Source organism: Culex quinquefasciatus, chromosome 2 (genome assembly GCF_015732765.1).
Source record: "Culex quinquefasciatus strain JHB chromosome 2, VPISU_Cqui_1.0_pri_paternal, whole genome shotgun sequence".
Lineage (NCBI taxonomy): Eukaryota > Metazoa > Arthropoda > Insecta > Diptera > Culicidae > Culex > Culex quinquefasciatus.
Window position 1 is genome coordinate 211,002,368 of NC_051862.1, and position 119,420 is coordinate 211,121,787.

General features: G+C 40.4%; 16 protein-coding genes and 1 non-coding gene across 20 annotated transcripts; 13 read left to right on the plus strand and 4 right to left on the minus strand.

The window, feature by feature from the left end:
- The first annotated feature begins 1,953 nt into the window (after window positions 1–1,953).
- LOC119767527 lies at window positions 1,954–2,731 on the plus strand. Its single transcript, XM_038256323.1, has 2 exons — window positions 1,954–2,193; window positions 2,253–2,731. The coding sequence occupies exons 1-2, from the start codon at window positions 2,044–2,046 to the stop codon at window positions 2,616–2,618; spliced, it is 516 nt and encodes a 171-aa protein (XP_038112251.1). The 5' UTR covers window positions 1,954–2,043; the 3' UTR covers window positions 2,619–2,731.
- LOC6033337 (ribosome biogenesis protein WDR12 homolog) lies at window positions 2,638–4,323 on the minus strand. The gene is made up of 3 exons (XM_038256322.1): window positions 4,137–4,323; window positions 3,117–4,054; window positions 2,638–3,055 (listed from the first exon to the last, which is right to left on the minus strand). Exons 1-3 carry the CDS (start codon window positions 4,202–4,204, stop codon window positions 2,775–2,777), a joined length of 1,287 nt encoding a protein of 428 aa, XP_038112250.1. The 5' UTR covers window positions 4,205–4,323; the 3' UTR covers window positions 2,638–2,774.
- Window positions 4,324–7,649: 3,326 nt separating this feature from the next.
- On the plus strand, window positions 7,650–12,170 carry LOC6033338 (A-kinase anchor protein 10, mitochondrial). The gene is made up of 3 exons (XM_001843750.2): window positions 7,650–7,871; window positions 8,092–9,056; window positions 10,451–12,170. Exons 1-3 carry the CDS (start codon window positions 7,847–7,849, stop codon window positions 11,468–11,470), a joined length of 2,010 nt encoding a protein of 669 aa, XP_001843802.2. The 5' UTR covers window positions 7,650–7,846; the 3' UTR covers window positions 11,471–12,170.
- Window positions 12,171–12,307: 137 nt separating this feature from the next.
- On the plus strand, window positions 12,308–23,899 carry LOC6033339 (ubiquitin-conjugating enzyme E2 E1). Of its 3 annotated transcripts, none has more exons than XM_001843751.2 (5): window positions 12,308–12,430; window positions 15,232–15,640; window positions 15,706–15,853; window positions 22,231–22,315; window positions 22,464–23,899. In XM_001843751.2, the coding sequence occupies exons 2-5, from the start codon at window positions 15,236–15,238 to the stop codon at window positions 22,474–22,476; spliced, it is 651 nt and encodes a 216-aa protein (XP_001843803.1). In that variant the 5' UTR covers window positions 12,308–12,430; window positions 15,232–15,235; the 3' UTR covers window positions 22,477–23,899. The 3 variants fall into 3 exon arrangements, with proteins under 3 accessions (XP_001843803.1, XP_038110890.1, XP_038110889.1); XM_038254961.1 differs by lacking the exon at window positions 12,308–12,430 and adding an exon at window positions 14,448–14,635; XM_038254962.1 differs by lacking the exon at window positions 22,464–23,899 and having other exon boundaries at window positions 22,231–22,319.
- A 5,930-nt stretch (window positions 23,900–29,829) lies between these two features.
- On the minus strand, window positions 29,830–34,365 carry LOC6033341. Its single transcript, XM_038251064.1, has 3 exons — window positions 34,286–34,365; window positions 31,266–32,211; window positions 29,830–31,213 (listed from the first exon to the last, which is right to left on the minus strand). The coding sequence occupies exons 1-3, from the start codon at window positions 34,363–34,365 to the stop codon at window positions 29,879–29,881; spliced, it is 2,361 nt and encodes a 786-aa protein (XP_038106992.1). The 3' UTR covers window positions 29,830–29,878.
- LOC6033342 (malectin) lies at window positions 34,026–37,603 on the plus strand. The gene is made up of 2 exons (XM_038255791.1): window positions 34,026–34,574; window positions 36,516–37,603. Exon 2 carries the CDS (start codon window positions 36,561–36,563, stop codon window positions 37,452–37,454), a length of 894 nt encoding a protein of 297 aa, XP_038111719.1. The 5' UTR covers window positions 34,026–34,574; window positions 36,516–36,560; the 3' UTR covers window positions 37,455–37,603.
- A 3,062-nt stretch (window positions 37,604–40,665) lies between these two features.
- Window positions 40,666–40,739, plus strand: Trnai-aau. The gene has a single exon. It is a non-coding gene; the product is annotated as a tRNA-Ile (tRNA).
- Window positions 40,740–45,157: 4,418 nt separating this feature from the next.
- Window positions 45,158–62,176, minus strand: LOC6033344. Of its 2 annotated transcripts, none has more exons than XM_038256771.1 (4): window positions 61,533–62,176; window positions 46,274–46,531; window positions 45,497–46,209; window positions 45,158–45,398 (listed from the first exon to the last, which is right to left on the minus strand). In XM_038256771.1, the coding sequence occupies exons 2-4, from the start codon at window positions 46,514–46,516 to the stop codon at window positions 45,350–45,352; spliced, it is 1,005 nt and encodes a 334-aa protein (XP_038112699.1). In that variant the 5' UTR covers window positions 46,517–46,531; window positions 61,533–62,176; the 3' UTR covers window positions 45,158–45,349. The 2 variants fall into 2 exon arrangements, with proteins under 2 accessions (XP_038112699.1, XP_038112700.1); XM_038256772.1 differs by having other exon boundaries at window positions 45,158–45,402.
- Window positions 56,231–57,137, plus strand: LOC6033345 (antigen 5 like allergen Cul n 1). The gene has a single exon (XM_001843756.2). The coding sequence runs from the start codon at window positions 56,277–56,279 to the stop codon at window positions 57,048–57,050; it is 774 nt and encodes a 257-aa protein (XP_001843808.2). The 5' UTR covers window positions 56,231–56,276; the 3' UTR covers window positions 57,051–57,137.
- An 8,326-nt stretch (window positions 62,177–70,502) lies between the features above and the next one.
- On the plus strand, window positions 70,503–71,118 carry LOC6033346 (mediator of RNA polymerase II transcription subunit 15). The gene is made up of 3 exons (XM_038255578.1): window positions 70,503–70,689; window positions 70,750–70,889; window positions 70,960–71,118. Exons 1-3 carry the CDS (start codon window positions 70,634–70,636, stop codon window positions 71,019–71,021), a joined length of 258 nt encoding a protein of 85 aa, XP_038111506.1. The 5' UTR covers window positions 70,503–70,633; the 3' UTR covers window positions 71,022–71,118.
- An 82-nt stretch (window positions 71,119–71,200) lies between these two features.
- Window positions 71,201–73,796, plus strand: LOC6033347 (mediator of RNA polymerase II transcription subunit 15). The gene is made up of 3 exons (XM_001843758.2): window positions 71,201–71,414; window positions 71,484–71,623; window positions 71,684–73,796. The coding sequence occupies exons 1-3, from the start codon at window positions 71,356–71,358 to the stop codon at window positions 73,693–73,695; spliced, it is 2,211 nt and encodes a 736-aa protein (XP_001843810.2). The 5' UTR covers window positions 71,201–71,355; the 3' UTR covers window positions 73,696–73,796.
- A 3,903-nt stretch (window positions 73,797–77,699) lies between these two features.
- LOC6033348 (zinc finger protein 431) lies at window positions 77,700–80,247 on the plus strand. Its single transcript, XM_038252574.1, has 2 exons — window positions 77,700–77,834; window positions 77,894–80,247. The coding sequence occupies exon 2, from the start codon at window positions 77,910–77,912 to the stop codon at window positions 80,181–80,183; it is 2,274 nt and encodes a 757-aa protein (XP_038108502.1). The 5' UTR covers window positions 77,700–77,834; window positions 77,894–77,909; the 3' UTR covers window positions 80,184–80,247.
- On the minus strand, window positions 80,241–81,995 carry LOC6033349 (zinc finger protein 585A). The gene has a single exon (XM_038252576.1). It carries the CDS (start codon window positions 81,809–81,811, stop codon window positions 80,264–80,266), a length of 1,548 nt encoding a protein of 515 aa, XP_038108504.1. The 5' UTR covers window positions 81,812–81,995; the 3' UTR covers window positions 80,241–80,263.
- A 325-nt stretch (window positions 81,996–82,320) lies between these two features.
- Window positions 82,321–86,313, plus strand: LOC119766789. The gene is made up of 2 exons (XM_038252578.1): window positions 82,321–82,593; window positions 85,530–86,313. The coding sequence occupies exons 1-2, from the start codon at window positions 82,471–82,473 to the stop codon at window positions 86,145–86,147; spliced, it is 741 nt and encodes a 246-aa protein (XP_038108506.1). The 5' UTR covers window positions 82,321–82,470; the 3' UTR covers window positions 86,148–86,313.
- Window positions 86,314–86,660: 347 nt separating this feature from the next.
- Window positions 86,661–96,634, plus strand: LOC6033350. Its single transcript, XM_038251065.1, has 11 exons — window positions 86,661–86,888; window positions 86,969–87,709; window positions 87,772–89,367; window positions 90,067–91,683; window positions 91,746–92,358; window positions 92,417–92,596; window positions 92,653–92,829; window positions 93,147–93,379; window positions 93,456–95,100; window positions 95,163–95,587; window positions 95,649–96,634. Exons 1-11 carry the CDS (start codon window positions 86,736–86,738, stop codon window positions 96,564–96,566), a joined length of 8,298 nt encoding a protein of 2,765 aa, XP_038106993.1. The 5' UTR covers window positions 86,661–86,735; the 3' UTR covers window positions 96,567–96,634.
- Window positions 96,635–96,976: 342 nt separating this feature from the next.
- LOC6033352 (zinc finger protein 780A) lies at window positions 96,977–100,269 on the plus strand. Its single transcript, XM_038252573.1, has 3 exons — window positions 96,977–97,295; window positions 97,362–98,742; window positions 98,809–100,269. Exons 1-3 carry the CDS (start codon window positions 97,182–97,184, stop codon window positions 100,215–100,217), a joined length of 2,904 nt encoding a protein of 967 aa, XP_038108501.1. The 5' UTR covers window positions 96,977–97,181; the 3' UTR covers window positions 100,218–100,269.
- Window positions 100,270–104,934: 4,665 nt separating this feature from the next.
- On the plus strand, window positions 104,935–118,861 carry LOC6033353 (zinc finger protein 91). Its single transcript, XM_038252572.1, has 3 exons — window positions 104,935–105,187; window positions 105,265–107,373; window positions 117,931–118,861. The coding sequence occupies exons 1-3, from the start codon at window positions 105,074–105,076 to the stop codon at window positions 118,816–118,818; spliced, it is 3,111 nt and encodes a 1,036-aa protein (XP_038108500.1). The 5' UTR covers window positions 104,935–105,073; the 3' UTR covers window positions 118,819–118,861.
- The last annotated feature ends 559 nt before the right edge of the window (window positions 118,862–119,420 follow it).

Sequence of the window (119,420 nt, forward strand, 5' to 3'; positions counted from 1 at the left end):
AAGAAGAGATCTCACAAGCTATCGTGACGACCGCTATACTCTCGGATATTTTTGGTGCAAAGATAATCTATTGATAGCTTTTTTATCACTCATTTGCAACACTGATCATGTAAAATGGCCCGTTGACCACCTGTAAAGTTATTTTTTATTTTTTCAAAGTTAAGGTTTATATTAAACTTTTATATGCGCTAATCTTTTTTATTTTTTGTTAATAAAAAAACTTATGATTTATTAATATTTTGATCCCCACTTTAGGATACAAAAAAATTGTTCATAATATTTAATAATTAAAACAATTTCACAGGTTTCAATGTGAGTGAAACTAGTAAATATTGTCAAAACTTTCATCAAACATTTTTAGAAATATTAAAAAAAAAGTTCAAGTTTGACTTAGGTAGAATTCTGTAATATTTGCCAAAATATAAATTTTCTTTATTAATTTGCAAGTCATAATAACCCTTTTATGAACTGACTCTGAAACATACATTGCACTTCCTTCGGGATTTGAACTCATTACAGTTAGATGATTGACTACCAACTGATTCAGGCAGACAAGTTGTGGAAATCTGAGGATCAAGTTTGTTGCAAATATTTTTCAAAGCTTTCGTCGATGAAAATCGAACCCATTAGTAGCATTTTTAATAAATTGGCTCGGAAACAAGATGCAAAAATATATTTCCTAAAAACTTAACAACTTAAAAAAATAAATCTAGGTGCAATCAGCTGAAATTAATTAAATATGCATTCCTTTGCATTAAGAATCATTTGAACATGTTTAGGTTTATGAAAAATAATTTAATTTTAAGTTTATTTTCGTTGAAATAAATAAATGTTTTTTTCTGCTAAATATTTTTTTTTGTCGAATCTTTTTTAGAAAATAATGATTGCAGTTTAACCATACGGAAGCTTACTTTTTTTCATTGAAATGTTGAAATTCTGGCTCTCAACGATTTTTCATAAGCCACAGTAAACTAAATAAACTAACTAGATAAAATTACGCCTTTAGATAAATTATTCAACATTTTATGTCACCATTTTCGAAATATAAAAACAATACTTTTTTTTTTTTTTTGAAAACACAAGTAGGTACATTCAGCTAAAAACTTTTTTTCAAATACCTAAAACAATAAAATCAACAATACCGATTGAAAACCGTTAGTTTGTATTTTCTTTTATTTTGAATTGACATTTTTTTAAATAACAAAAATTAAATCTTTTAAATCAAAATAGCGTTATTTAATTTTTTTAATAACTTTTTTTTGTAAATTTGGCCCGCAACCTCATTTGAGCTTCAAATTTGGCCCGGCCTCCAGAAACTTTGAGCACCCCTGGTATAAGCCCAAGGAAGGTTTTTACGCTAACTAATTGACACTTTAGCCACTCTGGAACCGATTCCGGAGCATCAGCAAATTGCATGGAGAAAGTTACATATAATCATATTTTGATCACAGGAGGCTGAATATGCAAAAATAAAAAAAAACGTCAACAAACGAAAAAAAAAGGCAGAACGAAGTTTGTCGGATAAGGCTTGTTATTTTATAATTTCATTATTTAATAACTTAATTTTATAATAATTTAATGATTTAATAATTTTATAATTTTATAATTTTATAATTTTATAATTTTATAATTTTATAATTTTATAATTTTATAATTTTATAATTTTATAATTTTATAATTTTATAATTTTATAATTTTATAATTTTATAATTTTATAATTTTATAATTTTATAATTTTATAATTTCATAATTTTATAATTTTATAATTTTATAATTTTATAATTTTATAATTTTATTATTTTATCATGATTTATTATTATTATTTATTAATATCGAGTTGTAATTTTCGAGAAGGTGTGCCTCTCTGTCACAGCCCATTTCTTAACCAAAGTTGGACCCCTCGAAATCTTTTTTTGACAGCCTTTATCAATCAAGCCGACTTTGTTATTGTTTTTCTCCACGATTTGAGCGCGCCCTCACCTCATCCAACATCCAACGTGGGAGCAAAATCATCATCGAGGAGAAAAGGAAATCGCCCCAAAAATGGACCAAAATCATCGGGACAATCCTACGCCGGAGGTGAATCTGTGCCGGTTCTGTTTGCGCCCCAAACGCACCATGTGGCCACTCAAAACGCTGTACCGGAAGGACGGCGACTTTTTGCACAAAATCTACCAATGCAGCCACATAAATGTGAGTTCTACTTCTTTCTTAATTTTGAACAAATTAATGAAATTTTTGATTTCACGCAGATCATCGACATGAACGAACTGTTCACGTGGGTTTGTCGCTCCTGCCGGCAAAATATCGAAAAATTCTCCGCCTTCCAGAACATGCTGCACAAGAATTTGGCCACGTTTGAGTCGCGCTTCCGCGAGGAGCAACAGCTGAACAGCAACTGGAACGATGACCCGCAACAGCAGCAGCGTCAGGTGGTGAACGTGCGGTTCGGGGACCTCGAGGACGACAACGAAGATGACCTGTCCGATTTGGACCATTTTGAGCCTGGTCAGCCGGCTAGCCTGGCCAGCAGTGACAGTGGAAACCAGTCGGAGGATTCGCAACTGCCGGAAGATTGCGCACTCGGCGATTCGCGAAAAGGATTGAGAATTGAATGAGTTTTTGTTACGCTTTCTCCGATTTTAACCCATCGACTGCAACGAGTTGTTCCTTCTTTTATTCATGTTACAATAAAGTTGAATTATTCTGTTTATTTATGATAAATTCCAAAGTGCTCTGTTTGCTTTCTTGGGTTATTCCAACCCAAACTCCCCTCACTTCTCGCCGCCGATGGCGATTTTGCTCTTGAAGACGCGCACCGAGTTGTCCGATCCGCCGGACAGGATGAACCGCGGGTTGGACCAGTCGCAGGCCAGAACCTTGTCCTCGTGGCCAATAAGCTCGAAGATTGGCGCCTTCGGACTGCGATAGTCCCACAGCTTGACGTGGTTGTCGTACGCGCCCGAAACGAACAGATACTCGTTGGTGGTGCTCCAGCGGACCGACTGGACCCACTGCGTGTGACCGAGGTAGGTGTTCTTGACGAGGGTGCCCTCTGGGGAAAGATGAACAGAGTTAGAATAGAAATTAAAGACGCTTCTAAAGGATAAACTTACGGTTCGACTTGGGATCGTACAGCCGCAGGTTCTTATCCGGTGACGCCGTGATGATCAGCCCATTCAACTTGGAGTAGCTCAAATCGAAGAACGACTTGTTGCCGGAAATCTCCGACTTGATTCCGTTCAACGCCAAGTCCCAAATCTTGATCGTGTGATCCCACGAAGACGTTACGAGCGTGTTGTCGTCGATCCACTGGACGCCGGAAATGCACTCCCGATGGCCGGCAAGTGTCATCAGTGGCGTCCGTGCACTTCCCTGGTCCAACTTTTGCCGTTTGCTTGTGGAAGGTTCCGAATCGCCGCCGCCACTCCTCACATCCGTCGACCAAATTTTCAACATCGTGTCCCAACTTCCGGTAGCCATCTTGGTCTTGCTGCCGTTCACCGCAATACAGTCCACTCCACGCTCGTGGCCCTTGCAAACCTGGACACACTCGACGGAATTGGCCGCCACGTTCCACTCCCAAAGCATCACCGTTTGATCTTGCGAGGCGCTCGCAAAAACTCCCTTCTCCTCGTCCAACGAAATCCACGTGACACCCTTCACCGGCGCAATGTGACCCGGGATCGTTAGCTTGTGCTTGCCCTTCGTGGTCCACAGGTTCAACGTATTGTCGTAACATCCGGTCAAAATCCAATTATCACGCGCCTCCACCGCCGAAACCCAATCATCGTGCAGCAAACAATCCTGCGGCTCCGGAGCCGGGTACCGCTCGACATACTCCAACTCAACAGTGTCCTCAAACGAAACGTCCCGTTCCTTCAAGTGCTGCCCCAGCGGAATCTTCACAAACTCGCCATTCAGCAAAAAGTCAAACTCAACCTTTCCCGCTTCCGCATTCCCAGCATCCTTCAGCAACGTATTAACCAACACGTTCAGCTCCTTCGTGCTCACATTCGCCCGGATCGAGTACGGAACATCCGGAACGGCAAACCTAAAAAAAACACAAATAAAAACATAAACATGCATGCTGCTTTTAACCTCCCATCCCCAAGCAACACCCAATCAACACTTACTGCTTCTGCTTCGTGATCAGATGCAGCTGCAGCTGACCCTCGGCCTTGCCGGTAATCTTGAGTGCCATCGCGCCACAAACAGTGCTCGCAGTGTGGTAAAGATCCGAAACACCGATGAAATTCTGAAAAACCTCCCGCGGACGAAATGCGAACCGCGCGCACCACGCTGAAAATCGATTTTGTTGTGACAGTTGCGTGCACGGAAAATGCGAAACGTGCGGCGAGGGACAAACGTCAAAAAAGGAGAAAGGACTGAAATGTTGCACCTTTGGAAAGGGTTGCCAGTTTGGTGAAATGTTTCATGGTCAGAGATGAAAAAAAAAATGTAAAATAATTTTATTATTTATTAATTTTATTATTGTTTTTCATGGTCAGAGATGAAAAAATTTAAATTTTCTAAAATTGCAAAATTGTAAAATTGTAAAATTGTAAAATTGTAAAATTGTAAAATTGTAAAATTCTAAAATTGTAAAATTGTAAAATTGTAAAATTGTAAAATTGTAAAATTGTAAAATTGTAAAATTGTAAAATTGTAAAATTGTAAAATTGTAAAATTGTAAAATTGTAAAATTGTAAAATTGTAAAATTGTGGAATTGTAAAATTGTAAAATTGTAAACTTTCTAATTAAAAAAATATTTTTCTAAAATATTCTTTAATTTATAAATGAAAATTCTAACATATTTTCTAATTTTTAAATTAAAATATTGTTAAATTCTGCAATCCCGCATAGTCATGAACTATATAACTACTTTATGACAAATAGTTACTCAACTATTTATCAAATGGTCTCTACTATTCATTAAATTGTAACCCAACTATATATGTACGATATATCAAACCATTAATTCCATTCCCAAAATAGTTTTGGTCGATTTTACTATATGAGAAATTAGTTGTTAGGCAGAAAACTATATGAGGTTTTCATACATATGTAAATATTTTTATAAACTTGGATTTTACGTCAAATAGTCATTGCCCAAAAATTGACTATTCCTATATAGTTTCTGAAAAACTACTTTACCGACACTACTTTGCCGACACTTTAAAAAAGACCGCAAAAATGAACCCTACAATTGTTGTGATAACTACTTCGGATATAATCAAATTTGATTTTTAAGTTCTATCGATAGTTGGTGAATGTTTACCGCCATTATATGTGATGTTATTTACGTTGCTGCCGAACTGCTGCCGCCTTATCCGATTGATCTATATCTGTTGGTGGTTTTTCAGAGGTTTTGGTGACATGTTGTGTTAGAAGGGAGCAAGCTCGGGGGCAAGTATTTTTCGATAAGTCCAAGTAGTCCAAACAATTGACTCATTTTATAGTGAACAGTAATAGTCCACCATGTAGTACACATATTTTTGGTGTATGGTAAGAACAGCATGCCTACTTTTTCTGGAATAGTGAAAGTCAATTTCATGAGCCCTCGTAACATTTTTCTTCTTTTGGGGAGTTTTCTGATAATCTGAGAAGAAGTGGGGGTGTTGAAGGTTCTCTATCATCCAGAGGAATCGACTGTGATCAATTTACTTGATAAAAGTTGAAATTTTTGTACCAATCGTTTAACATATAGTTGGATTATATAACAAACTGTAATTGTACTCCATACTGTTGAAATATTGTTTGAACTATTTGGACTTATAGAAATTTTTATTCAAAATAGTATGGTGTATAGTAATTTTACTTCATGTAAGTTGACAAATTATTTGGATTATACAAACTTATCGAAAAAATGTGGCCGCCATCAATTGTGTTCTACTATAGCATTTATAGTAGGTTTTTAGTTCTTACAGGTTCTGACTATAAAAATCTAAAATCTGTGGAATTTTGCTATATTGTTCTCAATAAAGTTGATAAATTGTTTGAACTTTTTGGACTTGTACATTTTTTCGTTGAGTCACGTTGTCTGAACAATCCGAACTGTTTAGTGTAAGGTTATTGTACCCCAAATAGTTCAAAAATAGTTAGAATCATTAGATTTACTTCAATAAAAACGTTATCATTTGACGATCAGTTTCGTTATGGTTTTGTATAGTGCCGTAACTATATGATAATGGTTAAGTATGTGGTAACTACATCTCTTTTAGTAGTAATATAGTTTGGACTATTCCCCCGATGGTTTTTGATTATGCGGGATGTTAAAAATCCAAAATTATTGAATTTTGGTGATGTAAAGATTAAATAATTCTACAGTTCTGAAATTTTAATAATTTTATATTTTTCGATTTAATAAAATTGTAACAAACAAAAAAAAACTTAATTTGAAAAATCTAATATTCCTCATTCTTAAACTCCAGACTTGTTAAAAATTTTCATAAATTTTAAAATTCTTTTATTCCTAAATTCAGAATTTCCTAAGTATTTTATAATTTTAAAATTTGAATTTAAAAAATCAATGATTTAAAAATTCCAAAACCCTTCAATACTAAAAATGTTAAATCCCTAATTCTTTAATTTAAAAATTCTATTTTTTTAATTTATCAAAATGTTTCATATATTTTTAATTAATAAAACCATGATTCTTAAATTAAAAAAAATAAGGATTCTTAAATTAAAAAAAATCTTTAAATTTAAGATGTTTAAATCTGAAGTTACTTTTAAAGGCTAGTATGGAGATCGGAAGGAAAGGGGTCAAGAAATAGCTTTACGAATAGCGGAACAAAGAAGATGGAACGTTTTCTAAGGGCTTTTCTTCATAAGGCATAAGGCTTTCTAGTCAGTAATTTACCAATACATTCAAAGTATGTTTACATTACAGCTGGACGATTGTTTGCATCAAGTTTCCTATCTCTTTCTAGCAAAAGTTTTTTGTCAGGCGACTTCTAGCTGGTTTTTTTGACTGACCGCCCGATATGTCAGCCAACATACTTCGCAGGGCTGTGACAGCTCGAGCTCGATCATTGTTTGCATCAGGACACTGTGACGAGAAGTTCGTCTTTTTTTTGGTTAAATTATATTTTTTTTACTGGGCCTTGAAAGCCTTATAAAGGTAAAAAAAAAACAAATTTCCAGATTTGGCTTTTTGGGGTTTTTTGAAACCACCTTGAGTCAAGGGTATTAAAAAACACCCAAAAAGCAAAAACTGAAAATTTGGTTTATCGGAACTACTCGGGACGGAAAAAAAACTCCAGAAATGTGATAATTCCGAGGATAATTCTAAATGTTTTGAAATTTAATAATTCAAAATATAATAATTCTAGGTTAAATTTTCAAAAGGTCCTATCTGCATAGTAAACCCATAACTCATATGTTGTTTTGAAAATTTACTCTAGAATTCTAAAAATATAAAGTTCGCAAGTTATGAAATAAATTCAACATTCTTAGATTTAAAATTCTAAAACTATAAAAAATGTAAACTACAAAAATATCCGACCCAAAATGATTAATTATTTTGTTTTTTTTTTATGTTTTCCCTCGCTTTATTTTTCTTCAGGACCACCCCATCCGCTTGAAACGTTTCACCCGTTTGACGTTTGTGGAATTTTCTTATTACGTCTCACCTTTCGCTTCAATCTCTTTCAATCATCATCAAATCCCAAAAAGAGCAAAGAGTTTGCCAGCAGCAGCGAAAATAAAACCTGGAACGGCAGCGTAAATTTGGCGTAAAAGTGCAAAAATCATGTAAATTAGCACCTCCAAAGCTGCACGAAACAAGTGGCCTCGTTCCAGCGATCCCCGGAGCGGTGCCGGTGGCCCCAAACGGACACGATGTTGCAGTTTCTGAAAAAGTCAGGTATTTTCCACTTTGCGCTACGGAGAAGAAAAAAATCAGAGGTCGTCATCATCTTTTAATTCGCTGGTCCCCACTTCTCTTCCTCCTCCTCCGACCAACCGCGCCACTCCCGGTCGATGGCATTTTTACGCATTACGTAGCATAATTTGTTTTTGTTATTTTCCTTTCGCGCATCATCGTGGAAAAACTTTCTAAATTTTCTTTCTCCTCCTCTCAACAGCGGCACGGCGACGGTCCACTGGCCATGGAAGCGGGGAGGAAGAAAACGTAAACAAGTCGGCGGCCGGTGAGGTCATCGCGAATGGTGGCACGATGGCGAAGGCGGAACCGGTCAGCGACGAGGAAGCGCTGCGGGAAGCCGAACGGTACTGGATGGACCAGCAGAACCAGGAACGGGATCAGTGCGCACCGGTTGCCAAGTCACGCCTCTCGCGCAACCTGCTGGACATTCTGGCCGAACAGAGCTGCATCTGCTACTTTGTACAGTTCCTGGAAACCAAAAGTGCCCTGCCGCTGGTCAAGTTTTGGCTTGAGGTGGAAGGTTTCAAGGCGGCCGCCGCCGAAAGTGTCCGGCTGGATGAGCGAATCGCCAAGGGTGTCACAGTGGGAACCGTCGCGCCGCATCGTGGCCTCAACCGGAGCGTCTCGTCCGACAACTACGACAGCGTTTCCTTTCTCAGCGTGGATTGCGATTCCATCTCAACCTTTTCGGAAAACGCCTTCGAAGACGTCGGAACGCCGACCACGGAGGACCTTACGACGGCTTCTTCTCGGAGTTGCACGCCGATCCCGCAAACCCCGCTTCCCGTACTGCTCGAAGAGGACCGCAAACCTGCAAACGAGGACGCCATGCGACAGTCGCTGACCGACGACGAAAAGCTCAAGCTGGAGGAACAACCGGTGGCCGCGGCCACGACGAACGTCCAGCAGAATGGCGGTGGTTTCAACTCGTTGGTCATTTCGGACGCGGTGCGGATCTACCGTAAGTTTCTGGTGAGCAGCTCGCCATACTACATTGAGGTGCCGGCGACGATTCTGTCGGCGATTTCGTTGGCACTGTGCGGGGGAGGGACCTGTAGCGAGCGGATCTTTGACGATGCCCAGCAGTATTTGGTGGAGGTGATGGAGAAAAATTATTTGAACGCGTTCCTGGAGAGTGGGTTCTACTGCAAGTACACGTTTGAGGTGAGTCGATCGATTCTTAAGTTCCAAATTAAAATTTCTCCTTCTCCTTTGCTGCTTAAAAGACTAGGTATTAAACAGGATATACGAGGTATGAGGTGCCGGTGCTAGCATAGTCAGATCAATAGACCAATTCCATATTTTCCCTGAGCAGCAGCACGGACAAGGAGCCGGCTTTATCGTGCGGGGCAAGATGCAGGATCACGTGTTCGGTTTTACGGCGATCAGCGAGCGGTTGTGCAAGTTGAGGATAAGAGGCCGTTTCTTCAACTACAGCATCATCAACGTGCACTGCCCCCACGAAGAAAAAACCGATGATGAGAAGGAAACATTCTACACGACTCTGTAACGACTTAGCACTTAGTTGAATGTTGGCCAGTAGCATCTATATTCCTCGCAAGGACATTCACAAAGCCACCTAAACATCATCTGACCAACGGACAAAAACTGCAAATCGACCACTTTGATTCAGACCACTACCTAGTCGGAGTTGACATGCGCTCATGACCGAATACCGAGAGGAAGCTGCATCAAGTGACAAGACGTGGAACGATACAGGAAATCTCAGAATCGGCAAGTCTTGGTTTGCAAGTTTAAAAGGCATCAGCGATTGCGATTGTGAGAGAAACCTGATCGTGAGAAGCGAGGTGTTGGATAGGTGGAAGCAGTACTTCAACGAGCACCTCAACGGCGATTAAGCCAGCGAAGACGGCTTAGGGGTTAATTTTGACACCCAAAGATGACCAACATTTCCCAGTACCTAATCTGGAGACGGTGAAGAGAGTGATCAGGAAGCTGAACAGCAAAAGCGCTGGCGACAATGATCGGCTACCCGGTGAGAGCGCTTGACTGAACCAGAAGGGTCGATGGGTGGTGTCCTATTTACAAAAACTGGCACTCGCGCTACCACGGACCAAATATTTTGTCTCTGACAAATCGTCGAGCAATGTCGTGAGCACAACGATTTCAACAAAATGTGAAAAAGGTTCGACGTCAAATCCCCAAGTCTCTATCCTCTAGCTGTGGATGATAATTGAGTTCGTGTATTTGGGATCGCTGACTAGCAAAGAAATTCGGAATCGATTTTTTTTTGTAAGGAATCGTGAGTACTTGTGATAATGGAAGAACCTCACTTCGGATCGAGTCCAACGCCGCACGAAGCTAACGATGTACAAAACACTGATAAAACCGGTAGTCCTCTATGGCCACTCAAATGCTGTTGGAGTCTTCGAATGCAGCAGTCACTATTCACTAAGTTATTTGATTGTTAATTAAAAAGACTTGTTAAAATGAATCCTACTCAACTCGACGTTTCGAGCTTTTTTTACTTCCTAGACAGGAATCCCGGTAAAAGATAGCACATTGAAACACTAATTAACGCTTCGATGTATTTCCAGGTTCTCTCAAGCGACAGCCTCACCCTGAAGGACATCCTGTGCAGCGAGATGGCCCTGTTCTACTTTATGGAGTACCTCGAGCAAAAGGGCAAACGCCACACGCTGGAGTTTTGCGTTTCCGCCAGCCACTTTCTCCGCACGACGTCCTCCTCCACGAGCGGCACCGGAAGCAGCTCCCAAGCCCAGGCCGACGCCGTGGTTCTGTATCAAAAGTATTTTTCGCTTCAAGCGACCTGCTCGCTAACGCTCAGCGACAAGGTGCGGTTCTTGATCGAGGAGCAGATCTGCTCGCAGGACGTGGGCGTTATCAAGCGTTGTTTCGAGCTGCCCTCGAGGATCGTCGAGCGGTTCCTGGAGCGGCAGTACTTTCAGGGCTTCCTGAAGTCCCCGCTGTACGCCAAGTTCCTGTCGGAGCTGGTGGGGAAGATTGGCAGCAATCCGGCGGAGGAGGCGAGTGGAAACTTTGGAATCCTAGCAGGACGCAAGCAGATATTCACGAACGATCGACGGGCGGGAGCGAATCAACGACGTGGCCATCGAAAGACGTTCTCGGACGTGACGAGCGACAGCACGATTCGCCACCAACATTCGCCATTTATTTCGTCGCAGAACACGCTGCTGGCAATGCCGGATGCCAGTTTCCACCGGAAGCGCCTTAATCCACCGTCGTCGTCGTCGTCGCAGGCTGACCTCATGCTGATCGATTCCCGCCAGTTGTACAATCCAGACCTGCTGTGGCGACGGAACTCGGTCGCTGGGCTCACGTTCGGGCGCGTTGATTCCCTCGGGCGGTACGAGCGAGATTTCGACATGGCCGAACCGCCCCAGGATGATGACCGGTGGAGCAAGAATAGGCTCAAGAAGGCGATGCGGAAGTTGGTGAATCTACCGGAGGATAAGGCCCAGGAAGAGTTGGCCTGGCAGGTGGCGGAGATGATCGTGAAGGACATCACGAGTGTTACGATGAATGGCGGTGGGAGCGATGATGCGCCGGACATTCCGACTTCAACCGCGTCGTGATTGTGCTCTCTTTAGCGGGTAGTTCAAACCGTACGTATTATTATCATAATTTAGCACAGAGCCGTATGAAATAGTTGTTTTAATATTACGTATTATGTTTATCCAACGTTTTTTGATTATTTTAAAGATTTTATCTCTACTCGTTTCTACTTATGTTTCGTTACCGTAAAACCGCAACCCTTGGTTCAAGACACTCAAAATTCCAGAAATTTAAACTCTCTTATATTTATAAATTTGTAGTAATTACTGAAACTATGGTGCTTGAAAGTAAAAACTAATAAAACATAAAGTAACAAAGTAAAAACGTATAATACAAACTAACACAAATACACAAAAAAAAACCAGCCTGGGGCTGAAAACATCACAAAAGTACCACATCATCTCACCTCAGCAAAAAAAGAAATGTAGAAAAAGGGAATCGAAATCGAACAAAAAAAAAAGGTTTGTTTTGGTGTGTGGCCAAAAAAGTGCCAAGCGCGCAGGAAGATTTTTTTGTTTTCGCTCCATTTTGAAACAAAAACTGATCAGTTTTATACTGGAAGAAAGTGCAAATTATTGCCAGCCATTGTGTGCTGATTGAAGTGAAACAGAATGCATTTTGAATAAAAGGGAGGGAAAAATGGAAATTGTGTATTATCAGAAAGTTTAGTAGTAGAAATAATTCAGAATCACAATAAAACTACTCGAATATTATCAAAAACATTTACTTTGATTAATTTTGAAAGAAATCTTCTTAAAGTGGCAAATTTACTATTTAAATTCAATCTAATTGTCTGTGACCTACCTAGCAAGTTGCGTTGAATCACCCCCCGGCAACCATCTGTCAAAATTTGCTGCTCTTTTTGTGTTTGTGTGTCAGTTCCAGTCAGACATTTCTTGAAGTGCGGAACGGCCAAAGCGGCGTTTTCCGATTTTCCAAGCAAAATTCGCGTTTTCCGCCGTTGATTGGTGCAAATTAGAGTGAGTAGACGTGGTTTTACCGAAATTTGATAAAATTTTGAAGTTTTGCGGTGTTTTCGTGGGTGAAAAGTGGATTGGAAATTTTCGCACTCGTGCGGAGCAAAGAAAAAGAGTCGGGCTGCTGCGATTCTGGGAGTGTGTGTGTGTGTGTGTGTGTTTTGGGGGCGAGAAAAAGAAGACTAGTTTCGTTGCAGGTGGTGTGAGTGTCCGGAAATGTTGATGAACTTTAGAGAGAGTTGCAGACTTTTTGGTGAAGATGGCGCAGAGTTTCGTGCTCTGATATTTTTTAAAAGGGAAATTCTTTGCTTATTTTTAAACTCATGCAAAAAGTTCATAGTTTGGTTAAAAATTGATAGAGCCTACGTCCCGCACCTTTGCGTAGTTTAACTAATATCTACGTAATTTGCTCATTACACATAGTGTTGAACCTTCCATGCGACAGTTGCGTTGCAGACCACTTTCCTAACACGAACGTGAACTTCAAGTACACTCAACCCCCGGTGGTTGGTCACTTTTTCGTTTGACACCTTTTTAGTTTGTACCCCGTTGGTTGGTCAAAGTCAAACTAAAAAGTGACGAACTGTCACTTTTTACACGGCGCTCACGTACACTATCAAAACAAACGTTTGATGGTGTGTGTGAACTCCGTGTAAAAGGGGTGTCAAACTAAAAAGTGACCCCGTTCGTTTGACAACATTTCGTGTCAAACCATCGGGGTTTGAGTGTACAGTCATCCCTCATATTCGGAACAGTTTACAGATCGGCCAATGTTCAAAAAATCATAACAAATCGGTAATTGAACTTAATGATTCGCTTTTACCTTCATATGAAAGCTTTTCATGCGATCTTTCGAATGCTGTATCGAACAACTGCAAATTTTTACTTTTATATAAAGTTTTTGAAGGAAAACTTTGACCCTTGAAATCCACTTATTCGGAACACTTATTTCTTACGGATGCAAACAAACTTTGGATCTCTCCAGGAGTACATATTTGTAACATAATAATGACTTCACACACTGCAACCAGTGAAACTCAAGCTTAGTGATGTTTTATCCATGGTCTGATAACTTTTTTTTTGTGAAAATATCAGTTTAATTCATGTGTTCCACAATTGTGGGAGGCACAATAACATCCCACAATCATGGAACAGGCTATTTGGAGGCAGTGTTTTGCTGCTCTGGATAACTGGTGAAATAGCAAGAAAATGTCCAAATAAAGGTCCTAAAAATAGTAGGGTCGAGAGAAAAGCTGCATTTGACAAGCTATTGACAAATTATCACAAAAGTGTTCCGAATTTGTGGGTGTTCCGAATATGTGGGATGACTGTATCCAAGTCTAAAATCAAATTGATCGATGATTACTTCAATCAACGAAATCGGTTTTCACGAGCCTTCTGGACTCATTCGAGATGCCCGCTGGATAAGCTGATCCGTTCAACGAGTCTCATGTACCTATAATCCCATGGATCTTGTTGCTGCATTCTGTCTTTGTGACTGGAAGACTTGTTTGCGATTGCCTCGTTTACGATTGTAACATGTTTTTTTTTTCTGTGAAACCGTTTGTGTGGCCGGAGCGTTGCGTTGTAAAGCATTCTGTTCTGAGTCTTTGGCTGCAGCACGAACTACGTTGTTTTCGATCTGTGTTGATCCTCCTCATGTCTTTTGTACGTTGGATTGATTGCAAGGCTCTACGAAGATTTGCGTTGTTCAATGCAATCGAAAATTTCGGCTTGAGTGGCAATATCAAGCTCCGTTGATTCGTCGGACATCTTTATTATCCGCGTTCCTCGTGTCAGAATAACAACTTCAAGATTTTGAAAATCCGAATGAATCTGGCATCCATTCAGGTAATCCTAATTTCTATACAGATGTTAAAAAATATCCTCAAACACATTCATTCAAAAAAAAAAAAAAAAAAACGAGAGCAAATTGAGTGAGAGAGAACGTCGTTCCGTCTACCCCACAAAAGCCCGTTGTGTGAGTGTGTACATGTCGTCGCCGTACAAACAGCAGCCTCGAGCTCTGTCTGTGATAGAGCGTAGAGTGAGTGAGTGAAATTTCCTGCATCGCCGTCGTCTTGGTCGCGGTGATAGAGGAGGAAGCTGATCGCGTTCGGGTTCTGCTGCTATTGTTTGTGTTCCACTATTGAAACAATTGTGCCGCTGTGGGTGGAACCTTCAGCCATCGGAAGCCGTAGTGCAACGGTACGGAATCGGACCCGGACGTGGGTTAAACGTTGAAATTAATCCGGGGAAAACCGTCTCAAAATGGCCGCGCTTTGATTTATTGGAAAAAGAAATTTTTCGGCTGTCGAGGATTTCCCGTCGAAAACTCTATTTGCAGATTGTCCTCAACCTCTTCGGTGGGAGGGGAGGAGCCTGCCGCGAAAAGTTTCCCAAGGCCGTCTTTGTTTGGTGGAAGGTCCTTGAAGGCCGGACCACTCCCGGGATGACAAGGCTGCTTAGATCGAAGTTCACTCGGATCGATTGAAGAGGGCGAAACTGTTGTAGGGGGATAAAATCGCAGCTCACTGCGACGACGACGGAACACAGCAGAAAGCCGAAAACAAAGAAAGAAGCAAAAGTTCTCGGAAGTCTGTCGTTCTTCTTTGCGGAATTTTCTGTTTTTGGGTTTTTTGCTTTTCGTTATATAAGATTCATTCTGTTTGGGTTGATTAGCTCGTGCTAATCGGCGTTGAATCTGAAGGGTAAACAATAGTTGTAACGGGATGTGATGAGTTTGTTTTTGCGTCTCGACGACCCGCCGTGAGTCACGTTTGTTCTATTTTCTCCATTTGCAGAAAGATGTCGACCAGTGCTGGTTCGAGTAGCACTGCCGGAAGCGCGGCCGCCGGAGGTGATGGCGGCGGCGGAGGCAGCAGCAGTAGCAACGGGGGACGCCGCAACGGCAACGGGAACAGCAGCGGAAGCACCACCCCGGAGACGCCGGCCGCACCCAAGCCAGAGACCAAGGAAACCAAGTCCAATCCGAAGATCTCAAAGGCGCTGGGCACGTCCGCCAAACGGATCCAGAAGGAGCTGGCCGAAATCACACTGGATCCACCGCCAAACTGCAGTGCCGGTCCCAAGGGGGACAACCTGTACGAGTGGGTCTCCACCATCCTGGGGCCGCCCGGGTCCGTCTACGAGGGCGGCGTGTTCTTCCTGGACATTCACTTCTCGCCCGAGTATCCGTTCAAACCCCCCAAGGTACCGTACCATACCAATACGAGAGCTTCCGCACCACTTTCTAACCCCGTCAATCGTTTTTGCAGGTCACATTCAGAACGCGGATATATCACTGCAATATCAACAGCCAGGGCGTGATCTGCCTGGACATCCTCAAGGACAACTGGTCGCCGGCGCTGACCATCTCGAAGGTGCTGCTCTCCATTTGTTCGCTTCTAACAGACTGCAATCCAGGTAAGGGTGTTCGAAGGAAGACGAAGGGATAGTCATAGTAGTTTTGTCAAAGCCATAACCGGAATGGCGTTGGGTCACGTAATTTTTAGTGACTTATTGGTTTGGCGAGTAACTCTTCAGCTGTGATTAATGTTATTAGCGCTAGTTTAAAGTGAAACTTGGAATTCATGCCTTGCTTGAGCTTACTGTGGAGATTTTCCTTTATCCTTTTTAAAAAAAGTTAAGCATCAACAATTTCCGTCGGAGCGGCCAAAAATGGACGGCTGCCATGGTGTTGAGAATGTGATTCAAGTAGATTTGGTTCTTCTCCCAATTGTCAATTCGGGGAAATATGCGCGGTCGCGTTTGAATGATGCTGGATAATCTTGATTGTTCCTTGAAATTCACTTAAACCAAGTACACCAACGAGTAGAGCAACTTTTTGTGAACATTTCTGTTTATTTTCACTTTTATTAAAAGCTATGCTATTCTTTTTACAAGCATTTAAAAAAAATGTTTCAAAAATGCATTCTAATCAGTCGAGTGCATTGGGCCACGCCCATTTTTCTATTTTCAGCTTAGTTATTATTTTCTTCCAGCGCTCTTTTGGGTCTGCTTAGTGCTGCCAAAATTGATGAAATTTTAGCGAACACTCACGAAAAGTAGCATTCATAGCGAAAGTTTGCTGGCAGCACTTGCTCATTCCAACAGGCGCTGCACCAGCATGTTGGTGGTGTTGGTGGCCACCCTTTGTTCTTTATTTGCCTTCGCTCCTCGCTCGGTTTTCTTCAGCTTTCGATTGGAATGGGTAGTCAAAATTGAAACGTCAAAAGACTTGGCGCGTTTGTTTTTTGGTGGTGTTTGCTAATTGTTTACATTTTTCGGGATTATTTTTCAAGTGAGTGACTAACTAATGTGCATATGAAAATGTTGTCGGTAGTTGGAAGCAATTTCATATCTTAAGCGCTTTGAAATCGTTAGCGCAAGTGAAAAGATATTGATGGCGACTTTCGTTAAACAGTTATCCTCTGATCTTGCGTGCTTTCTGAAAAATACACTGAAAGAAAAATACACGCCATTTCTATAACATTTTTCGATTTTTAAGTTGAAAATTTAAAGTTGAAGGTGATGTCACATTTTTTTCGTTCAAAAATTTTAAGGAAATAGATGCTACAGACTCTCAAAAAATTCATTATAATATGTGGGTCATTCCACCCGAAGCGGAACAGCACTTGAAAATTACCATCTCCGATTCTGCTCAAATTTGGCAGAGCTGTTGAGACTATCAAAACATGCAAAAATCCCGAATTTCATCCAAATCGGACCACCCCCTCCATTTTTGTACCCTCCCAAAAAATCGCCTTTTTGGCGATTTTTGAGCAAAACCCCTATCTTCAAACGACGATAACTCAGGAACCGCAAATCTTAGAGGGTCGGTCTTAGACTTAATTTTGAAGGAAATTGGACGTAGAATCCATTTCCGTGGTCAAAATTTAGATTAAAATATGTTTTTACCTGTATTGCGCAATTGAAAACTTTAAATGGCCGTATCTCAAAACAGCCCTATTTATTTTTTAAATTTGACCTCACCATCGTATTCCCCGGCCAATTTTACATAAGAATCACTTATCGACAGAAAGGAATATGTTTCGTTCCAGAGATATCGAATTTCAAAGTTTTGAGTATTTGAGATTACCTAAATTAGCTACACTCGCCGCATCTGCTAGAAGCACTTGGGCGCGTTGATCAATAATTACTACCTGGTGTTCTGTATGATGAATTATTTTTATTTTTTATACGATTTTGAGATAATTAATCCCTTGAACAATCTTTTTTTTGTTTAAGAATTATTTATTGGGTAATTTTAAATGCATTGTTTTTGCTGATCTCAGTGTCTTTGAACCATATTAAGTAAATTTTGAACTTTTAATATTTATTTGCAAATGCTACAGCGTTTTTACAATATAATTTTATCATTTTCATATCATTAGGAAAAATATGAAAATGAGATCGAAGCAAGCTGTGCCTGGGGTCGGATGCGTTTTTTTTTTTCGTTTGCTGTCATTTTTCAATTTCTGATCATCTTAAAATTTTCTTTAAAATTTGTGAAATAAGTTAAAATTTGAAGGTCTTGTTACAATTGTAAGCCATAAGAACATAAGAAATTCACTTCCACATCAACGAAAGCAAAAAAGGCAGGAACAACAATCGCGAAGTGGTTGTTAATTCAAGCGTTGCTGGAACATCGAGGAAGAAGGTGTGGGTGGTGATCATCGTCCGTTTACTTCAAAGTCGTGTATCGGTACCAGGTCCGCTCCCCGGAATTCTACAGATGATTTTTCCTGTTGATGATTCAAGAGGAACGTGTCGAGAAGATTGGAATCAAGCTGTTGAAGATTTCGTTTTTTGGTGAGAGCTTTCCATAATATTGTTCAAATAACTCTTTCATCTACTCTAACATCCATACAATCCAATTAAGACAACTACGCCAATCTTACTAAGGAGCGGCCGTGGCCGACTGGTTACGACATTCGCTTTGTAAGCGAATGATCCTGGGTTTGATGCCCATCTGCTCCCAACGAGAAAGTTTAAGACTTAGAAATACTTGAAATACTGAATAAGAATGAAAAATCAAAGTCGCTTGAGTCGGGGTTCGATCCCCCGTCCTTTGAATTGGTATGCAAAAATGCTAACCACTTGGTGAGCAATGACTGGAATTAGGAATACTGTTACTATCAACTATACACGCGCTGGGTCCTTGTCCATTTGACAAGGGTTCGGAAGTTCTAAATAACGTTTGAATCCGATTGATACAAACGTTCTTCAGGGCGGGGCTTGTCGATAAAGCTGAAGTACCTCGCGCTCGGCTAGCCAGCGTAGAAATGGGTCACCGAAGCTCGGCAGAGCTAACACCTTCCAAATGCCTATGCGAGTTATTTGCATGTATAGAATGTAGATCTAAAAATACATGGAAACAACTCAATTTGTAAGACGCGGCCGCGTGGTCCCGTTTGGATGGTTGCACACACACACACACATTAGGAAAAATATGAAAATAATATAATTTCATATTTTTCCTAATTCCTAATTTCTTCTTTTATTTAAAACAAGAATAAATGTAGAGCTGGCTGTAGTAGATGAAATAATTCTCATGGGTTGCCATGTGTGGTAGCGAAATAGTGCCATTCAGCAAAAGCTTCAAAATCTGCCATACGGTTTGAAAGATTGATCATATAAAACCGATTTTTTATATTGTGAGCCATTTTCATCTGAATAATTGATATTTTTTTTCAATTCTGATACATTTAATTTCAAAAACAAAAACATATTTTTCTGATACATGTAGACTTAGCTGCATCGTCTTCCAAGATTTCGAAATGATTGACAAACAAAAAAAAATCAAAAACAAGAAACCAACACAACTGAATTTGATCTTAATCAGATCATAAATCAAATTAATCTTTGTGATTTTCTCACATTTTTCAGTTTTATACTTTGGCGTCATCCATAAAGTATGTCACGCTCTAGGGGGGGAGGGAGGGTCTGAGCAAGTGTGACATTGAGTGTTGTAAGTATAGGAAAAGTGTGACAAAGGGGGGGAGGGGGTAAATTTTGGCTGATTTTAGCGTGACGTACTTTATGGATGAAGCCTTTCTTTTTTTTCCGGAAATCCTCCTCCTTAATCATGCTTCACGAGAGTTTAATTCATGTTAATTCATATTTTTTAACACGATAATGTATCGCACACTTTTTCTTAAGAAGTGTTACTTACAAGATCAATTGCAATTTCCTGCTAGCTCTGTGTGAATTCCATTCTGCCCTGTATTGCGTGTCATTCTTGCTCTGTCCTGTGGGCTAGCACATAAATGCAACGTATACTTTTTTTTTAATTTAAGATTATACAGCAGTTTCCTACTAATTAACTAATGATTATTTCCCTGGGCTTTGTCATAATGAGTGTCATAGGTTTGATGCTTGTTTGGCAAAGAGTATGATTTGATTCGATGTGGAATTAAAATCGAAGTGTTCAGTATATTGCTGAAGCTTCCATTTTTACACATGGACACCACTTCATGCTGCGAGAACCCACTTTGGCGTAGTCTCAGGGCTTAATCGATGGCCGGTAAGCTGTCATCGAGACAAGGAGGTTCTCTGATAGTGGAAATATCACATTTGTACAATGAACCGCTACATATGTGATTTTTCCCTATCTTAATGTGGGTGTCAGGTTAGGATGCGGGTTTAAAAAAATAGTGATTGTAGAATTTAGGATTTTAACTATAAATATCAACTTTTTATACTTTGCCTTTAGTAATTTAGGGACAAAATTAGTAACAGTGAATTTAGTAATTCTATCAGAATCGGTGATTTTCATTCAAGTAGCATAAAAACCATTCTAAATTGTCAAAATTTTCATAGAGTCTCGATCAATCAATAGTGAAATGATATCGGACTAAATTCGTTGATCTGTTGAACTAACGGTTGTCGGATTATGATTGTATCGACCATTGTTGCGAATCGAGGATCTACTGGAATTCTGACGAACAAATGGTCGTCTCTTTTTCAATTCACGACTTGTAAAATATCAACTGTTATTTTTTTTTGTTTTTTTTTTAAAGAAGCCAGACAGGTTTTAAAAGAAACGTTTTTTTTTGGTTAATAATTAAAATGTCGGGGATTTGAGATAAGAGTAGCTTTCGGATAGGTTGCTTTAAATCTTGTATTCAATTCAAGTTAGGTAGTTATCCGCAAATGAATATTTGGACTTATATGAATAATTGAACATTTTGGACTTATGAATAACACACAACTGTGCATTTATTCTAGGGTCAGATCCATACAGCGTCAGTGTTTATTTGGTCGAAGTGTACTAATTCATTGGCAGATCTGATTCTAGTTGTAATGTACGACAAGACTACTGACGGACGTGACAGGACGAGGGCCCAGTTTAGAGGTTTCGACATCAACGATGTGCGGCTGGATCACCCTCCCAAAAAAAAAAAAAAAGATTATACAGCAGTTTCCTACTAATTAACTAATGATTATTTGGGATGAAATCTTATTTCAATAAATAAACAGGTAGCAGTTATTGATCAACGCGCCCGAGTGCTTCTAGCATATGCGGCGAGTGTAGCTAATTTAGGTAATCACAAATACTCAAAACTTTAAAATTCGATATCTCTGGAACGAAACATAATCCTTTCTGGCGATAAGTGATTCTTATGTAAAATTGGCCGGGGAATACGATGGTGAGGTCAAATTTAAAAAATAAATAGGGCTGTTTTGAGATACGGCCATTTAAAGTTTTCAATTGCGCAATACAGGTAGAAAACATATTTTAATCTAAATTTTGACCACGGAAATGGATTCTACGTCCAATTTCCTTCAAAATTAAGTCTAAGACCGACCCTCTAAGATTTGCGGTTCCTGAGTTATCGTCGTTTGAAGATAGGGGTTTTGCTCAAAAATCGCCAAAAAGTCGATTTTTTGGGAGGGTACAAAAATGGAGGGGGTGGTCCGATTTGGATGAAATTCGGGATTTTTGCATGTTTTGATAGTCTCAACAGCTCTGCCAAATTTGAGCAGAATCGGAGATGGTAATTTTCAAATTTGCATTTTTTCTTGCACACTTCAGGTGGAATGACCCATGTAATAAAACTTTTTTTTTTAAATAGTGGTCTAAACGTAAACATTTTCAAAAACCGATAGTGGGAATCGATACTCCAGACAATTTTTGATAATTATCCTAAGCCCAATCCTTGTGAAGATACAGCGGCTTTAAAAAAATGTTGATAAAACAGGGGTATATGCCATTTCTGCCACTTCTATATGACAGACTTAATTTTCCAGTTTCGATCTCATAAGTTTGTCTTTGACCACTTTTTAATTTGACTGGTTTACTATTTATGTAAGCTTAGCTCATTCAGGCTGATACCATCCGCTTAACTACACTGAAAAAAATATCATGTATTCAATTATGAGCAATGCACACGCAACAAGTCCGAAGATTATTCGAATTACTTCAAAAATGTACTAAAAAAATTAAAGCGGTCAGGCCTACCGTGCTGAATTAACTACAGAGACATCCTCTCGGAACGAATTCCATTGCATAGAACCAATAGGGGACAAAGGATGCGTGGACATACCGTACCAAACGCTCCGAACTTGTTATCTTCAAACAGCATCCTCTTTGGGTCCTGGTTTAATGGCATTTATCAGTTTTAAAATACAAATGCAAAACTTTCTCTCATTATTCTAAAAATCTTTAAATGTGTTATCACTAAATAATTTTCAACGTGTACACTCAGAAGAATCGTGATCCTCCGCCATTCCAAATACACAAAATAAACTGGTTTTAACGAGTGGCTTCACTTTTCCCTCTTCTCCCAAATTCTCAGCCGATCCACTGGTTGGAAGTATTGCCACACAATATCTGCAAAATCGAGAAGAGCATGACCGGATTGCTCGCCTGTGGACTAAGCGGTAAGTTTTGACAGAATTTCTGTTTTGTGTTTGTGTAAAATTTTAATACTTATTTTTGCGAGCATTTTTTACGCTTTTTGCTCGATTAAACTTGGTGCGGATTGTTAAACTTTTTTTTCTCTTCCCCCTCTTTTCCCTGTGCTTTCAGATATGCTACGTGATTTCCTAACTCAGACGTTCTGTATATTTTTTATGTGAAAATCAGTAATATTTATAAATCTATCCGTAACGAAGGAAACATACTACAACTAACTATATAAAAAAATAAAAAAGAAGGAATAATAAAATAGTAGACAGAACACACACACACAGCTAAAACGTTCAGACATGAATAAACATCAGAATCCACTCAGAATTAAGACAGTGCGCGCTGTTGCAAAGAGTTAGTGAGACATTTATTTCACTTCAAAACCCCCCACTTTCCACATTTCTGTCTCTATTCTCCCCCTCGGAATCGAAAACACACTCGCAGATAACTTCCTTCTTGAAAACGAAACCTCGTGGTCGCGCGCTCGGGTTGTTGATCAACTCATCCACATACACACTTTACTCACTTAAAAGAACTGTTTTTTTTTACTTTCCTAAAACTCTTTGCGTATAATTTTTAAAGAAAACTTCAAGCGTAGTTATTGATTAGAAAACGATAATTAATTAATTGCTTAGGATTTAAAATGAAGGAACCGTCGGAAAATACACCATTTTCTCTCATAACACTCGAGAATTCCTGCTGGAAACATGATTTTTTTTTTTTATTTCTCATTGAAGTTAGCCAACTAGAGAGACGGATTTAGGTTAATTCTTCCTTCCATCATAAAAACAAACAAACAAGCAAAAGCAAATATTTTCTGAGCGATCGGTCCCTTCTCTCGGTGCTTGCAACAATAAAACAAAACAAACAAATAATGTGATTGAGGTGGACACAATGGATTGCGAGAAGACTGACATGCGGTCACCCCTAATAATTGCACGAGATCTCAGAGACGTGAAGGAAGGCAGCCAAACTGATCGACTTTCTCAGAAAATTTGAACCGCCTGAACAATTTCTCTTTTATTTTCCTATCATTACGGACCTTTATAAATTTCTCTCATAAATTGATTTTCCCCTAAAATAAAATTGAAAAAAAAAACATCAGACCGAATCGCTGAGATTAAGATCGGAATCGGATTGTGGAATAATGTGATATGTAAAGACGAATTGAAAGCTACTACAGAACAAAAACTAAAAAGAAAACAAAACTCATAAACAAACGTGGAAATCCGAATCTTTTCACATAAATTGACAGAAGTTTAGAATACCAATCCATACAAAAAACAATAGTCCACACGTTTTCTTGTGTTGATTTTCTTTCTTCGTACAAATAAACCACGCCCCCAACTCTACTCCTCCTCTCCAATCTCTTTCTCTCTCTCAAGAGAAAACTACGCGAGCAAATTGGTTGTTCGGCCAAAAGCAACTGCAGGAGAGAGCAAAGAAGAAAACAAAAAAAAAGCGTTGGAGGAAATCGGGAATGCAAACAGCCGTAATTGAAAAAAAAAAAAATATTTAAACTATACAGATAATAAAAAGCAGTAAATGTGTATCAAGCGGTGAGCGGTCCGACGTATTGTCCTAGTTTGGATATCACATCCTTTATTAAAGGTTGAAAGGTCTAACGAGAGTGACCTTTGGATTGTAAAGTTGTTGCAAGTAAATGGTAAAAACCTGATAAACACTTGGGCTGGGAAAAAAAATCATTTACAAATATCTCGACTTGTGAATAAAAACATCATAACATTTTTTTTTAAAATAAATCGGTGATTTAATTTTGACTTTTTTGAATTTTCAACGTTTTTTTAGTATCTTCAAAACTACGGGTACTATCGAAATATTTTTTCATTCATCCCCTAATGTAGGTAGGTACTATCCACAAAGTAATTTACAACAAAGTTTGACTGCTTTAACAAACACGTTGTTGCAGGATTGGGTCCGTAAGTTTGACAATTTTGGGATAAGAAGACAACAACTTCCTTCGTTGCTGTGTACCCTTAAAAAGCATTGGAAAGAAGAACTCTTAAAATTAAAAAAAAAAACAGGGTTGGAGGTTTAACTTGTTTTATGTGACTTTGCCAATGTTTTTAAAAATATATATATATATATTTTTTTAGGGGTCAACTTTGGCTGTGTGTTTTACTAACATTTCCTATATTTTCAGTTGAAAGAAGTATGCAGTATTTATTGCAGTGTCCCAGACTATGCAATTTTAATGATGATGATGCCATTGTTTGGCAGAAAATGCGAAAACATGTGAAAGTTGAAAAAGGTACTATAAAAACGTGAAAAAATCAGATAAACAATAAAACAATCATAAACTAAACAAGATAAATGTAAAATAAAATACTAAATATAAAACAAGAAAACATAAAACAAGAGAAGTAAAGTTTTTCGTTGAACAAAAGTTGCTCAAAATTACCTCCTAAACAAAGGGAAAAAGAATATTTTCGAAAAAAAATTTGGGCTGGTAGAGGGTTAAAGTTACACATTTTTGAAAACTCAAATTTAAATTTCTCATACAAATTTTCAAATTATAAAAAAACTAATTTATTAAAATAATTATCTTTTTTTCATTTTCATACACACAACAGTCTGAGCTGTCGTGTCGATTACCCGAAGTTCTCGGAAAAATTCACTTCGGATAATCGAAAGCCGTTTTTTCATTCGTTTTGTTTCAGGTCGTTGAGCTCAACAAATGCGCATTCTGGGAGGAAAAGATGTTTTAAATATTCCAATATAAAAAAAATTAAAAACTAAGAATCTAAGATTGTATAGTTAATAACAATTTAAAATTTTCAGATTATGTTTTTAAAGATTAAAACAATTTGAAATTCTTAAATTTGGTCCGGGTACTTAGCCGAATGTTAACCATCCGCCTTTTAAGCAGACGATCAGGGATCGAATCTCGCCTGGTGACCTCGCCACCGATTTTTCGGTGGCAACTAAAACGCTCTACACTATAAATAGACGCACAGCTCCGTGATGGCAAGGCCGATAGCGCCAGTTAGGGTATAGGTTTAATGTGAGCGTCTTTTTTATTACGTAACGCAAAAAATCGGATTTTTAGACCCACCCTCCACTCGTAACAAAATTCTAACTACAAATCTTAAAAATAAAAAAAATCAAAATTAATTTAATTTAATTTTAATCTAGTCTCAAACAAAAAAAATTTTTTTTGCTTTTTAATTTTAATCTAGTCTCCAACAATTTTTTTTTTGCTTTTTATGTGTTTTTTTTTAAACAGCCTTGAGTCAGGGGTATATAAAAACAACCAAAAAGCTAAAAGTGAAAATTTTATTTATTTTAATGAGGTATTAGACTGTGGTAAACAATCATACAAACTCACATACTTGTTTGCGGCATACTCGCAAAAAAAAAAAAACAAATCTATTCAGGCTGACGTTTCTGCAAGCAAACAAAGCAGACAAACTGCCAAACTGTCAAAAAGTTTGTTTGTTTGTTTCATCATAGTCTTATACCTTCTTGAACTTAAAAAAAAAACTTGAGAATTTCTTTATTAAGGGAAAAATCAAATCCATTGCTCTGATTACCTCACATCTATAAGCTGTTTTGAACGTTATTTGCATCAGCGAACTTTCTCCTCACTTAGAAAAAATCAACTGTTGAAAGGTTGTCTCAGCTCAGAATAACAACTGCACCAATTTAATTGTTATAGCAAACTAATAAATAAAATATAAATTTAAAAACTCAAAATTAAAAAAAAATCTTAAATCTAAAATTGTTTAACCCTCTCCCGCCCATGGTTACTCCAGAGCACCAAAACTTTGAACTCAAATATCTCGGAACTGACACAACTTTTCATGGTGCTTTAAGTTGCAGGTGTTCATGTAGAATGTATACTAACATCTCCCCAAATTTCATCAAATTTGGTTAAGCACAAGCAAAGTTACAGTGTGAAATGTAAACAAAAATGGGCCAATTTTAGGGAAATAAATAAGACCTGTTTTCGAAAGCCCGTAAAAATTACCAAACACAAAATTTTATGAAACAAAAAATGTTTTGCTATCATTTGAACCTTGGACAAGAACCCTTGTGAATTACATTGTGAGTTTGGACCGGTTTTAAGTGTTTTTCAACCTTTTTCATTTGGTGCACCAGAGCACCACCTAGGCATATGAGCAACTAAATATTCAGGAGCACTTTTTTCTAAATTACAGAAAAAAGCTTATGTTTGTCAAAACAAAAGTTTATAAACGTTTTGACTATTCATAAACAAGACAAAACATTGTTATTAGACCGATAGTTTTATTATTTTCCTCATTTTTCATGAAAATGGTTATTTGTGGGTTTTGAAAGAGCCAATCAAAGAAACCTGAAAATGCAGAGATTTTAGAATTTGTAGTTAATACTTCAGAAATATGGTCTTACAACAAAGAATAAGTAGTTTTTAACACATTTCGAAGCGTTTTCAAACAAATGAACCAATAGATTTGAAGAAAACGAGATTTTGTGGTTTAAAAAAAAGTTGCTCATCTTCCTGATGGTGCTCTGGTGCACCACTTCAAATTCTACTTTTTTGCCCCAATTCGATGTTTGTGGGTCAAAGTAAAGTATTTCCTGCATTATTGTACTAAAACTAAGCCATTTACTATTTTTACGATAAGCAAACAGCTCTGGGCGTTAGAGGGTTAATGTCGCCATTTTTTGCCGCCGCCATCTTAGATTACTGTAAATCAGACTTGAGAACTTGTTTTGAGAAAAAATAAAATAAAAAAATTCGCGATTAATATCAGTCGTGAAATTTTAGCTTACCCAAAACTTAGGGAGCGTTTTTTTATTACGTAACGCAGTTGGGAGGGGGGGGGGGGTGTTGACGTCTTTTACAAAATGTTACAAAAAATAGGGGAGGGGGGGGGGGCGGTATGATGGAAAAATATGTTACGTAGCGCCAAATTTTCATACAAGCACTTATAAAAATTGCAAAAACACCATGTGTTACGCGTTACAGGGGGAGGGGTAGGGGGTAACGCTCATCTGTTACAATTTGTTACGAAGGGGGGGTTCAAAAATCCAAAATTTTGCGTTACGTAATAAAAGAACGTTCCCTTAAGGTAATCGTATTTATTTTGCTAAACATTTCAAAATTTGATTTTTTTTAATTCTTTGCTTTTGAAATTCCAGATTTTATTATTTCTTGATTTTTGATATTTCTTCTGCATGAAAAAGAAATGATTTTTGTTTTTCCTCGGGTTTACTTTAGAATGGAATAGACACAAAGTTCGCCTTTTTGATTTTCATTATTATCGATTTCCCATAATACTGTGAAAATTGTTGCACTCATCTGAAGTTGGCAAGTATGCAACTAAGGGTGCATTTTCATAACTCCTGAATTCTTGTTTCTTGTTGCTGATTTATTGTCAAACCGGTTCCGAACCGGTGCCAACTTGCATGCAATTTTATGGCAACGCAATCAAATCGCGTTGCGTCATTTGCGTTCGGTGAACAAAAAAGCCGAGAATGTCAAATCAGCTGATGGGAAAAAATACAGGTTGGGGAAAATTTAAGTTCTAGCGTAAATATTTAAGAGTTTGGTTTTCATTTTTTGCTGCGATCTGGACCACGAGTGCGGGGGGAGGCAAACATGACAAAGGAGAAATCGTCTTTCAATGACTTTGGCCTGCTACCGGCGGTGTTACTTCGCACAAGTAGGTAGATCCGGTTAAAATGCATTTCCTGGCGATGAAGAATTTTATCAACCTATGTAATAAGATCGAGGCGAGATACCAACTGCGGTCTAAACCTAGAACCCAAAGGAAAAAATAGAACGTGAGACGAACTCGATCTCTAATCCCAACCTGTGTTGTTCGAAGTGGCACCGTCGTCGATTGAGACCAAAGTCACTGAGTGGCGATTCCTGGTCATCAAGTTTGTGACTTATTCCTGAGGCCACTAGACATTCAAGTGGTTCAAATGGCAAAATCCGGGACTGGTGGTGTAGTAGTAAGCGAGATTGCCCCCAGTTGGACTGGGTTCGATCCCAGACGGTCCCGGTGACATTTTTCGAGACAAGATTTGTCTGATCACGCCTTCCGTCGGACAGGGAAGCCATTCATCAAAAGTCCGAAAAGAAGTCAATTACCTATGCTCTTCTGATAACTGCAATTCTCGAAAATGATCCTTAATGGTGGCTAGAGCAATAACACCGTTTAATTTGTAATCGGGACCAACGAAACGCTCTCATTCGTGTTCCCTGCCATTCTACACAATGATTCGCCGGACCCTTCCCAGAACCGGGAAACTCCGTCGTCGACCCAGCTGCTCGGAACAAACTTGCATCCGCCCCGGTCCGGCACTTGGCGTTTTGGAACCGACAGAATATCCTCAAGCGGACACACTCGCCCGTACCGGGGTGCGTTTTTACCCACCTTCATCCCGCGTGTCCTTCGTCGACCAGGTTTGAAGCAAAGTCAACAAATAACGTAAATGTACACAAACATCTGTCAAATCCGATTATAGCACGAATTTTTGTTCGCTATAAATCATTCTTGCTCGACATGAATTGAATTCTTGTATGACAAGAATTGAATTATTGTCGAACAAGAATTGAATTGTTGCTCCGTTCACCTCGAATTTTTAACATAAGTTTTTTCGAGTATTTTATGATGAATTCATGGAAAAAAATATGTAAGTTTGTTTCTTTCGAGTAAGCAAGCATGTTTGCGAGATTTTTCCTCGAAAATAATGCGAAAGTAACTAAAAAATAATTCTTGTTAAAATTGAACCGGTAACATGAATTCAAGAACAAGAATTCAAGAGTTATGAAAATGCACCCTAATGTTCATCATTTGAGCATAAATTTAGTGATAAAAAAGTTCGCCGGGATTCTGATTTTAACGTTTGTAATTTTCAGTGGCATTAAAAAAGGCAATTCAAAATTATTGTATTTTTCATCCAGGGGGATGCTAACGGCAGCCATCTTGGGTGATTGAGATTGATAACGCGCGCAAACTGCGCACAGTGAAAACAAAAATATTTCTTTTTTTCAATAATTCAATTTTTGTTATAAGAATTACTTTAGTAAAAGTCAAATTACATAGTAATTAAGTTAAACGTTTCATGTGATAAAAGTACAACTTTAAATGAGGTCATCGGCCCGATGTGTGCTTAATAATCCCAACTTTAGTAGTTTATTTTGCAAAAAAAAAAATGATAAAAATCACCTCACATACATACACTAACTCTTAAACGTACATTGCGGTAACATTTTACATAGAAACAATAATTACTTTATTTCCATTTTATGCCTGCAGTTTTTGCACTTTTTTTATAGTGCGCAGTTGCTTTGTTTTGGTTCCGTAACGAACAGCTGTTCTTTTGTGCTGGAGCCGAAGTTGACATTTCCCTTTTGTTCTGGTGCCGAAGTTGACAACTTGTGTTGGCTGCGGGCGAGCTGCCTGTAGTGAGATATAGATGTCGCCCCCCTGTTTTCATCAAACAAGCACAGCGCAAAGAAACGTCAAACGCCACTTTTTGTTTGGAAACCCTTGAACTGAGATGCCCAACTTCGAATCTCAACGTCTAATCACTCGTCGATGGCACGTCCCCGTTAGGTACTTGTCGTAGGCCGGATCCCTCTCGATCACACATTTCCAGTACAACTTCTCCACGGCGAATGCCAGCAGCGAGATCCCATACCCGAGGGCCAGTCCGATAAAGGCCGCGGTCAGCTTCTGAAGGTCCATCGTAGCTTCCTGCGGGGGCAGCTCTACGTTGGACTGAAACGCCTCGATCGCATCCGCTAGCCACTTTTTGGTCAGTCCCGTTTCGACCAGCGCTCGCACGTACTTGTCCACCTTTGGCTTCAGCGGAGAGTTTTTCTCCAGCCCGATCGAAATCGGCATGTGGACGGCGCATTCCTCCATGATGTGCAGCGTTTGGCGAGCTTTTTCCGACTTTCGCGTCGATCGGAGGTGTTTGAGCGAGTACACGTTGTCGTAGTAGGCGAAGTTACCGCGGACAACCCGTTCAACGGCCGCGTCCGGGTCGGGCGTGTGCTCCAGCTTTCCACCGATGATCATCGACGGTTTGTCCTGGGCGGTTTGAAAGAAAAGTCGATTTTGTTCTCCCCACGCTCCGCATCTGATCGGACTCTCGGCGAGGTCCTTGAGCTTGTCGATGGTCAGCCGAGCGACCGGTTTGGAGAGGATCGCTGTTAGGGAGGCTCGGTAAGCGACTACCAGGAGGATACAGTAGATCCAGTACCATCCGGTGAGCAGGCGCAGTGGCCAACCTTTCGGAAGTCGCGGAAGGGATACCAGGAGGAGCATGCTGTAGGTGTAGATGATGCAACCGGAGAAGGTATCGAAGATATCTCTGGGAGGTAGTGGATCTCTCCAAGGGAGCGCTTGCCGCTTGAAGGGAACCATTTTCAGCATCTTAAGCTTGCTTAGGTCTAGGGTGTCTTTTTCAACAGGTTTACGCTTGAGCACGTGGTTGATTCTCGTCCTTAGTTTGCTAATTTTAGAGGTTTTCATCTTGTTAGTGATCATAACTTTGACAGCTAAGAACTTAAGGTTACCGAACCGTACACGCTTAGCGCTCTTAACCTTCCTGCGTTTCGCGACTAACTCCAGATCCCGCCGGTAGATCTTCTCATGCCGGATGTACATCATAAGCCGGGACAGCGCGTAGAACACCGTCCCGATTGAAAACAGCGAAACCAGCACACCAGCCCACATTCCACCAGTAAACGGAAGGATCAGCGTGGTCCACGAGTTGTCGGTGAGGGCCTCCGGCGTGAGGAACGTCAGACATTCGGTGTTGTACGGAATGCTGAGGTCCATGATTTGCAGGTGGTACAGCGTGTAGTGAAGATCGGCAAGTGCGAAGTCGGCACGACCTTCGTTCTGAAATTAAGGGTATTGATATCAATGGTACTTTGTTCACCAGTTATCTTACCATATCACCGAGCAGTCCGGTCGAGTTGTCGTCCTCCATAATGGTTCCCCACTTTTCCGTTCCAGCATCTTCCGTTTCGTACAGACTCATTTCGAATCGCATCGCTTGGGCAACGGCCTTGAGTAGTTCCACCTCGAGTCCGCTGTACTTGATGCGCTGTCGACGTTCGCTGCTGGTTTCGTTAAGCGTCGTACGAAATATCGCTGGGGTATGTTCCAGCACTACCACGCGCATCGTCTGTCCGTCCAAGCTAGCCGTCTTATCCGAAAATAGCTTTCTTCCGTAACGGAACTTGCCGTTGTGCCAAAAGTCCAGCCGCTTCGAGACGAAAACTCCCTTCAACGGCAGCGGAAACGGAACCGTACTCAGCTCGAAGTGACTTCGTTTGTGACTGTTCTCGACCGTTAGCGTTCTCACGAACACCACGTTGACGATACGCTTCCACAGGTAGTGAAGTTCCGGAACAAACAGACGATAGTCGTACAGAATGATAAACTTTGCTCTCGTGTCCAGAATCCGAGTTTTGTCCCCATACCTCAGGAATCGCTCCATCTGAATCCCGTTCGCAATCAGAACCACGTAAGCGCCACAGCCGATCTTACGGATCTCTTCCAGCATGCAGCGCACCTGCTTGCCCGGTCGCAGCGTGTCCTCGTCCTCGGGAATCTCAACCACAAATCGGGGATGACTGCCGATCTCTTTGAACAGCGTGTCCGTAAGCGTCACCCGATAGATGGGATCCGTAACGAAGGCATAGCAGTGTCCGGGCTTGGTCTTACCCACCAAATCTACGATCAGTCGCCCGAAATCGGCAAGATCGTTCTCTTCCTCGAACAGGGTGTGATTTAGGGCAGCTGAAGCGATAGCGATCGCCAAGGCGAAAACTAGACAAATCTTTACGACTTCCATGCCTCGGGACCGTTGCAAAACATCTGACGGCGGAACCCTTTTTGGGACAATTCGTCCAAGTGATTTCGAATGCAAATTAGATATAAATTTTTAATTTTTGCTCCAGTCCAGGCTCGGGACGCGTCCTTGCGAATGAAATTGAAAGTATGACCGGTGGGGGGAATGCAACAGGTTGTTTGAGAAGCTTCGTGCTTTCTTAAACTATCATTCTGGGAAAGAAAATCCATCACTTGAGTAGGTATTTCGGGTCATTGTCTAGAGTTCAAAGCAATCAGTCAGTTATGTTTCAGTATCAACGCAGTTGATTAGAAGTAGTTCTGACGAGGAGTGTCATTCTTTGGGCGAGAAGAAAGCTTAGCTGGACGGAGACGTAAAATCAATGGAGCACCCGCAGTCGAACAGTTTTTGACAGTTCGCTCCATAAGAAATACATTGTAGAAAAAAGCAAAAACTGCTCGAATGGAATTGCTCCATTGTGAAGACGGTTGGCTCTCGGCCACGATAAGAAGCGTCGCCTGGAAGAATTGGAGTGCCATGTAAGAGCTGTATCGCTCCAAAGAATACCTTAAGATGCTCAGAAAATCACACATTGTGAGGAGAACGTTTCAGAAGGTACACTGCCTCTCTGTGTCGAAAGCGGGAGGTATCAAATTAAAGAACGAAAAAATCAAAGCATGCTTTCGAAGGGACTTAAACAAGGACTTAAAGGTTTATTGACAGATGGAGCAATATTGATATCGAGAAGCTTGACAGAGAGTCAACTGTAATAAGAGGACCAAGCGTGATGATCGACGGAGACGAGTTCAAGGTTGTCGAGAATTTGGTGTACCTGAACGTAGTTGACATCATCAGAGAAATTCGGATTTGCATCATACAGTCGACTGTCGATTTTCTCGATATCAATAAATCTCTATCTATCGATGAATTCTTCAGTCCCTTCAATCTGCATACTTCAATTATCTTCATTCCTCAATATTTTCCCTTGCTTGAAGGATCTCTTCCTCGACGGTCCCTTGGATTCTGTTTGCTTTAAAAATCTCTTCCGGTTGTCAATAATTTCACTTTCTCATGGCTTGCATAGACATTTTTCTTGACGAAACGAAGCTTTGAAGGGTGTTTGACATTAGTTTGTTTTTGTTTGATGGACGTTGCCATGATTCTCTCCCATAAGCGGTATACGCACTTCGGAAGGAATCGGTCAAGAAAAATTTTAAATGGGCAACAGCGGCAGAGTAAGCAAGCCAGAGAGGGTGAAAAAAAGTCCCAAGAAATCGTTCCCTCTTCTTTGTTCTGCTGTTTGTAAAGCTGTTTCTTGACCCCTTTCCTTCCGATCAGCATAAAAGCCTATAGCTGGGTATCAAGAAAAAAATATTTTCAATCGGGTCTTCATTTTGCATCGTTCTGTAAACTGATGATTCTCTGCCTCGACGCTCCTTGGATATTGACAACCAGAGAGTCGACTGTAATTGACAGTTGTGCATGGACTGTCCTTTGCATCAGTGCACAATGTACGAAATGCTGATAAGGCGATCATTGGGGGCGTACGTGAGAACAATGTATGGAGGAGAAGGATGAATCACGAGCTACCCAGTGAGCAATACTGAAAATGTCAGGTCTACACTAACGAGATAACTCTTCGAATATCGAAAACTACCCCAGTTTGCGTAGTTTTCATTCCTTCCTTCAATGAATGAACCCCCCAAAAGCTGAATGACAAGAATGTCAGTGCCAAAGTTTGGTTCATTCGAGCTGCTGAACGTTGGTATTTGTACCAGCGGCATCGCTAAGCATGTGCGTCCACCTCCCCCTATGTATTCCCGAGCTGGTTCTACTGCCGCTGCTGCACGGCCTCCTTCGATGTGTTGGTAACTCCGGTTGGCATACGTTAGTACAGCTGAAAATCTTGGCCAGAGTTTATTTTCTGCCAGTGTCTCGATAAATACGAGCGGCGAGCGCACCCAAATCCGAAACCTGTCCTGTCTGCAGTCACCGTGCGGAAGCGCCTCCCAGCCGACCCCCGAAAAAACTCGCTCACCAGAACACCGGACTGCCTTCGCCATATGGTACGGACCGTCGCCGGCTCCCGTCCCATTCAGCAAACGTCGGCCAACTCGGATCGGAATTCCGCTGCTGCTGCTGCTGTGGTCGCGAGCCCGATGAAAAGATAATAAATCAATATCAGCAGCAGCATGCCACGTAATGTTAGCCGTGCGACCATCAACCAGGACTGCTGCGATTTGCTGAGTGCCGTCGTTGGCGGTGTCCTGCAAAACTAGGAAGTTGTTTGGAGAAGGAATTGAACGGAAGGTTTAGATCAAAGTCGATTAAGGGAAATTGTTGCGGTTTGGAATTGGACGGAGAAGGCAAAGTCTAGAGGACTCTCTCTTCGGTGGTTGGGAGGTGAGTTGGTACTTCTTCAATGCAGTGACGTGTGGTGGTGTGGTAGGCTCTCGCTGAGGCTTTGGAGACATGCATTCGATAGAATTTCGATGGAAACTGTCTCTTTTAGGAATGTTTTGGAGCATGATGTGACATTATTGATTTTAGTTGACCCGGAAATATGTGTCAAGCGTGATTTTGCCATATTTTTGACGAATATCTTGTGAGTTGGCAGTCCTAATCCTATTCGTAATTTAGTCTTGTTTCGGGAATTACGCTTAATTTTCAATAAATGAAACAATTTAACTGATCATCAGCCACATTTCATTAAACTGATTAGCTTTTAATGACCTGCACCTACACACATGGTCGCCAGACAGTGCATTTGCGGCTTCCAAAGTTGTCGGTGCCACCGCATACACACCTTTCGGGTGATGTGTCTATGTGTTGCTACCGTTACTTGGAGCTCGACTGGAATCGAACGATCAAAAAAAGTATTTAACTTTTTTGTGTGTGAATGAGGCAGGCCAAGGGTGCATGATACTGATGATACTCGTCGGTTGACACACCTAGGCGAGGAACATCCCGGAAGGAGCCCAACTACATCCGTAGTGCTGTTTGGACAAAACAGCATGGCTCTTGTTCCTTGCAAGTGTCCTATTTTCGTACCTCCACGTTGGCTTGGTTTAGTCATCATGATGACAAGGTGTAACCTAGCTGGTGGCCTGTGGAAACGACTCGTAAACCTTTGACCAGCGAGGGTCAGAGTCGAGACGGCTAAAAGAAAGGGGCGCGTCAATGTGGGAAGGGAAGTAATTTGTGATTGTAGACGGTATTGTTTTGATTCGCAGTATGTTGAGTCAACTGCTGTGGATGTACCAGAGAAGAAGTTTCTCTTCTTCCCATTTCAGCTAACAGCTATCTTCTGTTTATTTTGTTTCACTGATTTTCTAAAACGGCTTCTGTTTACTATCTTCCATTTGATTTCGATTTACTTATTTCTCAACGCTTTTCCACACTATTTCACCAATTGGTGCTGCTGTAACAAACTGTCTGCTTTCCCTTAATTTGGCAGCGATGTCAATTTTGTTTATCATGTGCCTTTTCTTTATTTATCTATTTGAATAATTTCTCATCTTCCCTGTAAATTGCCCTCAATACAATCTAAGCTTGTTTGTTACCCCTATTTATTAACTATTGTTAATTTCTTTATCTACTTCATAAATTACTATCTTCCTTTTACTATTGATTCTTTACATAGTATATTTCCTTCACTGTCCATTGTTTTGAAACTTCACCTTTTCTTAAGCAAGTGAGGTTCGAGCCCTTACTCAATTTATGGAATGATTAAAGGATTAACACAAATATTACTATTGTACTTTTGAAAAACTTTTCTAAAATGCTTAGGACCAAAATATTGTAACACAACACCGCGACAAAAGAAATAGCAACATATAAACACGACTCAACAATAGGAAAGGTTTCAGGAGAAAACAATACACAGTAAAATAACAACTAGTTTTTGAATTCAAACTAAAAATATGTATAACAGTTTTTGCTTTACTGAAAATTGATAGGCACACTATAAATGGTTAGGCGCTTATACTTACATCAAACCCTACGTAATGTACCACCCCCGGCCGAGTTAAAATGCGTAACCGGAAAAGAAGGTGTGCATGCCTGGCACGAACACTCAAAGCGTGTTCTAGCGTGCTGCTCGTACTGACTCAGAGCAAGGGTGAGATGTAGGTGTAAGGGCAGTGCGTGTTCGTCGGGAACCTGGTGCATAAGATCGGTCAAGGCCCGTTCTTACACTGAAAATTGCGAATTGCGAATTGCGAACTTTTTTGTGTGTGAATGATGTTGATTGTTCTTTTTGATGTCTCATCATACTAGTTACGAAGGCCTACCGCATTAGCACCACTGAAACGCGTGGTTTTATCAAGGAATTACTCATTTTAGGAAATTTTCCGTCCGTATTCGGACGAAAGTTCAAAGCGTCTCGAAATGACGTCAACGTTGCAGCACATGGTCAGGTTGGTTCTACCCGGAATCGCCCTCCTGTTGGCGCTCTCCCGGACGATCCTGGCCGCTAGTCAACCGCACAATGTGATATACGCCATCAATGCCGGCGGAGATGCGCACGTGGATTCGTACGGAATCAAGTACGCCCGGGATCCCCTGATGGGCAAGGTCGGTACGGAGTCCGACTACGGCAAGCAGCTGTTGATGATCAACCGCGTGAAGCCCAACGATGAGCTGCTGTACCAGACGGAGCGTTACCATCACGATACCTTCGGGTACGAACTTCCGCTGGCCGGAGACGGGGAGTACGTGTTGATCCTAAAGTTTTGTGAAGTTTACTTCAACGCCCCAAACATGAAGGTCTTCGACGTGGTGCTCAACAACCGCCACATGGTCGTCACGGACCTGGACATCTTCTCGCTCGTTGGCCGAGGAACCGCCCACGATGAGTACGTGTACTTTACCGTGTCCCGCGGCAGACTATACTTCAAGGAAGAAGACTCGGAAATTCGAGGAGGCAAAGTGAAACTGGAATTCCTCAAAGGCTACAAGGACAACCCGAAGATCAACGCCATTGTGCTGATCAAGGGCTACGACGAGTCGAGTTTGCCCCGCTTATCACCACAAGCCAGTGAACAACAGCAGATCCCGGAACCGCTCGGGGATCTGCAAAACAACGGAGCCGCCAGCGCCTCCACCGGCTCACCCAGCTCCGCCGACGGAGACGCCCAGACGGACTCAAAGTCAAAGAATCGAAAAACTAGCGGTCCCAAACAGCCCAATCCGTACTCCCTGGACGAGTCGTCCATGATGCTGCCGGTGTTCATCGCGATCGGCGCGTTCATCCCGCTGTTGTTTTGTCTTTGTCGACTGTGATTTTATTGCAAGCAAGCTCATCTTGGTTTTATCCTAAGTACCGTAGTTATAGCCGACGTCGGCGCGCCGTTCCCGATTCGAACGAAACCGGTCCGAATCCGGAACCCGACGACGTCGACGGCCGGTTTGTTGAGATATTTTTAACTAAGGTACACTAAATCCCCTAAATACGCTCCCCCCGATTGCGCCTCCCCCGTTTTGCGCCCCCCGAATTGCGCTCAAACCCCGAAATAACGCTCCCCCCAAATAACGCTCTAAGTGGCGCAAATCGGGGGAGCGTTATTGCGGGGTTTTGGCGTAAAATGGGGTTTTCTTTTTAAATGTACTTTATTTACATATATATGAAATATTTGTATAAGGGGTCATCCACAAAACACGGATAAGGGGCCATCCTCAAATCTGGGTATCCAAGAACTCCCGGAATTAATGCCCTAGATATCTACTTGATCAACGGAGGTCTATATGGGTAAACTAACCATCGGTATAGCTTCCGGTAGCTTCACTGAACCACAATGGATATTCTGGGTTACGTTAAAATGTTATGGGTCCTCCAGGAACTCCCGGGAGTTATGACCTGATGATCTACCTGATCAACTGGGGTCTATATGGGTGTATTAACCATCGGTATAGCTTCAGGTAGCTTCAATAAACCACGATGGATACTCTGGGGTACGTTGGATTGTTATGGGTCCTCCAGGAACTCCAGGGAGTTATGACCTAATGATCTACCTGATCAACGGGGGTCTATATGGGTTGATTAATCATCGGTATAGCTTCAGGTAGCTTCACTGAACCGCGATGGATGCTCTGGAGTTCGTTGGATTGTTATAAGTCCTCCAGGAACTTTCGGGAGTTATGACCTGATGATCTACCTGATCAACGGGGTCTATATGGGTATATTAATCATCGGTATAGCTTCAGGTAGCTTCAGTGAACCACGATGGATCTTCTGGGTTACGTTGGATTGCTATGGGCCCTCCAAGAACTCCCTGAAGTTATGACCTGATGATCTACCTGATCAACGCGGGTCTATATGGGTGTTCCTGGAGGACCCATATCAACCCAATAAGGCGAAGGGTATCCATTGTGGTTCACTGAAGCTACCGGAAGCTAGACCGATGATTAATACACCCATATAGACCCCCGTTGATCAGGTACATCATCAGGTCATAACTTCCGGGAGTTCCTGGAGGGCCCATAACAATCCAACGTAACCCAGAAGAACCATCGTGGTTCACTGAAGCTACCTGAAGCTATACCGATGGTTTATACACCCATATAGAGCCCCGTTGATCAGGTAGATCATCAGGTCATAACTCCCGGGAGTTCCTGGAGGGCCCATAACAATCCAACGTAACCCAGAAGATCCATCGTGGTTTACTGAAGTTACCTGAAGCTATACCGATGGTTAATATACTTATATAGACCCGCGTTGATCAGGTAGATCATCAGGTCTTAACTTCCGGGAGTTCCTGGAGGGCCCATAACAATCCAACGTAACCCAGAAGATCCATCGTGGTTCACTGAAGCTATCTGAAGCTATACCGATGGTTAATACACTCATATAGACCCCCGTTGATCAGGTAGATCATCAGGTCATGACTCCCTGGAGTTCCTAGAGGACCCATAACAATCCAACGTACCCCAGAGTATCCATTGTGGTTCACTGAAGCTACCGGAAGCTATACCGATGGTTAATACACTCATATCGACCCCCGTTGATCAGGTAGATCATCAGGTCATAACTCCCAGGAATTCCTGGAGGACCCATAACAATCCAACATGGTGAAGGGTATCCATCGTGGTTCACTGAAGCTACCTGAAGCTATACCGATGGTTAATTCACCCATATAGACCCCCGTTGATCAGGTAGATCATCAGGTCATAACTTCCGAGAGTTCCTAGAGGACCCATAACAATCCAACATGGCGAAGGGTATCCATCGTGGTTCACTGAAGCTACCTGAAGCTATACCTATGGTTAGTTCACCCATATAGACCTCCGTTGATCAAGTAGATATCTAGGGCATGACTTCCGGGAGTTCTTGGATACCCAGATTTGAGGATGGCCCCTTATCCGTGTTTTGTGGATGACCCCTTATACAAATATTTCATTTATATGTAAATAAAGTACATTAAACAAGAAAACCCCATTTTACGCCAAAACCCCGCAATAACGCTCCCCCGATTTGCGCTCAAACCCCGAAATAACGCTCCCCCCGTTTGCGCTCAAACCCCGAAATAACGCTCCCCCGAATTGCGCTCTCCCCCGGTGTGCGCCCCCCCAAAAAGAGCGCATATGGGGGATTTAGTGTAATAGAAATTCTTCTTGGGTTTTCTTTTGATATTCGGAGGCACATTGGTTTACTTAAAGTACCTTGCCAGGGCCGGGACATGGGTTGAGGTTGGGTAGACATTTCGGAACTAAAAAAAGGAAATAAATTTGTGCATTTTAAAAGCCGAGGCTTGAAAATAGGTGTGTTTGTTCCAATATAAATAATTGTAAATAGCTCAGAGGAATATCGATAGACGAGTTAGGATTTTAAACAACAAACATCATTGTTTTCCGGCAGCTCAAACCAGTATCTGTGTGTATTTGTGTAACAGCAACAACCGTGTCAGATTCCTAAACTTATTTCAAAACAGTTTACAAAGCCAGCGGAATTTTATTTGCGTTACTTAAAAAAAAACAAAACTTAGACACTTAATTGAAATGCTCAAAGTTACGTTGTTCATAACTTCTAGTAGCGCACAAAACACTAATTTATTCCGTTTGCCACTCTGTAAGAGACAGAGAGAGACGCAGTACTTAGTTTGTAAGGGTTGATCTTTTGAAACTAAAGTAAAATACAATTACCAAGAAAAAGACTAATCCTGCGCGGTGTGATGCATGCAGTGTGGGATATATTATAATTTGATGACTAAAGAAGAAGAAAAGTAAACATCCTTTGTTGTTGAAGAAAACACTTTAAAGTCTTAAGCAAATGAGTAGCAACTGAGAAAACGGTAAACTAAGAATAAACCTCTAGCGCACTTATCGATAAGCAAAATGATGGCGAAAATAAAAGTTTGATGAATTGAGCATACTTGGGGTAGTTAATCAATGTTATCACATCTTTCTTTTTTTTTTTTTTTATAAGAAAAAAACAGTTTAACAGTAATCTTCTTTGACTTTGAAACGGTTTCGCATAAATATATCATCCATCATCGATGGCCCCATAGCTCAGCTGGTTAGAGCGTCGTGCTAATAACGCGAAGGTCGTGAGTTCGATCCTCTCTGGAGCCAATGGATTTTTTTTGTGTTTACCAAGAAAAAGTTAAATGTATAAAATTTGGCACTATTTTTTTAAAATTCATAAACCTGCGAGTTTTTTTTCCAAAATAGTCTCCTAAAATGGGTTTTAACTTGAAAACGATGCATATTAACAAAATTTAATAAAACAAACTTTTTGCGATTTTGATTTTACATTAAAAGAATTTTGTAATTCTTTTTTTAATTTTTTGCCTTCCTCACCTCAATGAGGAAAGGCTTTAAAATCACTCGAAAAATGAACTTCTTTATTCGACTTCTTAGACCCACCTTCACGTATACCTATCGACTCGGAATCAAATTCTGTACAAATGTCTGTGCGTGTGTCTGGATGTGAGTCCGTGCACCGAAAAATATGCACACGATTATCTCCGGACTGGCTGAACCGATTTGGACCGTTTGAGTCTCATTCGATCCGTCTTGGGGTCCCACAAGACCCTAGTTAATATCATGAAGTTTAGAAAAGTACTTCAAAAGTTATGCTAAAAAAACGATTTTAGCTAAACTTCGGAAGATTGTAAAAAGGGTGGTTTTTGGAAGAAAACCCATCATGCTATATATTATTAGAAAGGTATTTGAAAGACCTTTACAACGCGCTAAAAAGATTGAAAATCTGACAACCCCATCAAAAGTTATGAGTACTTAAGTGTTATTTGTACACTTTTTTGAGGCCGGATCTCAAATATGTTGATGAAAAAGTTGTCCGCATCTATTATGCGACCCATCGTTGGATAGATGATCAAAAGACCTTTCCAATAAGCCCAAAAGATTGAAGATCTGACAACCCTATCAAATGTTATAAGTAATTTAGTGTTTTTAGTTCACTTTTTTTGAGGCCGGACTCAGATATTTTGATAAAAGAATTGTTATTTATACACTTTTTTGAGGCTGTGTGCACCATGGTGTATGAATGCGAGGAAGGCTCCAACCACCTAAAGGTGGATTAAGTAACGTTTTTTAACTAATATTTTAAAAATATTTTAAACTTGGTAAAAGGTTTTTGCCTGTTCTGCATTTCTGAAAGGATGGCATTTTATGTTCCCTAAAACATTTATGGGTAGTTCCACTTCATACGTACACAGCACTCGAAATCAACATTTTATGATCAAGCTCAAATTTGATTTGACTGTTGGTAGCATAAAAACAAGCAAGACTCTCGATTTTCCTCATGTCATGTTGCTTAATGTTCACATTAAGAGCTTATTTTTAAAATAATTTTTCCTTGCTTGAACACGGCCAACGTAAAGTTACCTTAAATTGTATGTAAAGTTTTCACATCACCATCATGTTCCTGAGAAATTTTCACTTGTGCGTCCAATTTTCTTCACAATGAATCCTGGCTTCCAGAGACATCACAGTTATTAAAAATGGAGGTTTCAAACATTTTTTTTTTGCGGAAAAGGTGAAACTCAAATACAAGGAGGTGGTCCGATTTGGACGAAAATTGAGATTCTTGCTTGTTCAAATGGTATCAACAGCCCCATCAAATTTGAGCTTGATCAGAGAGTGTTGCTTTCAATTTTGTACTTTTTTTTTGCATTTTTGAGGTAGTTTTTTCTGTTGCAAATTAACTTATAATGACAAAAACTGATTTTAAAAATAAGCATCACTTTGTGTACCTTTTATCGTTTTTTTCGGTTCATCAATAACTACAACTTTGTCGAAGACACTAAATAGATAAAACAATCCTTCAAAAGATACAGGTTTTAGGATGTTAATAAACTATTTAAATATGGACAGCAAAAATTTATGCTAATCCACGTTTTCGTAGGTTGCCCTTTCATTATTATTTTTTTTTATTTGGATCAATGTGCGTCCATCGATTCTTTATCTCCAAATAAGCTATTTTCCATAATTTGTTTCTCCATACAAATTTAGGACTTTCCTTACAAAAATATCACAAAAATGTTGACCACAGATTTAAAAAATCTTCACCTTTTTTATGTTTTAGTAGACCAAAATTTTAAACCTTACATTACAGCTATAGCATATGTCGGATGTTATGAATTCGACCATAAGTTTGATATTTTAGAATGTAATTTTTTTATGGAAAGTTAAAAAAAACTAAGTAAACATTTGCATGTTTTTAAATCTTTTCGAAATAAAAAAAAAGTATCCAGTGTGTCTGAAAAAATCAATTTTAATTTTCACTGCAATATTAATTTTTTAACATTGGTGATCCGACCTTTGGTAGCTGAAATATTACGGAAACCATTGATCAAATTCTGTAAGTCGAAAAAATAAAACTTTGTTAAGTTTTCTAAAAAAAAGTGCAAAATTTAAAAATCACGATTACCATTCCAAAAGGTTTAAAAATAAATTTCTAATCTAATTTCACAAAAAGTTTCATTTTTTAAATATGTTTTCAAATATTATGAACAAAGATTGACACAAATTTTGTGAACATTCAAAAAATCTATCCTTCTAAAAAAATCAATTACTTGACCCTAGTTTAAATGTGGCGATAAAAATCAATATAAAAAGTTGGGATATTTTTTATTGTGTTCTCAAGTATTAAGCCTTTTTATTTATTTTTTTCGAATTTTTTATTTTTCTCGTGTTTAGGAGGTCATTTTGAGCAACTTTTGTTCTACGAAAAACTTCACTTCTCTTGTTTTATGTTTTGCCTTCCTCACTGAGGTAAGGCTATAATCCTGCTCTGAAAATGAACTTTTTATTAACAGCTCCTAGACCCACCTTCATGTATACATATCGACTCAGAATCGAAAATTGAATAAATGTCTGTGTGTGTGTATGTGTGTGTGTATGTGTGTGTGTATGTGTGTGTGTATGTGTGTGTGTATGTATGTATGTGACCAAAATTCTCACTGAGTTTTCTCAGCACTGGCTGAACCGATTTTGATCGAACCAGTTGCATTCGACTTGGTTTAGGGTCCCATACATCGCTATTGAATTGTTTGAAGTTTCGATAAGTAGTTCAAAAGTTATGTATAAAAATGTGTTTTCACAAATACCCGGATCTCAATTATATGCATGTAAACGATGTCCGGATCCATCATCCGACACATCGTTGGTTAGGTAATTAAAAGACCTTTCCAATGAGTCTAAATTGTTGAAGATCTGGCAACCCTGTCTCGAGTTATGACCACTTAAGTGATATTTATGTACTTTTTTGAAGCCGGATCTCACTTAAATGTATGTAAACTAAGTCCGGATCCATCATCCGATCCATCGTTGGTTAGGTAATTGAAAGGCCTTTCCAATGAGTCTAAATTGTTGAAGATCTGGCAACCCTGTCTCGAGTTATGACCACTTAAGTGATATTTATGTACTTTTTTGAAGCCGGATCTCACTTAAATGTATGTAAACTATGTCCGGATCCATCATCCGACCCATCGTTGGTTAGGTAATTGAAAGGCCTTTCCAATAAGTCTAAAACATTGAAGATCTGGCAACCCTGTCTCGAGTTATGACCACTTAAGTGATATTTATGTACTTTTTTGAAGCCGGTTCTCACTTAAATGTATGTAAACTATGTCCGGATCCATCATCCGACCCATCGTTGGTTAGGTAATTGAAAGGTCTTTCCAATGAGTCCTAGACATTGAAGATCTGGCAACCCTGTCTCGAGTTATGACCACTTAAGTGATATTTATGTACTTTTTTGAAGCCGGATCTCACTTAAATGTATGTAAACTATGTCCGGATCCATCATCCGACCCATCGTTGGTTAGGTAATTGAAAGGTCTTTCCAATGAGTCCTAGACATTGAAGATCTGGCAACCCTGTCTCGAGTTATGACCACTTAAGTGATATTTATGTACTTTTTTGAAGCCGGATCTCACTTAAATGTATGTAAACTATGTCTGGATCCATCATCCGACCCATCGTTGGTTAGATAATTGAAAGGCCTTTCCAATGAGTCCAAGACATTGAAGATCTGGCAACCCTGTCTCGAGTTATGACCACATAAGTTATACATTGTGTTCTTTTTTTCTGGATCTAAAAAAATGATGAAACCACTCATAAACCCATTTTTGGTAAAAAGTGAGGAAGGCATCAACCACATAGGTGGATTAAGTTAGTTTTTTTTTTAATTTTAAGTATTTTAATTTTTATTTATCTTGTTTAGTTTATGTTTGTTTTTGGTAGTATTTGGCCTATTCTACCACCTCCTATCATTACATTTTGCCTATCTAATTTTTCATGTTTTTACAGTCACTTTTTCAATTTTTACTTGTTTTAACATTTTCTGCTGTAAAATGGCACCATTATCATTTAAATTGTAAAAAAATGCGACAAACACATAATAAACTGCTCATACGCTTTTTGTAAAAGAAATGCTAGTTATATTTTCATTTATAAATCATTCTAAAATGTAATATAATTTGCGGAATTTCGGATTTCAAAGAAGGTTCTCATTCATTTCGGCAATTTCACTGCTCCTTTCTTTATTCTTACATATATTGTTGTGTATTCACTAAATCGTAGTAAAAAATGCAGTTTTATGTTCTCTAGAATTATTATCATCATATATGCTATTTTAAAAAAAACACACACACACGTTCATCGCGATGCGTAGATCATCAGTTGGTCTCTTGGGACCTCTACCTTTTAAAACGTGATCAGTCGTCCTTCTCCTTGAAGGCAGTCAGCAGATTAAGTAGCCTGAATCTGTCTTGTTTTTCGGAGGAGAGGTGAGAAAATAAAAAGAAGAAATTTTAAGTTGTGATGAGTGTGCAATTACCTTCTACAATTAAGAGACCACTTACATTCCTCCGCCGGACCTTCGCGTGCGACACTTGCCCGACCGGTCGAGGAACTCGCCCTTGGTGCACGGTGTGGCCTCCAGCGGAGCGGCCTGTTGCGGTTGCACCGCCTCATTGCTGGGCAGTGCCTCGATGTTGGAGTGGCTGTGCCGGGACATGGAGTCCATAGGGCCTGCCGATGCTGGATTCTTCCGGTAGCGATTGCGGCGGTTCGGGCCGGTGGCACTGATGCGTGAGTTGGCGTTGCGATACTTGGGCTTGAGCACGGGTTCTACGATGACCTCGACCGGGATCTCCTGGTAGTCGTAGTGGACCGGATGCGGGTGGTAGTTGGGCGTTGGCTTGAAGATGTAGATGTTGCTGGGCGGGGGCGTGGTCGTTCCGAGGGGGGCGTGGAGGATTTGGTTCGATGAGGAGTTGTGGACCGGGTAGCTTGGGTTGGCTTCGATTTTCATGGGATCGTCCTCTGCGATCACTGGTCTCTTGGGGGGTTCCATCGGCTCGACCGAATCTTCGTCTTCTTCCATTGACGGAGCTTCGGTTGTCGTAGTTGTAGTTGGTCGTTTTGTGGAAGTGATCGCAACCGGCGTCTTGGTCGTTGATTTAGGGGGCTTCGCAGTCGTTGAGGAAGCTCCACTGCCGAATATCGGAAGCGGACTAATGGTCAGGTGCGACGGGTCGTAATCGTAGTCCCCATAGTCGTAAATCGTGTCATCCTAAAAAAAAGAAGATAAAGTAAGAGGAAATTGAAATGTCCGCAAATCACCACCCGACTCTTACCCCAAATTCGCCGTCGAATTTCTCACCATCGACCGAGATGATTTTCACGTCTTTGATGTTCACATGGATGTTGTACTTCCCCGTCTGGCGCTGATCGTACGTGGTCAGGGAGGGGCGGCCTCCCCCATTTCCTCCTCCACCACCGCCTCCAGCCGCTTCCTTGGGGTTCAATTTGGCACTGGATCTTGCGGTCACCATGCCAACAAAGCACCCGCCGACGATCGTCAGCCACGCCAGCTTCATCGTCGGAGCACGTTTCTGCAAATTGAGAGAGAATTATGGTTAGTCAGAGGCGGGCTTGATCGATGTTGGTCCAACACGTGTAATTGAGTCATTGTGCTTTGTGGGTCCTCTTCGTGGGTAGCAGAGTAGTTTCTTTGAGCAAATTCGTTTCACTCGTGGTACACGCGGTAATGACCGGTTATTATAGGGTAGCGGGTTGCACTGGGAGAATCAATCAAAGAATAATTCTGGAGAATAATGCCAATCAGGGAAATTGTTTGGTTGAAAATAAAAATTGCATTTTGAAGCGATCTTGGTTTTGCAAATTTAATTGAACGAGAACCTTTCCATGGTACGGACATGTTTTCACGACTGTTAGATTTCAATCACTCCAAAAATATATTTAAAAAAAGTATGGTAAACAATTTTTTTGAATTATTTTTCAAAAACAAAATTAAATCTGTAAGCTAAAATTACACCTATTTTTTAAGGGCTTTATTTAAGGGCTTACACAGCAAAAAATCCGATGGTAAAATCGCATGCCAAAGCATGCACATCACCTTCGTCAAAATAAACACTTAATATTACACACTGCATGTACAATTTTTGCAAACACAAAAAAAAGTTGCAACCGACGGGATTCAAACCCAGCACCAACAGTAAGGACTGGCGCCTAAGCCCACTCGGCCATCAGACCGATGAGGAGTTGAAAGGATAAACGCATATATGAGCTTGACATTTCGGTCAAGTAGGTTTCCCATACTGATGGGCTACATGTTTCAGGGTGTGAAATCACATAGAATTGCATAAAATAATGCAATATTTATTTTACACCCAGTCCTTTTACACCTAGCTGGATTACTACTTTTTTAGCTGTGTACATAGAGTAGTACGGGGCAAAGGTACGCACCATCCTTTTCAATACTTTATTTCAACCTAAGAAGCTCATTTTTGGGTTTTCGACTTGTCTTTGGGTAAATTTTATGTATTTACAAAAAAATAGTGATTTTTTTTTGAAAATTTTGATTTAATATTTGAAGATTACTAAATAATGTTCACAAAACTTCAGGTTCACGAAATCTTTGAAACCATTCAACTAGTGTTTAGCTTAGCCAATTACCTTTATAACCCTTAAATAATTTTTGAAATTCTTCTTCTTCTTACCATATTTTTTCCAAAAAAGAAATTTGCGGGGCTAAGGTGCGCACTAAAATTTCCATACGGGTAATTCTCCACCAACTCACACAGCAGTTGCCCCGACCCCTCTTCGATTTGCGTGAAACTTTGTCCTAAGGGGTAACTTTTGTCCCTGATCACGAAACCGAAGTCCGTTTTTTGATATCTCGTGACGGAGGGGCGGTACGACCCCTTCCATTTTTGAACATGCGAAAAAAGAGGTGTTTTTCAACAATTTGCAGCCTGAAACGGTGATGAGATATAAATTTGGTGTCAAAGAGACTTTAGTGTAAAATTAGACGCCCGATTTGATGGCGTACTCAGAATTCCGAATAAACGTATTTTTCATCGAAAAAAACACTGAAAAAGTTTTAAAAATTCTCCCATTTTCCGTTACTCGACTTTAAAAAATTTTGGAACATGTCATTTTATGGGAAATTTAATGTACTTTTCGAATCTACATTGACCCAGAAGGGTCATTTTTTCATTTAGAACAACATTTTTCATTTTAAAATATCGTGTTTTTTCTAACTGTGCAGGATTATTTTTTAGAGTGTAACAATGTTCTACAAAGTTGTAGAGCAGACAATTACAAAATATATGATATGTAGACATAAGGGGTTTGCTTATAAACATCACGAGTTATCGTGATTTTACGAAAAAAAGTTTTGATAAAGTTGGTCGTCATCGATCATGGCCGTTCATGGTCACCCGCGACAGACACGGACGACGAAACAAAGAGAAACGCAAAAAGTAACTTTTTCAAAACTTTTTTTCGTAAAATCGCGATAACTCGTGATGTTTATAAGCAAACCCCTTATGTCTATATATCATATATTTTGTAATTGTCTGCTCTACAACTTTGTAGAACATTATTACACTCTAAAAAATAATCCTGCAAAGTTAGAAAAAACACGAAATTTTAAGATGAAGAATTTTGTTCTAAATGAAAAAAATGACCCTTCTGGGTCAATGCAGATTCGAAAAGTACATTAAAATTCCCATAAAATGACATGTTCCAAAATTTTTTGCAGTCGAGTACGGAAAATGGGAGAATTTTTAAAACGTTTTTAGTGTTTTTTTCGATGAAAAAAAAGTTTTTTCGCAATTCTGAGTACGCCATCAAATCGGGCGTCTTATTTTACATAAAAGTCCCTTTGACACCAAATTTCTATCTCATCACTGTTTCAGACTGCAAATTATTGAAAAACACCTCTTTTTTCGCATGTTCAAAAATGGAAGGGGTCGTACTGCCCCTCCCTCACGAAATATCAAAAAACGGACCTCGGATTCGTGATCAGGAATAAAAGTTACCCCTAAGGACAAAGTTTCACGCAAATCGAAGAGGGGTCGGGGCAACTTTTCCCGATTTCGTGTGAGTTGGTAGAGAATTACCCATACATTTTAGCTTAAAAAAAATCAAACGCATTGGATAACTTTTATTTTTTAAGGTATTGATTCAAAATCACTAAAAAATAGTATTTCTGGCAAAATAGGACCAACAAATATAACTTATGCGAAAATAGGCAGGTTTTTAACCCTATAAATGAAACTTTGATTATATAAGTACTACTCAGTTTAAATAAGTTACTATACCATAAAATTATCTTACCCCCAAATGAAAACTTAATGAAAAGTTAACTTTTACACAAAATTAACTAAAAAATCACTTTGACCCGCACAGTGCGCACCTTTGCCGCACATACGCATAATCTTTTGAAAGGATTTAATAAATAATCGGCAATATGATTTTTTGAGATTTTTACATGTATGTAACCCCTTAATGTAATAGGCATTTTTAATTTATAATTGTATAAAAAGAAAATAACTGTATACTAATGTATTTAAAATTCAAGAAGAAAATACATGCTAAATAGAGGGTGACGGTTCTCGAGATTTTCAATTTCCCGGGAATCGAGAGTTGAATTTTGCCATTTCTCGGAAATTTCCGAGACCCGGGAGTTTCGTTTGACGCCAATAGTGCCAGAATTTAAAATGAAAAAAATTTGTATCTTTTTAATGAATTCAGTTACAATTAATTCCAGGGTTGTTACGGACGGCGCGGATCGCGCGGATGGCGCGGATCTGGCGCGGATTTGCTGGCTAATTTTGCTCAGGCGCGGATTTCGCGCGGATGGCAATTTTGATAAATAAATTAATTGAGAGAGATAGAATTTCTTTCAAGTTATTAAGAAAAATATTGTCAGGAATTACGATAATTTGTTTTTGCTTTGAGTGCAAGAATTTCATATTTTTATTAATTGAATTTTCTTCTGAAAATGTTTGTTTGTATTTTCTTAGTACGAAACGTGGAAAAATGAAGATGAAGATTATGTAGAAATTATTTTTATATGTTTCTTGTCATTTCTTAACATCTCCGGCTCTGAATATTTCATTTCTTTTAAGTTTTGAGTAATGATTTTGAACCTTATTTATTTTTAATTTTATACTGAATTTATTAAATTTTTAACGTTGTAAATCAAATATTACAAACTTTTCCCGAAGATATAGAAATTAGAATGTGTAACAAAAACTATTTTTGGGGCTTGTTCTGGTGGGCGCCAAATATGAGCTTGATTGAACGTAACAGAAGCTGACCTCCACTTTAAAATTTTAGATGGAATTTAATCGTAGAAATATTTTTTTCAAGATTTTAACATTCTTGGCGAAAATAAAAGATCAGAACATTCAAAGCTTCTGAAATTCAAACAATCGAAACGTTTTTGTTTTAATACTTTTAGGCCGTTGCAATTATTTTTGAAGTTTATGTCCCTCAACTCTGACCAAAGTCGAGGGGAGGCAAAAAAATGGGAAATTAAAATTGAATTTACGAGCCACGATTTGAACATTTGAATGAAAAAGTGTTTAAAAATGCATTATACACCTGTCCAGTTGTTTTGCAATCATTAGTTTCCAAAATACCTAAGTATTGACAAACATGCAGAAAATGCGTTTTAGATTGTTTTTAGTTGCTTTGACTTTTATTTTCATTAAAATTTTGAAGTTCTTTCGATTTTAACAAAAAAATCAAAATACATATTAATTTTTGTTCGAAATTTCTAAAATTTCAATTTAAAAATCTGAAATTTCTAAATTCAAAATTTTAGAAATCTGAAACTCAAAATACCAAAAATTTGAAGATTAAAAAATCAAAATTAAAAAGTTGAAATTTAAAAACTAAAAATAACAAATTCAAAACAATATAGAAAACAACAAAAAAATCTAATTTTAGTATTCTTAAGCTTTTTATTAAATTCTTAAATTCTTGAATGCCACAATTTTGAAGTCATTTTTTCTGTTAGAGATTTTGAAATGATGAGAAGACAATATTTTAAATATCGGAAATTAAATTTCTTTCGTAGTGAAATTTTAGCGAGGATTCTGGATTGAAAACTGTATAAAAGTTCGTAGATTTTGAATTTTTAGACTATCGAAATTTAAAATTTTATCTACTTATAATTTTAGATTTGGATTTATTTTTGAGCTTATATTTTTGAAGTTAAATTTTTAAGTTTTTAAATATTGTATTTTCTATTTTGAAGATTTTTTCATGACCTTTGCTTCTACCGTCTCTTTAGGTATTTTTAAAAATGGATTTATTGTTTTCATTCTTTTGGAGCTTTTAAACATAAACCGAGTTTTTTTTTATCAAATACTTTCTGTATTAGTTTTTCCTCATTAAAAAATAAAATTTCTTTAATGTTGATCGCGATATTTTTTTATATGGCGCGGATTTCGCGCGGTTTCGGAATTTAGGTCGGCGCGGATTTGGCGCGGATTTTTTTTCGACTCTCCCGTAACAACCCTGTAATTCATACTAATTCTATGAAACGTTAATTAAAGTAGCCTCATTATTTTGAGGAATATAGGGAAGAGTGGGGAGACTTGATACCCGGGGACACTTGATCTCAAGCCTGTTTTTTTTATTGAAACAATTTTTATTTTACAGTTTACATTTTCCCAGCACGCAACTTTCTATTCCTTCTTACTCCTACCTTCTATAGTATCTCGTCAGCATGTGGGTAAAACAATTAGCTTTGTTCTAGAAAGTTGTGCGAAATTAACTAAAACTCATTGTAGAAAACAAAGAAAAAAATTATAAATATATGTTTAGATTGAGTTACACACATTTTTCTAAAACGAGCTGCAAAAAACTTCCAAGAGATCTTTTTTTCTTTGTTTTGATATGAATAGAAAACACTCATTTCATACTTGAATTGTTTGATAAACTTGTCAACTCCAAAACCCTTACGCATTTGATGTTAAATTTATCGTTATACTATTTTTACAATCAATTGTTTAAAAAGGTGCGTTTAGGGAGACTTGATCCCTGCATTTTTACAGTCAGTGGAATCAGCCTCAAGATTAATTAATTGGGCTGGGTTTTTATACATGTTTCCTTTAGTATAGTTGTACATAACTTACTGCAGTTTGAACCTTTTTTCAAAAGTTTTGTAAACAAAAATTTCCAGGTTTTGTAAACATGCTTAATTTTGGTCTAAAAAAAAATATTTTAAGTTTTTAAATATTTCACATACTAAACTTGTTATATTTTGAACACAAACGTACAGGTTTTATGTGAAATTGCTGTAACTTATAGTAAATTAAAAGTTTGAATGAATAAGAAGCATTTTGCTTAAGATTTCTTCAAATTGTTGGAAGGGGATCATGTTACCCTAATATTTTAAAATGCCGGTTTAAAATATTTTTTTAAAATGATACAACTAGACTAAACAGTGGGATAAGCGTTGTGGAGCCATCCATGGATAGGGCGTCCTAAAATGCTAATGCTAATTTCTTGGGTGTAATTGCTAAATATTTTGTGAGGTTAATTTTGGGGTCCAATATTTGTTTTTGGAATTTTTGACAAGTTAAAATTTACACTCAGCCTCAAGATTAATTAATTGGGCTGGGTTTTTATACATGTTTCCTTTAGTATAGTTGTACATAACTTACTGCAGTTTGAACCTTTTTTCAAAAGTTTTGTAAACAAAAATTTCCAGGTTTTGTAAACATGCTTAATTTTGGTCTAAAAAAAAATATTTTAAGTTTTTAAATATTTCACATACTAAACTTGTTATATTTTGAACACAAACGTACAGGTTTTATGTGAAATTGCTGTAACTTATAGTAAATTAAAAGTTTGAATGAATAAGAAGCATTTTGCTTAAGATTTCTTCAAATTGTTGGAAGGGGGATCATGTTACCCCTAATATTTTAAAATGCCGGTTTAAAATATTTTTTTAAAATGATACAACTAGACTAAACAGTGGGATAAGCGTTGTGGAGCCATCCATGGATAGGGCGTCCTAAAATGCTAATGCTAATTTCTTGGGTGTAATTGCTAAATATTTTGTGAGGTTAATTTTGGGGTCCAATATTTGTTTTTGGAATTTTTGACAAGTTAAAATTTACACTTACTGAATAAGAAGATTAGAGAAGCATTGGTTTATTCGAACTTGATTGAACATTCAATGTTCAAAACAATTTGGATTTTTTTTAAATGTTTTTCTGATTAGTTTATATAATTTTGCTTCGATATTTAAAAGTTAAACATTTCCCGGGAGGCTCGACCGAATTTCCCGGGAATCGAGAGGTCCAAAAATGCTTGATTTCCCGGGAATTCCCGCCCGTCACCCTCTAATGCTGACCATTCAACTATGATAAATCTCATTTTAGAAAATAATAGCTTCAGTAACAAGGTGCACAAAGAAAATTTTTTCAGCACGGGTCGGGATATTTAAAGAAATTATACATAAACAAACAATAAATATTTCAAAATTTCTGTAAGGCCGATGCAAATATTTAAAAAAGTTTTTGTCCCTCGGCCCTGGCCGAGGTCAAGGGGGGGGGGCAAAAAAATAAAAAAATATAAAAATTTAAATAACAAGCCATAGTCTTCACATTTAAATGAAAAAAGTGTTTTAAAATACATTTTACACTAGTTAAGTTGTTTTGCAATCTCTAGTTTTCAAAAAATCTAAGATCTGACAAAAATAAAAATTGTATCGAAAAAAAAGATTTTGCATCGAAAATTTTCAAAAAATTTAAGATTTTTAATAAACCCAAACATGCTAAAAATGATTTTAAACGCAGAAGAATGTATTTTAATTTGATTTCAGCTGGTTGCACTTGAATTTTCATTGAAATTTTGAAGTTTATTGTAAAAATATTTTTTTTGCCCCCTGATTTTTCGGGCCAATTTTGAAGGGGGGGGGGGGGGTGACAAAAACTTTTAAAAATATTTGTACCAGCCTAAATTCAGTTTGAGAAAGTACATAAAGTTGATGCAACATGATACTTAGCATATGTAAAGCAGATATTTATCATCTGGAACCAGCACCGGTACACCACCATAAACACTGATTACACTTGTAAACATTTGCTCGAACAATCTTTTGTCGCGTTCGTTTCGTTAATCGTGTCCAGGAATCTGAAATTTGCATGTTAATTTCACACCAGCTCACGCAACGCGATGGATGTCTCGATAATGAGCAACAGCAGAGAGACGGGAACAAGTTTTGCAGTCTTTCACACAAATTTGGTAACGGTTTCCATGTCTGAATTGAGCTTAAACCGGCTTGGATGCATTCGGCTCTTCCCGTCAGGGGAACATCTTAAAGAGAGGTCACCGATCATTGTCTGAGGTACAGAGGGCCTCCCTACTTAAGACCAGAGCGGAATTCGGTGGAATTATGAATGAGTACTTTCCAGGCAGATTAGCATATACTTTGGGTTCCCAGGTGTCTAAATTGACGGTGGTTGCCCGAAGGAAGTTACAAATTAAGCGATAATTTGATGCGTTCTTCTCGAGGTTTGTGATAGTTTTATGCTCGCGATTGCTCCACAAAACCGCCGAGTTCTAGTTCAAGCCGAGCCTGAAAGTGCTTCCATTTACGCATACTTTTGGTTTGATTACTTTGTAATGCTTAAAACATCTTAATGATGGGGCGGAAAGTGCTTCTTTGCTGTGTTTATTTTTTTTTTCTTTTATGGGATTTACCTAGTTGTTTTGCCGAAACATCAGTATTATGATGTCTGGGCGGGGTGTACAGTTATCCCTCGGAGATCAGAAAGAGAAGCTGCGGCGGGTGCGGTGGGTGAATTAAAATGATAATTGGTAGCTCTTAACGGGGTACTTTCTTTTGACCTCCTCCTTCGACTATTGTTTAATTTGTGTATTTTTATTAGCGTGTTTTTCTTCCTTACCACCCTCAAATAGCTTGATTAATTCCGGGCGAGCCCGTTCTGCGGGAAAGTAAGCGTTTTCTTTGGAGTTTTCTCACCCATCTACCAAGCAAAATTTGCTGATTTTAATTATGCAAAAAAAATATTTGCATATTCTAACAGTGAATTATCTAAACTCACGTGACTGAGACAGCTTTAACGATAGTTTACTTGGCGCCTTGTTCTAGATCATCATGGATCACGGATCAGCATGGGAAAAGATTGATTGAGAGCTTAAATAATACCGGTAATTATGTTTTATCTGCACCACGTGTGCAATGAAATTAATTAAGGTCAGTGTTTCCGATGGTAGCACATCTGATAATCACTCAGAAACTAAAATTTTTAAATCAGATTTTCATTTCCATGTACATTCATTCAGTTAATAATATTGAGTGTCCAATCACACTCGGTGACTTTTCACCTCAATTTTAAATACTAGCAACTTTTTTTTATTCATGAAATATTGTAGCTTTCGCTATTCAGTGCTCAGAAACTAAATTGATCAACGTTTAACCCTCCCCAAAACTGAAGTTTTTGGGATAATTTTGTTTCAGCCACAAACAGAAAAAGTCCATATAAAAAACACAATCTCTTAATATATCTATAATAATATAATGTTGCTATGATTTTTATTAAGTTCAGATTCGGTGATTTTCATAACGAAATTTTTTGTTCAAATTTCCGAAATTACAAAATTACTTGCATTGCTGGCTTTTTTCATATTTGTGGAATCTTTAAAAAAATGTATTGTTTTGCAAATATGTTCTTTTTTGTCATTATAGGTATCTTCTAGTAATTCAAGTCAATGGTTTCCTTTTAGGTAAAATAGTCTGGAAAGTAATTTTTATTCTTTGCATGGCTATATCCCAGCAACCAAAGGTCGGATCAACAATGTCCAAAAATTCTCGATTTTTTTTTGTAAGGTATATATCTCATCGGCTTATGTGTTGGTAAAAAATGCGTATGTGGTCGAGGACAATTAAAAAAACATTGTATGTTTTTATGACTTTCATTCTATTAATATTAGATACTAGTAAAAAAGTGACCAAACCAATTTTTCCAAAAATTTCTAATTTTCAAACCCTGAATATTTAAGTTAGACGATCATACGAAGCTATCGACACATTCTACCCTCGTTTGATCAACTGAATTGGAGTAATTATTGAGTTTGAAGCAAACGACCCATAAATCTCCGGGAAGCGATGCATCGCGATGGGTACAAACAATGAAGTGCACGCACGTGGGAATCCTGCAACTTTGTCTCAATTAATCAGATGATCAAATTTAACCGTAATCCAGTCCGAGAGGTGTTGAGTATATAAATCCAGCAGATCACACCAACTGAAGCTGGAGTTCAAGTCCCACTTTGAAAGCCATGAAGCAGTTCATCTCGACGGTAGTAGGCGTGTTCCTGTTGGTGATCGCAGCAACCTCTGCCCAGGAGGACTACTGCGATCCGGACCTGTGTGACCCGGGCGAGCCCCACGTGGGATGTAACAACCCGAACGAACCGTCCAGGAATTGTCCTCCCGGGGATGACACGAAGAAGTTTGTTTTTACCGACGCCGAGAAGCAGCTGTTGGTTGATTTGCATAATGAGTACCGTAACAAGGTTGCTAAAGGTGAGCTGGATTGGTTGCCAAAGGCGGCCAACATGGTGGCCATGTCCTGGGACGACGATCTGGCGTACCTGGCGGAGCTCAACTCGAACCAGTGCGCGGCCAACCACGACAAATGCCGCAACACGAAGAAATATCCGGACTCGGGCCAGAACATCGACACGATGATTACGAATGCAACGAGCGTGAAGACGGAGGACGCCATTCGGGATCTGGTGCAGGGCTGGTGGGACGAGCGGCACGAGGCCAACGCCAAAATGGTCAAGAAGATGTACAAGCCGTCGCCGAACGTTAAGGTGCTGCACTTTACCATGCTGACCCGGGACATTGCGAATCGCGTTGGTTGCGGCATGGTTCAGTACAAGAAACAGGGCTGGATCTGGATCAACCTGGTGTGCAACTACTCGTACACGAACATGCTCAAGACGCCGATCTACGCCCAGGGTGAACCGTGCTCGCAGTGCACTTCCGGGTGTGACGCCAAGTTCGACGGGCTGTGCAACACCAACGAACCGGTTGATCTGTCCTAGGTGGTCTGTAGGTGTGTTGAGGTATTCCCCCGCGGGTCATGAACCCGTTGTGCGCGAGAGATAATAAATGCAATTGGTTAGAAGTTATGTGTGTACTTTAATTATAGATTATTTTAAAGTCTTAACGACCATTACGGATAATTGATGATCGCCTGGAATTGCTACCGCAGCAAAGTTTTCAAATTCTTCATCGGATGCATTTTCCGCAGCCGTCGTTCCAGCATGCAGGGGGAAGTTCAACAAACTCCCGCGGTGTATGCATTACACCAAATCGCCAGCGATATCCAAAGAACTCCATATCGGCTGACGGTGACGTCGTCGATTCGGAATGAAGAAAAAACGGGGAGGAACCGTGGCGGAATCGCGCTCTACTCCCATTCTAAATATAGCAATTACGGGGCTGGATCCCCTTATTTCAATTCATTTTTCCTCCTCCAATGGAAGCGAGATGCATTATTCCCGTTGGGGGCCACCGAGCTATGCACCGCACCCCGACAACACATGTTCGATGCAGCGATCCCCCCACTCCCCCCCAAGGAACGATCAATAATGCGAAATCTAACCCAAGTTGAAGAAACCCATGGCAGACACTCAATAATTCCACTTTGGTGCGTTTCCAGCGAAAAATCCAACCCAAGCATAAAGCGTAACAAATAATGGACCATTTCTGCTGCCGCGGCTGGTGGCGCGTGCTCGGGTTACAAGAGCCCTCCCTCCCCCTGGGCTATTCTTGGGTAAAGGTGGTAGCACCATCAGAATCAATTCTGCGATGGAGCTTCTCTCTATGTTCCCTTATCGGGGACTCGCTATCTTTCACCATTCTATAGCCCATTTCTCGCGGGCGAATTGAATAAGTGAAATGCAGTGCACTTGGCATTGCATTTGGCCGGAGGGAGGTAGGGTGAAGATCGATAGGGTGGTAGAGAATATTATGCACATCTGCATCAATAACTTCTAAATATTTTTTTCAAAATTAAATTTGCCTTCGATTAAAAAAAAATAGAAGAATTAAAAAAAATATTTGGAATTTGTCAAAGTTTTATTGAAAAGTTATGATTTTGATCAAGTTTTATTTTACAGTAAAAAAATCTCTAAATATTTCTGAATTCTAGTTCCAAAGTAACGAAACATCTATTTTTAAAATGTGTTACACTTAAAAATGTCACTTGGAAAGGAAAGGTCTGATCAACAATGTTAAACAAAGAAAACTGTAGAGAATTCTCTGATAATTAAAAAAAAAATATCAAATATTGTTAACAGACAAGAATAGGAACAATCACGATTAAAATATATTTTTTAATATTTTTTTTAAATCGCATTTTTGCATTTTTCGCAGTTTTACATCTAAATTATTTTAAAATTTCAATTGGAATCGTTTGTCAAAATCGTCTCTTGAAACAGATCAAAAACTTAAAAGATTGAAAGGGCTTTCAAAGTCAATTTTGGAGTTAAAAGCTATGTTATTTTTTTTCGAGATTTTAAATTATGTATTTTTTATGTGAATGAAACTTTGACCCTCTGACAAAAGGAGCAATTTTGCATCATTAGTTTTTCCATACAAGGCTCCAGTTTATATAATATGCATCCCCACTTTCTTTTTTAAAATTTTATAATTTTTTGGATTTTGTATAGGGGACTAACAAAGGCATATTTTGCGCTGAAATTGAGCATGGTACAAAATTTGGTCCCGGAGTTTACACGAATTTTCGAAAAAATGTGATTTTTGGAAATAATCGCAAATATTGTCGATCAAAGTTTCAAAAATTATTTTTCACATCAAACTTGCAATCGAAAATGAGAAAATCGATTTCGATTAATTGAACCCTTTGCAAAATATATTCAAAAATATAAAAATCATTGTTCTAACTTTAAATAACAAAGTGAAATGTTAGGTTTGATTTTTGAGAAAAACACGTTGTGTTTACATAATTGAAAAAAAAAATTAATTTAAAAATTGTTTATTTCATATATTACGTGATTTATGGATATTCTTTTATCTCCACTCATCATCCGGAAGGGTTAGCGTTGTTCATGGATGGTTTCTACACAAATGTAAAATTAATCTTTCATAAAATAGTGTATATTCGAAAATTTTCCAACTTTGGCAACATGAAAATCATGAATCTAATGTTGCCAAAACAAAAAGGCACTATATTAGAAAAGGTTGTCTTACAATCATTAGCTTCAAAAATCTAAAACTTTCTCAAAATTCTGAGACAACAAAAATAAAAACTATTTTTGAAATTTAAAATAATGAGCTTCATCCTGTTTTTTTTTTATTGAAAGTAGTGCGTCCATCCCGGGAATTCCCGGGACAAAAATCCCGGGATTTTTCCAAAACCGGGAATTCCCGAATCCCGGGATTTTCTATAATTTGTCCCGGGAATTCCCGAAATTGAAAAAAATATCATATTTTGGTCTGGAAATTCAGATTTGGTTTTGAAAATAGTAGAACATTAAAATGAATTAAAATTTGTATTCAGCAAATCTCAGATTTTTAGGAAAAAATATTATAATTTTAATTAACAGGTCCGCAAAATGCCTAGTGCTTATTTTTTTTCTCTTGTATTTTTTTTAAAGACTGGATTTATTTACGTATATTTTCGATTTTAAATTTGAAAGAAAAACAATCTCATATCAAATGATTTATTATCAAACACCGCCATCTAGGGCAAATAAGTACAAATGTTACAAATAAAGCAAAAAAATAATTGCATGACGTTTTGGGTGGAACAGAACAAAACAATTTGTACTTCCAAATGTATTGCTCTAAAATCTCCTGTACCTATTTAGACTGTAATTCTGGACTGGTATCTTATTATTTATTGTCGTTTTTTTTGTTTTTCAGATACAAAATAAATTTTTTAAGCTGTTTTAGTCATGTCATATGAAAATATATATAAAAGAAAAAAATATATAAAAGAATTCCAGAGTTTTTTTTGAATAGGTCCTATAAACATATGGAAGACAAAAGCTTATTGGACCTTTTCAAAAAAAAACTCAAGAATTATGTAATTTGATTCGCAAATCAAAAAAAAAAAATCATCATACTGGAATTAAAAATAGTAGTTGATATAAAATCCTAAACACCACAAAGACAAAAAAACCTTTTAGGCTATTTTAAAACTGTCGTCTTTGTTTAGATTGAAGTGAGGATTATAACCATTTGATATTATTAAGCTAATTCTGTGATTTTAAGCTTGAAAACATAACAAAAATATAATGAAACATAAATTTTATTACTGATTAACAAATTTCCCGGGATCCCGGGAATTCCCGGGATTCCAAAAATATTTTTCCCGTTTCCCGGGAAATTCAAAACCCGGGAAAATTGGACGCCCTAATTGAAAGGCATTTTCGAAGAAAAGTTCTCAATACTTTTAATGTTTCATCAAATATACCAATTTGAATAAAATAACCCTCTACTGCCCAATTTTTTTTCGAAAATTTTTATTTTTCCCGTGTTCAGGAGGTCATTTTGAGCAACTTTTGTTCTACGAAAAACTTTACTTCTCTTGTTTTTTGTGTTTCTTGTTTCATTCTTAGTATTTTAATTTGCTTTTATCTTGTTGAGTTTATGTTTGTTTTTGGTTGTTTTTGGCCTATTTTACCACCTCTTATCATTACATTTTGCCTATCTAATTTTTTTCATGTTTTTACAGTCACTTTTTCAATTTGTTGCTTGGTTTTCACATTTTCTGGTATAAAATGGCACCATTATCATTTAAGTTTTTAAAAAATGCATAGAGGCATAGTCTGGGACACTAGAAAAATTACTGCATACTTATTTTTACTTAAAGTAAAGGAAATTTTAGTAAAAAACACAGCCAAAGTTGACCTCTAAAAAATGATATTTTGTAAAATATTGGCAAAGAAGTAAAACTTCCAACTCAAAAATTTTCTAAAATTTTAAAAGTTCTCCTTTCCAATGCTTTTTAAAGATCAAAAATTGGTTGAAAAATTTATTTTTGGCGATTTTTTAAATCGAACGCGTCTAAAGGCGGGGTTGGGTTGTAGAGGGATAAAGTCGAAAATTTTGAATACTGATTGAAATAAGATATTCGAAAAAACAATAAATGAACTTTTTTATAATGTTTGACTTTCTCCAATCTCAACTCAATAGTTAAGGGACGAAACTTTAATCGAAATCAGCAATCAATTTCAGTTTTTGTGTTGATTTCTACTTATTTTTTTATCTACTGCTAAATCACATTTTTTTCATATGATTTTTCCACAATTTTTATACATTTTTATATCATGTTCAAGGTCTCTTCGTCCCGTTACCGCACTCCAATTCTCGACGATCGCTGCTGGTGTACCACTTTACTTTTATTCGATTCCCAACCCATTAATCTCACAATCTCCCGACCGCTCGTTTATTATGGGACACGATTCAATTTATATTGCATAGCACATCATCAAATGTAATGTATCCTCCTCCCTCGGGGAAAGAGAGCGAAAAATAAATCCGAACTCACTTACCTTACTTTTTTTGCACCCGCACAGCACTATCAATATAAAGCAATTTGCTTAAAACGACCACGGGAGAGTGAACAACAGAAAAAAAAATCACGCGCAACGTTCTCAATAAGACTTAAGTATGTTGTCTTGGCCGGGTTCCAGGTCCAGTCCACAGATAATGCGATACGTTGCGCCTCTTTTTACGATGCGAATTTGTTGATTTTTCCTCGCTCCGCGCTCTTCTCGCCTATATCTTTATATTTTTATCTATTTTTTTCCTGAGCCTGTTCGCACCACTTTCGCAGCTAATCCAATTTGTTTTTCAATTTCTGGTTCTTACTTAGCGCACACCGGCTAATCCGCTACGCCAATTTTCTTCTTTCTTTCGTTTTTTTTTTTTTTGCTTGTTGCGATTTACACACCTTTGCTGTTGAAAGTTTTCACACTTCACTTCAAACACACACAAATGCCAATCACGCGACCGGTTGAGAGTTCTTGCCCCTCTTGAGTTGAGATTAAAAAGTTGCACCAAATTGATATGACACACACAACCCTTAACGTCACGTGCGCCAGAGACTTGGTCGTCCTAGAGCGCGACGAACCTGTTGAGTCTTCGTGAGGTGATGCTGCTCGGTCAAGGTCTGCACGGCGAATGGTCCGAAGAAAGGCTTTTCTCCGCGAGATATATTCGCGGACTTGGTGCTGGTGAAGCTACCAGCTGAGTGGCTCAAGAGAGAATGTGTAAAATTAAATAAAGAGAATGAAGGCAGCGATTAAATTCAAGAAGTGAACAAAGAGATGTGCTCAAGAATAATGTTAAGTGCATTGGACGACAAATGATTTAAATTGAGAATGTTCTTAACTTAACAACAGTTTTCAAAAAAAAAATATTAAATTCATATTTTTCTCGAGCATTTGTCCATCAAAGTGTCCACGTGGTTTATGGATGGCCACTTATTTTTTCCGATAATTTCACTGCCAGCCGGCGATTTTCGAGCTAGAGATGCCACCACACACATGCAAATTTCACTCACAGTTTTCTTCCGTTTCAAAACTGTAACAAAAATCTAAGGAAAAATTCCTGAATTATTTTTCTATGAAGCAAACTTTGAGCTCAAAATGACTCCTAACAAGACAAAGATTTTTTTTTTTGACTCGATTATCTGAAGTGATTTTTTTTTTTCCGCGGACTTTGGATAATCGAGACTGAGCTTTGAAATTTTGGGACCTCAGAAAAAAAGTTCAACTTTATGCATTAAGACTCAGTGAACTTTCACTATCAAAATTGGACAATTTTAAAGGAATTTCACGGATCGTTGAAAATGTTAATAACCTTGAAAATCTCATGTTAGAAGTATAGGTACTATTTTCTACACTTTTTTATGTAAATCGAATTTAAAAAATACTTATAAATTTTTACCATTTCACAATTTTTTTCATTACTAAATAGTTTTTTTTGAACATTTTTTTTTGTCTTTGGAAGTTTTTAAAACCGCTTGAGTCAGAAGTATTCAAAAACACACAAAAAGCAAAAAAATATTTGCTATATAAGGCTGAAAAGTTCATAGTTTAATATAAAAATGAACCTCATTCGTATCTCTTTCGGTGGTTGGTCACTTTTTCCTTAGACACTTTTTAGTTTGACCCCGTTGGTTTGACAAAGTCAAACTAAAAAGTGACAAACTGTCACTTTTTACACGACGCTCACGCACACTATCAAAACAAACATTTGGTAGAGTGTGTGATCTCCGTGTAAAAGGGGTGTCAAACTAAGAAGTGACCCCGTTGGTTTGACACCAACTGAGTGAAGTTGAATTAAAAAAAAAAAACATAATTAAATAAAATCATGGAGCTAAATAAAAATCATGACCAATATTTTAATATTTGCATTGGTTTGCAAATTTCGAGAATAGTCATGGACATTTTTAAAAAGAAATGTATAAATGTTTTTATAAATTGATAGATGGATAGTTATGTGAATAATGTGAAATCTGTTTTTTTATATATATTTTCTTGAAATAAATGGATACAATATTTGATAATTGTGACGACTTCAGTGTACTAGAAACATAAAATGTAGCATTTCATGAGTATTCAAAAGAAGAAACAAATTTCAAACGTTCAATCGTGAAAATTTGCGAACCCAAATCATAACTGTCAAAGTATATGGATCATTCCAGGTCAACTGAGTACACTTTTGGACTCGACCTTCACCGATTTGGACCAAACTTGGAGGGAACGTTTATCTATCGATAAGACTTTCTACAGGTTGCATTTTATAGAAAATTGTCCAAGGAATTCGATAAAAATAAAATTTTAACCCTTAAATGCCACTAATATTATATTTTATCGTTTTAAGTATAAACATTCAGTTTTGACCAATTGCTTATATTTTTATTTGTTTTATTTTATCACCTTCGTGTTCCCCAGACAATTTTACATAATAATCAATGTAGACTCCAAACTAATATGAACTATTGACGAGATACAGCGATTTTACTGAAAAAAGTTTGATTTTGCGCAGCACTCGGAAGTTCATGGTGTACTTTTCAACAAAAAGGAATGAATCTCGCATAATTCGGTTTTTATATGTGAGAAACTTATTTCGGATTTGAATTCATAGGACAGAGTGCAGTGCAAAATCAAACTTTTTTCAGTAAAATCGCTGTATCTCGCCAATAGTTCATTTTAGTTTGAAGTCTATATTGATTATTATGTGAAATTTTCCGGGGAACACGATGGCGATAAAATAGAAAAAAAATAAAAATATAATCAATTGGTCAAAACTGAATTTTTATACTTAAAACGTTAAAATATAATATTAGTGGGCATTTAAGGGTTAAAATTGTATTTTTATCGAATTCCTTGGACAATTTTCTATAAAATGCAACCTGTAGAAAGTCTTTTGCTCAAATAGTTGCAAAGTTATGATTAAAAGAAAAAAAAGTTTTTTAGGAAATCGCCAAAAAAAGAGGGCGGTGCCAAAAATAGAGGGATGGTCCAATCAGCACCAAACTTGGGATTTCTGTTAACTATCGATAGATAAACGTTCCCTCCAAGTTTGGTCCAAATCGGCGAAGGTCGAGTCCAAAAGTGTACTCGGTTGACCTGGAATGACCCATACTCATCAGAAAATTGTGACAGATTTTGTGTCAAAATACCTAAATGTGTAATCTTACTTCCATAAGTTTCTTGTGAATATTCATCAGATTCGCATTTTTACACATTTTTTCGGTAATATTACTCAAAAAAGAGTTAATATTCGCAGTTTCAAATCCAGGGTCCCCAAAAACACGTGCTCTTTGAATTTTTCAAAATAAAATTAGACTGGGCCGAATGGTTTTACTACAAAGTTTGTATGAAGAATTAGTTGGTTTGCTGATTGTATATTTTGCATGCAGTTTTTGGATTGCAACTAAAGAATCACCCTAATTATCCATGTAAATTTTGAAAATTTGAAAGTGCTTGTGGTTCTGGGGACTCTACAGTTCATGCTTCCCATCGAGTTGGGCTTGCGCAGTTATTTTTGTTAATTTTTGTATTTTAAACATATCCATCATTTTTGCACTCGTTTAAAAATATTTTAAATTTTTGCAAATTGAAATTTCCCTAAAATTCTCAGATTTTATTTGTAGTGAAAAAAAATCATTGCTTAGATATTTTAGAATGGTACCAAATAACTGGAATTGCGTAAAAATTTATTTCAATTCTAATGATTTTTTATTTTTTCCCTAAAAATTATTAAAATGCCTAATAGATATTCAATGGAGAAAGAAAAAAAAATAATATTTGGAACAACAACGCACATTCTTAGAACGTTACGGCACATTTCTAGATTGTACCATACAAATTTACCCTTTCGTAATTCCAGTAGCAATAGATCCCAAGAACTGCCCAAGAATGCGATCAATCTCGTAAGCATTATCGCGCCACTGCTACTATACTTATTGTTGGTTTCGCTGTCCAAAAGCAGGAGAATTTTTACAGTTGGCGTTAGATAGATCATCGTAGCGATAGTCTGTAGATCACCTCCCCGTCGGGCCAATTTATTGATCGCTTCCTCGCTCGTTGATCATCTCCAAAAGAAGAGGTTGAACCTACGGATGTGTGCCCTCGCCCGCTCGGAGAAAGGTGATTGTGGCAATGATGCAGCTTTTTTCTGGTGCGCTTCTTAACCCTTGACTGGACAAAATAATGAAGCCATTTCGCAATGCACTAAAAATATGAAAAATAGATAGAATATTCTGTTAAATTTCTGGTTGCGGTCAAATTTGAAAAAGAAAAAAATTGTAAAACGTTTAAGATTTTTGTGAACTATAGACAGTTGAGGGTTAAAGCCCATTACTGGACGCACGCGGTAGATCGCAATCCGCGTGTAATCACCATCAGAATCAATATACCTATGCCCTCAAAAAGGGGGTCTGGGACGCGAATGGACCTCGCTAGTTGGTGGCCAATTGCTTGGTTGAAAGGTGGTGAACTTCCTGCAGTCCCCTTCTTTCTCCTCTTTGAAGAGAGAAACCCCTTCCCATCAGAGATTGTGGTTTTGTGATGAATAACTTAGTGCAGAGAAAGGCCTCTCTTTCTGTTTGTTCTTCGTTCGCAAAATCGAGCTTTCTGGTTTATTTCAGATCTTTCGTCGGCTCGGCTTCTTCCTGTCCTGGCCCTTGACTCCCTCGCTATTCTACCAAAAAGGCAAGCCAGAAGAGGCATGCAGCAGTATCATGCTCGAGTCCGTTATGTTTTTACAGCCTCAGTTTGTTCTGCGATCGCGACCTCCAGCCTGGAACCCTTCATTGTGCAAATTTATTATATCTGTAGAAATTTCAACCAATAATCAAAATTCAAGACTAAAATTTCATCTCTATCACATTTGTCACCGTTTAAACCAAATATAATTTGCTTAAACTTTAATTAGTTTTAAAATCGGGACATTCAGGGTTAATGGCATTCGCATACTTTTGGGACTCATTCTTTGGTTGGGTGTGATATGCTTGGCCAGTTTTAATGACTTTTTCACATCAAAATTGCTGCTGTTCTTTGCTACAATTTATTCTCTTTCTCTGGGCATCAATGTTCTCGGCTACGGTTATTTACGCAGCATAATTCTTTCGTTCGCTGCGGATTGCTCATTGTAAAAAGAGAAAGGGAATTCTCGTTTATGCAATTTATCGCGGTGTTATAGAACCTTATTTTTTTGGTATGTGAAAAGGTTAAATACAGTCATGTCAAGCATGACTAGATAGCATCGAAGTGATTTATTGGAACTCAATTGGGAACGGTACATAAGAAAAAAAAAGAAAAAAAAACCTTTAAAAATTATACATATGTCGGGTTAAAGATTTGCCACTTACGAAGGAAAAAACTGGAACATAAAATGAATTATTTATTAAACTGTCTCAACAAAATAAGGGTAATTTGTTTCCAAGTCTAAAATCTTTCGAAATACTTTGTAAAACGCATTTATATTTTGTACAGAGTTTAAAAGATTTTTGGTCATAATTTTGTTTTATTTTTTTTTTTATTTTTCCTAAACTTTGTGAATTATTTTTGCGTCATTGATTTACCCATGAAAGTTTCTATACGAATTTGAATGCTGTTATAATAAAAAACAAAAAAAAATATTTATAAACAAAAAAAACAGATTTGCTCAAAAACAAGGAGTAAAGCTCGGAGCAAAGGCAAAAATATTTGACAATAGGTCTATTCCCGTACTTGCAGAATTGCAGAATTTCGCAGTACTTTTTTCTGCAATATTGTACACAGTTGAGTGGATTTACTCAAATTGGGTATTAAAGTTTTTTAATTATTTCAACATATAAAAAAATGGTTGCCGAAAAAGTAATTGAAACAAGTTTGCCTCTAAAAAAGGGAAATTTTTTTTTTATGCAGCACAACATTTTATAAAATCAAGGATGTATTATTTATTAAGTAACTAGAAATTAATTATGCTTAGGTAGAAATTATATATTAGAAACAACTCAAAACTTTTACATTAGGTAAACCATTTTACAAATGAGAGTGGCAGGTACGTTTAATAAACCTGATTTGAAAAAAGACAAACAAAGGTTAAATATAGAAGGGACCAAAAATACATGTTTTAATAGCAGAATGTTTGAAAGATTATTCAGGATAACATAAATAGATTATGACTGGATGTCTCACGAGAGAACAAATTAAAAAAAATGAATCACAAACCCAAAAATTTTAAATCACATTAATTAAGAAATCTTTAAATTAAGAAATCCATAATTAAAAGTATAAAAAACTAATATTTTCAAATTGAGAAACTTTAAGAAAACATAAATCAGATATTTGAGAATTTTAAAAATGCAAATAATTATATCAGAAAAATAAAAAAATAATAAATCACAAATTCATAGTTTGAAAATTCGAATAATTAAAAACTAAATATTTCAAAATGTTTGAAATTTCAAAAACAATCTTAATTTTAAAAATTCAAAATAAACATAATACAGGTCGAAAAAAATCGAAATAAAAAACAATAGTTTGAATATTTATGGGTGCAGAACACCAAAAATTCAAAAGCTATAGTTAAACATAAAAAGATAGAAAATTAAATAAATTATAACTTCAAAAATAAGTAAAATTAAAAAAATCGGCCAATCAAAAATGTTAAAACAAAATCATAAATAAAAAAGAAACAGTCAAAACTTCCAAACTCTAAATCGTCTAAATATGTGTTTCTAACCTAAAATATGGCTCCATGTGTATTTTTATGATTCAAGATGGCGAAGAAATTAAGAATTTAAGAATTTAAAAATTGAAGAATTTCAGAGTTTCAGAATTTCAGAATTTTAATTTCGACAAAATTACATCATTTTTTTGGTTCATATAAGAATACAAATTTGTAGCGCCGTTAAAGGTACAATTTACGATCTGCCAATTAAATTTACCTATTATTTTAAAACACACATTGAGTATCTTCAAAATCAATTTATGATCAAAAATAATTCTTAAACAAATATTTATTTGAAATTATTAAACTCAACAGAAATGTGTCTTTTACCTCTCTCATTGCAGAAGTTCTGCCTGAGAGAAAAGTTACTTTTGTTGCAGGAAAGTACGGGAACGCTCTGCTGCCGTTTTTGCGCAGAATTGCAGAATTCTGCAGTACGGGAATAGACCTAATGTTTCATTTTTTTAAATCATGTTTTCCGAAATCTTCGAAAAAAAAGACAACTTTTCTTTAGATGCTAAATCAGATTTGGAATTGAAAGTTAACAGAAATTTAGATGGCATCGTTTCAGAAATAAATCTACCTAAAGTATAGTTATTGAGAAAATTTAACTTTTTTTTTTCGTTTGTTTCGAAGTCTGAATTTTTTAAAGGATGTCCAAAAAATTATTTTTAGAAATGATAAAATTTCAAAAAATCCTAAAATTTTATATTGCAACATTCTGAAATTTTAAAATTCTTCAAATTAAAAAAAATATTTGGGTTTTCTTTGTTTTTGCTTTTGTTTTTTTTTTTTTTGAGTAGGAAGGTGTACAAAGATAAATCCACCTAGAGTTTATTTTTTTCGAAAAATAGCAATTTTTCGTTTTTTTTTTCAGTTGTACTCAAGTCTAAATATGTTATGCAAACATCAAAACAATCTTATAAAAATGAAAATTAGGAAATTTAAAAAAATAAAATTAGGAAATTAAAAAAAAAAGGAAATTTAAAAAAAATACAATATTCTAAAAAAATTAAATCCCCATGTTGTTTAATTCGGTTTAAAAAAGTATGCTTGGTGCACTGAGATAAATTAATCCGAAGCAATTTATCGCTATTTCCAAATGAAATGTGTAAAATCCTTATTTTTTTAATTGAAAAATTAATTTCAAATTTCAAACATTTCAGATATTTTAAATTATTTCCAAAAAATAGAACTTAAAGTTGATAAATCCACCAAAAGTTTAAATATTACGAACACAGTTTGCCTTTTTTATAGAGTGTTATATAAATTTCTTTCAAATTTGTCTAAAATTTCAAATTCCAAAGTGCTTAAAAATGTCTTTAATCCTTAATTTCAAAAACTTTAATTTTGCGAAAATCTAGCGATTTCACGTTTTTTGTTTCTTTTTCAATTGTGCCCGTTTTAATTTTTTCAGAAAATTGAAAAAAATGTTTTTTCAAAAATCCTTAAATTTTAAAAATCCGTAAATTATTCAAAAAAATTACAGTCCCAAAATTCAATTTTAAAATTGCAAGTTTCTAAAATTTTTAAAAATTGTTAAGTTTTAAATTTCTAAAATTGTAAAATTTTGAATTCTAAGATTCTATTTTTTTAATTCTTATAATTAAAAAATCTTAAATTCTTAAAATTCCAAGTTTCCAAAAAAAATAATTTTAAAATTCAAAAAAATCAAAACTTTAAAACAGAAAAAAAAATCTAAAAATTCAAAGAATTGTAAAATTTCAAAATTCTGTTTTTTCATTTGAAGAGGTCCTTTAAATATAGGAAAATAGCAACAAAACAATGTGTATGGGCCAATTCTAAACAAAGAGTCTATCCTGCTCACGTCACAAATGTTTACATTACTTACGAACAGGATAGACTTTTTGTTTACGTTGTGCCACAAGATAGAACACAAGCGACGATTGGCCCAAATGCATAGTTTTGCTAGAAAGGACCTTTTTTTGTAAAAAAAAAATCCAGAATAGTTAAATTCAAAAAAAATATTATTTATCTTAAGTTTTAACATTTTAATAATTCTAAAAAAAAACAAGATTCTTAAAGTCTTATATTTCTAGAAACTGATTTTGATTTTTAAGATTTTACTGCGTGTACACTTGACATGCAGCCGTAATCGAAAAATAGAGTAATTAATAATCAAATTATTTGAAAATAAAAAAGGCAGATAAAACATGTTATGATTTCGCGGAAAAATCTTCAATATCGAAACAGTGAACCACTCTAACGACTCTAACACCACCCGCGCGTCAAATCAGAATGCACACACCGGTGCATTTCAGTGCAGTACTAGAACTCAGAACCAGATGTTTGCCCTTGCTGGCTGACGACGCCGTCAACACCTTGCATTCCCATTCACAACACTTTTCCAGGAGAGGAAAACAAGTTGTTTTCTGAAGAAAGCAAAACCAGTAGCAGCAACATGTCCGACGAATCCTGGAGAAGGCCAAGTTTTCGCCACAGTGTGGTCAACAAAATGTGAGTTTGCGTTTGATTTTTTGATCGACATTTGCTAATGAAAACTTTTAATTTAACCAGCAACGATTGCATACAAAGTACCGGCCTAAACTCGAGCCGAAATGGACAGGAAATGGAAAGTCACGTCTTCCAGAGGGCACAAAACAAGGACGAATATCTTGGATTTGTGGCCCGGCTGATTCTGCACATTCGCGAAATTGGCAAGAATAATTTCAATGCGAAAACTAGTTGATGTTTTAATACCTTTCTATTTTATTCATTATCTTTTAGGTCAGAAACAAAATATTCAGCAAAATTCATATGATTCCGAGGAAGAATGGGTGGATCGATAAAACTTATTAAACTTTTTGTGATACGTTCAATTAAAAATGAAACGAAATTCTTGTAAATTTGTCAGGCGAATCATTAATAAAAATGAGTTAAGAAAAAGTCGTACTAGATTTTGTAAACAAACGCTGAAATCCCTGAAGTACTAGATCTGTCTAGCTACCTCCCCCTTTTTGGTCTACGCTCGTGGTGTGCAAACGTCAAACGTAGCGGCATCAAAAAGTCTTGATTCCACAGAAAAGTTCGTGGCAGTGTAAAATTTGGTGAAATTCCCGTGCAAATCCACGAATTCCGGTCCAATTTCACACGCAATCCGTGCCGCAGTGACTAGCGAGCACGATGACCGAGGACAACTCGTGGAAAACGTCCAGCTTCCGGCAGAGTGTCGTCAACAAGATGTAAGCATTTTTCAAAGCATCAACTTTTCAGGGTGGTCAAGCTTTCAACTTTCTTTTTTTTCCGCTCAGCAATGAAGCGATCCAGCAGTCCGGAATGACTTCGAGCAAAAATGGGCTCGAGATGGAGAACCACGTCTTCACCAAGGCCCGCAACAAGGACGAATATCTGGGCTACGTGGCCCGGCTGATTCTGCACGTCCGCGAGATGAGTCAGTGAGCGTTGGCTTCTTCTTTGGGAGTGGAGATCTTATTCTTCTTTTTTTTTACAGATTCAAAAAACAAAAACCAGCAGAATGCGGCCGGATCAAACCAGGACGGCGGAGGGAATCCGGGTCAGCAGGGCGGGATGCCGGATCCGATAAATGCCCTGCAGACGTTGGCCCAGCAGGGCACGCGGCCACCGATGATGGGAGGTGGCCAGATGGGCGGACCCGGAATGGGACCGGGTCAGATTGGGGCGGGAAATGCGTCCAATTTGCTGCAAACGCTGAACCGTCCCCAGATGCCGATGACGGGAGGGATGGCGAATATGCCGAACCGGGTCGGAGGAGGCCAGATGATGCCTGGTCAGCAGGGTCCGGGTGGGATGCAGATGGGCATGGGAGGAATGAGCGGAGGTAAGATTGTGGGCATGGGCAATCAGGGCCAGATGGCGATGATGCAACAAGGGGGACCGCAGCAGGGAGTTCCCGGTGGACCGAACCAGATGAACGCGATGGGAGGAATGGGCGGAATGCAGGTCAATCCGGGAGGTCAGATGAACCAGAACGCGCTGAACCAGCAATTGAACCCGGGAGGGATGAATCCGGGAGCTGGACAGATGGTTGGCAACAACCCGATGAATCCCGGTCAAATGGGAATGGGTCCGAACCAGATGATCCGACAGCAGATGCCTCCGGGAATGAATCCGAACCAGCAGATGGCAATGGCCGGTGGTCAAATGAACCAGATGAATCAAGGCGTTGGTGGACCTGGCGGGAATTTGGGTCAGGTTCAGCAAGTCGCAGGACAACAACAGGTGCAAGGCGGAATGCCACCAAATCTACAGCAACCGGGCGGCCCGGGAGGGCCCAACGTTGGTGGTGGTCAAATGAATGCCGGTGGAATGGGTCCCGGTGGCGCCATGCCGGGTAATCAAATGGCAGGACAAGGCAACTTTGTCCCTGGAATGGTTCGCAAACCACAGGACATGATGAGTGGAGGTCAGGTTTTCCCCGGTGGAGCCGTACGCAGCGTAACTCCTAATCAATTTTTACGCCAATCTCCGTCGCCGTCAGTTCCGTCTCCAGTTGGGCCAGGCTCCCTCGGCCCACAGTCTCATCCAGGCCAAATGATTCCTAGCCCGGCCCTAATCCCATCACCAAGTCCGCAAATGGGCAGCGTCCCTCCGCGCAACATTGGCCAATCACCAGGCTCGAACCTCAACACCCCAGGCCAACCCGGAGGAGCAGCTCCAAGCCCCCTGAACCCACAGGAGGAACAACTCTACCGTGAAAAGTATCGCTCGTTGACCAAGTACATCGAACCGCTCAAGCGCATGATTGCCAAAATGGAAAACGACGACCACGACAAGATCGGCAAGATGAAACGTTTGCTGGAAATCCTCTGCAATCCAACCTGCCGAATCCCACTGGAAACCCTCTACAAGTGCGAAGCCGCACTCACCAGCCAGCTGGGCTCGATCCGCGAAACTCCCCTAAACAACCCGCTGGTGGAAGCCGTCTCCGCCAATCTCCAAAGCTCGCTCGGAAATCACACTCTCCAGCGCACGTTCCGTCCGTGCCTGGAAGCCCTGTTCGGCCCAGACATCAAAAATCTTCCAACTCCAGCCAAACAACCGAGGCTCGCCGTCGATGATCCCCAATCGTCCAGCCTGTCCGGCGGCCAAGAGATTCCGCACATTCTCCAGGGCGAAATCGCTCGTCTCGATCAAAAGTTCAAGGTCTCCCTGGACCAGTGCGCCATCGGTGGCACCAAAACCATCAAGCTGATCTGCTGGCTCGACGACAAACATCTCCCGTGCGTTCCGCCCATCGCCGTTACCATCCCGGACGAGTACCCCTTCACTTCGCCTACCTGCTCGCTCATCGAGCAGGAGTACAACGCGACACCGTTCCTCGTTCAGGTCCAGCAGTCGTTCCTGGCGCGCATCTGCAAGCTGCCGGAGATGTTTTCGCTGTCCCATCTGCTGGACACGTGGGAGATGTCGGTGCGCCAGGCGTGCGCTCCCAATCCGAGCCTGGTCGCTCCGAGCGCTACGAGCGTGCTGCTCGGAATGTAATCCGGACGGAAGGTTAGTGGAGGGTAACATTTTTTTCGTATTTTTTTGCAGGACTTTCAATATAAACTTTTGATTAATATTCAATTTCGATCACAATAAGATTGTACCATGTTTCAATTGATAGAATTAAAAGAAAGTCAATACTTAATGTACGCCTCCTACAAGTTTCTTAATCGTGAGTGCCGGAAGTGTCCAAAAACATGACGTCAAGATTTTCATCACATTTGTTTACGAAGGAATCATTGAATTCTTAAAAAACACATCTTGTTTTTCTTCAAATATGTTTAAGGTACTTGCAGGCAAAGGGTGAATGATACTGATGATACTCGTCGGTTGACACCCAGGCGAGGAACATCCCGGAAGGAGTCCAACTACATCCGTAGTGCTGTTTGGACAAAACAGCATGGTTTTGGTTCCTTGCAAGTGTCCTATTTTCTTACCTCCCCGTTGGCTTGGTTTAGTCATCATGATGACAAGATGTAACCTAGCTGGTGGCCTGTGGAAACGACTCGTAAACCTTTGGCCAGCGAGGGTCAGAGTAGAGACGGCTAGAAGAAAGGGGCGCGTCAATGTGGGAAAGGGAAGTAATTTGTGATTGTAGACGGTATTGTTTTGATTCGCAGTATGTTGATTCAACTGCTGTGGATGTACCTGAAACATCGCACAACGAGGTTTTTCTTCTTTCCATTTCAGCTACCACCTATCTTCTGTTTATTTTGTTTCACTGATTTTCTAACGCGGCTTCTGTTTACTATCCTCCATTATTTCTCAACGCTTTTCAACTCTACTAATTTATGCTGTAACAAACTGTATGCTTTCCCTTAATTTGGCAGCAATGTTGATTTGTTTATCGTGTGCCTTTTCTTCATTTATCTATTTGAATAATTTCTCATCTTCCCTGTAAATTGCCCTCAATACAATCTAAGCTTGTTTGTTACCTCTATTTATTAACCCTTGTTAATTTCTTTATCTACTTCATAAATGACTATCTTTCTTTTACTATTGATTCTTTACATAGTATATTTCCTTCACTGTCCATTGTTTTGAAACTTCACCTTTTTCTTAAGCAAGTGAGGTTCGAGCCCTTACTCAATTTATGGAATGATTAAAGGATTAACACAAATATTACTATTGTACTTTTGAAAAACTTTTCCAAAATGCTTAGGACCAAAATATTGTAACAAAACACCGCGACAAAAGAAATAGCAACAGATAAACACGACTCAACAATAGGGAAGATTTCAGGAGAAAACAATACACAGTAAATAACAATAAATTTTTGAATTCAAACTAAAAATAAAACAGTTTTTGCTTTCATGAAAGTTGATAGGCACACTATAGATGGTTAGGCGCTTATACTTACATCAAACCCTACGTAATGTACCACCCCCGGCCGAGTTAAAATGCGTAACCGGAAAAGAAGGTGTGCATGCCTGGCACGACGATAAACCCCAACAAAACCGTGATAATCCCGTTTACTAACAGGAGGAAACACGACCTTAGGCCGCCTACCTTGAAAGGAACCCAACTGACCTTCAGTTCCGAGGTCAAATATCTAGGAGTAATCCTTGACAAAAAGCTGAACTGGAATGCACATCTGGACTATGCGGTAAAGAAGGCAACTACTGCTATCTAGGCGTGCAACAAAATGCTCGGCAAAACCTGGGGCCTTAAACCAAAACTTGCATTCTGGTCTTACACCACCATCGCTCGACCTAGGGTAACCTATGCGTCGACCGTTTGGTGGCCGAAGACTGAACAGAAGACATGTCAGTCGAAGCTGACCAAGCTCCAACGACTGGCATGTCTCTCTGTAACGAGTGCAATGAAAACAACCCCCACCGCGGCCATGGAAGCCATGCTATGCATTCTGCCTTTACATTTAAATGTGAAGCAGGAGGCAGCGCTTGGCGCTCTACGACTACAACGGTGTAACAACTGGGTGGAAGGAGATGGAACGGGTCACTCGCGGATCGTGAAGGCTTGTGACATTTCCCCCCTTGCAACTTCAGTCTCGGACTGCATGGAGGCGAGGCCCAACATGGACATTCCATATGAGGTGATTGAAACAAATCGCCAAATGTGGAGTAATGGAGGACCTACACTTCCAGAAGGAACTATTCGTTTCTTTACGGATGGTTCAAAAATGGGCACTTCTACTGGAGCTGGAGTCTTCGGTCCTCGAACCAGGGAAACCATATCTATGGGAAAGTGGCCTACCGTTTTTCAAGCAGAAGTGTATGCCATACACATCTGTGCGAGGACGTGTATTATGAGAAATTATAGACACGCAAAAATCGGTATTTTCTCGGATAGCCAAGCTGCACTATTGGCATTAAAATCCTCTAAATGCGAATCCAAACTTGTTTGGGAGTGCGTCGCTTCCCTAAGGGAACTTGCTTCTCGGCATAACAGAGTGATGCTGTTTTGGGTCCCAGGGCACTGCGGCATTGAAGGCAACGAAATGGCTGATGAACTTGCCAGACAAGGCTCATCAAACATCTTCGTGGGTCCCGAGCCGTTCTTTGGAATCTCAAAAAGTGCCGTGAAGCAAGAAATAACTAATTGGGGACAATCGCAAATCGCTTCAATCTGGGGCGAGATGCGAGGATTGAGACAAGCTAAAACTTTTATCACTCCAAGTCCTTCAATTGCCAGGAAACTTCTTGGCTTAAACCGTAGGGAACTACGAATACTCGCAGGGCTTCTAACAGGACATTGTCCTGCCAGATATCACCTGCACAAAATCGGCAGGTGGCCTAACAACCTCTGTCGTTTTTGTTTAACTGAGCTGGAAAGCTCGGCACATTTACTCTGCTTCTGCGGAGCACTTGTGTCTCGAAGGCTGCGGTTCCTTGGATCGCAACTTCTTACGCCGTACAATGTATGGCACCACACCCATCCCAAGAAGGTCATACAGTTCATCGACTGTATTGCGCCGAATTGGGATAAACCATGTCTGCAAAATAACCCCTCGTCTTCCGATCCAATGGATACGAGTAATTTGTAGTATGGACAGTAACCAGGGTACATCACAAAAGATAGCCTTCTCAGGTGGTCGCAGTGAACTTAACCCAATGCCCATTGGGCAACAAAAAAAAATGCCTGGCACGAACACTCAAAGCGTGTTCTAGCGTGCTGCTCGTACTGACTCAGAGCAAGGGTGAGATGTAGGTGTAAGGGCAGTGCGTGTTCGTCGGGAACCTAGTGCATAAGATCGGTCAAGGCCGGTTCTTACACTGAAAATTGCGAATTGCGAATATGTTTAAGGTACTTGGAATTGAATAATTCGACGGTAACATTTCAAAAGGCATCATGTACATTTTGACACTTTCTGAGTTATTGTATATTCTAAAAGTACTTCTAATAAGCTACCTCTCCACCAAAAATGAGCAAAAGTTACTTTACTGAAAGTTTGTTTAATCATGATTTTAAATAAAGTAACATAAACAAAATCTCTGCCATCAGCAGTCCCTGTTTATATAGCCCAGTCAACCTGACAAACAAAAGGCTACATAAACCTCGTGACGAAAAAAAAGCAACAAGAAAAAAGCGCCATGTACATTCGGCGAAGAAAAACGAATCATAACAAAGCGCCCCCCTCAGTGACAGCAGGGTGATATCGACGTTGGTGATTTCAAAAGAAGTTATGTTTGTTTTTCTCAAATAAAATTACGGAAATAATGTTTTATTGAATATGGATGATCAAGTATCAACAAAAGCAACGTTTTTCATCGTTTGTTATCATTAGAACATCTTATTTTGCTTTTATATAAAAATGGTAATTGAAAATGGATGCTCAACATTCAAATGCGTTTTTCTCAAAACGCATGGTTTGTACATGATGCTTTTTGAAATGTTGGCATCGAATTCAGTGTTTGGGAAATGCTAGTTTCGTTTAGAAATGTATCGAACAACTCAGCTATGTAATCGCTGATTACACAACGGCGAAAACGTATATTTCAAATGAGTAAAGAAAAATGAGCGTGTATTTTCATCGTTGCGTTGCCGATGGCAACACTGCCAACAGTTTTGTTTGATGTGTTGACGTTTTTCAAGAGTGACAGATGACTTTGTTTTTGTGATTTCAGAGCATCTTTTAAGAAAAAAAAAACTTGCAAGAATTTGGTAATTTTCAGGTAAATATTGATTTTATTAACGCGAATTTTCAGATGTTAAACCCTCCTCCACCTTGCAGCTCAATCACCAGCAAAATGTTCTTCGAAAACGAATCAGACCCTGAAGAGACGCCACCCTGTCGGCTCTGCCTGGAGACGGAAGTGGACGAGCTGATTTCCCTGTTCGCGCGCTGTTCCTCGCAGCAGAAGCTCGTGTCGGAAATGATCAGCGAGCACACGAAGCTGTCCCAGTACGAGATGGGCGACATGTCGCAGTACATCTGCGGCCGCTGCCTGGAACAGCTGGACAAGGCGTGCACGTTTCGGAAGCGCTGCCGTGACACGAACCGGTTCTTCACCGGGCAGCTGCTGCGGAACAGCTTGAAGAACGTGGACGGATGCTGCCGGCTGTGCGAGGACGACGAACCGGACGAGCTGATTTCGGTGTTTTGCATCTGCGAGGGCAAGCTGATTGCGGATCTTATCGGGCAAACGGTGGGCCTGAAGAAGCCGGTGGAAACGGACGGACTTCCGCAGCACATTTGCGGCCAGTGCTTGGATCAGCTGAGCTGCGCGGCCCAGCTGCGGGAGATGATTTTGGAGAACGATGCGCGGACGCGAGCTTCGCACGTCAAGGTCGAGGAAGATTCGATGAACGCCGAAGAGTTGTTCAACGTGGCCGAGGAGGGATGGTCCGTGCCGGGTGTGACTCCGAAGGTGCGGGTTCAACGTCCGAAGCCGCAGCCCCCGCCGGAGGAAGAAGTTGATCCGTTTATCTATCTGGACGTTCCGGGTGAGGAAGGGGAAAAATTGCAAGAGGCCTTTGAAACGGTAGCCGAGGGTGAGTTTTACGAACAACTGTTGTTTGGCGGACTTATTTGCTGCTGTGGAAAGCTGTTTGGGAGTGAGAAGGAGCTGCAGTCACATCGTGGACTGATGCACGCGAAACAGGAAGTCGCGTGGAGTAGCATCAAGTGTAATGATTGCAAGAAGCGATTCAAGAGCAAGTGGGATTTGGATCGCCATCGGAACGAGCGTGAAAAGAAGCAGTTCTATCGCTGTAAGATTTGCAATGTTCTTACGAAGGAGATGACGACGCTGCAGATTCACTTTGAGTTTACTCGCTTCCATCCGTGGTTGGAGCCGTCCGAGGAGGAACAAACAAAATTCGACAGCGTGGTGGACACCTTGTACGAGATTGATGGCCGATGCTGCGCTTGTGAGGGTGAGTTCGAGGACGCAGAAGCGTTGCTGGAACATGTCAAGGAGGCGCACTACGATGATCGGGATGATGTTCCAATGTTTCAGTGCACCATTTGCTACAGTTGCTTCTCGGACCGTAAAAGTCTTCACCAACATCAGCAAAGCTTCAGCGGTGCGAGAACGTACCAGTGTCGTGCAGAGAATTGTACGTTTAAGACCGATCAGCGTGCGGCAATCCGTAAGCACGTGGAATCCGGACTGCACTGCGATCAAGCTGGTTTCCCCGCAAGATACGTCATCAAAGAACTTATTGAGGAATTCTTCTGCTGCATGCGCGACTGTAACGAGGTCTTTCCGAGCAGGGAAGAACTGGAACAGCACAGCTCGGTCGCTCATGAAGAGAAACGCACGGTGAACTATCACTTCAGCAAAGACGCAGACCCAGACTACGTTTGTGACCTGTGCAAGCGTCTGTTTCCGTCAGCGGAAGCGTACAAACGCCACGCCCGTTCCATCATCGACCGCAAAGTCATGTGCACGGCGTGCAGCCAGAGATTCTCGACTCGCGAACAGCTGAATCGTCACGAAAAGTACTACCACCTTCCGGCCGACGAAAAGGAGCCCCAGGTCGTACACCAGTGTCCGCACTGTCCAGCGACACTCCGCACGCCGGTCACTCTGCAGCAGCATATCAAGAGTCAACACGAAGGCACCGCCGGCGAGCTGTGCAAAACGTGCGGCAAGATCTTCAACACGAAAACACTGCTCAAATCGCACGAAACCAACACGCACATGAAGATCAAACCGTACCGCTGTAACCAATGTCCGATTAGCTTCGGCTCGAAGTTCCTGCTCCAGCGACACATGATTGGCCACACGGACCAGCGGTACCCCTGTAACTACTGCGGCAAAGAGTACCGCTATCCGAACGACACCAAACGGCACGAACAGGCGGTCCACCTAAACGAGAAAAAATTTGAGTGCGAGTACTGCGGCAAGTGCTTCATCCGTGCTCGCGATCTACGTCTGCACATTTCTTCGCACACGGGCGTGAAGCTGTTCCAGTGCATGGTGACGGGCTGTGACTATTCGACCAACGTCGCCAAGCAGCTGACCGCCCACGTCGATGAGCAGCACCAAATGGAGGTGAAGGACGATTCGGATTAGTAATTCATTTTTTATTATTATTTTGTAATTATATTCTGGGTTATGAATAAATTGTCACATAAAAGAATTTGTGTGTTTAACTAACGCTTATGAACGGAACCTGTGTGCAGCCGCAATTCTCGCTCCCGGACGAACGCCGCGTCGCACAGCCCACACTTGAAGTGCTTCTCGTTGAGATGAACTCCCTGCTCGTGCCGCTTCCGATCGGCGTCGTGGCGGTACGTGTTCGAGCAGTAGCTACAATCGTACGGCCGTTCATCGGTGTGCGTTGCCGTGTGTCGGGCCAGCTGCTGGCGGGTCACGAAAGCGAGCTCACACTGGGAGCACTTGTACGGACGATGCTGCGTGTGCCGCATCGCCATGTGGTGCTTCAGGTCACTCTTCAGGATGAAGCGCTTTTCGCAGAACTGGCAAGCCTCAGGGAATTCGTTGAGATGGTCACGTTTCTCGTGCTTGAGCAGGCCTACCTTGGTCGCGTAGACCTTGCCACACTCCTGGCAGGTGAAGCTCTTGCTTTTAGCTTCGGTGTGAAGTCGCATGTGCTTGGTGATTCCGTAACGGGACACGGTTTTGCCACAGGTACTGCACATCGCCTTCGGAGCCGTCAGCGATTCGAGGTGGCTGGCGTAGAGCTTGTCCGTGGGGAAGACTCGAGCGCAAAGCGAGCAGACGTTTTGAGTTGAGTCCTTGCTGTGTATGCTGTTGAAGGCACGTCGTTCCGCGTGTTCCTCGCGGCAGTGGCGGTCCAATTCGTCTCGTTCTTCGAACGTTTTGGAGCACAGCGAGAAGCAGCAGTGGAATCGGATGGGTTCCACCTTCTTGATTGGTTGAGGCAAATCGGTCAGACTGCCGTGGACTCCGACGTCCACGTGCTTCTTGAGTGTTTGTCGAGATTCGGATTGGAAGCCACAGTCAGCTACTCGACATCGATAAGTTCTTTCTCCGATGAACAGTTGCTGGTGCTTGTGAAGACTGTTCCAATCGGAGTGGCTCTGGTGACAAATTGTGCACGCAAACTGCATGTGCTCCTCAGACTGGTGCGATTCGCTGGTATGCCGGAACAGCTCTTCGCCACTTGAGAACGTAAGATCGCAACCACAACAGCGCCCATCGGAACTGGTCACCGTTTCAACGGCCTCTTCGAACTTGAGTCGTTCCTCCTCTGAAACGTCCAAAATCGGATGAAACCGAGTAAACTCAAAGTGAAGCTGCAGGTGCTGCCATTGCTTGGTCAACACGTTGCAGATCTTGCAACGGTAGAAATCCTTGCCCTTGCGAACCTCCAGATGTTCCGACAGCTGAAGGGGCGAGTTAAAGTACCGATTGCAGTCGATGCACTTGTAACGACCCCGGCTGACTTCATCGTCCGCGTGAAGACGCGATTGATGCTGCCGCAGCATGATTTCGTTCTGAAGCAGCTTTTCGCAGCAGCAGGTGACTCCGGCGAACGCCAGTCGCTCCCAGAACTGGGCCTCCTCGGTGGGGTGGAACAGATGGTCCATTTCGGCCACCGGTTCGTTGGGAGCCTCCAGGTAGATGAAGGGGTCGGGATTGTCTCGCTGAACTGGTCTTCGGACAGGTCGCATTGTGATGTTTGGTTGAACCGGCGTTGAGTTCGACTTCAGCATCCTGGAATCGCTCGTGATTCTAAGGTAACTTTTCAACAGGACGCAACCTTGGACGTAAACAAGTAGCTTATCCCTTCAATAATTATTGATCGTAGAGTTTTTAAATTAAAACTTTTTAGTAAACATGTAAATTTTATACGACCCGTACGACCCCTTTTTGGAAAACTTCCGATTTGTTTTTATTTTTAACTGACAGCTGATCAGCATCGATGCCAGGGATGCCACATTTGAAGATTTTCGAGCACAGGCTCAATGCTCAAACGTATTGTTTTGCCATGTTATTCGATGATTTTTAATTAAATGAATTACTCACGAAAAAGATAACAATGTTTTGCTTCTTTTGCCAAAAACAGATTTGTAAAACATTATTTTGCCATCAAGTTAAACTCATTTGCGTTTTTGTGATGTGCCCGAAAATCTTCAAAATCTGGCATCGATTCGATGCTGTCACTGGCAGTGCTGCCAGAATCACCCTAGCAAACCACATCAACAACAATCGAGCAACCCCTTGACGTTTTTTTCCCCTTTGACCGTCAGAGTGTGGGAAGAAAACAAACGCGTACAGTCCAACAATATTATTGCTCCAAGAGAGTTGTGAAATTTGGCCCATCTTGACGCTGCTGGGCTCGGAATAAACGCTGGAATCCGCTGCGGGAACCATGAACCAGGTGTGTCGAGCCTGCCGGAACACGGTCGGACCGGGGGAGATTGCCCTGGCCGGGATTTCCACCCGCTGCCACCGAGCACTGTGGGAAATGATGTACGAGTGTACGCAGCTTAAGGTAGGGTGGCTTCTGATGATTTTCAGTTTCTTTGGTCTTGTATGAAGTAGACACAGCTTTATTATTTTAAAAATTGGGATAATATTTCTCTAAATACCTAAAAATACAATACAAAAATTTGTGACGCAAAAAAGCTCATTAAAAAATGTATGTGTGTATGTTACGCTTCGAGGGGCTCTTCAATCGGATGTTTGATTCTGTAATTTTGAAACAAATTTTTAAAACTTAAACTTCGTTATCCCACGTCCCCCTCAAGAACCACTGAAGAACTAAAAAAGTGTTATATGGGTTGAACTGAAAAATTCGTATGAAAAAGTGGAATAACGAACTCAGCAAATCATGAATTTTGGTTAGGATGCATGATACGATACTATGGGTTATTAGATAGAACTTTTAATAAGTCGATTTCTCGAATACATTTTTTTTTAACTCTGGATTTAAACCTGAGTATCTAAATGAAAACATTGGAAGCTTGGTAAAAATGGTTAAAATGGAATGGAATGGTTAAAATTTGCTATGCAGCCTCCAAAAGGATACATTTTTAGAACAATGGATTTTTTCTGAGTGGTTACGTGTTGACTAAGTTCCTCATATAAACTGACAATATTTTTGGCACCTGAAAATCATTCCAATGATTTAGAAAAAAAATCTTAACTTTTAATATAATTCAAAATGTTTAAGTTCAGTATTTAAGAATGCAGTCGAAGCCTCGATTATCCGAAGTTCGATTATCCGAAGGTTTGTATGGGATTTCGGATAATCGAATAACGAACAAAAAAAAATGTTTTCGTATTTTTTCATTTTCTTGTTTTTACATACAATTTGAGTTCTACGACCCCATTTTAGTCAAATTTGAGTTGCCTATTAAAAAATAAAATGCAGTTTTTCAATATTTCATCACTGCCATTTTGGGCGCCATCTTGGATTTAAAAATTCTAAATCATTTTAGTGTAGTTAAGGGATCAAACCTAAGCTCGACAATCAAAAATTAGACAACGAAAAACTATTTTTTTTCGTGATTTGATTCTCCGAAGTGAAATTTTCCCGAGGCTGGGCTGTAATAAAATTTTAGAATTTATAATTTTAAAATTTTGAAATTTAGAAATATGTGTAAAAAAATATTCAGCTTTTGGAATTTAATAATTTTGGATTTTTGAATCTTGTAAAGAATTGGTAGAGGTAGGAAGATGAGTAGACTAATGATGTACTGTGGTACGCGCGGCTGGTTTAAAACAACTGCTACTTTTGCTAGGGGAGAAGAAAAAGGATAGGAAAGCTTAAGTTTATATCACAGAAAATTTGTCAGTTAGTTAATGAAGGCTAAGACTTTAACTGCAGGGCATAGGTACTTTCCCATCAGCTCTTGCAGCGCAAAGGACTGCTCCAGCTTGTTTCGGCAAATAACTTATTTGAGCGACTGTTATTGTTTTAAGACATAGAATTGTGAAACGATAGTTGAGGATTATCTTTATTCATTCAAATCTACCGGACTCAAAACAAAGGGAACAAAAAAAACAAGTCATTTTTTTAGAAAGAGGCTGAAACAAGTGTCTTATAAAATCTAATATTATTTGCATTGGAATCTATAAAAAAAATACTATCTGAAAAATGCTGCGTACAAGATTTTAGACTCATTAATTTATTGAGTAAATTTGCTCAAATTATAGGAAAATAGGGAAACGCTTAGCATTCTATTAAATTTAAATTAAATTGTTTTAAGTGAAGGAGGAGGTAGTACTGGATCGATAGGATAGCGGTTAACTGTAGTGAATTATGGATTTACAATTACAAGATTAATAAATGTGACGGAGCAACAATTAAATTGAACAGCTAAGAAAGGAGAGTGAAAGGACAAAACTTCATTGAGTGTAACGGCTTAGTTCAAAGTTCAAAGGGCGTGACAAGAGAATGTACTGTAAACATAAATGCTCGTTTGACTCAGCAAAAGATATAAGATTATAATACTATTGTTATCAACAAATACTAGATTAAAAATAAATCCACTCGTCTGTTCAGATCAGGGCAATTATGAGGACAAGCTAGTTTACTAAACTGTTAAATTATCAATTGTGAAGTATCTATCATTTTCAAGGAAGAGAGGGATGTAGGAATCTAACCCTGATCAACACTGGCTGACAGATCAACTATGGTTGACGTCTAGAGATGAGAAGAGTTAGTGAGTGACAATCAGAGTGTAACGCGGTCGGGCACGCGAGTGGTGGCGGCAATAAATATGATTATTAGCCGCCAGTGATTTGTTTTATTTCAATCCGGTGTATTTACCTGGCTCGGTGTTTACAGTTCTGAAGTCGCTCTTTCTCTCTAATTTATATTTTCTCTGTGGTCCCACTCTCACCAAATTAACCCTCTCGGCTAACTGCGATCGGTGGCGCGAAGTGCACCAATGCGCCATGTATGTTTCATGTACTTTAGAGTTAGATCCCAATAAACGTCCGTTGGAAGAAGTTCGGTCTGTTTGCGAGTGGCAAATAAAAGTTTGTGTTTTAAGTAGCCTGCCGTGTTTGATTTCCTCCGGAACTCTCCAGAGTGATCCGGCCCCATCCGGTTCTGTACAAATTTCTTTATTTATTTTTTTTATTTGGAAATTATACATTTGGATAGAATTGCATAAAATCTGATCTAAAAATCACCCTGGTCTACGTACGTGCGTATGTATTGCGTGTACGTACACGAAAATAAAGTGAGGTTAAATTTTGTCAGTCAGCAAAACCAAATGGTGCGCTAGTGTGCGTACGCGAAACGTTATGAAGCTCTATATATGAATGTTCGATTTTTTTTTTTCATTTGATAAATATTTTGAGGTTTGGCACATTGGAACGTAAGGAAACACTGAATGTTTTTTAATGTTTCAAAATTACTCCGAATTTTAATCTAGGAAACTCTCAGGTCTGAAATAAACAATAATCCCTTTTTAGGTAACATTGGACGACACTCTGCCGAAAAACATATGCGCCAGCTGTCTGGAACGATTGGAAGTTTGCTTTGAGTTTGTGACCATGTGCCGCGCTTCGGCGGACTCCTTTCTGGCCACAGAAATGCCCATCAAGTGCGAAACGCTTGATTTGACCGAAACCATACTCATCAAGGAAGAGCCCCTCTTCGAAACCGCCGGCGAACAGGCCAGCTTCGAAATGCGAAAGCTCGAACAAATCACCAGCGACGACGACTCGCTGCTAACGATGATAACGACAACGGACGGAATGACACCCGGACCGGAGCCGGGAGTAACCGGACGCCGACACTACGCAAGACTTCGAATGCAACGGGCGAGGGCAAACTACACAACGGAAAGGGTCACCAACGAACGCATCCTGAACCGGCTACGAGTGGCGCGGAAGCGAGCGGCACGCACCCAGGAACAGATCGAGTTGGATCGGGAACGGAACCGGGTTCGGCAGTTTCTACGGCGAGCCAACCGCACATCGGAGGAAATCGAAGCCCAGCGGGAACGGGGCCGGCTGCAGAACGCCGCCAGACGGGCGGCCATGCGCAAGGCAGAACGGAGCGGAACCGATGCGGACGCGAGCTCCTAGAGCTCGGAATACCAAAGCAATGATCATGATAATTTGGAATTTGCGGAAACATTACGTGGATACTCATATTACAAGCTTTCGATTTAAAAGTTAAAATTCTTCAATTTTAAAATTTTCACGCAAGATAAACGGCTGTCTGTTTGCACACTGGTTTGCACAAGTTAAATTTGTTGTTGTTTATTGGATGACCACCTTTTTTGCTTCAATTTCTTCGAAAAGAAAAACACCATTTGATTTTCCAGTTATTGACTTCTGTTCATTTCAAATTTAAATTTGCTTTCGGACATTCCATATAAAGTGGCGTTTTTTAGTTCGAGTTTGTTTGTTTGTTTGCGGAAGTGTAATGGCTCCTTAACGGAAATGAATCCATTTTGGCTACTTTAATTTGTCAACGAGACACATCTTTTTAGTAGAAATCAACGAGCCCGTCGTGACTGGGAATGATTACCTTTGCTTTTTTAACCGTTGGCTGACCCCTCGTATTTTTTTTAAAAGAAAATCTCCAAAGCTGGCAACACTGCAGCCTGTTTGTTTGACAGGTCGCGAAATGAAAAGTCCGAACATACGCGTTTCAGTTTTCCGCTAAAAATGGATCAAGATCTCGATTTTTTTGTGCTGGATCCCCGTTGCCGCCTGTGCCGGTCACCGGATGCGACCGGCGGCAGGACGTTCGTGAACGAGAAGGACCACCAGCAGCGCCGGCTCGTGTCGGAAATGATCAGCAGCTGCACGGCGGTCAAGGTATGTGTTTGTTTGTAAACAAAGAAGAGCGATTCCCGCATCGGAACATTTCGAGCTGACGGTTCGAATTCGAATTTCAGATATACGACCACGACCGGTTGCCCCAGCACGTTTGCGGCCCATGTCTGGAGAAACTGCGCGAGGCTTACGCGCTGTGGCAGCGGTGTCTGGCGTGCCAAAAGAGCGATTTTCGGTGCCAGGCGGGGAAGGAGGACGAATTCTTGCGGTGCCGGATCTGTCACGCTGAAGAGTGCGACGAGCTGTTTTCGCTCGATTGTCCCGGAAGGGTCGAGGAAGCGCCGATTGGCGACATGCTGCTAGATTTTGCGAATGTGATGGTTGTTCCCGGGGACGGACTGGCTGCGTACGTTTGCGATGGTTGTCTGGAGCTGCTGGAGAGAGCGAGGGTGTTCAAGCGGGAGTGTCTGCAGGCGGAAGTTGCGTTTTTGAACGATACCATTCACGCTTGGGAGAAAATGGAGTTTCAGGAAGGACAGCCTTCGCATCTGGTGGTGGAGTTGTTTGCGAAACCAATCTTTGAAACGCCCAAGCTGGTTCGATGTTCGGTTTGTAGCTTGAAACGCCCCATTCGGCAGATTGCGAAGCACTGCGAGGGATGTAAGCTAGATTTTGATGGCCTGGAGCCAAGCAGTGAGTGTGAAACAGATGAGAAGGTTGAACTACTGGTGGTCGTGGACTCGGGCAACGATGAAGAGAGCGAGGTACAGGCGAAACGGCCGCGGATGGCAGACAAGAAGCAATCACCGGTCAAACGGGTTGTGTCACAGTCTTCAGCTAAGACCATGCAAAGAAATCAAGAGGTAACAGATTTTGGGGATTATTTCCATGGAATGTATTTTCAAATTTGATTTTTTTCTTGCAGGATCCAAACGCGGTGCATGCCCGAAGCATTTCCCGAAATTTGACAAAGTTAAACCAGAAGATCGAGCAACACTTCCAGATTGTTTCGAGTCCTCCGGGTGCCACCTACCAGACCATGCGCCTCAAATCGTTCCTATGCTGTGGCTGTAACCGGTTCCTGATTAACCAAGAAGCTTTTCGTAAGCACTTGCGTGAATTTCACCCCAAACCAACGATCCAATCGGAATTCGTCTGCGGCATTTGCAACTCCGCGTTCGGATCGAAGAAGCTCTTACTGGCGCACAGGGACAAACTGGGCGCTCGGTTGTACAACTACTGTAAAATCTGTGACATCGTTCTGCTGGAGGAGCGCAGCTTCGTGCGGCATCAAATGATGAACCACTTGACCGATCGGCAGTTGAAGGAAATCGAGCAGCAATTCATCAGGAACGTTACGACCAAGTGCCGATCCGTTGAGTCGGTGCCGGATGGTGACGCAACGTGTGACGATTGTGGAAAAAGCTTTGCCACGGAGGAAGACTTGTCCGGTCATCGGTACGAGAGCTTCCAGTTCACCTGTCAGCAAAAGGGCTGCAGTTACGTGACCAAGAACAGAGAGTTTATGATTGTGCACTGTGTCGTCGGTGACCACAGCAAGCAAAAGTCCGAATCAACGACGAGCATCGTCGAAGAGCCTCCAAAGGAACTCGACGAAGATACCTTCATGGTGGAACTGGAAGATGGCGTCGAGGACGCAGATTCTGACTGGGAGCCCGATCTTATCTACGACACGGAATGGATTCGTCCGGATAGCGTCAAACGTCAGGTAACGCTTCAATTCCCCAGCAAAAATCCGTCCAAGCCACAGTTGGATGAGGATGCGATCGCAATCTCGTCGTGTCGCGCCAACTTGGAGAAAAGGTCCCTGAGAATGGAGGACGTGTTCGAACTACTCGAGACCAATCCGAGCGGCATTCATCAGTACGTCCGACGGAAGACGCCCTTCTGCTGTGGCTGTAATCGGTTCGTCCTCTCTAACGAAGCATTCCTGAAGCACCTGGAAACGTTCCACCCCAAAAAGCCAACGGATTCCAAATTCGTTTGCCACATCTGTCACACGTCGTTCACGGTGAAGAAGAACTTCAAAGCCCACATAGACAAAAAGGACTGCCACGTGTACAACTACTGCAAACCGTGCGATAAAATCGTGCTGGACGAAAAGACCTACGTCAAGCATCAGCTCAGCGTGCACTTGACGAACCGGCAAAAGGCGGAACTCGAGAAGCAAATCGCACCGGTAACCGTAAAAAGGTGCACCTACCACTCGCGCATCTCCTTCTCCGGACTCATGGGCAAGCGCACGAACTTCCGGTGCAACTTCTGTCGGCGTTACTTCGCGTCGCAGGCCTCGCTGGATGGGCATATGCAGGACGTCGTCGAGTACGCGTGTCTGGCCGAGGGTTGCGAGATCCAGTCGCGCCACCGGCAGAGCATGATCGTGCACTGCAGCCTGGGAAATCACCGCCAGCAGCCGAGGGGCGAGATGAAGGAGTTGAACTTCCGGCAGAGGTCGATGCTGTTCGACGAGGCGCTGCCGGTGGCGGCCGAACGGGTCGAGGTGAGTCACTTTTTCGTTTAAGGATGGAAACTTTGAAGGGGAAAAAGCGCATTGAAGCGTTTCTGCCAAAATTGTTCAACATTCCGATTGATTTTTTGCCTGAATTTTGCTTGAAACTAAGTTTGTTGTAGACTGGGTTTTCCTTTTTGGGATTGTCAAAATTGTCAAAACAAAACATCCCAGTCGAGAAATATCAGCAGAAAGCGGGTAGGATTCTCGCAGAATATGTTTTTTGATTCGGTTCATTTTAGCCAGCCCGAGAGCATGTTGACAGCTCCCATACAAACTGAGCGGAATTTCTGGAATAAAATTAATCAGTTGATGATTTTCTGTGAGTTTCCATGTTGGCTTAAAATTATTTATTTCGTTTTGTTTACGCCCATTGCTCATCTCCAAAACAAAATGTGACAGGCCATTTTTCGACGTGTGACGTTACACCTGAAATAAATCGTGCGCACGAGAGAGGAGACCCATGTTCCCTTTCGATTTTTTTTTGTCTAAATGAACGTCAAAAGATTTTCTTTTAATTTCATTGTAATCAATTTAAAATTGAATTTGTTTCATTGCTTTTGAGTGTGAATTAATTACCACAATAACATTAAAGCAAAATAACTCATCAATCACTTAAAACAGAGCTTTTCCAAACTCTTTTTTGTGTTCATGAAAAATAATTAAAAACCCGTTACTCTACCTTTCCAGGACCTGTCTCAAGTGGCCATTCCCATGAAGCAGCTGCGCATATTTTTGAAGGGAAATTCGCTGCAAATGGAAGACATATTCGGGATTCAGAAGGACATCGACAACCAGTACGTGCACTGCATTAAGCTGCTGCGCAAAAAGCCGTTGTGCTGCGCCTGTAATTTGATGTTCATGAGCGAACAGGCGCTGTCCAGCCACATGCAGAGCGAACACACGGAACGTCCCGAGCCCGGTGTTGACCCGGAGCTGGTTTGCAAGCTTTGCTACACGGTGTTCGGGAAGCGAGCGTTGCTCAAGTTTCACACTGACCGGCTGCAGACTAAGAGCAGTCAGTTCACCTACTGCAAGCTGTGCGATGCTATTGTGCTTGCGAAGAGCTTCACCCGCCACAACTTTAAGCGACACCTGACCGATGAGAAGATGAGCGAACTCGAGGGCCAATTCACTGCGGTGTCGTCGTACGGCTGTCGAGATGCCGATTCCCTGACGGAAATCGACGAAGGTAGATACAAGTGCGCGTGCAAGTGCGGGAAAAAGTTCGAGTCGATTCTTTCCGCCAGAGCTCACCAGGCCGGAAGTCAGGACGTGATGCTGTACTGTAAAGTCGAGGGCTGCCGGTTCCAGACCAGCAAGAAGATGGAAATATTTGAACACTGTATGGAGGAAGCTCACGAGGTGCCAGCGAACCCCGAAGATCAAGAGGCAGATGATGAGATTTGCTTCTCGGAACGGGAAATGGTTTACTTTAAGTGCTGTTTTTCGAGGTGCTTCAGGAAGTTTGCCGCTGAAGATAGTTTGCTCGCACACTTTGCGACACATGCTCCTGCACCGGCGGATCTGGAGCCCAACACATGCCACATCTGTGGAGAGACTTTTTCAAGCGATGAAGATTTTCTGGCTCACATGGATCGACGCTATACCGTCAAAATGTTCCGATGCGTCAATAAACCTTGCAAGTATCAGTCCGAGTTTTTGCCTAACGTCCAGTTGCACTACAGGTCGTGCAAAGGGCTCGTTCTGCGAAAAGCATGGAAATGTCCAAAGGACAAAATTCCGGAACATTTAGTGAAGGTTGGCCAACTGGACGAGATGATCGATATTATCGAAGGCAAAGGACCGTTCTGCTGCGGTTGCCGTCAAGTGCTGGGAAGTGAAGCTGAACTCCAGGAGCATCTGCAACGGGAGCACGCGACCCGTGATCCGGCTCGTCCCTTGCACTGTCCCACGTGTAACAAAGGCTTCAAGCTAAAGAGCTTCCTGGAGAACCATATGCGGGAGTCTGCTGAGCGTAGATATTATCACTGCCGTATTTGCAAAACCCTGCTGCTGAACGAGCTGCAGGTGAAGCACCACAAAACGTACATCCACGCCTTCGAAGACCCGTCCGAGCTCACGGAGTTCTACGACACGATCACGTCGGATTTGCTGCCCTGCTGCGGCTGCGATGCAAAGTTCGCGACACAGGATGAGCTTGCGCTGCACTGCTCACTCGCCCATCCGGCGCCCAGTATCTTAAATCGGCTGCTGTGTCCCAACTGCCACCTGCAGCAGTCAAGTTTGAAGTCAATGACCAGCCACTGTGCCAAGTACGGCAGTAAGACGTACTACAAGTGCAAGGTATGGCGAGAAGTAGAGTAGTTTTGCGTTGAATTTAACTAACTCTTGCAAAATATTTTCAGATTGGTGACTGCAGGCTGCAAACAAAGATTTTGTCCATAATTCAACGGCACGTGTCGGCGGCGTCGCACGAGGACCAAGGGGGAAGTTACCGAAAATATCTGGAGAACCAGCAAACGTTTTACTGCTGCGTGGTGAATTGTACGTTTTCCAGCGAGTTGTACGATTTGCTCATTGATCACGGCATCGCCGAACACGCGAAGGAACGTGAGCATCTCAGCGCCAAGCGCAGGGATCGACCACTCACGTGTCCCGTGTGCTGCAAAGGTTTCAACGAGGAGAAACAAATGATCAACCACCGAAACGGCGCGATTCTCGTGGCCTGTGAAATTTGCAAAAACAAGACGCCAGCACCGGACTTTGCTGCCCACCTGGAAGAGTGCAGGCGAACCTACTCGAAGGCGTGCCCACATTGTCCAGAAGTGTTCGCGACCTATGGCGAATTCGTGAAACATAACAACCAACTCCACGGACATGCAAGACCTAAGAAGAAAGTAGTTTGCAGCATTTGCGGAATGCTGGTGGTTGAAAATATTCTGGCAGATCACATAGCATCGCACGAAAACAAGCGTGCCTGGAAGTGCAACCAGTGCTCGTTAGCGTTCAACACCAAAAGTAAGAACCTTTCCAACCATTCAAATTTTAGAATAACCAATTTTCATCCACTCCACAGCTAATCTGAGCCTGCACGAGCGTCGCGTCCACACCACCGAGCGGAAGTACCGGTGCACGGTTGTGGGCTGCGACAAAACGTACCGCTACGACATTGACCGCGTTCGGCACGAAAATGTGGTACATTTCAACCTGAAGCCGTTCGCGTGCGCCGAATGTCCGGAAGCGTTCGTGCGAAATCGTACGTTGTGAATCTCGCGAGGTTTCCTTCCAATTGCTAATTTCTGCTCGTTACAGGTGACCTGCAGCTGCACATGCGGCTGCACACCGGTCGGAAGCTGTACACCTGCCAGAGGTGCCGGGCCGAGTACGACCGGAAGAGCGAATTTGTGGCGCACCAGGAGCGGTGCGGGGAAGCAAGGTACGACGAGGACGTTTCGGCGTACGAGGAGTACATTGAGGAGGAGATTGTTTGAGGTGAATGGGTTTGGAAAGGAATAAATTTTGCAGATTTGGTTGAGTAGACTTTTGTGTTTTTCGATTTTCCTTCCCCTTTAGAATAATATTTGGTAATTTTGAGTGTATCAATCGGTTGTACCGTGCACGACCGTTTTGACGCTAATTTGCACAGAAAACATACTTTCCATTTGATGCAAGTCGTCCTACTAGAAAGTGACTCGACTTCTGTCTGCCAAACTGTTGGCTTAGTCAATTTGGGATTTTCAGGCGAAATGCAAACAGGACTCTATTAGAAAATGACTCGACTTCCGTCGGACAAAATTTTGGCTCAGCCAATGTGGGAATCTGGCAGCACTGCTCCATCGAAAGTGACAGTTGCGGTTGTTTGTTTACGTTTTTGCTCAATGTCGAGTGCGAAAGTGAACGCTTAAAAATGGATCCCCGGTGCTGCATTTGCCTCGAAACGAATGTGGCCGAGCTGGTTCCGGTGTCCTGCCAGGTGGCAACGCGCCGTAAAACCGCACACGAGATGATGCAGGCGCTTGTTTCTACCCACATTGGAACGGTGAGTTGGCGCGCGAGAAATCCCTTTTCCCCGCATTGGAAATGTGTCGAACCCCGCTCTCTTTGTCGACTTTTAGCTCCCAGTGCGACGGTCCGTCGAGCTCGATGCGACGCTGTGCGATGGCTGTCTTGGTCGACTGGATCAGGCCTATTCGATGTGGATCGCTTGCAGTGAAGCCATTTTGGGACTTAAAATGAAGGAAAATTGCAGTCGTTGTTGTATTTGCCGCACGACCGATGCGTCTCAGTTGGTTCCGGCGCGTTCGGTATGTACGACGTGGGATGTTACTATAAGTTGTATGTATCACTTTATGACCGCCGTTGAGCTACAAGATGGTGTCGATTTCGCGTTGTACGTTTGTCGATCTTGTCTAGACGATCTGGACGAAGCATACGAGTTCAAATCGAAACTGTTAAAGTCGGATTGTGAGGTGATCACTTGCTTGCTTAAGCCCTGGCAGAAAATGGACTTTGAAGACGGTAGTCCAGCGCGTTTGGTAGTCGATATGTTCGCTGAAATAGTAGTAGAACCAGGTTGTACAATGCAACAATGTTCCGTCTGCGGGTTGGAAGTTGAAACCAGTCAGTTGGCGGAGAAATGTGGTGGGTGTCAGCTGAAAATAAAAGATTTTAAACCGGAAACGATGGTAGCCGAAGAGGAGGAAACTTCACTAGGTGATAACGATTACTATGATGACGCGGCTGGAGATGTTAGTGATATTGAGATAAAATACGACATCATTGAAAGTTTCAGCAGTGATGAAAGCGAATCGGAATCGGTTCCCGCAAGGAAAATACGTAGAACGAACAAGGACAATCCCAAGAAATCGAAACCCACTCCAAAGAACCGGATTTGCGAGAGACAAGCTATCGAAAAACTGTTTGACGTTGTCCTTGCCTCACCGGATGGTCCCTTTTTGGAAGTGCGACGTAAAGGTCCTGTTTGCTGTGGATGCATGGAGTTTTTCCTTAACGAGGACGAATACCACGAGCACATGAAACGAGATCATCCCAAGCAGGAGGATCAACAGGAGCCGCATGTGTGCAAAGTTTGCCATTTTAGCTTTGAAACCGCTTTCCACCTGGAGATGCATAAGCGACGATTGATGACAAAGGTTTACTTCTATTGCACGGCGTGCAAAGTTCTTCTATTTTCTCGGTCCATATTCAAACAACATAAGATATTGAAGCATACCTCGGAGCAGAATGAAACGGAAGCCGAGGGAAGGTATGCGATCGAGAACGAAGTTCGATACGAATGCTGCGTCAAAGGCTGCAACGTGATGCGTTCGTCAAAGGAAATGCTGGATAAACATCTCGACGCAACCCACAAACCCAGACCGGAAGAGCCCAACATGTGCCGGTATTGTGCCCGGACCTTCAAGTACCGGTCCGACTACGAGCTACACGTGGAGAGGCGCAGCGATCGACCCAAATACGTGTGCCGAATCGACGACTGCACGTACGAGTCCAATCGCAAGCGTACGATCGTTTCGCACTGTACAGCCAGGCAGCACATCAAGCCCATCCGAGTCGGTATGAAGTCCGCCCGAAGGGCCAACATGAGCGCTCCGGATTTGAAGCATTTCGTCGTCGTTGAAACGATCGGTGATCGACTCGACGTTATGAAGTGCACCGCAGTGGCGTGCTGCAATTGTACTCTGTTTTTCGATACGCAAGACGCACTGCGGAAACACGTGGAAGATGCTCATGCAGTCAAAGGTGATGGTTTTCAAATCTCGCTAAAATTTAGTGAATATAACCAAATTTTTGGACTTTTTCAGACTCACTTCCCTTCCGGTGTCAAGCTTGCAACAAAGGTTTCTCGAAACAGCTCGTTCTCGTTCGACACAACAACGAACACAAAGAGAAGCGGTACTACTACTGTCGGCCGTGCAAAGCGTTCATTTGGGACTTCCGGCTCGTCGATCATCACAACGTGGACGCACATGCCAAGGAAGACTCGGTCGCAGATGATCGATTCGAGCAGACCACCAGTGTCTATCAGATTTGCTGTGGCTGTGACAAGCAGTTTGAAACGGAGCAGGAACTTGCAGATCACCGGAAGCGAGAACACCTGGGGGTGAAACAAGTTCCCAAACTGCTTAAAAGAAGAACATGCGAGCATTGTCACAAACGTTTTCGAAGTGTGCGAAAGTTGGAGGAGCACATCGAACAGTACGAGGAAAAGGCAGTCTACAAGTGCAAGGTAAGCGAAATGATTGGAACATTTATGAACGTTTTTATAATCAATTTATCTGAAATTGCAGAAAGGCGATTGCACTTTTGAAAGCATGTCTCGCGTTGCAATTGTCAAACATGTAGGTGGGAAGACTCATTTCGACTCAAGTGGACGTAAAAAGTATCAGCGAACAGCCAGAAGTCAAGCTCAACCCAAGCGAACAGTCAAGATTGCGTGCTGCGTCTGTGGAGTGCAGCAAGCTTCCGAGGACGAGGTGATCGAGCATGCAAAGCGCGATCATGAAGATAAGATCGCCTTGTCGGCGCAGAAGTACAAAGATCTTCCGCACAAATGCCCGGTGTGCTACAGGGGGTTCAAAACTGCGGCGAAACTGCTGTACCATCGAAGCCACCTGATGCGGCACTGCAAAAATTGCCAGAAACAATTTGGCTTGACCGAGTTGGAAGCGCACTTGGTCGAGTGCAACAAGGCATCCGTAACCATGTGCGATCTTTGCGGCATGGAGTTTGCAAATCAGCGGACCTTGGAACTGCACAACCTCCTCAAGCATCAACAGGGGTCGGTGTTGCAGGTGTGTCCGGTGTGTGGCAAAAGTCTGTCCCAATCCGGAATGCGGGCCCATCTGGCGGCGCACGAGAACAAGCGGCTGTGGAAGTGCGAGCAGTGTCCGTTGAGCTTCAACTACAAAGCGATTTTCGACAGGCATCAGTTGATACACACTGGGGAAAAGCAGTACCAGTGTCGTTACGGGTGCTCGAATCGCTATCGGGCACCGGGGGATCGGGTACGTCACGAAAACCAGAAACACCTGGGCAAGCTGCCGTTTGCGTGCCAGCTGTGTCCGGAAAAGTTTGTGCGTGAGCGCGATCTGCGCCTGCACGAACGGAAGCACACCGGACTGAGGCTGTATCCTTGTGCCACGTGTGAGGCGAGCTTCGATAAGCAAAGCGAGCTGAAGGATCACATTTTGGAGTGTGGATGTTGATTTGTTGTTTGAATTAACGTTTGACGTTTGAATTTGATTAGATTTTGGGTTTTTGTTTTGCTTCGAAACCTCAGTTTTATTCTTTATCTGATTGTCTGCGCTATTGAAAGAAATTCCTTCCACACTGTAACTGAAAATCGCACTCTGCTGAGTTCGTTTTCGCACTTTTTCATACGATTTTTTCAGTTCGACTGCGATTACACTTTTTTGTGTAATCGCAGTCGAACTAAAAAAATCGTATGAAAAAGTGCGAAAACGAACTCAGCAAAGTGCGATTTTCAGTTACAGAGCAACCAACGCAACACTCGCTCCCAAAACTTTCTAATTTTCTGTCTTATTTTTATCCAATTTGCCAATTTACGATTTTTTCATCCTGAAACTGGCAATAATCGACATCGAACTGCTCTACCAAGTCGACAAAACATGTAGTTCCGACATTCCATAGTGAGTGTCGGACCGATACTGAAACCGACATCGACCGGCGAATCCAACCAAACCGGCAACACTGCTCGGTTTGACAGATGGAGCAAGGTAGCATCTCAAAACAAAAGTTGAAATGTTTTTGGTAAACGCGAAGCTCGTCCTAGATGAGTGATAATTACAAAGTTTGCAACGATGGACCCGTGCTGCTTGGTGTGCCGAGCGTCGGAAGTGGACGAGCTGATATCGGTGGCCTGCGTGACGAGCACCGCACGCAAAACGATCCGGGAAATGATCGACATCTTTGTGGTAAGTTGTTGTTCCCGCACCGAAACGTGTCGAGCTGCCGACGATGTCACAAATCCCACCTTACAGAACGTTCGGGCCAATCAGCTGCTACTCGAGCACGACAATGTCGTTGACCGGGAGTCCTGCCGACTGCCGGAGCTGGTATGCGACCAGTGTCTGGTTCGTTTGGAGCGGGCTTTCCGGGTGTGGAAGCAGTCCCGGTCGGTTAGATTGATCCGGAAGTGTGACAAGGGGGCGGAGGAGCACTATCGGGCGTGCAGGGTTTGCGCCAAAGGGGACGCGCTGGTGTCGATGTTCGACTTTTGCGAGGGTCGGCGAGTTCAGATCGCGACGATGGTCGAGTACGTGGTGAATCTGAGGGTTGCGAAGGGGGATCGTTTGCCGCCGTACATTTGTGAGGAATGTTTGAAGGATTTGGACCAGGGTTACGGGTTCAAGAAGGATGCGTTGGAGTCGATAAAGTACTTTCGCGATCAATGGTTGCATCCTTGGCAGAAGATGCAGTTCAGGGTGGATTGTCCGAGGAGGCTGGTGGTGGAGGTATCTAGCGAGGGTGTGCTGAGCATGGTGGATGGGACGACGGTCGTCACGTGTTCCGTTTGTTCGGCGAGGGTTCGTTCTGGACAGCTGAAGCGGGCTTGTAGCGGATGTCGACTCAAGTTTCGAAACTACGATGAACTTGCACAAAAGGTCGAAGAGCAGCGAAGGGTTGACGAAGTCGACTTGATGGATCTTTTCGACGGTATCGCTGATTACGACGAGGTTGTGGACAACGATATCGGGAATTTGATGAACGACGAAATGCTCGTGGAAGTTGAAAAGCTACCGGAGAAAATTGAGGCCCCTTCCGTTCCGAAGAAAGTCCGAAGTCCGAAGAAGCCCAGAAAACTGAAACTTATTTCGATCGTGACCAAAAAAAAAGCTAAGGATAAGAAGGCACCGATTAAGAGACCCGCCGCCATCATTTCGATCGAAACTATTATCGAGTACAAGTGCTGCTTTGCGGGTTGCTCTCAGTACGGTGTTGTTAAGGATCTGCAGACACACTTCCAAGAAGCTCATTACTCTATTCCGCTTGAGCCTATGCCGAGTCCGTTCAGCTGTCCCATTTGTAGCGCCACCTTCCTGGATGCAGACAGTCTGAAGGGCCACTACGGCGAGCCCTGTCCGCTGTACAAGTGTTCCCATCCGGTCTGTCCGTTTGCTACGAGATCGCATGAGTGCGCGTTGCGGCACATTGAACACATTAACGAAGAGAAGCAGCACGGATATCCGGCGCCGATCGACATTAAACACTTGGGCAAGTACTTCGTCGTCGATAAGCCGCTGGATGATAACGGGTTTACGCTGAAACGGCTGCACGAGCGGTGCTGCTGGTGCGGGGAGCTGTTTATGGATATTTACGAGCTGAAAGCCCATCGGGAGTTGATGCACGACGTGGTTAAGGGTAAGGTCTTTGAAGTCAACGACGCAACTTTGTATTTCTTGAACATTTATTTCCCTGTCTTTTTAGCCCCGTTTCAGTGCGAAACGTGCAACAGGCCGTTCGAAGCGCGGCTGCCGTTGTCGCGGCACCGCCAACGGAGTTCACTCCGGACCCACTACTACTGCCGGCCATGCGAACGGACGTTCTGGGAGGTGGCCCCGTACAAGGTGCACAAGTACAGCGAGCACGTAACCGGTCCCGAAGCGGCCAACGAGGCAGATCAGGATCAGTACGAGGCGGCGATTTGCTGCTGCGGTTGCGAGGAGACGTTCGAGTCTGCCGAACAACTTGAAGACCATCGCCGAGTGATGCACCCACCGGATGAGCTCCGGGTTGGCCAACAGTTCCCTTGTCAGTCCTGTGGGAAGGCTTTCCCCTTGAACCAAAAGTTGCAGGTTCACTTGAGAAAGTACCAGAGCGGTCACCTCTACCGCTGTCTCGTGTTGGGTTGCGTGTTTAAGACCACAGTCATGGCGAACATCAAGATCCACGTTGCGGGCGTAGCCCATAAGAACGCCCAGGGCAAAACCTTGACCATCCGGCGAGTGAACCCATCGATCTTTTACTGCTGTGTTTCGCGTTGCGCATTCGAGCATTCTTCGTACGACGAGATCGTCAAACATGTGGCCAGCGCCCACGAAGTACAGCGCCAACGGAACGAGGCACATTATTGCGACGAAGAGTCCTTCAAATGTGAAGCCTGCTTCAAAAAATGTCCCACCGAACTGTCCTTCTTGAACCACAAAAATGGCAGAAAAGCGCTCTCCTGCAAATACTGCAAAAATCTTCACCTGCGCGCTGAACTCGCAGCCCACGAAGCAATCTGTCCAAAGCGGGCCGAGTTTGTCTGCGAAGTGTGCTCCAAACGCATAATAGGAAAATTTCGGTTCAAACAACACATGCAGACGGATCACGCCATAGAAATAGTCCAACCCCCAAACGACAAACCCAAGCCCGTTGCCCCAACGCCCAAAGTGATCTGCACCATTTGCGGTCTGCTGGTCAAGAAGCACATCCTGGTCCACCACATGCAGTCAAAGCACGAGCAAAAACGCGCCTTCAAGTGTGAGCAGTGCGGCAGCCGGTTCAACGTGCTCCAGCTGTTGAAGACCCACCTCAAAAACGTACACTCCGCCGAGAAGCTGTACCCGTGCCGGCAGGACGGCTGCGAAAAGCGCTACAAACACGCCGGAGATCGCCAAAGGCACGAACAGATGGTGCACCTCGGGATCACGCCGTTTAAGTGCGACGTTTGCTCGGAGTCGTTTGTGCGCGATCGGGATTTGAGGTTGCACGCGAGGAAGCACACCGGCCGGAAGTTGTACGGGTGTGACCAGTGTGGGGCCGATTACGATCGGTTGACGGAATTTAGGGAGCATCAGCGGGTTTGTGGAAGTGCGGGAAGGATTGTTGGTAAAATAGGGAAGGACGAGTAGTAGGGGAAGTTTGTTGTAATATGAAATAAAATACATCTAATAAGTTGCAAAATTGTATCATTCAGTGTGAAATTTCCTACAAACATGTTGGAAAGTTATTATAAAAGTTGACTTTGCAGGCGCTCCAACATTTCTAGATTTTAGAATTTTTCAAAAACTGCAAGATAATATAGCTCGTGTTTCAGGGAACAACTTCACCCAAGAGTGCGAAATGATTGGTTCGCTCTGACGATTTTTATTTATGACAACGCACTTCAAAATTTCAACTTTTTTCATAAAGTTGTCCTGGCAGCACTGCCAGCTTGCTTGCCCTGTCAACTTGATAAATTTTGGATGCTTTGAATTCAAAAAAAATCATGCATGAATTTAATATTTTTGAATTTTCAAGTTTTGAATTTCAATATTGTGGAATTCTTAAACTTTTGAGCCTATTTTTATATTGTTGTATAATGAAAATGTAGAATTACTTCATGAGGCCGAATCTAAAAACACAGAATCTTAAAATAACAAAAAATAAAATGACGTATTTTTTTTTTGGCTCAGAATGAAGAAAAACAGGGAGCGCCAAAACAATATTATTTAATAAACGGTAAACTTTACCAATTCGATCAAAAATCGAAGTGTATACAATTCAAAAATATAATTTTTTGAAATTTTTTGAAGATATTTAAATTTTGCAAATTGAGGCATTCAAAAACTATTAAAAAAAATCAAAAACATGGAAATTCAAAATATTCACATATTCAAAAAATCTAAAATTTAAAAAAGAAATTTTATAATTTATACATTAAACAATGTCTGAATTTTAAGATTCCAAAATTTTGAAATTTCAAAATTCAAAAATTTAACGATTCTACAATGGAATACCCGATTCGAGTTGTAGTTTGACAGTTCACTCCAGAAGAAATAAATTGTTCACTACCAATCGCGTCGGGTACTTCATTTGTACAATAAAAAAATATGTCTGGGAAATCAGATACAGTCTCGGGTACAGTCGATTATCCGGAGTTCGATTATCTGAAGGTTTGTATGGGACTTCGGTTAATAGAATCAAAAAAATGGCAAAAAATGTTTTTTTCAGATTTTTATTTTCTTACTTTTAACATCAATTTGCATTTTTCAATGTATCAGCACCGCCATTTTGGCCCCATCTTGAATTTAAAAATTCTAAATCATTTTTGGGTAATTTATGGGTAATACTTAAACTCGCCAATCAAAAATTGGACAACGAAAAAAAATTTTTTTTTTGGTGATTCGATTATCCGAAGGTACATTTTTCCGAGGCCTTCGGATATTTGAGTCTGGACTGTATTTAAAGATTCAAAAATACATACATTCAAAATGTTATAACTTGGAAATTTAAAAATAAGAATTTAGAAATCTAAAAACTAAGAAAATAAAAATTCTGAAATTCAGAAAAAACTGTCATTCAAAAATTAAAAATAATCATTCCAGAAAGTTTGAAATAATAAAACATTTGGAAATCTAGAGGGTTGAAAACATTACACACAGTTCGTACTCGATTATTCAGAATCCTTGTCAAAATGTTATTCCGTAATCGAATCACGATTTTTTCTTAAATGAAGAAATAAAATCAAAGGATTTTATTTTATTTTACTCGATAAAATAGAAAATTTTAGTTAAAAACACAGTCAAATTAACACAAACAAATACAATTTAAAAAACGTTAGAAAATTTACGGGGTGACCGAGCCACGTAGCCCAGTGGTAACGCTTCCGCCTTGTAAGCGGTAGATCGGGGTTCAAATCCCGGCTCGGACCAACACAACTGGTGATCTTTTCCCTTTTGGAATCGATTGCTTAGTAAAGGAATGGTAGTGTATCGTCACAAACTGGACCTTATCAAAGACACCTTAGGAAGACAACCTATGGAATGTTAACATTAACCTTAACATGTTAACATTAAGTTGATTGATAAACTGTCACCGAATCCGCTTTGTTACTTTTTTTTCAGAAAACTTACATAAAATAATTTTCTTAAGAGGTTGAAGGTTTATTTTTGGCAAATTTTAGATCAAAGTCTAAATTTGAAGCAAAATATAAAAAAGTGCTCTTTGAAGGGAAAATAAATTTTGAGAATAAACCGCACATAAATAAAAAAAAAAGTTCAAGATGGTATGTCAGAGACATAACCGAAAGACATAGGACCAAACAATTTGAATGTGTTTTTGGATTGCTAGTGAAATCTGAAATAACATTATTTTATTTTGTTTTATAGATTTGTCGGCAAAATTGTCATAAATGTTCTCCCAAGGTGAACCTTCCATGAGGGCACCGGCAACTCCAGGTTGTGGCCACTACGGTCGAAATGTCAATTTTCATGTTCAGTATCAAAACCATGAATTTTGATACCCATTGTTATGTTCAGTATCAAAACCATGAATGTTGATACCCATATTGCCACAACTCGTATGGTTCTGTAAATGTCCCCCCGGGCCCCGAGGGAACCTTCTTTGAGGGCACCGGCCACTCCAGGTTGTGGCCACTACTGTCAAAATGGCCATTATTATGTTCAGTATCAAAAACCATGAATTTTGATACCCATATTGCCACAACTCGTATGGTTCTGTAAATGTCCCCCCAAGCCCCGAGGGAACCTTCTTTGAGGGCACCGGCCACTCCAGGTTGTGGCCACTACTGTCGAAATGGCCATTATTATGTTCAGTATCAAAAACCATGAATTTTGATACCCATATTGCCACAACTCGTATGGTTCTGTAAATGTCCCCCCAGGCCCCGGGGGAACCTCCTTTGAGGGTACCGGCCACTCCAGGTTGTGGCCAATACTGTCGAAATGGCCATTATTATGTTCAGTATCAAAAACCATGAATTTTGATACCCATATTGCCACAACTCGTATGGTTCTGTAAATGTCCCCCCGGGCCCCGAGGGAACCTTCTTTGAGGGCACCGGCCACTCCAGGTTGTGGCCACTACTGTCGAAATGGCCATTATTATGTTCAGTATCAAAAACCATGAATTTTGATACCCATATTGCCACAACTCGTATGGTTCTGTAAATGTCCCCCCGGGCCCCGAGGGAACCTTCTTTGAGGGCACCGGCCACTCCAGGTTGTGGCCACTACTGTCAAAATGGCCATTATTATGTTCAGTATCAAAAACCATGAATTTTGATACCCATATTGCCACAACTCGTATGGTTCTGTAAATGTCCCCCCGGGCCCCGAGGGAACCTTCTTTGAGGACACCGGCCACTCCAGGTTGTGGCCACTACTGTCAAAATGGCCATTATTATGTTCAGTATCAAAAAGCATGAATTTTGATACCCATATTGCCACAACTCGTATGGTTCTGTAAATGTCCCCCCGGGCCCCGAGGGAACCTTCTTTGAGGGCACCGGCCACTCCAGGTTGTGGCCACTACTGTCAAAATGGCCATTATTATGTTCAGTATCAAAAACCATGAATTTTGATACCCATATTGCCACAACTCGTATGGTTCTGTAAATGTCCCCCCGGGCCCCGAGGGAACCTTCTTTGAGGACACCGGCCACTCCAGGTTGTGGCCACTACTGTCAAAATGGCCATTATTATGTTCAGTATCAAAAAGCATGAATTTTGATACCCATATTGCCACAACTCGTATGGTTCTGTAAATGTCCCCCCGGGCCCCGAGGGAACCTTCTTTGAGGGCACCGGCCACTCCAGGTTGTGGCCACTACTGTCGAAATGGCCATTATTATGTTCAGTATCAAAAACCATGAATTTTGATACCCATATTGCCACAACTAGTATGGTTCTGTAAATGTCCCCCCAGGCCCCGGGGGAACCTTCTTTGAGGGTACCGGCCACTCCAGGTTGTGGCCAATACTGTCGAAATGGCCATTATTATGTTCAGTATCAAAAACCATGAATTTTGATACCCATATTGCCACAACTCGTATGTTTCTGTAAATGTCCCCCCAGGCCCCGGGGGAACCTTCTTCGAGGGCACCGGCCACTCCAGCTTTTTTTTCACCACTGTCGAATTGGCCATTTTTCATGAGAACCGCCGCATCATAGCGACTTCCACGCCGTCCGCTTCGCTCGAATTTCCTACTTCTGCTACCGGTGGTTCTTCCTTCTGATTGCTGGTCCTCTTCTTCTATTGGCCGCTGTTGCTGCTGCTCCGCGTCGGCCCGACGTGCACAGTTCGAGTGCTCGTTCCAAAGTGACTTGCTTTTGCGAAATTTTCTGCTTAAATAGCGGCACAGCCGGAGAACGGCACAAAAGGGGCGCGGTCTCGAATGCATACGCTTGCTCTGATTGGTCATCTGTCCGATTTGTACTGAAAAATTACTCATTTTGATTGCATGTTTTAAGTGCTTTAACTATTTTTAGTCAGACTATCTATGTAGTTAAACAATAGCTGAAGTCTTCCTCTTTCGATTGGTGCTCCAACCATCTGGATTGATTCACAGGAAAAAAGATATAAGCGTTCAAAATGTCCCCTTTTTTAACGCTTAAAAGTGACGCTTTGGATCGAATTTCTGAACTGGCCCCCCAATATAGTAAGTAGAGACATAGTCCTATGTCAAAACTAATAATAATAATTTTCACTATCCCAATTCAAAAGTCTATTTCTAGAGTTTTTTTAAAGGTCCTATAAGCTATTGTGTTTTATTATAGGACCTGTTCAAAAACGGTACATGCATGTATTTCGCTCATTTCGCTATCCCAAATCAACATTATTTTCACTAAAATCAATCGTAAAGAAAAACTGGCAACACTGTCAACCCCAAGCGAAACGTCACCGACATTGACCGCGACTACGCGTGTAAACAATCAGGCTGCTGCAACTGGGGATCGAAAGTCAGCGTTAAATTTGGGACCGGAAAATGGAAGACCTGTGCCGCATTTGCCGCTCCGCCGAGGTGGACGAGCTGATTTCGGTATCCTGCACGGTGGCCTCGCAAAACCGAACCGTCGGCGAAATGATCATCGCCGTGATGGTGAGTTGTTTTGGAGTTTTGAGTTCGACGCTCCCAGTGAGAAATTTTTGATCGACTTTTTTTGGTGTCCCCGACAGGGTTTGCGCTTCAGCCTGACACAGTACGACCGCATGCACCGGGTGCCGGATCAGCTGTGCGATCGGTGTCTGGCGCGGTTGGACCGCGCGTACGCGATATGGAAACGGTGCCGGTTCGCGAGTGGGTTGGCACGGTGCAAGAAGGGCGAGGAGGACGGGTACTTCCGGTGTCGGATCTGCGCGTCGGGTGACGCCGACGAGCTCATCTCGGTGACGTACGTGTGCAAGGCGTGGAACGTCCAGATCGTGACGATGGTGTACGAGCTGACGGCCATGCGGTACAAGAAGGGCGATGGTCTGCCGGCTTATGTTTGCGCGGAGTGTTTGAAGAGTTTGGGTGTGGCGTACGAGTTTCGGCGGGATGCTTTGGAGTCGGCGAAGGCATTTGAGGGGGCGTCGATTGACGGGTATCCGTGGCAGGCGATGCAGTTTCAGGTGGATCAGCCGGAACGCTTGGTGGTTGATTTGGCGAGTGAAGCCCAGTTGGATATTAAGGGTAGCGTTTATTGTTCGGTTTGCAGGGCGATGATTGCCGCTGAGGAGTTGGAGAAAACGTGCGCAGGATGTATGCTGGAGTTTAGCAATTACGACGCGATTGTTGGGAAAATTGCCAACTATGGCAAGCGTGAGATCAAAACGGAGAAGGGTATGGATGACGGACCGGCTTACGAATCGGTTGATGAAGCCGAATTTGACGATCAGTCAAAGGCAATCGAGGATGATCTGAGCGAATTCGTACAATTTAAGCAAGAAGATTCGCCGCTGGAGTCCAGTGATGAAGCCTATCTACCAAAGACCATTAAGCCACTTCAGAAGACAAATTTCCACATCGAGAACACGGTAGAATCCGTTTGCTGCGTGATGGGTTGCGTTTGGACCGGATCGCAGGGTGAGCTGCTGTGGCATCGGAAGCACCTGCACTCGGATTTGGCCAAATTAAAGTCGGAAAGCCAACTGATGTGTCGCTACTGTGACAGATCTTTCCCAAGTTTGGGCCAACTGAACAAGCATTGCGACCGGAAGCGGTCCATTTTCAAGTGTCTCTTCAATGAGTGCACGTTTACGGCGAAAAATATGGGCGGAATCGTGCTTCATTACGCGAAACACGGGTCGGATAAACCGGCCATTGGTCCTCCGGTGATTGAAGCCCATCAAGCGGAAAAGCACATCGCGACGGAACACATTACGGAGTACGCATGCTGCGTTACGGATTGTCACCAAACTGGAACCATGGACCAGATACAATCCCACTACAACAGAATTCATCCGGATGGGATGGAGTGCAGAGACGGGTCCTATTACTGTCAGCACTGTGAGCGAACTTTCCCAGATACGGACACTTTGCGGCACCACTTTCAACGGGAATCGACGATGTACAAATGTACCATCGATGGATGTTGCCTTTCGAGCAAGGTGAAGCAAATCCTGATCAATCATTGCACGGGACCACACCAGAAAGTGTTCAAGATCAAGCCGGTCAACACCCTTCGGCCAAAGGTCACTCCCCGTCCCGACTTGAAATGCTTCAAAGTGGTCGGTTGCGTGGACGACTGCATCGACGTGCTCAGCCGGAAGGGCGAATGGTGCTGCACCTGTCACAAACTGTTCGCCTCGGAGGATTACCTGCGCCAACACCGGGACACAACACACCCCGTCCAACCACCGTCGATGTTCGAAGATCAGCACCCTTTCCTGTGCATGCAATGCAACGCTGGTTTCCCCGACGCAAACGCCCTCACGGAACACGTGGCTAAAAATTCTCAACAGAAACACTACTACTGTCGCGGCTGCAAGTACATCCTGTGGGAAGGGCGGGAGCTGGTCAAGCATCGCTACCTCGTTCACGGCCAACCTGCGGACGGCGAAGACGACGAAGCTGGCCGGTTGTACGACGAAGAACCGATGGGGCCGTTCCGGTGCTGTGGCTGTACGTTGATCTTCTACTCGGAAGCGGAACTGATTGAGCACAGGCAGTTGCAACACGCGACCGTTGAGTCTGTGGCGACGTCGTTTCAGTTCCAGTGTGAGCACTGCCATCGCGTGTTTGACAAACTGGCGTTGTTCCGGGAGCATCAGGACAAGTTCCGGAATTTGCTGTACCGGTGCAAGGTGGGTTACACAAATTTCTTTAAAAAGCCCTTTTCCCTTTAGATTGATATTTTTTTTTCAATGTTCAAGACTGATAAAAAATAAACATTTATTTTTTCTTACATTACTAGAATTTGGGATTTTAGGAATTTAAAATCTTACAAATTTTCAATTTCTGAATTTTGGTACATATTTTATAACTAAACAACATCGGCTCCGTGGCTTAATGGTTACGGCTTCTGTCTCACAAGCAGAAGGTTCAGGGATCAAATCCCGGTCGGTACCTTTGAAAAAACAAACAAACTCGCACTTTTTCGTGTTTGACAGTTTGCCAAACTCGTCCAGGCAAATCCAGGCAAACAAACAAAGCAGGCAAACTGGCAAACTGTCAAAAGTTCGAGTTTGTTTGTTTGTTTGTTTGCGTTGTTCATATTTTGGCTTTTTTAATTTACTTAATTGTGATATGTTGTTCATTTGAGGAAATTTATCGTTCTAGGACATTCGCTGCCTACACCTTTTTAAATTTTGGAATTTAATTTTCAGAAAATCGGATTTGAGAGTTTCTAAAATACATATCCATGGCTGTCATGCCATGGCACACTTTTCCTGTAATGTTGGTACTGCGTGATTTTGACATTTCGAGCGTTCACCATTCGAACGCCATCTTCGCTTAAAAACCTCGATAAGATTTAGATACGATTTCAAAATGCCGTGTTTTTTAAATCTCAGGGTTATCAAAAAATACTTAATTTTCAAGTTATCGAATTTTTAGTGAAAGTAAAAATTTTAAAATGCCAAAATTAGCTTATTTTTAGTATATATATTTTTTTATTTTGGCTCTTTAATGTTATATATTGTAAAACTTTCCATTTTTTTAATTTTATTATCAGAAAAACTAACTAATTGAAAGCTAGCTTCAGGGTGGCCACTCAAGTCGGGAAATTGGGAAAGTCGGGAAAAAGTCGGGAATTGGCCAAAATCCGCCAAAAATCGGGAAAAAGTCGGGAATTTGTGATTTTTTGTTAAAAAGTCGGGAAAAGTCGGGAATTCTGAGCATACTTGTTAATGTTAATGTTTTAACTCTTGAATAATTTTGTAATATTTTGTACAATTCTCAAATTGAATTTACTAAATTCTGCTTTAATAACTTACTTTAAATTTAAGGTTCTTTTTACTATTTCAATATATTTGAGTATGGAAAAGCTGTTTAGGACATTCAAAATCTTAGTTAATATTGGAGTCTTTGACACAGATCTTTATAATATTTTTCATGAATCATATGATCTCTATAAATTTTTGTTTATCATACAAGAGGTAAAGTTGATGAAAAACTAATATAAAAATAGAGCCTAATGGCCAGCTTAGAGTTATGATTCTATTTAATTTTGTAACATAGATTGAATATTTGAAAACAGATTCCAACTTGAGTTTGGCAATGGTTTTGGTAAAATTTTTTAATTGTTTAATTGAATTCTTTAAGTAATTAAAATATGTTTTTTTTAATGTTGCCTTTAAACTTTTTTTGTGAGTATGGTTAAATTACTACTATACCATGGTGTCGATTTCTGGAAAAGTCAGGGAAAACCTGGAATTGTCAGGGAATTTTATTTGACCTGGAAAAGTCAGGGAAAGTCAGGGAATTTTAAGCTGGGTCAGGGAACTTCGATGATCTTAAAAATATTACTACAAAATTTCATTTCTTTTTGAAAATTCGCCCTTGATGATGTGTTTGAATGTATTCCCGGCCAAACTTTGCCACATTGTGTGTAGGCCAGATCCTTGCGCATCTTTTGGTATATGTAACATTGAAGTTTGGTGCATCCTGGAGCTCGGTACAGACCTTCAAAGTTTGGCAATTTTTCGAAAAATCGTCCCCGATTAAAAAGATATGCGTCTCGCACCTCGCGACGCCCGAGACGCCATTTGATTTTGCTGGGACCAATTTTTCGAAAAAATGCTAAACTTTGAAGGGTTGTACCGAGCTCCAGGATGCTCCAAACTGCAATATTATATATACCAAAAGATGCGCAAAGATCTGGCCTACACGCCAGGGATGTTGAAAATAAACACTTTAGTGGTCAAAATGCCTCAAAAAGTGACATATTTGAAAAAATCTTGTTTTATGGGTTAAATCCCATTTAAAATTGAAGGGCGGAGCGCCAGCTCCTGTTACGTCCAATCAAGCTCATATTTGGGATTTGGGCTCAGTATGCCCACCGGAACAAACCCCTGAATGCCCGCCAAAAAGTCATTTTTGTTGAACTCTAATAAAGATTCTAAATTTTGAAAATTCTGAATTTCTGATATTTTGGAATTGTTGATATCTTATTTTTTCAAATTCTTAAATTCTTAAATTCTTAAATTCTTAAATTCTTAAATTCTTAAATTCTTAAATTCTTAAATTCTTAAATTCTTAAATTCTTAAATTCTTAAATTCTTAAATTCTTAAATTCATAAATTCTTAAATTCTTAAATTCTTAAATTCTTAAATTCTTAAATTCTTAAATTCTTAAATTCTTAAATTCTTAAATTCTTAAATTTTAAATTCTTAAATTCTTAAATTCTTAAATTCTTAAATTCTTAAATTCTTAAATTCTTAAATTCTTAAATTCTTAAATTCTTAAATTCTTAAATTCTTAAATTCTTAAATTCTTAAATTCTTAAATTCTTAAATTCTTAAATTCTTAAATTCTTAAATTCTTAAATTCTTAAATTCTTAAATTCTTAAATTCTTAAATTCTTAAATTCTTAAATTCTTAAATTCTTAAATTCTTAAATTCTTAAATTCTTAAATTCTTAAATTCTTAAATTCTTAAATTCTTAAATTCTTAAATTCTTAAATTCTTAAATTCTTAAATTCTTAAATTCTTAAATTCTTAAATTCTTAAATTCTTAAATTCTTAAATTCTTAAATTCTTAAATTCTTAAATTCTTAAATTCTTAAATTCTTAAATCCTTAAATTCTTAATTTCCTAGGTTCTTGAATGCTGCCATTCTTGTTACCATCTTAGAAAACTTGATAAAATTTGAAGTATTTTTGGAGTTATTTTTTCGGTTAGAGAAAATTTGCTTCGATTTTTCTAAGTGACGCTTTGGTAAGATCATCGAGTATGAACTGTATCTTAAATTTAAAATCTCAAGATCGAGGATTTATTACAATTTTAAAATTTTATTATTTTTCTTTATTTAGATTTGATTCAGTTTGTAAATCTTCAGCGCTCTTCTTCCGAGCTGTACAGACGTTTTTTCTGCTACCGCGTCAAGGAAGCCAATCGCAAACTATACCTCAAAATCTTTTTTTTTACGCACGCCGAGTAAGTTCGCGACCGCGGCATTCGATTTCGCCATGGCGAAACGGGAAAACACTTTCCGGATCGACTACTCGAACATTCCGCGAAAACCGAGTGGAAACGAGCTGCACGAGTTCCTTTACAAGGAAATTGGTCTGAAAGAAGAAGACGTCCTACGACTGCAGTGTAGCCGGAGCTTGGGATGTGCCTTTGTCAAGGTCAAAAGCCTTGAACTTGCTCAACAAACTGTTGAGCAGCACGACAACATGCACGAGATTGAAGTCGACGACAAGTCATATCGACTACGCTTCATGATGGAGGATGGAACGAAGGAGGTAAAGCTCTACGATCTATCCGAAGGCACCTCCGAGAACAAAATCATCGAGTTCCTGAAGCAGTATGGTGAAGTCCTCTCGATCCGTGAACAAATGTGGGGCGATCAAGCACGCTACAAAGTCTCCACTGGGATACGGATTGTGAGGATGATGGTCCAAAAGAACATCGATTCTTTCGTGACAATCGACGGAGAAAAACTGCCGTTTCCTACTATGGTCAGCGGCAAACATGCAAACATTGTCTTGAAACTGTCCACAACGGTATCACCTGCGTGCAGAACAAACAACTCCAGGTGCAAAATCGTATGCTGATGCGGCTAAGCAGCCTGGCCTCAAGAAATCTGCACCGAAACCAGCTAAACAAAAGGCTAAGACAAAGGGCACTGGAGACTCTCCACTGGTCTTTAAAACGGTAGCACAAACATCTTCAAACTCGACCCCGGTGAACACCAACACCACCTCAACAGTCACCCCAAATTCACAGCCTGTGTCTCAGCCTGGAGGCAGTGGAATGCAACCTCCACAGCAGCCGCTGAGCGTCACAAAGCTGGGCTCGGGATTAGGAGGAAACACAAGAGAAAAACGCACGGATGGCAACGATACGGACTGCTCGACAAACTCGAGCTCCAGCAGGCGCTCGCTGCGAAATATCAACAAAAAGAAGAAATACAACGACACGAATGACCTGGACGACTTGCTGGGGGAGAACTAAATCCTCTTCACTAGTTACATTATTGCCACAATAAACATCAACACGATAACGAACACAACAAAGATTGACGCACTTAACACATTTATACACATGGTGCATGCTGACATTATTTGTCTCCAAGAAGTGGAAAACGAAGAACTAACACTACCAGGGTACAATATTGTGTTCAACGTTGATCACAGTCGACGAGGAACCGCCATCGCACTCAAAGATTTCATCAAGTTCACACATGTAGAGAAGAGCCTGGATAGTCGCATGATCACACTACGCGTGCTGAATACAACGATCGCAAACGTATACGCACCGTCCGGTACGGCAATGAGAGCAGAGAGGGAGAGATTTCTTAACACTACTCTAGCCTACTACTTGCGGCACAACACTGAACATACGGTCCTTACAGGGGATTTTAACTGTGTGTTGAGGCCGTGCGATGCAACAGGCCACAACCATAGTCCAGCTCTACAAGCAACGATTCAACAACTCCAACTACACGATGTGTGGCAGCTACTACGAAGCAGAGACACAGGATTTACATATATTACTCACAACTCTTCTTCGAGACTTGATCGAGTGTATGTGAGTACTGGTTTACGCGAACAGCTGAGGGATGTAAACACACATGTCTGCTCTTTCACAAACCATAAAGCTGTGACCGTTAGATTGTGCCTCCCAAACCTCGGTCGAGAACAAGGTCGCGGGTATTGGTCATTACGCCCTCACCTGCTGACCGATACCAATGTAGAGGAATTCCAGGTGCGTTGGCAATTCTGGACGAGACGACGACGTGATTTCACCTCATGGATGTCTTGGTGGGTGGGCTTCGCCAAACCACAAATCAAGAAATTCTTCAGGTGGAAATCAAAGGAAGCCTATGACAACTTTTACCTGGATCACCAACGGCTCTACGCGAGGCTGAAAGAGGCCTACGATGCTTACTACCTGGGTGCTGCAGTGCTGCCAACCATCAACAGAATAAAAGGTGAAATGCTTTCCCTCCAGCGAAGGCACACACAAATGTTTGTGAGAATCAACGAAACTTACATCGCCGGGGAAGCTATCTCCACTTTCCAACTTGGGGAGAAAAAACGGAAGAGGACCATCATCACGAAAATTGAAGAAGACCACGGCAGAACTGTTGAAGATTCGGAGGAAATTGAGCAGCTCCTGTTGCAATATTTCTCCGATCTCTACACTGAACGCGAAACAGCCGAACCTGCAGGAGAGGAATCTTTTCTCTGTCCCAGGGTTGTAGCTGAGGGCGACGTACTCAACGAGAGAACAACCAGTGAGATAAGTACCAATGAAATTCTACAAGCGATAAAAACAAGTGCTGCCAGAAAGTCCCCAGGACCGGATGGCCTTCCTAAAGAGTTTTATGCCCGAACCTTTAGCATAATCCACCGGGAATTAAACCTTATCCTCAATGAAGCCCTTTCTGAAAATTTTCCTGCTGAGTTCGTTGATGGAGTAATTGTTCTCGTCAAGAAAAAAGGACCTGGCAACACTGTCCATTCGTATCGCCCAATCTCACTTTTAAACTTCGACTACAAATTGCTCTCTCGAATTCTGAAAACCCGGCTGGATGAAGTGATGGTTGGGCATCGGATTCTCACACATGCTCAGAAATGCTCAAATGCTGATCGGAACATTTTCCAAGCAACGTTGGCGCTAAAGGACAAGATCGCTGATCTCATCTCAAGGCGTGAGCGTGGCAAACTAGTCTCCTTTGACCTGGACCATGCTTTTGACAGGGTCTCTCGAGCATTCCTACACCGTAACATGCTGGCCATTGGGATCAATCCTCGACTAGTCAGTCTGCTGGCTAGGATATCATCGCTCTCGTCTTCTCGGCTCTTGGTGAATGGCCATCTCTCGGCACCATTCCCGATACAACAATCTGTGCGACAAGGAGATCCAATCTCAATGCATCTTTTGTGCTATATCTCCACCCTCTCTTGCGCAAGCTCGAAGAAGTGTGTGGAGAGGATCTGATCGTGGCATACGCTGACGATGTTAGTGTAGTGGCAACGTCAACAGAGAAAATCAACGCGCTTGAGAGATTATTTTTCAGCTTTGAACAGTTCTCTGGAGCAAAACTTAACCGTGAGAAAACAGTATCAATCAACGTTGGGCTCATTGACGAAAACGCGCTTCAAGTTCCGTGGCTGCAAACAATGGACCGAGTGAAGGTACTCGGTGTTACATTTGTGAACTCAATTCGACTGATGATCACCTTGAATTGGGACGATTTGATCAACCGATTCGCTCGACAAGTTTGGCTACAATCACTGCGCTCACTCACAGTACACCAAAAAGTGATTCTACTCAACACATTTATGACTTCGAAGATATGGTACCTTTCCTCGATTTTGCCACCGTACTCTGTCCACACGTCGAAGATCACTGCAACGATGGGATCCTTTCTCTGGCGGAGGATGCCAGCACGAATACCGATGGAACAGCTAGCTCGAAACCGCAACCTGGGAGGATTGAAACTACAACTTCCTGCCAAAAAATGCAAAGCATTGCTGCTCAACCGCCACGTGACTGAAACTGAGTCAATGCCGTTCTACAGATCATTCACGACACCTGCCAATCCACCTGGGCCAGCTCCACCGACGAGCTTGCCATGTCTGAAGTCGATTTTGGAAAACTATCAAAGGCTTCCGCCTCAGATTCAACAAAACCCATCTGCTGACGAGATTCATCGTTTCTACGTGAACCAAACTGCTCTGCCGAGAGTGGAAAGGAATCACCCAAGGACTGATTGGCGAAAAGTGTGGCAGAACATCTCAAATCGACAACTCACTGCAGCACAACGTTCACACTTGTATCTTCTAGTAAACGAGAAGATCGAGCATCGAAAATTGATGTTCACCATTCGACGAGCAGACGGAGAGGACTGCACCTACTGCAACGCAGCAGTAGAAACACTTCAGCATAAATTCTGCGACTGTCCGCGAGTAGAAGGAGCGTGGAGACATCTTCAACAGCGAACCAGAACAATTCTACAAGGATGGCGACGGCTCTCCTTTGAAGACTTAATCAGACCAGAACTGATCGGTGTTAACAGAACAGCGAAAATTAGCATTTTGAAGTTGTTTACTAGTTATGTCTCCTTTATTGAACTTTGCAATAATGATGTAGATATTAACGCACTCGAATTCTACCTAGATTCTGAAGTATAACAAATTATGTTGTAATTAGTTTTTACTCTCAAAACCAAACAAATAAATATTTTACGTAAAAAAAAAAAAAAAAAAAAAAAAATCTTTATTTCTAAATGTTGAATTTTTTTTTTTGCCAAAATGTTTGTTTTACCTTTCCCTCTAGTTATATTTTGGTATTTTCAGCGTTTCTTGATTCTGCCTTCTGAGATTACAAAATTGAATTTATTATGAAACTCTTTTGTATGTTTGTCGCAAAATTATTTTTCTTAAAATGATGCGGATTTTGTGCGGATTGGGGTGGCGCGGATTTTTTTTCGCTTTCTCCGTAACAACCCTGAATGGAGGAATTTGAGAGTTCAAGAATTTATAAATTATGGTCTCTTCGGAAAGTTGTTTCAACTTTAATAAAGATCCAGCATCTGAGATATCATAGGGATTGAACAACTACATTTTACATATTTTTCCTAAACAACATTCAAGGGCTTACAAGGAGGAGTTCCCGTGGTCAGATCGAGCTTAAAAGCTAAGCTTAAGCTTATTCCAAAACACCCAAATGTCTAAGTTTGATAAATAATGACCTTTTGAAACGCTCGAGCTTTTATTTGTTTTTATTTTTATAAAATGTATTGATCGTGTGAATGATCGTCTGTAGGCTCTGGTCAAGGCAGAAAACTTTTTTTTTTAAATTTTATAGCAAAAATATTATTTTGTATAATTATCTAAGAAGATGTTATCTTCAAATAACCAGAAAACCGTTTACTTTAAATACAAACATTGTTGAAAAAGACCTAGACCTTTTTTTGAAACCGTAAACATGAACTTGTTTTTTAGTTTTTTTAATCTTTCCTTAGGTTCTGCAAAATTACATATTTATTTCAAGTTTTTGTCTCCAAAACCATTTTTTTTAATAGAAACACAATCAAAAATAGCATCGGCTTAATTCGTTTAAAAATTCTGCAAAATGCAACAATTTTAAAATTAAACATAACTTCTTACTTTAATTAAAATTTTCAATTGATTTTTTTTTAACTTTAAATTTCCTTTGGGAAATGAAGTGAAATCAACGAATCGCAATTTGAAATTTGCAACAATTTTAATTATTAATTATTTCTAGAGTTTTTTTTTTAAAGGTCCTATAAGCTATTGTGTTTTCTATTTGTATAAGACCTATTAAAAAAACTCTAGATTTTTGGTAAAGGGCAACATTTAAAATGACATCACCAAATAATAAAACATAGGAAATTTTTATGGTTGCTCATTTTGGATGTTCGATAAGAAAAAAATAATTGACAAAATAAAAAAAAAAGTTTTTAAGTTTTTGCAGAATCCATCGTTAGAAAAAAAAAAATAAAATAAAATAGTCATTGAAGTTTTTAAATATCATGAATTTCCAATATTCAAAAAGAAAAATGCATGAAACCATAAAAACGCTCCAAACAATATGTTAGTAAAAAATAGAAAATAAAAAAAAATTGGTGGTCTGGAGAGGTCAGGGAAAAGTCAGGGAATTTTATTTTGGGATTTGGATCGACACCATGTAATACATAAAGCTTGATTTTCAGTTTTCGGAAAACTTAAATATCAAATAAAATCCAAAATTTAAAAACTTTTTTACGTTTTGAAAACATAAAGAAGATTTTGAAATAGAATAAAAATAATCCAAGAAATTTAGAGTTATTGCTAAACTGTTTAAAAAAATGTCTCTTCAAACATTTTGCTTAAAATAAGTGGTAAAACTTAAATCATATCTAACTGAATGTTCATTGAAAAAAAAAAAAAAAAACAGTTAAATACTGACCACTAGATAAATTAACATTGATTTTAAAAAACAATATCAAAAATTACAAAATTAAAAATGGAACCAGGCAAATTTTTTTTATGAATTTCTTGACATTTTTCAAAATTCTTTGAATAAATAAATTCAGCAATTATGTTTTAACCATTCTTTGATTTAAAATGATGATGACGTTTAAAAAAAAATAGGAACAAAATTTTAAGTTCAGTTATCTTTAACTTTTTGTCATTTCCAGTTGAAACGAATTATCAAAAACTATACTTTTGTCAATTTAAAAAATAACATGAATGTTAGAAGTATTGTTAAACTTTCGATAATTTTTTCAAAGACTAATTGTTTGTGTTTCTACTCTGAATCATAACAATGAAGTTCCATTTGTGTAGTTTTTTTTTAATTGTTGTTTAGTTTCTGTGTTTACAAAAAATGCCTATATTTGGATTATTTTTAAATTCACTTAATTTTTTTTTCGGTGGTTAATATTGACTTTTCTTATAGAAAGTTTTTTGTTTGAAATCATTCTTTAGATAAGAAATGCGTATTATTTGAGCATTCTGGAAAAGTCGGGAATTTGTTAATGGGATTTGAGTGGTCACCCTGTAGCTTAATCCACCTATGTGGTTGGTGCATTCTTCACTCTTTACCAACAGTGGGTGACATAAGAGAGAATTGAGAATTTTGTTATGTTTCGAATTTCAAGGTATAGAATTTCACTGTTTGAGTTCTTTAAATTTAATTACGATTTAAAAAATGGTTTCTAAAGTTTTAAAATCGTAGACTATAGAAATTCAAAAATCTTAGAATAAAGATATTTCATTATTAAGAATTGCACAACATTTGGAGATTTTTGCATTATTTTCTAGATTTGGAATTATTAAGTTGTTCTCATTTTTTAAATCTTTAATTTCAGAGATGGTTTTGGAATATTCACGGGTTTTGGAATTTGAGAATTTTAAAAACTCAGAAATTTTAGCAAAAATATATTTTCGTGAATTTCGCATTTTTCTTTTGTAATGACTTTTTAATTTAATTTATATAAAATAATTGTGGATTTTTGAGATTAAATCTCTGATTTTGAAATTATTGGAAGGCTATTTTTTTTTTTAAAGCTACAATTTTCAAAAATGTAGAATTTCAAAACTTATAATTAACAGTTTTTGAATCTATACAATTTAAAAATTTAAGAATTCTGGGTTTTGAGACTTAAATATAGGAAGAGTAAAATATTTTAGAATAAATTCAAAATCGTCATTAAAATTACAAAACATCTCCTTTTCAGATCGCCGACTGCAACTTCCGCTCCGAGAAGCGCCTCACCATCAAGGAGCACGTTTCGCCCTTCGTCAGCCACAACCGCGTTCCACCGCCGGCCAACATTAAGCTCTTTCAGTGTTGCGTCGATGGTTGCTTTTTCGACGACGCCTCCTACTGGACCGTAACGAAACACGTGGTCGCATCCCATCCGGAGGTTCGAGCCGCCAACGCTGGCCAGTACCAAGGTTCCAAGTTCAGCTGCCAGGCGTGCGGTATGGGATTTGAGGTCAAGACCGCACGGGATTACCACGTGCGACGTCGCCGTGACCAGCAGCAGATGGCGTGTGACCAGTGTCCGCGGGTTTTCGGGGGGAAAATTGCCCTGTCCGCGCACAAGATTCGCTACCACGGGAATGCCGCTCGGAAGGCCAACGAGCGGTCGATTTGCAACATTTGTGGCAAGCAGGTTTCGGTGTACAACATGAGGGCCCACTTGGACGTTCACAACGACGTCCGACGGTGGCGTTGCACGGAATGTCCGGCGGCTTTCAACTACAAAACGCTGCTCCAGAAGCATGCCTTTAGCCACAGTGGCTTGAATACGGCGGTTTGCCGGTACGGGTGTGGCAAGGCTTATCGCCAGACTACGGACCGGAATCGGCACGAAAAGTTGGTCCACCAGAGTGATCAACCGTTGCCGTACGCGTGTACCGAGTGCGACGCGTCGTTTGTGCGGGATCGGGACTTGCGGATTCATTCGCGGAAGCACACCGGGTTGAAGCTGTTTCCGTGCGAGCGGTGCGGGGCCAGTTTCGATCTGCTGCGCGAGATTGAGAGCCACCGGGAGGAGTGCGTTGGAGAGCAGCTGGAACCGGATATGGAATACGTTGAGGAGTATGTAGTTGCTGATTAGAATTACGGACATCCTGTTGGAAATAGATAGATTGTTGAAAATAGTGTTCAGTCTGTTTATTCTCTAGTGAAAATCATAAGAAAGGGCAAAATTTGGGTCAGAACAACTTTTTTTTTTGAAAAATTAGGTTCTTTGGGGAAAATAAAGATTTAAAACGTTTATTCTAAAACTTTTAACAACAATTAATAATCATTTTCAAAATTGAAAAATCAATAATTTAAAATTTCTTAAATATGAAAAAAACTATAAATTGTTAAATTCTTAAATTCTTTTATTCTTAAATTATTAAAATCTTACAATCTCAAATTATTATATTCTTAAATTCTTAAATTATTAAATTCTCAAATTCTTAAATTCTTAAATTCTTAAATTCTAAAATTCTTAAATTCTAAAATTCTTAAATTCTAAAATTCTTAATTAATAATTTAAGATTAATTATTAAAATCTTACAATCTCAAATTATTATATTCTTAAATTATTAAATTCCTAAATTCTCAAATTCTCAAATTCTTAAATACTTAAATTCTTAAATTATTAAATTTTTAAATCCTTAAATTCTTAAATTCTTAGATTCTTAAATTCTTAAATTCTTGAATTCTTAA

Coding starts and splice junctions, on each gene's coding strand:
- LOC119767527 (XM_038256323.1), top strand. CDS start 2,044: ATGGACCAAAATCATCGGGACAATCCTACGCCGGAGGTGAATCTGTGC. Junction 2,194..2,252: donor ACCAATGCAGCCACATAAAT/GTGAGTTCTACT, acceptor GATTTCACGCAG/ATCATCGACATGAACGAACT.
- LOC6033342 (XM_038255791.1), top strand. CDS start 36,561: ATGACGTCAACGTTGCAGCACATGGTCAGGTTGGTTCTACCCGGAATC.
- LOC6033347 (XM_001843758.2), top strand. CDS start 71,356: ATGACCGAGGACAACTCGTGGAAAACGTCCAGCTTCCGGCAGAGTGTC. Junction 71,415..71,483: donor CAGAGTGTCGTCAACAAGAT/GTAAGCATTTTT, acceptor TTTTCCGCTCAG/CAATGAAGCGATCCAGCAGT. Junction 71,624..71,683: donor TCTGCACGTCCGCGAGATGA/GTCAGTGAGCGT, acceptor TTTTTTTTACAG/ATTCAAAAAACAAAAACCAG.
- LOC6033345 (XM_001843756.2), top strand. CDS start 56,277: ATGAAGCAGTTCATCTCGACGGTAGTAGGCGTGTTCCTGTTGGTGATC.
- LOC6033348 (XM_038252574.1), top strand. CDS start 77,910: ATGTTCTTCGAAAACGAATCAGACCCTGAAGAGACGCCACCCTGTCGG.
- LOC6033350 (XM_038251065.1), top strand. CDS start 86,736: ATGGATCAAGATCTCGATTTTTTTGTGCTGGATCCCCGTTGCCGCCTG. Junction 92,830..93,146: donor CATTGAGGAGGAGATTGTTT/GAGGTGAATGGG, acceptor ATTTTGGCTCAG/CCAATGTGGGAATCTGGCAG. Junction 93,380..93,455: donor TTTCTACCCACATTGGAACG/GTGAGTTGGCGC, acceptor GTCGACTTTTAG/CTCCCAGTGCGACGGTCCGT.
- LOC6033349 (XM_038252576.1), bottom strand. CDS start 81,811: ATGCTGAAGTCGAACTCAACGCCGGTTCAACCAAACATCACAATGCGA.
- LOC6033338 (XM_001843750.2), top strand. CDS start 7,847: ATGTTGCAGTTTCTGAAAAAGTCAG. Junction 7,872..8,091: donor GCAGTTTCTGAAAAAGTCAG/GTATTTTCCACT, acceptor TCCTCTCAACAG/CGGCACGGCGACGGTCCACT. Junction 9,057..10,450: donor ACTGCAAGTACACGTTTGAG/GTGAGTCGATCG, acceptor ATGTATTTCCAG/GTTCTCTCAAGCGACAGCCT.
- LOC119766789 (XM_038252578.1), top strand. CDS start 82,471: ATGAACCAGGTGTGTCGAGCCTGCCGGAACACGGTCGGACCGGGGGAG. Junction 82,594..85,529: donor ACGAGTGTACGCAGCTTAAG/GTAGGGTGGCTT, acceptor ATCCCTTTTTAG/GTAACATTGGACGACACTCT.
- LOC6033353 (XM_038252572.1), top strand. CDS start 105,074: ATGGAAGACCTGTGCCGCATTTGCCGCTCCGCCGAGGTGGACGAGCTG. Junction 105,188..105,264: donor AAATGATCATCGCCGTGATG/GTGAGTTGTTTT, acceptor TGTCCCCGACAG/GGTTTGCGCTTCAGCCTGAC. Junction 107,374..117,930: donor ATTTGCTGTACCGGTGCAAG/GTGGGTTACACA, acceptor TCTCCTTTTCAG/ATCGCCGACTGCAACTTCCG.
- LOC6033346 (XM_038255578.1), top strand. CDS start 70,634: ATGTCCGACGAATCCTGGAGAAGGCCAAGTTTTCGCCACAGTGTGGTC. Junction 70,690..70,749: donor CACAGTGTGGTCAACAAAAT/GTGAGTTTGCGT, acceptor TAATTTAACCAG/CAACGATTGCATACAAAGTA. Junction 70,890..70,959: donor TCTGCACATTCGCGAAATTG/GCAAGAATAATT, acceptor ATTATCTTTTAG/GTCAGAAACAAAATATTCAG.
- LOC6033344 (XM_038256771.1), bottom strand. CDS start 46,516: ATGAAGCTGGCGTGGCTGACGATCGTCGGCGGGTGCTTTGTTGGCATG. Junction 46,210..46,273: donor AATTCGACGGCGAATTTGGG/GTAAGAGTCGGG, acceptor TCTTTTTTTTAG/GATGACACGATTTACGACTA. Junction 45,399..45,496: donor CGAAGGTCCGGCGGAGGAAT/GTAAGTGGTCTC, acceptor AAAACAAGACAG/ATTCAGGCTACTTAATCTGC.
- LOC6033341 (XM_038251064.1), bottom strand. CDS start 34,365: ATGCTGCTGCTGATATTGATTTATTATCTTTTCATCGGGCTCGCGACC. Junction 32,212..34,285: donor GCAGCGGAATTCCGATCCGA/GTTGGCCGACGT, acceptor TGTCCCAAAAAG/GGTTCCGCCGTCAGATGTTT. Junction 31,214..31,265: donor CCGGACTGCTCGGTGATATG/GTAAGATAACTG, acceptor CCTTAATTTCAG/AACGAAGGTCGTGCCGACTT.
- LOC6033352 (XM_038252573.1), top strand. CDS start 97,182: ATGGACCCGTGCTGCTTGGTGTGCCGAGCGTCGGAAGTGGACGAGCTG. Junction 97,296..97,361: donor AAATGATCGACATCTTTGTG/GTAAGTTGTTGT, acceptor CCCACCTTACAG/AACGTTCGGGCCAATCAGCT. Junction 98,743..98,808: donor GATGCACGACGTGGTTAAGG/GTAAGGTCTTTG, acceptor CTGTCTTTTTAG/CCCCGTTTCAGTGCGAAACG.
- LOC6033339 (XM_001843751.2), top strand. CDS start 15,236: ATGTCGACCAGTGCTGGTTCGAGTAGCACTGCCGGAAGCGCGGCCGCC. Junction 15,641..15,705: donor ATCCGTTCAAACCCCCCAAG/GTACCGTACCAT, acceptor TCGTTTTTGCAG/GTCACATTCAGAACGCGGAT. Junction 15,854..22,230: donor TCTAACAGACTGCAATCCAG/GTAAGGGTGTTC, acceptor CCAAATTCTCAG/CCGATCCACTGGTTGGAAGT.
- LOC6033337 (XM_038256322.1), bottom strand. CDS start 4,204: ATGGCACTCAAGATTACCGGCAAGGCCGAGGGTCAGCTGCAGCTGCAT. Junction 4,055..4,136: donor CTGATCACGAAGCAGAAGCA/GTAAGTGTTGAT, acceptor TGTTTTTTTTAG/GTTTGCCGTTCCGGATGTTC. Junction 3,056..3,116: donor GTACGATCCCAAGTCGAACC/GTAAGTTTATCC, acceptor ATCTTTCCCCAG/AGGGCACCCTCGTCAAGAAC.